At 42.5% G+C, this 105,222-nt stretch overlaps 2 protein-coding genes across 7 annotated transcripts; both read left to right on the top strand.

The window, feature by feature from the left end:
• Positions 1 to 10,087: 10,087 nt before the first annotated feature.
• LOC115653401 (tetraspanin-36-like) lies at positions 10,088 to 58,572 on the top strand. The gene is made up of 7 exons (XM_030566681.1): positions 10,088 to 10,350; positions 38,415 to 38,606; positions 42,504 to 42,578; positions 45,215 to 45,310; positions 49,752 to 49,904; positions 55,957 to 56,040; positions 58,081 to 58,572. The coding sequence occupies exons 1-7, from the start codon at positions 10,291 to 10,293 to the stop codon at positions 58,165 to 58,167; spliced, it is 747 nt and encodes a 248-aa protein (XP_030422541.1). The 5' UTR covers positions 10,088 to 10,290; the 3' UTR covers positions 58,168 to 58,572.
• A 3,852-nt stretch (positions 58,573 to 62,424) lies between these two features.
• Positions 62,425 to 103,736, top strand: SKA1 (spindle and kinetochore associated complex subunit 1). Of its 6 annotated transcripts, none has more exons than XM_030566675.1 (7): positions 62,425 to 62,531; positions 75,389 to 75,486; positions 78,250 to 78,374; positions 79,997 to 80,088; positions 83,723 to 83,860; positions 96,131 to 96,300; positions 101,149 to 103,736. In XM_030566675.1, the coding sequence occupies exons 1-7, from the start codon at positions 62,458 to 62,460 to the stop codon at positions 101,295 to 101,297; spliced, it is 846 nt and encodes a 281-aa protein (XP_030422535.1). In that variant the 5' UTR covers positions 62,425 to 62,457; the 3' UTR covers positions 101,298 to 103,736. The 6 variants fall into 6 exon arrangements, with proteins under 6 accessions (XP_030422535.1, XP_030422537.1, XP_030422539.1 ...); XM_030566677.1 differs by having other exon boundaries at positions 62,458 to 62,531; positions 75,384 to 75,486; XM_030566679.1 differs by lacking the exon at positions 62,425 to 62,531 and adding an exon at positions 64,999 to 65,007.
• Positions 103,737 to 105,222: the final 1,486 nt, after the last annotated feature.

The following is a 105,222-nucleotide window of genomic DNA, read 5'->3' as shown; positions in this document are numbered from 1 at the left end:
CTTTGTCTGCTTTTAGCTCCTTCCATGGCACCTCTCTAACGCAAAGATCACAGTTTTCTATATGACAGAAAGAACATGGGTGTCATTTACAACCATGTTTTCTGCCTTTTTGTAGAATGTTGAGATTTTATATATAAAGAACGAAGAGATTTTCAGTCGGAATGACTTTCAGTTTAGGTTAAGATAAAGAAAGAAAAGTAAAGTCTCTGGGAGAGAGCACTGTGTGGGTTCATTTGTACAATTTGAACATAACATGGCTGATAGTGTCATAGACAAACCTTTTGGAGAATTAAAGGTGCAGTTAACACAGAACCTTAACGATGACATAGCTATGTCCATCTCCAGAATTTGATCTTCAAATATTTCACAAAAGTAAACTTAAGTCTTAATTGTCATTTACCCTGCTCCCTTCCAAATTGGGCTACTAGATGCCAAAAAGCCATCATCAAGAAAACTATGCTGGTTAAAAAGAGGAGAAATGAAAGCAGTTGTAAAAAATAAAATATAACCAGTAGAAGTAAGGGGAAGTTGATATTAATTAATATAAATCAGAAGTTGAAAATTGATAAGGGAAGCCAAGTGACTCAGGGAGAAATTTATGGCTATCGGAGTTAAGGACAACACAAAGGAGTTTTTAAAATATATTAGGAACAAAAAGAATCCTGACAATCATATTGGTCTGCTAATAGATGGATATGATAGAATTATTATTAATAGTGTAGGAAAGATAGAAGTTCAATAAATATTTCTATTCCATATTTGGGGAAAAAACAGATGGTACAGTCTCATAATATTGTGATAACATTCTTTCCATTCCACTAGTATCTCTGGAGGATATTAAACAACAGCTACTAAAATTAGACATTTTAAATCCTCAGATCAGATAAGTTTTGTCCAAGAGTTTTAAAAGAGCTGGCTGAGGATCTTGCTGGACCATTAATGTTAATTTTCAATAATACTGGGGAAGTTCCAGAAGACTGAAAGAAAGTTTATGTGCCAGTGTTTAAAAAAGTAAACTGGATCACATGGGTAATTATAGGCCTGTCAACCTGAGGTGGATCCTGGGTAAGATAATGGAGCATGAGACTTGACTGATAAAGAACTAAAGAAGGGTAATGTAATTAATTCAAATCAATCTGTGTTTATGGAAAATAGATCCTGTCAAACTAACTTGATATTTTTTATGAGGTTACAGATTTGGTCGATAAAGGTTATAGTGTTGATGTAATAGACTTCTTAAAGTGTTTGCTTTGGTACCACACCGCAGCTGAGATTTAAAGGGCTCAGAGGTCCCCACCGCTGCGGGCAGCCCAGAGCCCTTTGAATCCCAGCCATGGCTCTGGCAGCCGGGCTGGGGCCAGGATTTAAAGGGCTTGGGGCTCCCCTCAGCGGCAGGAACTCTGGGCCCTTTAAATCCCTGCCCCAGACCTGCAAAGCTCAGGATTCCCCCCGGCGGCCAGAGCCCTGGACCCTTTAATTTGCCCCTGAGCCCTGGAGGGCTCCCAGCCACCTCTTCAGCTGGGAGTCCCTGGTTGATTTAAAGGCCCTGGGTCTCCCAGCCACAGCTAGTGCCCCAGGGCCTTTAAATCTTGAGAGGCCACGCCTCTTCCAGATGAGGCCACGCTCCCCTCAGGACTCTGGCAATACCGTTAAGTCCTGTAAGTTACTTTCACCCCTGTGTAGAGATAAAGTTTCTAGACACTATTAATGACTGCTTCTTGGAGCAGCTAGTCCTGGAACCCACAAGGAGAACTGGTTGCCAGGGGATGTTGTGAAGGCCAAAAGTATAATTGAGTTCAGAAAAGAATAAAATAAGTTCCTGGATGATAAGTCTATCAATGGCTATTAGTCAGGTCATGTCCCTAAACATTTTGCTGCCAGATGCTGGGACTGGATGACAAGGAATAGGTCACTTGCTGATAGCCCTGTTCTCTTCATTCCCTCCGAAGTATCGGGCATTGACTACTGTCAGAAGACAGGAAACGGGGCTAGATGGACTATTGGTCTGGCCCAGTGTGGCCATTCTTATCTTCTAAATTATAGGTTGTTCTTTCAAAGTTTCCACCACAGAAAGGATATAGGTCAGGGGTGACCAACCTGAGCCTGAGAAGCGGCCAGAATTTACCAATGTACATTGCCAAAGAGACACAGTAATACATTAGCAGCCCCCCACCAGCTCCCCCACCCCACTCCCAGCACCTCTCACCCACTGGCAGCCCCACCAATCAGCGCCTCCCCCTCCCTCCTCACAGCTCCCAATCAGCTGTTTCGTGGTGTGCAGGAGGCTCTGAGGAGAAGGGGAGAGAAGTGAGGGCATGGCAGACTCAGGGGAGGGGGCAGGAAGGGGTGGAGTGGGGCCAGGGCCTGTGGCAGAGCCAGGGGTTGAGCAGTGAGCACCCTGGCGGATTGGAGAGTTGGCACCTGTAGCTCCAGCCCCGGAGTCAGTGCCTATACAAGGAGCCACATTAACTTCTGAAGAGCCGCATGTGGCTCCGGAGCCCCAGGTTGGCCACCCCTGATATAAAGCATTATTTACTTCAGTGAAGGTGCAGGAGGAATACATTTGGCCCAGTACATTTGGGCTGTGGCTTGTATGTTAAGTTTCAGCCTGAGAATGAATTATAAATCTCTGTTGTATTAAGCTCCCTCCCAATTTTAAAGTTTGTATCCAAAACTGCTGACTCACTAGAGCTATTAAAATAAAAGGTTGGAAACATTTTTTTTAAATAATGGCAAAAGTGTATCTCCCACACACACATACACCTTTCCTCAAAACAGCTGAACTCTTCAAACTTAAAACACAAGCACACTTTAAGGCAGAGAGCAGACCTGAAAAATTTCAGTCTAATAGGTGACTTCTTTTGACTGCCGCTGCACATTGAATGGATGATTTCAGAGAACTATCTGCAGTGACTCCAACATCTCTTTCTTGAGTAGTAACAGCTAATTTAGATGCCATCATTGTATATGTATAATAGAATTATGTTTTCCAACGTGCATTACTTTCCATTTATCAACATTAAATTTCATCTGCCATTTTGTCAGTCACCCAGTTTTGTGAGATTCTTTTGTAGCTCTTCGCACTCTGCCTGGGACTTAACTATCTTGAGTAGTTTTGTATCATCTGCAAATTTTGCGTCATCACTGTTTACCCCTTTTTCCAGATCGTTTATGAATATGTTAAATAGGACTGGGCCCAATACAGATCCCTGGGGGACACAACTATTTTCCTTTCTCCATTCTGAAAACTGACCATTTATTCCTACCCTTTGTTTCCTATTTTTTAACCAGTTACCAATCCATGAAAGAACTTTCTCTCTTATCCCATGACTGCTTATTTTGCTTAAGAGCCGTTGGTGAGGGACCTTGTCAAAGGCTTTCTGAAAATCTAAATACACTATATCCACTGTATCTCCTTTGTCCGCATGCTTGTCAACCCCCTCAAAGAATTCCAGTAGATTGGTGAGGCATGCTTTCTCTTTACACAAACCATGTTTCCCAACAATTTATGTTCATCTATGTGTCTGACAATTTTGTTCTTTATGATAGTTTCAACCAATTTGCCCGGTACTGCAGTGAGGTTTCAGGGGAAGAATTTTTGTATTTCTGTTCTTGTTGGGGCTGCCCATCTGAGTGGCAGAGTGCTGTACTCAGGTGTGTATGCCAGAGCATCATGCCTTAGGGTTGTGGGAGGGTTTAACATACTTGCACACAACGGTGAGCTGCTAGCTGGCACCCTCTCATCTGGATCTTACTTGCACCCACGACGCTGCAGGGAAGAAGGAAATAAAACCACAGAGTTACCATCTACCTGTCATCAGAGGTCCACTTCTCACCCTGCCTAGTCATCTGGTCAGTTCCGGACCCGATTCACTCTGTGAGGTCAGGAGGCTCCAGACAAGCTGCCAGAAATTGTAGAGACCTTTTAAGTTCTCCATACCCTATGGGACCCATCTTGGGGAGGGAGTAAACCCTTTTGGTTACAGTCAGTGTACTTATTATATGACTTTTACCTGTTTGCTTTACCTACCTGTGTTGAGAGTTCTTTATAGTATACCCAGTTTACTTACCTTGTTGAACTGTTATTAGTTTAATAAACATACCTGAGTTTTACTCTGCACTTCCTTGTTACTTTTTATTTTGAGCAATCTTAAACCCCGATGACAGAGGTGGGTAGAGAGATGACTCTCTCGACTGGTCTCCAGCCATTCTAAATCCAGTCAACAGTAAAGGAGGGCTGGAAAGAAGGTAGGCTTTGGGATTAATGTTAAGAATCAATTCAGTAGCCCTAGCACTCCATGTAAACGGTGCAGGGGTGCTGTGGCTGGTTGCTATTTCAGCCATAAACCTTTATATGAATGACTTGAATATCACCTGATCTGATTTAAATATAGGGTTGCCAACTTTCTAATCGCAGAAAACTGAACACCTTTGCCCTGCCCTCTGTCCCACCCCTTCTCCGAGCCCCTGCCCCCCACTCACTCCATCCCCCCTCCCTCCGTCACTTGCTCTGCCCCACACACACTTTCTCATTTTCACCAGGCTGATGCAGGGGGTTGGGGTGGGGGTGAGGGCTCCAGCTGGCGGGGCAGACTCCAAGGTGGGGTTAGAAATCGGTGGTTCAGAGTGCGGGAGGGGGCTCTGGCTGGGGGTGGGGGCTTAGGGATGGGGATGGGGATGAGGGATTTGGGTTGCAGGAGGGGGCCAAGGGGGTTGGTGTGTGGGAGGGGGTTCCGGGCTGGGGTAGGAGTGTGGGCTCTGGGGTGGCACCAGGGATGAGGAGTTTGGGATGTAGGAGGTGGCTCTGGGCTGGGGCCAAAGGGTTTGGAGTGAAGGGTGGGGGGCGAGGGCTTTGGCTGGGGGTGCGGGCTCTGGGGGGGGCAGGGTTCGGAGTGCAGCAGGGGGTTTAGGGCTGGGGCAGAGGTACGTGAGGGAGGGATGTAGGCTCCAGGTGATGCTTACCTGAGACAGCTACTGGCAGGGCCGGTGCTTCCATTTAGGCGACCTAGGCAGTCGCCTAGGGCACCAGGATTTGGGAGGGCGGCATTTTGCGGTCCTTGGCAGCAATTCAGCAGCGGGGGGTCCTTCCACGCTCTGGGTCTTCTGTGGCAATTCTGCGGCGGGTCCTTCACTCGCTCCGGGACCCGCCGCTGAAGTGCCCCGAAGAGCGGGAGCGCAGAAGGACCCCCCCCCGCCACTGAATTGCCGCCAACCAGGAGCGTGGAAGGACCCCCGCCTAGGGCGCCAAAAACCCTGGTGCCGCTCTTGGCTACTGAGAAGTGGCAACATGTCCCTCCCACTCCTAGGTGTATGGGCTGCCAAGGGGCTCTGTGCGCTGCCACTGCCCCGACTGCAGACACTGCCCCTGCAGCTCCCATTGGCTGTGATTCCTGGCCAATGGGAGCTGCAGAGCTGGCACTTGGGCTAGGGGCAGTGTGCGGAGCCCCTGTGGACACCCCTATGCCTAGGACCCAGAGGGAGCTGCTGGCTGCTTCCCAGGAGCTGCAAGGAGCCGGGTAGGGTACCTACCAGTCCTGCACCAACTTAATGGCCCAGTCAGTTGTGCTGACTGGAGCTGCCAGGGTCCCTTTCTGAAGTGGACATGTGTCAACCCTATTTAAATATGAGCTTCGCTTTGTAAAACCACCTTGAGGTTACAATGTTATATAATTGTAACTTGTGTTTCGGCCTGTATTCATGTGTTGACCTGGTGGAAAATTTTCAACTGGAATGTTTTTCCTTTGGAAACCAGTGATTAATTGAAACTGAAATGTTCCACAGGAACACATCAATTTTGATTAAATGTCTTTTAGGAATGTATTTTCTCTTTTATTTTATATTTACATATTTTATAAAATAAAATAAAAATAATGTAAATTAAAATTTGATATAAAATAAAACATAAAACAAAAAATCAAAATTTAAACATTGTAATGGACCTAAAATGATTTTTTTTTTCAAAAAAAGTGTCAGGAATTTTCAAAATTTGACTTTTTTTTCCCTGTTTGGAACATTTTTTTTTCTTTTCAAAATCATGGAATTTCCCACGAAAGAGAAATTCTGGTTCTCAAACAGCTCTATTAATTTTCTTTCTTTTCTAATATTTCAACTTGCTGCATTTCAAGGAAAAGTGAGATTGTTGCAATGGTTTTTCTTATTATTAAAGGAATCATGATATAAATTATTAATAATAATCACTTCAATAGCTATGGCTTCCAGACAGAAACTGGCCTGAGCCAAGACTCAGAATCTGAACAACAACGAACTTTGGAAATATTGGTACCCAGGTCTGAGTTTGGTTGCTTGGGTTTCCCCCTACTTGCAGCATAGAGTTTATTTTCTGGAATCAGCCTTATTCCTGACCTCCTTTCTAGGGTTATTCATGTCTCTTTAATTCTTCTGCAAAAGCTGATTTGCCTAGCATGAGAAAGCAGTCAAGTGGAGGGATCTGCATGCCCCAAGAGCCTGGGATAGGCATGCTAGGTACCCAGAGGCACACGTCACATTATTATGGTCAGATTTCATTACGGACAACATCCAGTTCTAAGAAAAATATCCAGGCTTCATTTCTTCAGAAGTTTCTTTAAAAGCCAGATAGAGAAGAGGTGCCCAATCCATAGAGTGTGTATTAGATCCAATGTCATGATGACTGGTGTCATGATTGCAGGGCTAGCTGTATCTTTGCCCCTTTCTGGTTTCTCTGAGTGCACCCCCACCGGTGTCAGGCATCATGCCTTTACATATCTTGGGGTGGAATTCTGCAATTCTCCCCAGGAGTGGCGCCAGGGTTTCTGGCACCCTAAGCAGAATTCAGGGGGCAGCATTTTGTGCACTCTCCACAGGGCGTGCAGGAGCTTCCGGCTCCACTCTCACTGTGCCGCCGAAGAAGGACCCTCCGCCGAGATGCCGCAGGCGACAACGGCAGTCATTGAGCTGCTCAATTGCCTTCTGCTGTTTTCCGCAGCACATCAGCAGAAGGTCCTTTGGTGGCGTGACGGAAGCGGAACCGGAAGCTCCTGTGCGCCCCGTGGGGAACGCACAAAATGCCGCCCCCCGAATCCTGGCACCCTAGGTGACTGTCTAAGGTCACCTAATGGAAGCACCGGCCCTGAGGCTCCCACTCTTAAACCAGACTCTAGGCTACAGTACTCTGTGTATCAACCATGTTTACCCTAACGCAGCAGATCCATGTGAGTTTGAGCATCTGTGAGTCTTCGTTTCTTGAATCAGTGACCAGTGATGAATAGAGTGACCAGATGGCTTTCTTAAACCCAGGCATTGTTAATTTTAAAGTAGGAACAAAAATTTAGAAAAAAAAGGAGTTTAAAACAACAAACAGCCTGCACACAATGTCTATCTTACTGAAAGTCTTAGCATCTCCTGATGGTAACCTAGGCAGGCCTAACTTCTTCAGATGTCACAGCAGGTCTCTGTGTCTCCGCCTGGATCTGTCCACTAACTAGTCTCCTCTCTTGAGAGAGTGCATGTCATAAACCTGATAGAGTCCAGGCCTTTTCCTGTCTTGGCATTGTCTCTTAAGTCTCATGCGTTTGCTGAGAAGTGGCTAATCTTGAGCCAGTCTTTCCCTTCCTGCTTGTTTTTCCTGACAACTCCCTATTGAACTAAACCAATATATTTACACAGTAAACATCTCAGTAGCCAGGTCATCATACGGTATTCATACATTTATTACAGAGCAGTGTCAAAGTTGTGTCACAACTGGATACAACTGATTCTCCATCACAGTTCACACCATTGAAGTCCAACTTCCTGATGCCCTGGAGATGTCTGCAACTATATTCAAAAAGTTACTGGGTGGACATTGGATAATCAGCATGATGAGGTAATTACACCTAGTTACAGTGATGATCAATGATTCATAATTAACAGATTATAAAGCCAGAAGGGATCACTACTCTGCCTGCTTGCATAACACAGGCCATTTAAATAATTCCTGTTTGAACTAGACCATATCTTTTAGAAAAAGATCCAATCTTGATTTAAGATGGAGGATCCACCACAATGGAGTGCGGTGAAAATGTCGCAACAGAAGGAGCTGGATATGGTGAAATATATGCTCTCAATCAAAGCAATGCTGAAGTCAACTGATATGACAGTGGGGGCAATCTTAAATTGGAACAGTCCTGGCTGGGGACATCCAAGTCTTTTGTCACGGAAGGGGGCTATTTAGACTGGCACACAGCGCTGGCTGCAGAAGAGGGCTTCTTTGATTGACAGTGGCTATGGCTCCGATTTGTTCACTCTGACCCTGGATAAAATTAATCCTAGGGGAGTTGAGGAACTAGCTGAAGCAATCTCAGAACCGTTAGTAATTATCTTCGAAAACTCATGGAGGATGGGGTGAGGTCCCAGAGGACTAGAATAGGGCAAGCATAGTGCCAATCTTAGAAAGAACAACGAGGACCAGGGGAATTATAAACCATTCATACAACTTCAATACCTGGAAATATACTGAAACAAATTATTAAACAATCAGTTTGCAAGCACTTAGAGGATAATAGGGTTATTATGAGGAAGAGACAACATGGATTTGTCAAGAACAAATCATGCAAAGCTAACCTAATTTCCTTCTTTGGCAGGGTTACTCTCCTAGAGGATAGGCGGGAAGCAGTAGATGTGCTATATCTTGATTTCAATAAGCCTTTTTACACAGTCCCACGTGACATTCTCATAAGCAAACTAGAGAAATGTGGGCTAGATAAAATTACTATTAGGTCGGTGCACAACTGGTTGAAAGACTATACTCAAAGAGTAGTTATCAATGGTTCACTGTCCAACTGGGAGGCTGGGTGTATCTAGTGGGGTCTCAAAGGAGTCAGTCCGGGGTCTGATACCCTTCAATATTTTCATTAATGATTTGGAGAATATGCTTATAAAATTTGTGGATGACATCAAGCAGGAAGGGCTTGAAAGCAATTTGGAGGACAGGCTTAGAATTCAAAAAGACTGACAAATTAGAGAAAAATCAAGACGATGAATTTCAGTAAAGGCAAGTGCAAGTACTACACATAGGAAGGAAAAATCAAATGCACAGCTGTAAAATGAAGTGAATAACTGGCTAGGTAGTAGTAATGCTGAAAAAGATATGTGGGTTACAATGGATCACAAATTGAATACGAATTCACAATGTGATGCAGTTTTGAAAAAGGCTAATCATAGACTCAGAATTGGAAAGGACCTCGAGAGGTCATCCAGTCCAGTCCCCTGAACTCATAGCAGGACTAAGTATTATCTAGACCATCCCTGGCAGGTGTTTGTCCAACCTGCTCTTAAAAATCTCCAAAGATGGAGACTCCACAACCTCCCTGGGCAATTTATTCCAGTGTTTAACCATCCGAACCATCACAAAGGTGTGAGAAATAAACACATAGGATGAGGGACGGATGCACAGAAGGAAAAGGATAAAAATTGTAATATTGCTCCCAAATATATCTGGATCCCAAAGAACTGTGGCTGTTATAAACAAACATGCAAGCCCTACTTCATAGCTACTGCTACTCTGACTGGTTTCTGGCAACTTGTACAACATATAATGCAGTGAGCATCGCCACAGGGATCACAAAATATTTAAAGGGGTATTACCTGTGATACGGTGACTGGCCCCTTTAAGAGGTAAGAGGTCCAGTTCCAGTAGGGTGGACAGTTCCGATTTTGGGATCTTTTTCTTATATAGGCTCCTATTACCCCCAACCCCGTCCTGATTTTTCACACCTGCTGTCTGGTCATCCTAAGTTCCACCTGTGTCTCACTCAGGAAGATCACAGACTCAAGAGTGGGTGAAGGACAAGAACCCATATGGCTGGCTGCATGTAAGCGGCGACTTGGCTCAGAGGGAGAGGCTTTCTGGATGGCCTTAAAAGTTCTGAAACAGGTTTGAGCTTTGTTTAGTTTTGATCCACCCCTGCAAGTGTGGTAATGCTGGCAAGGGTTATGTTGTGATGGGACTGCTATTAGTGTTTATATGGTAAGCTACTTAGTTGTAGCTGCAGAGCTAGTTTAGCGAGTTTACGGTAATCTCTTTTAGACAGACAGACGCTACATACAGTAACAAGAGGACACTACAGTAAGATGTTGTTTTGCTCTGTACGCTAAGGAGCATGTGACTGGTCCAGCGAGTTGCAAATCATATGATCGCTGAGCAGGCTCAGATAAGAAGCTGAGATGCGTGGGAGAGAAGCGTAGAGAAATCTGACACAGACTCTGCTGAATAGGCAGCAGAAGCCAGCAGATCTTTCTACGAGAAGCTCGACTGCAAGGCCAACAGGAAACATGGACTGTGGTGTGATCACCTCCAAGACAGTGCTGCTGCTGCTCAGCCTCATCTTTTGGGTAATTTGATGGAAGAACCTTTAGTTTGGTAACTTTCCCTGACTGTCCTTTGGCTGCTGCCACTACTGGCTTCCTGTAACAGTCCTCACCCCTTTCTCTTTTCACTGAACTGATTTAACTACAGATGTTTTCAGATATTCTGGGGCTGATCCTACAGTTCTTACTCAGGCAAAACTCCCTACTGAAGCTGATGGGGAGATTTGTCTGAGTCTGAACTGTAGGATTGGGGCCGGTATCTGTACTTCTTTTACTGTAAAGAACTTAGTATGCTAGATGCTCTATAAACAACGTTAATTGTTATAAATTATTACTTCTTATTACTGCCTTGAGAGTGTTAACAGTAATGTGATCAACTGTCCGTTTTTACTGGGCAAATTAAGGAAAGATCAGAGAGCAATGAGTGAGCGTCAGTACAAAGCAGATGTGCCTTAAAGAGGAACTGAAGGGGGATTTGGTATGGAAATACACATTTAACTCCATTGATCTACTTCTTTCTCACAGCAAGGAAACAAACTTACTAATGTAATGTCGTAGACATAACTTCTATTTTTCCAACTAAACTTTTAAAAGTAGTTTTATTAGTGAAACCAAGCGTAAGAGACTATGTAAAGACAATGAAAAATGCTAACTAAAGGCAGGTGGTTTCTGCCTCTGCCCAGAACTGGTCACCCCAGGGTAGTATGCTAGAGATTCCATATCAGAGCTGTAGGTAAGGAAGTGAGATTTTATGAAAAATACAAAGTGAGGACACCAGAGAGTTAGGGGGCCACATACCCATCTGGTGTAAAGCAGCATAGCTTCAGCTGAATATTCTGTGATATTAGAGGCTGGGGGTGAACTGCCAGGTGGGAAGCAGACTTTCCTCCCTGGGATGTTGGCCATAGATAGGGCTTTCTCCAATTAATGCTTGTTGTACTATGGTGTAACTCCATTCGTATTAGCTACACTCTATTTATTTCAGTGTAAGGGAGATCAGATCTGGGCACAAAGTTTTCTTATTCTCTTAAAATCTTTAGGTAAGTAATGGGTTTTAGTCTTTGAAAAATTATATATGTTTGTTCATGACTTTATCTGTAGTTAACATGTTTATTAATCTCTTGCTTTAAATGCTATCACAAAGTTTTTCTTTAAAATGAACTTTTGATTTGTGAGAATTTGTAAAATAATTGTTTTTTAATAGAAAACAAAATGCTGTGCTCTTTTATGAAATTCAGATCAATATAACTGAGTTTTGATTCATTCTAAACTCAAAGAAGAAAGATTTTGACTGATTAGTTTTAAAGAAGAAACATTTAACCGGTGAGGATATTATAACATTGCATATATTATTTTATCTATTACTACTGCAATGATATTGGTATCCATACACGCTAACCATTTCATTACGCTCTTCTCTGCTGGCTGGAATGAGAACTGATTTGCTGTGCTATAGACTGTATAACACTAAAAGTTAATGGAGATTACAAGGAGAATTAGACCCAAATTATACACGGTACTCAAACTCTGATCAATGAACTCCTTTCTGGTGGTCTGAGAGCCAAGCAATAAACAGAATGGATGATGGAAGGGAAAGCAGGTCCATGAGAGGATTTCATTCTTATAAAATGGTGAATGGAATGAAATGTCTGGAGAGCCCCTGCAGCACACACTACAACCTAAGAAAAGCAGACAAAAATCTTCATATGCTGCTTTGTGGTTCCGGCTGCTGCACTTCATTTCTTCTCCAGCAGTGAAGCAGTTCAGATGTGTTAATGCTGGAAGCACTTTAATGTAAAAATGCAAGTTTCACTATTCATTCGGCATTGATTTTTGGACTCTGCTGATCCTGGAGTGTGTCTAGCACCATAGCTGCCACAGCTTTTTGTATACATTGATTTTTGGGCTTTCTTAAATTAGTTTCAATATGAAATGTAGAAGTTTCAGTGTATCACACTTGCTCATTTCATGCAAATGAAATTAATTGAATGGTTATTTTCTGGAGACAGGCAGACCTGAACCAAAAGCCCAGAACTGGACACACAGTTCAGATCTAGATCCAAATGTTACATCCCAGGCTTATTACCAGGTGTTTTTTTGACTTTGTATGGAGAACATTTAGTTCCTGAACCCCAGACGAATGAATGATATTAAGAGGATCCAATTAAGTGTTTAAGTTTCTGAAGTGTGCAAATATGCTCAGATAGCACCAGTGCGCTGGCAGCTTCCTTAGTCTTGCAACTCCTAAATGGTTATTGAACACATATAAACGAACTGTACAGGTTGCAACATCAAAACCATTTGACTAAATGGAGGGTTGGCTGAATGAGGGAGCAGTGAATCGTGCACATTGTGTTAAAGGACATGACCACTTTTTGGTTAACCAGGACTTTCAGCCAACCAATTAAAGAAACATATGGTTAACCAGAGTGTGGTTAAATATGCTGTACTTGTGTACAAATTCCTTGCTGAAGTGGTTTCATAGAGTAGTATGATTTAGTTATCTATCTGCTAAGTTTGTGAGTAGAAAACAGGGCCACCCAGAGGATTCAGGGGGCCTGGAGCAAAGCAATTTCGGGGGCCCCTTCCATAAAAAAAAGTTGCAAAACTATAGAATATTATATTCTTGTGGGGGGCCCCTGGGGGGCCCGAGGCCTGGGGCAAATTGCCCCATTTGCCCCCCTCCCCCCTCCCCCCCCGGGCGGCCCTGGTAAAAAATTGTGTTTACTTTTAGAACCATATAGTAGTTTGTCTTCAGTGTTTCTGAAGGTAAAATTGCTGTTAAAAACTAAGAAGTAAAAGTATAGCTGGATTTGTTATACAGTTGGTCTAGTGGCAGCTGGAGTACTGGACTCCTCTATGGGTATATCAGTTCCAGGGGCACTTCAGCCTTCATGTTCCATAAGAATATTCAGGCTTATAATTTTCTCATCATGTACAAAGATATTTGAATAGCCAGAGTACAGCTGCCAATGTTTGCCTTACAAACAATACATGATGTATTTTTGAAAGTATTAGTCAGGAAAATAACAGGTGGTGGGAGGGAAATGGTTCAGGTTGTATGAATGTGAGTCAAGAAGACCTTGGTGTAAAATTTGTGACAGGTAACCACCCCCCCACTACACCCCCTTTTCATATCCCACATAGAAGCTACAGCTTCCAGCCACGATTCTCTTCTATTTTTAGGGATAAGACTCATGTGAGTTTGACTGTAGTAATATAATTTAATGGCAATAAAGATTCCAGTTAGTTTTTTGGGACTTTCCTGCCACATGGGAAAGTTTGAGTAATTCAGCAACAGACTGAAAGAAATGAACCAGATAGATCACTTTGTTTGCAGAAGTGAGCTTTTCAGAAATAAACCCCTTTGTGGTGAGCTGTGCTCAGGGCTTGAAATGTGGCAAAACCAGAAGGACTCAACTCCCTTTGTTAAAATGCAATAATCTGTTGATGAATGTACATTAGGGAAGGACAGAAGAGATGGAGAATTCCCCTTGTTGAGTTCTTAACATTCATACCTTCATTGTGATCATCACTGGAAACCAAGCTTGGATTTCACAGGCCGCAGTGTGTCCCAAAGAGGCGTGCATGAAACTCCCATTGATCTGGTGTCTAGTTTTACAGTCCTGTTTTCATACAGTGCATAAGGAAGGAACCATTGAAGTGTTAACATTTATTGATTTGCTGTGCAGTTAGTTATGATTGCTCTGTGCTGTTTCCTGTTTGAAGCATAGGGAAATACTGCAGTACTTCATTGTAAGCAGATGGAAATTACCCCTGCTTTGAGAAGAACTACACACTATATATCGCTCAAATGTACCCCTTCACTGGTGTTTGTCTTTAGTGGAACTCAAATAACTACCAGAAGCAAAAACTTCAGTCTAGTTTTGGCTATTGTTAGGGTTTCCTTCCAGGTTTCTAGCGTGTGAGATTACAGTGCCACAGAAAAGCCCTTCATTCCTAGGCACAGCCTTAGTTAGAATATGACAACCTGTTTTGTTTGGATAAGAGGTTGGGGTAACTTGGTTAACATGCTAGCTTGTTAACGATTACATTGTATGTGTTAGTCACTTCAGCTCCTGCACGGGAAATGCAGAACCTTGAATTCAGGTTTTAGCAGATAGGTGAAGGAGGAACTGATTTTGCATCATTTAGAATATGTTAATTTGTGATAGTTTGGTCTTTACATGTATCTCTGATAATCATCTAAGAACTCCTACAGAATTTACTGAGATTTATAAACAGCATTTCAATTCACTTGTAAGCATTACCTCTCTTGCCCAAGCACTGAAAAACTGCACAGCTTGAAAATGATTGTGGGAAATAATTCACCTTACGCCTACATAATAGAGGCTGCAGGTACAATGCCTTGGTAGGAATTATTGCTTAGAGGTGAACTGAAATGCTGTTTAAAAAATGCAGTAAGCCCTGTATGAGATCCCAGATCATTATCGTAATGTCTGTCTGCATGTGACTATTACAAATAAAGAGATTACAGATCAGTTTCTCTTTTACTTACCTGCCAAAAATACAGTATTAAGTGACTCCCCTGCAGGAGATGCTGATGTCAAAACACATACAGGTATTGCTACTGTGAAGGGGGAGTTTATTGGGACTTGTGTATGCTCAGTACCTCTGAAAAGCAGGTCACTTATTTAAGGGCCTAACCATGGACTGAAATGTTCCAGGCGTGCTGGAATAATTTGTATAGTGGGGGTGCTGAGAGTTCTTGAACCAAACTGTAAACTCTGTATAGGATGGAAACCGCTGCAAGCCAGAGGGTGCAGGAGCACCCCTAGCACCTCTAGTTCCAGCACCTGTGAACATAGTTCCAAATTTTAAAATGTTAATCTTAATTCCCTCTGCCTCAGATGCACATTTGTGAACGGAAATGATAATGTTGATCTACCTCACATGGTGTCTGGTGAGGTTCACTGTCTTTAAAACACTTTGAGCTCTTCTCATGAAAGGTGTTGTAGGAGGGGAAGGTAAATTATTGTTATGACTATGTTTGACCTTCCAGTAATAGATTATTAGGAGTAGAGCTGTGGGAAGAACTGATTTTTCAGTTCACTGGTGGTCTGTAAAATCAAAAACTAAATTCATTTTGGGTTGACCTGAAATAATTTTTTTTCAAAATTTTCTGTAAGCTAAAAAGTAAAAAAAAGAATTTTGGTTTCGGTTGAGCAAAACGTTTTGTTGGATCAAAAATTAAATGTGTTTAGATTTTGAGCATTTTTAAAAGTTTGTAAGTTTTCTTCTTTAGTGTATAAAACTGAAGGAAATTAAAAAAAAAGTTGTTTTTGACTCGAAACATTGAAACATTTTGTTTCAAAAATGTCAAAACAAAATGTTGGCTTTCTCAGGATTTGGGCTGAGGGGAGGGCAGGTTCCACACAATTTAGTGAAACCGACATGAATTTGCAAAACGTTTTGGTGTCACTCAATTTGTATTTTTCCTCCCAAAAAGTTTTCAATGAGAAATTTTGCTCAGCTCTAATTAATCACTTTATTTAACACATCACCAGCACGTCAGGGTCAAATTATTCTCTGTTTTATTTCTAGAGGGTCGCACACTTGAGCCTCAAGCTCCTTCTTGGACCACTTCCCTTCCCCACCCATCCCCACAGCCAAGCCTCACTCCAGCCTGTCCCCACAAAACAGCTGGGCCTCTTGACTTCCTACTCTGACAAGTTCTCTTTCCCCCCCCCCCCTTTCTTTGCAGTAGAAATGTTGGATAACACACAGAACTTCGTGAGCAGTGAAGTGGCCCACGGCATCAAATCGACACTCTATGGGCCTGATATTAGTGGAAATCAGGCTTTTCTGGTTTTCTGACTTTTTTTCACCAAAATCAATATTGTTACGTAGACTGTTCCCTGAAATTTTGGAATTAACTTTTGAAAATTGCAGCTGGTCATCCTATTACATACAGGGAAAGGGGGAGGAATAGTTCCAGTGGTTTGAGCATTGGCCTGCTATACCTAGGGTTGAATTCAATCCTTAAGGGGGCCATTTGGGAACTTACTTTGGGATTGATCCTGCTTTGAGCAGGGGGTTGGACTAGATAATCTCCTGAGGTCCCTTCCAACCCTGATATTCTATATTCTGTGATAGAGAAATGCTGTTGAGTTGAATGGAGGGCTGGGCTTTGCTTTGCTCAGCCAATTACAGGTAAAACAAAATAGTTTCTTTAAGAATAGATATTACATTACAGAAAACCTGCTGCCTGAACATAATTTCAACCTGATCTTGTAGCCTCACTCTCACACAAACTCATTTTCAGCCCTGGGGGAAGTGAGTGCAACTCACACTTCAGTGACATTACTCAGGGCTGAATTTGATCCATTGACTGTAATGGGACTTCTCATAGCAGGGAAGAAACTTTGGTTAAGGGTATGAACGCTGAGGTGTTTTCTGGAAGTGTTGCACTCTATTTGTGAGTTATACGCTACACTTTGCTTTGGACAACTAACATTACTGTCCCTGTGTTTGCATTATTCATTAGTCTGCTAGCACAGCCTATTATTAAGGTTGCCCAACACTTCCCCTTATAAGATGCTATTTTCATTTGTTTATAACTTTGACTGTTCAGGCTAAAATGGAGTTGATTACAATAAGCTGTGTTGGTATTAAAGTATGTCTTTCCCAAGAAGGAAATAATCCATTCTAGTGTCCCAACCAAGTTGATCATAATGACAATAGCTCTTCAGATTTATTTCCTTGTTTCTTACACCGGCATATGCAATTATTTCAATATAACTTTGTGGACAGTGTTTAAGTGCTGCTGCAAGGGATTTTGAATTATTTTGTTGGCTCTGAAAAATATTGGTCATTTTTGCTCCATGGCAGAGAGGTGGATTTTAAGTAGGACTTTCGATTAATCACAGTTAACTCCAGCAATTAACGCAAAAAAAATTAATCGCAGTTTTAATCACACTGTTAAACAATAGAATACCAATTGAAATTTTTAATATTTTGGATGTTTTTCTACATTTTCAAATATATTGAGTTCAATTACAACACAGAATACAAAGTGTGCAGTACTCACTTTATATTTTTATTACAAATATTTGCACTGTAAAAATGATTAACAAAAGAAATAATATTTTTCAGTTCACCTCATATAAGTACAGTATAGTGCAATCTCTTTATCGTGAAAGCACAACTTACAAATGTAGATTTTTGTGTTACATAACTGCACTCAAAAAAACAAAACAATGTAAAACTTCAGAGCCTACAAGTCTACTCAGTCCTACTTCTTGTTCAGCCAATTGCTAAGAGAAACAAGTTTGTTTACATTTACAGGTGATAGTGCTGCCCGCTTCTTGTTTACAAAGTCACCTGAAAGTGAGAACAAGCAGTCGCATGGCACTTTTGTAGCCGGCATTGCAAGGTATTTACGTGCCAGATATGCTAAACATTCGTATGCCCCTTCATACGACCACCATTCCAGAGGACATGCTTCTATGCTGATGACGCTTGTTAAAAAAATAATTCGTTAATTAAATTTGTGACTGAACTCCTTGTGGGAGAATTGTATGTCTTCTGCTCTGTGTTTTACTTGCATTCTGCCATATATTTCATGTTATAGCCATCTTGGATGATGTCTCAGAATCAGTGTTTCCTCTAATCTTTTACATCCATGTGCAGAATTAATTTTGTTATGTGCACCAATATGGAGATGACGTGTGACACATCACCTTCATATTGGTGCACATAACAAAATTCATGTGTTGGAGGTGGAGCTGAGAGGTTTGGAGTCTGGAAGGGGACTCAGGGCTGGGGCTGAAGACTGGGATGTGGGGGAATGAGGGCTCTGGGGGTGCGGGCTCTGGAGTGGAGCTGAGAATGAAGGGTTTGGGGTGCGGGAGGGGGCTCAGGAAGAGAGTTGGGGTGTGGGGTGCTGTGGGCTCTGGGGTTGGGCCAGAGATGAGAAGTTTGGGGTGCAGGAGGGGACTCAGGGCTGGGGCAGAGGGTTGGGGAGCAAGGAGGGTGTGAGCTCTAGGGTGGGGCTGGGGATGAGGGTTTGGGTGCAGACTGCCCCAGGGCTTTGGTTGGGAGAGAGGATACCCCTGAGTCCTCTCTCGCCACAGCCACTCTGAGCCAGGGAAGAGGCACCTCTCCCTGGGTGCGGCAGCTCCAGAGGGGCCGGGAGAGGGGGGTGGGCAAGGGAGGAGCTCCTCTTGCCAGCAGCTCTGGTGGGCTTCGGCAGCTTAGAGGGAACCTAGCCCAGCATGTGGTTTGTTTTAAGAACGCTTTCACTGCAGATTTGACAGAACACAAAGAAGCTACCAATGTGAGATTTCTAAAGATAGCTACAGCACTCGACCCAAGATTTAAGAATCTGAACTGCCTTCCAAAATTTGATCAGGATGGGGTGTGGAGCAACATTCCAATGTGGAAACTACAGAACACAAACCACCAGAAAAGAAAATCAACCTTCTGCTGGCGGCATCTGACTCAGATGATTAAAATGAACACACTTCGGTCTGCACTAATTTGGATCGTTATCGAGCAGAACCCATCATCAAAATGGATGCATGTCCTCTGGAATGGTGGTTGAAGCATGAAAGGACATGGAAATCTTTAGCACATCTGGCACGTAAATATCTTGCAATGCTGCCTACAACTTTGCCATGCGAACACCTGTTCTCACTTTCAGATGACATTGTAAACAAGAAGTTTACATTTGCAGGCAACATTATCTCCTGCAAATGTAAACAAACTTGTTTGTCAGAGCGATTGGTTGAACAAGAAGTAGGACCGAGTGGACTTGTAGACTCTAAAGTTTTACATTGTTTCATTTTTAATGCAATTTTTTTGTACATAATTCTACATTTGTAAGTTCAACTTTCCTGGTAAAGAGATTGCACTACAGTACTTGTATTAAATTCAATGAAAAATACGATTTCTTTTCTTTTTACAGTGCAAATATTTATCATTAAAATAAATATAAAGTGAGCATTGTATTCTGTGTTGTAATTAAAATCATTGTATTTGAAAATGTGGAAAACATCCAAAAAAATTTAAATAAATGGTATTCTATTGTTTGTCAGCACAGTTAATTGCTTTAATCACTTGACAGACCTAATTTTAAGAAATCAATATTTCGTATCCAGAGGACATTTTACACTACTTTAAAGCAGTTGCAGAGAAGATCACAGTTTTATTTACATTTCTGTATCCCCTGAAGGCCCCGAACAAGATTGAGGCACAGTTGCTCTGAACACGTATACACTTAGAGTTATCTCTACGCTGCGGTTGGCATGTGTGATTATAGCACTTACAGATGTACCTGCGCTAATTGGGGTGCCAATAGCAGTGAAGCTATGGCAGCACAGGTTTCAGTGTGGGCTAGTCTCCCTAGGGTCTCTTTGGCTACTACAGACTGTGCTGCCATTGCTTCATTACTGTTGGTACTCCTGCTACCTAGAATAAAGCTAGCTTGGATATGACTTCACATGCTGCAGTCACATCCGTACCCTTAGAGACCGTACTTGCCCCAAAGTGTTCACAAGCCAAGAGAAAGTAGTGGGAAGAGTTGGTAGGTTCCTTCCTCCTCTGGCCCTTCCTGGGAGTATGGGTAGAGGTTGGCATAGCTTCTCCTGCCCCTCAGTCCACGTAGCTCCAGCCCTTCTCCCCAACATGGACAGCGAGTGTGATGGGCAGGGCTGGCTCCAGGCACCAGTGAAGGAAGCAGGTGCTTGGGGCGGCATGTCCGGGTCTTTGGTGGCAATTCGGCCGCAGGTCCCTCGGTCCCTCTCTTCGTCTTTGAGCTGCTACTGAATCGGAATAGAGGGAGCGAAGGACCAGCTGCCGAACTGCCACTGAAGAATGGAGCAGCACAGTTGAGCTGCTGCTGATCGACTTTATTTTTTTTTTCCCGCTTCGCCACTTGGGGCGGCAAAAAGGTTGGAGCTGGCCCTGGTGATGGGAGATTCCTAACTCCTCTGGGGCTTCCTCGAGGTGGAGGAAGAGGCTAAGCCTAATTTTCTTGACGAGTCCCTTCTAATTATTTGGGATAATAAGGAAAACTTGCAAAAGTTGGTTCTTAGGGCTGATTAAAGTGCTAGTAAGGTCAGATGTCTGATTGCAAAAGTTCCACCTTTGTGCACTGTGCTCTGTGTGGACACTTTCAATGTGGGTAGATCTATCCACCTGGGTAGATTTTGAATGGGTCGGCTCTTTGTGTGGAGCTGCCCTGGGAATTTGAGTCATTATTGACAAAAAGATGTTTTCGCTTTTCTCAGCACCAAGGAGCCAATGGGAGAGGAAGGCGGGCTCTGTTCTGCCTCATTCATCACCAAAGCTGTCCACTAAAACCCAACTGCAGCATTCCTGGGCCAGAATTTGGCTAATTATTATTAGTGGTGCTGTAAGAGGCAGAAAGAACACAGCTAGATTTCCAGAGCAAATGTGTCCTGCAGGTCAGTGAGAGAGTCATTTTCACAGTCACTTTTCAGGCATTTGGAGTGCACAGGAGGTCCCGGAATAGGTTATCTACTCAGTTCTGGCTTACTCCATTGCTCTTTGCCCTTTGTAGTTCCAAGACTTTAGGAAGTGGCAGGCTGTTTGTTTTTCACTCTGTAGCATACTCTAAGATGTTTGCTGGCAGGCTGATCAGTGCCTTATGAAAGGCTGTGAGAGCATATAGTGAGTCACAGATAGTTTTCAGTAATGGTAGGGTATGGGAGCTTCATTTGTGAACAGCTTCCCTGCCCACATGACAAGTTCTGGGAAATGTTAAAATGCCTCAAAACCCTTCTGGCATCTTGACATTACTGAATTTCAAACCAGAGCTGAGAAAGTGCTTTGCGTTTTACACTTGATAAATCCAATATATTTCCTCATGGAGGAGCTGAGCTATATTTGCTAAGAGGATTTGTGCCTTGCGTCCCTTTAGGGTCTGACCCTGCATTCTTTGTATACTCCAAAACATCGGCCAAAATCCAGAAGAGGTTTGGATGTGTGAGCAACGCAGGCTCGACTAAAGCTTACTCTAACGCCTCACTCCGAGACACCAGAGAGATTCTGAAAAAAATCTTCCAGAAGAGCTTCAGATTAAAAATTGAGTGAACAGAAAGGACCATGCAGGAGACTTTTGACAATGGCAGTTGAATTTGCTTTTGTTAAGTGAGACAGTATGGTCTGAGGGATGGGTCAAGATATCAAGAAACATGAGTTCTGTTCCCAGCTTAGCACTGGCTGATTTAATGTCTGTCTTTAAGCAAATCCTTATTTCTTCCTGCCTCTCTTTCTTCATATCTAAGAATAGGGATAAGTTATTTTCTTGCCTTATTAAAGCCTTTTTGAGATCCTTGGCTGAAAAGCACAATAGATGTGTAAAATAGCACTAAATGTTACGAGACAAAAAGTACGCTTGGTCTCATAGAAATAATGCTAACCAATTACAAGTCCTGCCTTACTTCTCTTGAAGTCAACAGCAGAGGAAATACTACTTGCTTAATAAGGGATGCAGTTCTTAAACATAAAACTATAGAAACTGAAGAGACCTCAAGAAATCATCTAGTCCAGTGCCCTGTGCTCAGGCAGGACCAAGTAAACCTAGACTATCTCTAGCAGTTGTTTCTCTAACACATTTTAAAAAACCTTCAGAGATGGGGATTCCACAACTTCCTCTTTAAGCCTATTCCAGTACTTAACTACTCTTATAGCTAGAAAGTTTTTCCTAATATCCAACCTAAATCTCCCTTGCTGCAGATTAAGCCCATTACTTCTTGTCCTATCTTCAAGGTACCTGGAAAACAATTGATTACTGTCCCCTTTTAACAGCCCTTAATATATTGGAAGACTGTTATCAAGCCCCTCCTCAGTCTTCTTTTCTCAAGACTAATCATGCCCAGGGGTTTGGTTTTTGTTTTTTTTTTTTTTTTGTACCTTTCCCTGTAAGTCAAGTTTTTCAAATATTTTCTCATTTTTGTTGCTCTTCTCTGGTCTCTCTCCAATTTATCCACATTTCTTTTAAAGTGTGGTGCCCAGAATTGGATACAGTACTCCAGCTAAGACCTCACCAGTGCTGAGTAGAACAGGACAATTACCTCTTGTGTCGTATACAACTGTCTTGTTAATATACCTCTGATTGAAATTAGCCTTTTTTTCAACTGCATCACATTGTTGACTCATTCAATTTGTGATCTACTATAACCCCCCCCAGATCTTTTCCAGCAGTATTACCGCCTAGCCAATTATTCCTCATATTATAGCTGTGCATTTGATTTTTCCTTCCTTTGCACTTGTCTTTATTCAGTTTCATCATGTTTATTTCAAACCAGCTCTTCAAGTTGTCAAAGTCATTTTAAATTATTGAAGCCCCTCCCAGTGTGATGTCATGTGGAAATTGTATAAGCATACTCTCCACTCCATTATCCAAGTCATTAATGAAAATATTGAATGGTATCGGACCCAGGACTGACTCCTGGGGGATCCCAGTAGATATGCACCGCTGGTTGGATAGCGAACCACTGATAACTACTCCTCGAGTCTGGTCTTGTATTTAGTAATTTCATCTAAACCCTATTTGGTTTATGAGAATGTCATGTGAGCCTATGTCAAAAGCCTTTCTAAAATGAAGATATATCACATCTGTTGTTTCCCTTCTATCCATTAGGCCAGTAACACCCTCAAAGAAGGAAATTAGGTTGAGTTGGCCTGATTTGTTCTTGATAAATCCATCATGACTATTCCTTATAATCCTGTGATCCCTGACGTGCTTACAAATTGATCATTTATACTTTATTCCTGTATCTTTCCAGGTATTGAAGTTAGGCTGATTGGTCTATAGTTCCCTGGGTCCTATTTGTTCCTCTTTTTAAAGATAGGTACTCTGCCCTTCTCCAGTCCTTATACATACCAGTAGCTCAAAAGAGTAAAAAGAAAATTTGGAGCAAATTGTGGATGGGAATGTGTCAAGCTTCTTGTGACAGTTGGAGTGATGTTGATTCTTTGCTGTCCTGTTTCAGCACTTGCTAATGGAGTTGTCACCATTAAATACCCCATTTACCTTTTCAGGGTCAGTACATGAAACACTGAGACCTTTATCTAAAAAAACTATGAATAAAACAGTGATAAGGGGTTGGTTTTTTTCCTTTCAGTTGTGCAGTAACAATATTCCTTTCATTCATGACTGCCTGAGAACAAAAAGTGTTTTGTGTACTTTAGGACCAGGCGAGGTTGGGTAAATGTTCTGTAGGGATTTGCAAACTGTTCCTGTGAAACATCTTAAAATCTTGACTTGGGGTGGCCATCTTTAACTAAGGGTGCAATCTTTAACTGCACAAGTGCGGTTGATTGTACTCCATTTTACACATAATTTGAATGTAGAACTCCAGGGTTTGTTCTGTGGCTTAGCCAAGAGGCTGCTAAAGCTAGTGGGGCAGTGGTCTGGGGAACTGTTCACTCTAGTGTGAAGGGCCTTGGGCTAGGAGTCTAAAGACCTGGATTTTATTGCCAGTTCTGCCATAGATTCATTATATGGCTCTCAGCAAGCCACTTAAACTCAGGGTGGCTAGTGAATTTGGGTGCCGCTAGCTTTGTTTAGATGTCAGACTTGAGACACCTGGGGGCCTTATATCTGAAATGGTATCTGCAGCTCCACCTGAAGTAAAAGTTGATGCAGGAGTTCAGTATTTATGAAATTGAGACCCCAGATACCTCAAGCTGGCCATTCAAGAAATGGAAACTCCCAAAAATCAGTGAGCACTTTCGCACAGTTTGCTCCAGGCTTCTCTGTGCTTTATTTCCTCTATCAATAAAATGAAGTTGATGATACCTTTGTAAAGTGCCTTCAGCTCCTTGTACATCAAAGTTTGTGCTTTGCTTTGTGGGAAATTTAGAATTGGAAATAAGCAAGGAGCAGAACATAACTGACTTTCAGGGAAGCACATGTAGCAGGACCAAACAGTGGGGCATGTAATTTTTATTATAAGGCTACTGATTTCACAACTAACAAACTGCCCTTGTGATATGATCAGATAAGGAGGGGTTGTGTTGATGGTGTTACAGAGGCAGCTTGATATCCTTAGTTCTCTCCAGCATGCCCCTGCAGAACACTCTTTGTCCAACCATCCAGCAAAATCCTGATCCAGAGATCACTGAAGTCAATGGAAAGGCTCCCATTGAGTCAATGGGCTTTGGACCGGGCCCTAACTGAAGTACAGTCACTTTATACATGCAGTTGTCTCCAGCACTCAGATACTTGTGTTTGCTGTAAAAGTACCTAAGATAGATAGGTTGCTTCTACCATTAAGTGTGTTTGGCAAAGATTTTTTCCTGTTAACCCACTGGGATGTGAATCCACACTCTCACACCCTAATCAAGAATCAGACTCCTAGACCAACAAGCCATCCTTGCCAGGGCTAGCCCATCAGTGTTAGGGCCAGTCCTGTAGCTCAGTGTCTCCTAAGAGGTGTAACAAAACCTCTGGAGCTCTCACCGCTTCACTTTTAACTTTTGAAAATAGTTAATAGCTTTTAGTGAATTTAGAGCCTAGTGTTTCTAGTCTCAGAACAGGTTTCCAGTGATGTAAATATCTCTGACACAGAAGTTACAAAATAATGAAAACATCTGGGTTTGCTCCTGAAAATCAACCTGGATTTCACACAACCCTGTGGCCATGACTTGTTGCTTTTGAGGCAGGCAAGGGAAAAGAAAAACAGCCACCTATTGCACCTGGTCAGTTGTGGAAGGGCATATTTTCCAGGCCAACTGAAACCTGTGCCTTGTTTGCACAGAATGACTGATAAATTAAGAAATGTGCTTTCAAGGTCTGAAGAGTCCTTCATGCTTTTGTACAAATAGGCTCAATAAGATTTTTTTTCAGTTACCTTTCTACTGTACATTTTAAATGAGGGGACTGAGGTTTAATGAAGATTTCAGCAGTGATTGATCTTGGTTGGTTATTTGCATGACGTCAAAGGTAAATCTCCAGTGAAACTGCCAGTGCAAAGTCAGGAGTGCTGATTAGGACTCTGTAACCGCAAACCAACCATTGCTAAATGTCTGAGCTTAATATCATTCATTCTACACACCCTACTTTCTCCCCCCCGCCCATACTGCTAGTTTGTGGGGAAACTAAATTCGATTCTTAGGTCCTGATGATCCAATCCTGGGGAAAAACCATAGGAAAAGTTGATGAAAAAAGCTGGAGCATGTGCATCTGATAGGATTCACAAGGTTTGCAGGCTAAGGATCTACAGAGAAAGCAGGACAAATCCATGTGCCTCCTGGGATGACCTTCCCCATGCTGCTGTCTGAAGTTCCCCTTGCCTTGAAGGTTGCTCTGTCATTAGCTGCTCCCTCCACCCTGCAGCTATGCATCACCTGTCTGAGCTGCAGGTTTGGAGGGAGCAGGAATGCATCACCTGTCTGTCCACTAGGGTCCAAAGCCATGGTGGGGAGTCAAATCTGCTCTGCTCTAAATGGCAGTAATCCTGCATGTCTGTTTGATTGGCACACTGAAGGCACACAAGCTTGTATTTCTAGCAAGTCAGAACTCAGATCACTTGCAGGGAGTACAGTGGGTCACATCCCGCCCTGGAGAATGCTGAGTTCAGCATTTGGGAAGGAATGTCCTAGATGTGTCAAGGACAAGCACTTTATGGCACCATGTCCATCCCAGATGGCAGAATTCAAATTTAAGATAGGAAAACGGAAAGTAATCTGCTATGTACAAGGGGGATGTACAGTCAAGATGTGAGAACGCCAAATGGTCCTGCAATGGCTATTGGAGAGGGTAACAGTGACTCACACAAAGCTATCTGATGTGATGGAGCTCATAGCTATCAGGAATGGCATACTGTGGGAGAGGAAAACAGAGGGGTTTATGAAGATATGCCTGCAGACTCTAGGGGAATATGCATGGGTGAAAACAATGCCCCAGAAGTGATGCTGCTAAGAAGGAATTGGCAGCCGAAAATTAAGAAACCAGAAGGCATTGTGACGCAACAGAATCAGTGCTTCAGGCAGCCATAGACTGCAAAGGAAGTGCTCGAGGAAGAAGCTCAAGGCGGCACAGGAAAAAATGGATGGATTTTTAAAAACGAGTAAAAGGATGTTAAGGCAGGCAGAGAATCAGAGTGAGATTTTTCAGAAGTACAGAATGCTGGACTAGCTCTGCTTCCATTGACTCCCATGGTACAGCTCCCATTGACTGCAATGGGAGCAGAGCTAGGCCGTCACTGAAGTTCTGCGAATCAAGTCCTGGGAGTGCAATCAAAAATCTGCTGGGAAACAGACTAAGGAACAATAAAACTGCAGCTGGAGCATGTGTGTATTGACAGTACCACAGAGCACGAACAGAATCAGAAAGACCAATGCATCCTGCCTTCTGCTGTGGGTCACTGAGAGGTGACAAAAGGAAAACAAGTTCTTTATGGAGGAAAATGTTGCATGAAACTGCCAATAGCCAAGAAATCTGTGTGACGTTACACCCCATATTCTTTATGGAAACATGGTTATGATATGAATATAGTATAACTAAGATATACTTTATGCAATATAGTCTTGTAAGATATCATTGGAAAGGTTGTAATTTACTGAATGTGTTTATCCAATTTGTATGTATATATCATTTTTTGTATCTGAAGCTGGCAATATTGACCGTGTCTCTGTATTTCAAATATGCTATGTTGGATGAGGCCAAACAATGTTAGTGGCTGATTGAAGAAATTCACACAAGCGTAAGGATTACCCCAGGAACTGTGTGCAATAGAAACCTCTTATAGAGAGCACTACACAGTGGGAACTGTTTGACACAGGTCAAATAGCTCTATACAATGGGAACTGTTTGACTCAGGTCACAACAAAAAAAGCTTTCCAGCAAGTGGGGGGAAGATATAAAAGAGGGACGAAGACAACATGAGGGGTCCTCACTCTCCATACAACAACACACCTGAAAACATCCGAGGAACAAAGACTGAACTGTGAGAAATGATGGTCCCAGGCTAAGATCTTTAGCCTGCATAAGAGAACCTGGGAAAGCCAAGGCAACTTGTGTCTTAAGAATCTTCCAGTCTGTTTATCACTCAGGGTGAAAATTTGTATTTTACCTATCTAGTGTGTTAAACTCAGTCTGTGAATTTTGTTTATTTATTAAGGTAATCTACTTTGTTCTGTTTGCTATCTCTTTAATCACTTAAAATTCACCTTTTGTAGTTAATAAACTTATTTCTTGTTCATAATAAAACCCAGTTTATGTAATTTCTAACTGGGGGGGGAAGCAGTTGTGCACATCTCTCTTCACATTGAGTAAGAGGGTGGATTTTTATGAGCTTCCGCTGTGTAGACTTGTCTGTATAGTGCAAGACAGTATTATTTTGGGTTTATCTCCCAAAAGCGGCATGCACATGAGTGCCCGGGGGAGTCCTCTCACACAGAACTGATTTCCTTCTGTGACTGCAGTGGGGTGTGGCCCTACCTGTGTGTGTGTGCTGCAAGAGGCCAGAGAGCCTAATTCAGCAAAGCAGGGAGAGGGAAACCTGGCTGGCTGAGCAAGAGAGGCTCAGTGAAATCTCAGTACATCAGGTCGCACCCCAGAACAGGGGTCTAACCCGTCAAAGTCTGGTAATAGTAAAATACCTCTTTGGAGCTATTGGGCTGTCTTCAATCCTCTGCTTGTCAACAGATTTCGTGATGCGAGTCATAGAACAGGCAGGGGATAAAAGGTAGAGGAGTTACATTGATGTAAGAGTGATTGAAAATGTGATTGCTCAGAGCTCTAGTATGGAACTGGAGAAACGCCTGTTGAGAGTCTTTGGGTTAAGTTTAGAGGCGAGAGCGACAAGGGTGATGTCGTGGTGGGTGTCTGCTATAGACCACCAGACCAACTAACAGAAGTTTCCAGATCACAGGCCCTGGTTCTCATGTGGAACTTCCATCACCCTGACATCTGCTGGGAGAGCAGTACAGCAATGCGCAGACAATCCAAGAAGTTTTTGGAGATGTTGGGGACAATGTCCTGGTGCAATTGCTGTAGTAACCAACTAGGGGCCATGCTCCTCTTGACTTGCTGCTTACAAACAAGGAAAAATTGGTAGGGGAAGTAGAAGTGGGTGGCAGCCTGAGCAGCCGTGACCATGAGATGGTTGAGTTCAGGATCCTGACAAAAGGAAGGAAAGCAGCAGAATACGGATCCTGGACTTCAGAAAATCGGACTTTAACTCCCTCGGGGAACTGATGGGCAGGATCCCCTAGGAGGCTAATATGAGGTGGAAAGGAGTCCAGGAGAGCTGGCTGTACTTTAACAAAGTCGTATTGAGGGCACAGGAACAAACCATCCTGATATGCAGAAAGAATAGCAAATATGGCAGGCAACCAGCTTGGCTTAACAGAGAACTCTTCAGTGAGCTAAGACACAAAAAAGAAGCTTACAAGAAGTTGAAACTTGGACAGATGACCAGGGAGAAGTATACAAATATTGCTTGATCATGCAGGGGTGTAATCAGGGAGGCCAAAGTACAATTGGAGTTGCAACTAGCAAGGGATGTGAAGGGTAACAAGAAGGGTTTCTACAGGTATGTTAGCGACAAGAAGAAAGTTAGGGGAAGTGTAGGACCCTTACTGAATGGGGGAGGCAACCTAGTGACAGAAGGTATGGAAGAAGTTGAAGTAATCAATGCTTTTTTTTTTGTCTCGGTCTTCACAGACAAGGTGAGCTCCCAGATTGCTGCGCTGGGCAGCAGAGTATGGGAGGAGGTGAGCAGCCCTAGTGGTGAAAGAACACGTTCAGTGCTATTTAGAAAAGCTGGACATGCACAAGTTTATGGGTCTGGATCTAATGCATCCAAGGGTGCTGAGGGAGTTGGCTGATGTGATGGCAGAGCTATTGGCAATTATCTGTGAAAACTCATGGTGATCGGGGGACGTCCCGGACAACTGTAAAAAGGCAAATATAGTGCCCATCTTTAAAAAAGGGAAGAAGAAGAATCCAGGAAACTACAGACTGGTCAGCCTCATCTCAGTTCTTGGAAAAATCATGGAGCAGATCCTCAAGGAATCCATTTTGAAACAGTTGGAGCAGAGGAAGGTGATCAGGAGCAGTCAACATGGATTCACCAAGGGCACGTCATGTCTGACCAACCTGATTGCCTTCTATGATGCGATAACTGGCTCTGTGGATATGGGGAAAGCGGTGGATGTGATATATCTTGACTTTAGCAAAGCTTTTGATATGGTTTCCCACAGGATTCTTGCCAGCAAGTTAAAAAAGTATGGATTGGATGAATGGACTATAAGGTGGACAGAAAGCTGGCTAGATTGTCGGGCTCAACAGGTAGTGATCAATGGCTCAATGTCTAGTCGGCAGCCAGTATAAAGCAGAGTGCTCCGGGGTCAGTTCTGGGGCCGGTTTTGTTCAACATCTTCATTAATGATCTGGATGATGGGATGGATTGCACCCTCAGCAAGTTCGCGTATGATACTAAGTTTGGGGGGCAGGTAGATACACTGGAAGGTATGGATAGGGTCCAGAGTGACTTAGACAAATTGGAGGATTGGGCCATAAGAAATCTGATGAGATTCAACAAGGACAAGTGCAGAGTCCTGCACTTAGGACAGAAGAATCCCATGCACTGCTACAGGCTGGGGACCAATTGGCTAAGCGACAGTTCTGCAGAAAAGGACCTGGGTGTTATAGTAGATGAGAAGCTGGATATGAGTCAACAGTGTGCCCTTGTTGCCAAGAAGACTAATGGCATATTGGGCTGCATTAGTAGGAGCATTGCCAGCGGATTGAGGGAGTGATTATTCCCCTCTGTTCAGTACTAGTGAGGCCATATCTGGAGTATTATGTCCAGTTTTGGGTCCCCCACTACAGAAAGGATGTGGACAAATTGGAGAGAGTCCAACGGAGGGAAATGAAAATGATTAGGTGGGCTGGGGCATGTGACTTTTGAGGAGAGGCTGAGGGAACTGAGGTTATTTAGTCTGCAGAAGAGAAGAGTGAGGGGAGATTTGATTGCAGCCTTCAACTACCTGAAATGGGGTTCCAAAGAGGATAGAGCTCGGCTGTTCTCAGTGGTGGCAGGTGACAGAACAAGGAGCAATGGTCTCAAATTGTAGTGGGGGAGATCTAGGTTGGATAGTAGGAAAAACTATTTCACTAGGGGGGTGGTGAAGCACTGGAATGAGTTACCTAGGGAGGTGGTGGAATCTCCATCCTTAGAGGTTTTTAAGGCCCAGCTTGACAAAGCCCTCATTGGGATGATTTAATTGGTGTTGGTCCTGCTTTGAGCAGGGGGTTGATTAGATGACCTCCTGAGGTCTCTTCCAACCCTGGTATTCTATGATTCTACTGTGCGTATTATGGGGTTAGAGAGGGACTCTGGTCATACTGTTTTGGAGGGAGAAGGTAATGGTTCCAATTCATCATTGCCCTGCACCTTTTGTGGTCATTTATGCCATATCAGAATGGCAGTGTTTTACCCCCGCTTTACATTAGTGCAAATGACTGTCTGACTACACCAAGTGTGGAGCACTGGAGTATCAGCCCCAATGAATCAGATTGCACTCTGCCTCACTGATGATCAGTTTAGGAAGATGAGGTTACCATTGCTTCACCCTCTCTTAGCTCCATGTTCTTCACTCTAAGTAGGGTTTTTTGGTTCTCAAATAATTTACAATCTCTCCTTTCAATCAGACTAATGTAGACATGGGGTAAGAAAAACAAATCCTTCTGGCTTTAGCTGTGTGAACAATCCAAGCCATTATGGCTGGGGAAGCAGCAATAATCACAGCTTTGTTGTCTCTCCGATCAGCTGTGAAATAAATCTTCTAACATAGAGATTTCATTCATCCATCTCTTTAGCTTCTTTTGTGGGAATGGTTATTCAGGGATGTGCTCTTCAGGTTTGAAAGAAGTATAAAGGAATGAGTTGAAGAAATTTTGGAGCCACTGGCAACAATATTTCCAAGCTTGTGAATGACAAGAGAGGTTCTGGAATACTGAGAAGGGCTAATATAGTGCCTATCTTTAAAAAGAGGGGAAAGGAGGAGCCAGGAACTATAGACCAGTCAGCCTGACTTTGATACCTGGGAAGCTACTTGAACAATGTATAAAACATTCAGTTTGCAAATACCTGGAGGATGAAGGAGTGATCACGAGCAGCTAGCATGGATTTACCAAGAACAAATCAGGCCAAACCAGCTTGATTTCCTCCTTTGACAGGGTAGCTGATTTGGTGGATAGGGATAATGTGATGGACATAATATACCTGGACTTCAGCATGGCTTCTGACACAGTCCCACATGACATTCTGATAAGTAAGCTGGAGAGCTCGGTGGAACTACCATTCAGTGGATGCATAATTGGTTAAACAACCGCTAACAAAGACTAACTATTAATGGAATGATGTGGGTTGGAGGGAGGTCTCAGGTGGGGGTCCACAGAGATCTGTTCTGGGTCCAGTTTTATTTAACATCTTTATTAATAACCAGGATGTGTAGGAGTAGAGAGCATATTGATCAAATTTTCAGATGAAATGAAGCTGGAGAGGGTTTGCAAACATTTTGGAGGATAGAGCTAAAATTCAAAGGGATCTTGATAAATTGGAGAACTGGGCAACAGACAACAAAATGAAATTCAACGAAGACAGATGGAAGGTGTTACACTTAGGGAAGAAAAAACAAATGTACAAATACAAATTGGGGGATAACTGGTGTGGCAGCAGCATGGCTGAGAAGGATCTGGGAGTTGTGGTGGATCACAGCCTCAACATGAGTTAGCAATGCAACATTATTGCAAAACAAGCAAATGCAATTTTGGGTTGCATTAACGGAGGCGTAGCATGTAAGTCACAGGAGATGATAGTACCGTTCTAACTCTGCACTACAGCTGGAGTACTATGTCCAGTGTTGGTCACCAATGTATAGAAAGGATGTGGAGAAACTTGAAAGGATCCAGAAGTGAGTGACAAAGATGATCAAAGGGATGGAATGCAAGCCATTTGAGAAAAGGCTGAAGGAACTGGATATGTTTAGTTTGGAAAAGAGATTAAAGGGGAACATGATAGTTGTCTTCAGATACTTGAAAGGCTGCCATAAGAAAGATGGAGAAAAGTAGTTCTCTCTTGCCACAGAGGGCAGGACAGAAGGCAATAGGTTCTAACTGCAGCACAGAAGATTTAGATTAAATCTCAGGAAAAACTGTAAGAACAGTAGGACAATGAAACAGACTGCCTGGGGAGGTTGTGAAAGTTCCTTCACTGGAAGTTTTCAAAGGAGGCTGAATAGCCATCTGGCTTGCATGGTTTAGACACAACAAATCCTGTATTTTGGCAGGAGGCTAGACTAGATGACTCTTGCGGTTCCTTATGACTATAGTTCTATGATTCTGTGTTTCATTGGGGAGCCCTAGAAGGCGATCAAAGGAATAAAAATCAGGCTAGGGAGTTGGGGGGGGAGGAATTGGGGGAGAGTTAGGTTGTTACGTCTTCCAAAATCCAGTCAGCGTAATGCCTCTGCATATGGCTACAATGGCTTTACGTAGATCAGAATAACAACAACAAAATTAAGTAACAAAATAATCATGTTTGCTCAGTGAGAAGTTCTCTTTTATCAGCTGCATCCAGCCTCACTTCTTTCCTAAATCTTGTCTAGACTGGGGATTTCAGCAGTTGCTGGTGTAACTGCACCACAGTGTGGACAGACGAAGCTGCTATAATTGGAATTTGGACCATTGTGGTTTAACTTTGCTTTCAACCTTGTCACTCTTTTCTCTGGGGCTCCAAAAATATTCACTTAATGACTTTAAAACCCATTCTTTCATTTTCAAGTGTCACTACACTTCCCATTTTTGCCTGGAAGCAGCATTGCAGAAATTCTGTGAGAACAACCCAGCTCCCTGTATTTCCAGCATGACCAGAAGCAAGACGTAGAAGTTCCAGTGTGTGTTTTGAATAGTGGTTTACGTAGTGCTACTCACAACAGGATTCATTTTTAAGTGCTGAGCTCCTGGGCTGAAACAAGTATCTCAAGTACCACTCCCACTGGCCAAACTGTACTTGTTGTTCCTAGAAGATTTCCCTCTTCATGACTATCAACTAAGCACCTTTTTTCAATTGACATATACTGATAAATCACAATATACCTCCTTGGACTTTCCCAGAAGTACTTAAACACACAATCTCAAGCAGTTTTAGAGAGCAAACAAGCCTCTTTTACCAGTTCCCAGACAATTCAGAAGCCACCATCCTGTTGCTCTGCAGGCACACCCAGATTTAATTACAGTAAGATGAAGAGCACAATTTCCCATAGCATTGCACCCTCAGCCTGTTATGAGTCACTTCTGACCAGTAGAAATATACAACAAGTAAATGTGCTGCATTCAAAAGGAGAGGTACCAAGTTACCAGTGTGGGAGTAACTGTGCCAGTACCTGTGGTTTCCCTTTGACTATGCCCTGCAGGAACTGGGGTTGGGTGTGTGAGAAGATTTTGAAGAGTGCTCTGCACTGGCCTAGTTTTGCTCCTGTGGAAGTGGATGGATATTTCACCATGACTCCCGTGGGAGCAGAGAGAGGCCAATTCTGAGCACGTTTGAAAATCCCAACCTCCATGTTTAGAGTCAGATTGAGATAAGTGATGGTATAGTTAACAAAAAGGGCTGCACCTTCTCGCCTGACTCCTGCCTATTGATTAAGGCAGTTCAGAAGGAATTAGGTATAATAATTAAATTCTGGATTATAATATTGTACAAGAACTATAAAACAGCAAGCACCAAATTCACACGCAGTTGTTGTGGGTTTGTATTTTTTAAAGAGAAATTAGGCAGAGGATGAATTAAAATCTTCCACGGGCCACTTCCCTCCCCCCACCCCCCAAAAAAATACCCCAGGCCTTTTTGTCCTAACTCACCCTAGCGAGGGTGGTCTCCATCACTTAAACAGTGTTTCAGTATGTTGCTGTTACCAATGTGGTTGTAGGTTGTCACCTCTATTGCTGCAAAACTTAAAATGAAGAGAATGGAAAAGTACAGTTTCCCTGAAGGTTTTTCAGTTTCTGAATCTTCAGTTTTCTTTGCATCCTTCACTTACCTGAAAGTGAATTAGAAAAGCAGAAACTTTGCTAAATCTGACATGCTCAAGAACACACAATGCTGGATATTCTTAAAGGAATTATTTCACTTGGATGACCTACTGCCCGGGTGGCTTTTAACTTTCCTGCATAGCGAGCTTTTGGCACCTTTCACCAGTGAAGTCTGATTCTAGTATAACAATCAGAGAATGAAGTTTTTCTCTTTCCCTGATTCAGAACACTGAAATGTAAAATCTGATATTTTTAAAATAAACCTGAAATTGGATTTTTTTAAAAACAACTGTCTGATATACGACAAGTTTTATATTCAACCTTGACCAGATCTGCTGCCAGTGTTTAGGGCCTGATCCAAAGCTCCTTGAAGTCAATGAGAGTATTTGCATGGATGTCAGTGGATTTTGGACCAAGCCTTCACTGCTTATCCCTCAAATCCATAAATGTGCAACGCTGGCTTTTTGGACTTTGCGTGTTACCTGATAGTCCCAGAAAATATTAGTCCTAAAAAATATATGCTAAAGATTCAAAGGAAACACCAGCCATCAAATTCTGACTCTCTTCACCTCCTCTCTACAAATTGAGTGCTCTGCTCAGCCTATGTTTTATATTAGCCCAAGTGAATCTGTGCAGTTCCCTTCATGGCTTCCTGTGCAACTTTCTCATGCCAGGACCACAATTATTCCAAGAAGGGCGAATAGGTAATTGCCACAAATAGAGATGGAGGCATGTGCTAGAATTGCAGACATCCTCCATTGACCCTGGAGCTCAAATACTGCCTTGTGGCTTAGTGCATGGAGGGGCTGCAGATATCAACTCATAGGTTTCTGGAGGAACCAGGATGGAGGTGAAACAGCAGTGAACCTGTGGTTCCTCTCCGAGTTCTTTCATCATCATACTATTAGAAGGGACTGCCAGAATTCAGCCCCAATGGAGCAGGGGTCTTGGAAGGACATGGGAGCAATGTCTTTAGCACACATAAGGTTTAGTTCAACCCTAGTTTAATTACTCAATCTGATCTCAGTAATGTATAGGTATGTGCAGTGAGCTATAACACCAGAGTTGTGTGGGATGAAAGTAGCTTTAGGTCTAAAATGGGTGATGCACCTTGCACTTGAAAATAAAGGAGGGACATGCAGCAGACTTGGGGAAAGGAGGTTAACACATGGTGGGAACTATCAGCATGTTTTAGTATTAAGTATTATGGACATTACTTTAAATTACTTTAAACTGGCAAACCTAATGGACCACAGGATAGTCTTGCGCCTCTAGGTTGCACAGTAAAATCCAGGTAGGGTGACCAGACAGCAAATGTGAAAAATCATGACAGGAAATGGAGGGTAATAGGAGCCTGTATAAGAAAAAGACCCAAAATCTGCACTGTCCCTATAAAATCGGGACATCTGGTCACCCTAAATCCAGGTGCGGCTTATGTGATATGATCATGGTGGCTTTGATCCAGTGTCCAGGTGCCAACAACACAGAAATCATTGGCACCGTATTAGTAGTCTCAGCAGGGAGGCCAGTGATTGAACAGATGAACTCTCACCTTAACTGGAGAGATGGTCTCTCCACATCAGTTCTGAGACATTGACAGGACTCTGCGGGGAAGCTTTTGTGTTATGCCCATGCTGCTGCGACCCTTTGGTTAAAGGAGTTCAATCTCCAAGGGTGATAATCTGATATCTTTCATCAGTAATAAAATCACATACATTTATTTCATTTACTCTATGCAAACACAATTGTTTGTGGACAGATGCATTAATGTGCTTCCTCCTGAGAGGCAAATACCATATTTCACTGGGCTGAGAGTCCGTTGTTCATGTTTCTGAGTGAGGGTGATGATGGCTTTTAAAGATAGCTGAGCTCTTCTGATAAATGGTTCTTATATTGACTTTAATTGGTGCAAATTTCCTAGCGGGGGATTACTCTCCAGAAGAATTTCTTCAGATGTTTGAAAACTTGTGTGAGCATTGGCTTTCCCCTTTTCAAAAGGGGAATGAAATGATCTTTGAAGCTCCTGCAGGGTAAATAATAGAGCAATTCCAGAAGAAAATCATCTTTAAAAATAATGCACAACTCCATAGTGACGATTAAACACCCCACAGGCTTTCAGAACTCTCCCACAGCAAAGTGCAATATTGGTTGGGCATGTGGAAGGGACCAGATTGTTGTTTCTTAGACAACAGCATCCCAGCGATCGTGATTGTCTCCTTTAAGAGTGAATTCCTCTGAGTGCAAATAAAATGAATGTATGTCATCAAGAGTAGCAAGTGCCTGGTATCAGCTGAGCTGAACTGCTGGTGCACTGTTAAATGTATATGTCACTGCAGCAGAGGCTGCCTTTGACTGGGAGGTGAGTGATCCCTGGGTTTAGGTTGACTATAAGCTCACTACAGGCCCAGGGTTGCTCCCAGTGAAATTAGTAGCAAAGCCCTTGCTGAGTCTTCAGTGAGAGCAGCATTAGGCCAAAGGGCGCAGTTCGGTGAGGTGATGAGTACTTTGTACAAGATGCTGAGCACGATCCGCTCCCACTGAACTCCGTGGGCCCAGTCTTGTTCCCATTGAGATCAATGGTAAAACTCTCATTGACTTTTACGTGGGCAACATCATGTCCAGTCGAAGTTTTGGGTGCTCAGCATGGTCATGAACAGCCCCAGCTTCTGTGAAGGGCTTTGGAATAATCTGTGATGATGGAAGCACTACATAGATTTAGGATCACTAACACCACTGATAAACTTCAGCACAGTAGAAGAGCTGTTTGTGATGGACCAGAGACACAACACAAGGGCTCTTTAAGCTGATAAAGGATTCGCTGTACTAGGCAGGAATCTTGATGCAACAAGCCTTGGAGAAATATCCCCGTGATCATTGGAGTCAGCTGTGCTTAAGAATGAGGAAACATCTTTTTTTTTTTATTCTAGCCCTTAAGCTCCTTAAGTCACCGTAAATATGTAGGACCCCATCATGAGAGGTGCTGAACAATTCTTGGTGGTGCTGAGCGCCTGCAACCCCCATTGACATTAATGGATCATACACCTAAGCATTACACATATACATACAGAGGACTGATCTATTAAAATCAGTGGAAGCTGAGAAAGCACAACATCCTGCATGACTGGGTCCTAGGTCAGCACAGCAGTTATCAAGTAAATAATAAGTGCCTCGAGGAGCTTAAGGTCTAGATTAAATCAGACACGTGACAAAGATGACACATGCAATTCTCAAGGTGCTTTTTCATAGATAAAAATACAGATCACCGAGGCCTTCTCTCCTCAGCTCCTTTGTCCTCTCACTGGGTTGGTTGCCAAAACGGGGCAGCCTGTGGGTCACTGTGTCCAGGCCATTGTTCTGGGTACAGCCTGCTAGGGGATGTCATACCTGGTCCTCTGCAACAACTAACACCTTCTTCCACCACCTCGTTAAACCAGCAACACACAGGAAAATCAAGTCACCCACACTCTTCATGCAAACGATTAAGGAAATAAGAAAATCCCCCACTCCATCACAACAAGACTACAAACATAGTTAATAAACAAAAACTTTTAGAAATTCTTACATATTTCCAAGATTTAGCAGATCTACACATCCCAACAGATTTTGCGGGTTCCGGAGAGCTCAGCTGAGGCAAGAAATTATTTTTTATTATTATTTTATTATAAATTAAGGGTTTTTTTTCATAATACAGACAGTTGAAATAGGTGAGTCCCTATGAAAGATATGCAGGACTTTTTGTACTTGTTTTTTGTGCTACTCTTCAATGATCCTCCTGAAAATTAGATCTAATGCCTCTAGGGCAAATTCAGCACTGATATAAGCAGGTATAGCTCCCACTAATGATACTAGCTGTTGCATCTGCTGATGCCAGAACTAAATTTAATCTATGTGTGAGAGTTTGGTTTAGTTGCTACTTTCAGACCACTTGTTTTTCCAGGTCTTTTCATCACAAAGCGACTGCAATGAAAAGGCCAATAGTTTTCTCCATTTATTATCCCAGGAAGACGTTTAACAAATAACCCTTTGATATTTTATTTTTGCATTTCAGGCCGCAGCAGCTGGTCTTGGCTATGTTGGGGGATATGTTATTAACACCTACAAGAATTATGACAGCTTTGTGCAGGACAAGTATGCCATGCTGCCAGCAGTGATCATCATTTGTGTTGCTGTAGTGATGTTTATCATTGGGCTGATTGGCTGCTGTGCCACTATCCGGGAGTCACGTGTTGGGCTGGGACTTGTAAGTATTGCACATTCAGCCATAATCCGTTTCATACAATATCCCTAAAGCTGGCTAAATGAGGTGCTGGGCAGAGTCAAGCTCCATTGCAATGCATTGGTTCTACTGCGGATGACGCATAATTTCATTAAATGGCCTTAGATTGGTACTACAATGACAAGACTGTGTAAAACCTAAATAGATTGACAGCCACTTTTCAGGCACAGAAAGAAAACTTGGAACATGATAAGTTGCGGGTGCCCAGAGCAGTGCTGCATGGAACATAGCACTTCTATTTCACAAATATTTGGTGTCAGTTCATTAGCTCTGCTTTAGCAAAGCAGCTTTAAAGAACCTAATTTTTGGCCAGGTCTACACTTAGAACTTATGCTGGTTTATGATATTGGTCAGAGGTGTAATTTTTAGTGACATTTTTACATCAGCAAAAATCTTAGCATAGATATTGTTATACCAGCAAGAGTCTGTTTGCCAGTATCACTTATTTGAACTGAAGAACTGATGTGAGCTATACTGGCAAAAGCACTCTTTGGGTAGGGTAGGGTAGTAGTAGTTTGTTGGGATAACTATATCAGCAAACCTTTCCTAGTGTAGGCTAGGTCTTTATTTTGAGCTTGTAATAAAATCTGGAACCAAGCATGTTGTAGGTGGTTTGAAGATTCTGTGTAAACAGTTTCCACAAATCTAGTGCAAATTTCTGAATATAAGGACCAATCTGAAGTCATAAATACCTGCTGCATCACTAAAGACCCTTCTGGGATAGTGGGATCTGCACAATATCAGGGATGAGGAAGTGGTTAAATTTGGCCAAAGGCACACAGAGCAAACCCCTGTTCTTGTAAAAAGTGCAATGGCATCCTCGTCCACACAGCACAGAGGAAGATCTTGTTGTTTTTTTTTAAAGGAATCATCAGAGAGATCCTCAGAGTAAATTATGTGGAATTTGGTTCTACTTCAGAAGAAATGAAGGGTTGAAAGAACCCTACTAGGATCTGAACCTCTGGTTTGCATGACCTTTGAGTATTTAAGGCTTAAGGTATAGGCCACTAATCCAGCAGGGTAGCCCAATCTCTGTGACATCACAGTGCAGTAAAACATCTGTATCATCTTGCAACATTAATGCATCACAAAGGATTGATATTCTGTCTAATATAACAAATCTCAGGCTCATTAAGCACTCGATAAACTTGCTATGGAAGACATGGGACAGACAGACCCACAGAATTTGGGACTGTCTTGAAGACTTGAGGATGATAGAAAACTCTGTTATTAGCTTTCAAAACTGAGTCAGCACACAAACTTTCATGGTGTCTGTGGTTCTTGGTTACAGGGAGGGCCTAGAGGCAGCCTGTTTCGTGAAGGTGGTCTCTCCACCTTCAGTTCCATGCCTCATTCTTTAGGAGTAGGAACAAACTGAGCCTCATCTTATGACTAACAGTTGTGGTAAAATGGATTGCTTTAGTTCACAATCTTTCCACCATCCCGCCACTCTGTTCATGATGTTGTGTAGGGTGCACTAGTAATGCTACTTACCACTTTTCTTCAGTAGATCCCAAAGCACTTTGTAAAGGTGTGTACGTATTGTTGTCCCCATTTTGCAAAGGGGAGATGGAAACCCAGAGCAGTGAAGTGACTTTCCCAAAGTGACACAATAAATCATTAGCAGAGCCAAGGATATGGTGTAGGTCTTCTACTCCCTTAAACCCTCAGTTCAGTGCCCTGATCACCGGCCCATTCCTGCGGTCAGGTCACAAGGCAGAGGATCTGATCATCAAGAAGTGCCAGGTTTCTTCTTTGCCCCGTGGTTTCTTTGGGCTTGTCTACATCAGAAAGTTGCAGCGCTGGTGAGGGAGTTACAGCGCTGCAACTTTGAAGGTGTACACATCTGCAGGGCATCACCAGCGCTGCAACTCCCTGTTTGCAGCGCTGGCCGTACTCCCGTTTTGTCTCGGGTGTAGAGGATCCAGCGCTGGTGATCCAGCGCTGGTAATCCAATGTAGACACTTACCAGCGCTTTTCTTGACCTCCGTGGAAGGAGGAAGCCTCTGGTAATCAAGCTGGTCTCCTTCCCCGGCTTGCTCTCGCGTTCCCGGAACCCCGAGCAAGCAGGTCTCCTTCCCTGCGGTTTGCAGGGTGGTTCGGGGAACGCGAGAGCAAACCGCGGCGAAGCTGGTCTCCTTTCCCGGTTTGCTCTCTCGTTCCCGGAACCCCGAGCAAGCAGGTCTCCTTCCCTGCGGTTTGCAGGGTGGTTCGGGGAACGCGAGAGCAAACCGCGGCGAAGCTGGTCTCCTTTCCCGGTTTGCTCTCTCGTTCCCGGAACCCCGAGCAAGCAGGTCTCCTTCCCTGCGGTTTGCAGGGTGGTTCAGGGAACGCGAGAGCAAACCGCAGCGAAGCTGGTCTCCTTTCCCGGTTTGCTCTCGCGTTCCCCGAACCCCCCTTGAAGCCGCCCAACAGCGCTGCAGTGTGGCCACATCTAACACCACTTGCAGCGCTGGTTGCTGTAAGTGTGGCCACTCTGCAGCGCTGGCCCTATACAGCTGTACTAATACAGCTGTAACAACCAGCGCTGCAAAATTTTAGATGTAGACATGGCTTTTATTGGAAAGCTTTTCCTGTATTAGTGAAAAGAAAACTGTGTTAGTTTAAGAACATGGGAAGTTCTCTCAGTGAGGTTAGGGAAAATGAGCTGTGATGTAGGATTAGCTTGAAAGATACACAGAACTGCCTGTACATTTACAGAGGAAATAGTAATGGGTACTTAGTTTTCAGTTCCTCAGTAACAAGTACAGTGTTCTTGCAAAACTGACAAGTCTTATATACTAGCACCAGAGGATTTGGCACATTGGATGTAATGAAGCACTGGTCTGATCCTGTGTCTTACCTCTGGCAGTGACCAATGCTTATTGATTGAGAGGAAGGTGAACCTGTCAGTAGCTATGGGTAGACCGGCCATCCTAACCTGGTCTGTTGTCTTGCTGCTCCTCAGGCCATTGCAAATGGCTCTTTGCATCAGGCTACAGCTGCCTGTAAATAACAAAAAGGTAGTTTCCTGACCCACACTTTATCAGTCAGATCTGCTTTTCTGTGGAACAGAATAAACAGCAGCAATACAGCTGCTGTGTTTTCTCAGACAGCTCTGTCTTGTACCTGATAACTGGAAAGGTAGCTGCCAATCAGCCATTTTCAATTAACTTTACTGCTCTTCTGTCCAAAAGGAGCTTTGCACAGTCAGGATCAGCTCCCCAGCTGGTGCAAATAGTCACAGCTCCATTGATTTCAACAGAACTATACCAGTTTCGCCAGCTGAGGATCTGGCCCTTGCTTTTGAAAATCAAGAACAGTTTAGCAACATCTGCAGGAGGAGAGTGACCTGTGTTGTCAACAGATGTTAACCACAGACCCCTCCTGGTCTTGCATAGTATAACCAGGAATGAATCCTTTGCAGAAAGTATGCCAGACTCCTCTTTCCAAAGTCTTGGGTGGGCAGAGACCAGAATCTTCCTACCATGGGTGGCGCATGCTTTTTTGAATGAGTGCTGAAGACAGTTTAATTCAGGGTGGGGCTACTAGAGATGTGAAGCACTAGTTAACTCCTTACTGGCCACTGTGAAATTGATGCATCCTTTCACAGTAACCCATGGCTGATACACGTTCTTAGTGTAAATATACTTTTTGTGGTGTACTTATCCTTTGAAATAAGTCTTTGAGATCCCATGAAGCCCTGATTATTAAACTGTTCAGGTGTCATATTGTGATGCTGTTTCAAGGAAATTTCTGGAGCTCTGTTTGGAGAGACGACACTGGATAATAACAATACACTTTGCCTGACCTTTTTTAGCACTAAATTTGCATTTTGATCTAAACACTCTGATCATCCTTTATCCTCTCTTCTGATTTCAGTTCCTGGTCATTATCCTGATTATCTTTATTGCAGAAGTGGCAGCTTTTGTTATGGGATTCATTTACAGAGAAAAGGTAAGCTAAAAATTAGTACATCTATTCTAATACTGAATAAAAAGAAGGGCTCTCTGAGACAATCAGGGTCCAGACACTTCAGGGTGAGAAATGGGGTTCTGGACCCCAAAGAAAAAGCAGTTGAATCAACTGATTGTATACAACTTTATTGTACTATAAAAGTGTATTGAGTAAGGTATCATAAAAGCTGGTGACACACTGGTCATGAATATCATTATGTGATATGTATGCATGATGTGTAAAGAGATCTCTTGCTTCTCTCATAATAATAAATTGAGATGCCTCAAGGTAAGGCCAATTTAAAGAAAATGAAAGGTTATTTCTGTTTATAGAGTTAATAATTAGTCACAATAACTTTAAAGCCAAGGAAACAGACATGTACAGTGTGATGTGGTGGGTGAGATTGTGTGACCTGAATTGTGCAGGAGGTCAGACTAGATGATCATAATGGTCCCTTCTGACCTTAAAGTCTAAGAGTCTATGAGTTATGTGTGCTTGAAATATGTTCTTAAAATGTGTTTGGGAGGCATACATTGAGCCTGTCCTAGACAAAGGAATGTGGATTCTCTGGCCTAACTAGCTTGATTACAGGCAGAGGACAAGGAAAGTACATACAAGTAAACAAAGCAAACAAAGGGCTAACAAGCAATGGCGGAAGGAACTTAGTGAACTCACCGGTTGTCAGAGGCTGCATCTCAGGAAGCCCTCCTGGCTCTTAAGGCAGAGACAGTGTACTTTGGGTAATATAATGGGACCAAAAAGAGATTTTATTTATCGGTCACTTAAGGGACATGGGATACAGCACCCTCTGATCCTGTGGAATTGGATCCCCTAGCCTGGAGGGCTAGGGATTCTGGTAACTTGAAGTAAGAAAACTGCTAGCCAAAGATTGTAACTTGCTAAAATTGTTTTAGACACTAGAGAGTGTTGCATTTGTTTGTAACCATACCTGCTTCTTTTTCTCTTGCTAATAAACTGATTCTTAGTTTTATTGTAAAACATCTCAGTGCTGTTGTAGTGAAGTAAGTGTGAGTCCACAACTAAACTGACAGGCTGGTGTGTACCCAGTCTCTTTGGAGGCAGCAAAGTTAATTTCTGTGAGTGTCGCAGTGACAGAGACTAGACACTGCCGAAGAGATGTCTGTGGGGGAACTCAGGAACTGGGGTTCACTCATCGTTACCTGCAGAGCAAGGTTCAGACTGGAAGAGTCTTGAGGAATTTGCTGCTGAGGTAAACAGACTGGTTGTGGCAGGGAGCTGACACAGTTTAAATTCTAGGAAAGCTCACTCTTGCTGAAACAGAGAGGTGACATAGTAGCTTACAGCTCTAAGGGTGTGGCTACTCTTACAGTTCTGCAGTGCTGGTAGTTACAGCTGTGTTCGTACAGCTGTGTAGGGAAAGCGCTGCAGTGTGGCCACATTTGCAGCATTTGCAGCGCTGTTGGGAGTGGTGCATTGTGGGCAGCTATCCGAGCATTCAAGTGGCTGCAACGTGCTTTTCAAAAGAGGGGGGTGGGTGGAGTGTGACAGAGCGTGGGGGAGACAGAGAGAGTGGATTTTTGGAGTTGACACTGTTCTCAGCTCCCTGCCTTGCAAGTTCTAAGGACTGGAAGATACACAGCACCTACCTTCAATCATTTTAAAAGTTTGACCCCTTCCCCCACCCTTCTCTTATTCACTAAATGCAAATTATGCACTCCTAAATAGCCCTCAGACCATATAAGCAGCTGCTCAATACGGACTTCCCCCACCCCCTCTGGCGTGTGAGCGTGCCGTTTCTCTCTTCAAGCAAACAGCTGTGAACATTCCAAATTCTCCTGCCTGCCTCCGCTCGCTCAGCAAACAGGAGCTGTGTTTGGTTTTCAAATAAGCAGTTCAGGGGAGCTTGGAGTTCAGCCATTCTTCCGGTTTGTTGTGAGCAGGTATTCTGGGATACCTCCTTATACCCTGGAGGCCAATAGCAGCGCTTTTGGTGGCCACACTTGATGAGCAGCGCTGCATCACCAGCGCTGCAATCGTTACACCCCAAGCAGACCAGGTGTACAGCCAGCGCTGCAGCCAGGGAGTTGCAGCGCTGGATGTGCCTTGCAGGTGTGGACAGTTACTAAGTTGCAGCGCTGTAAACTCACCACCAGCGCTGCAAGTCTCCAGTGTAGCCAAGCCCTATGTGTCCTGAGCAGAACGTCACAATCTCCTTCTGTGAATTCCTTTTCTCCCACCATTCTTCTCACATCTGATCCTTTATTCTCAATACTTCATGATACAAAGGTGGAGTATGAGTGCAGAACAGGATTGTACTCACACATGTGCTGTGTAGAACGAAACCCTAAATAATGTGTGGATTTTTCTGGAAGAAGATGGAGACAGGTAGTACTTAGCTTAGTAGGTATCAGAGCAACCTTCTAGTCAGCTTGCCATCATGAGTGTTCACAGAAGAGGGTTCTTAAAGTCAATAGGAGAATTATTTATGTCCAAGAATGCCAGCAGGGTTAAGTGGCACCAGTATTTTACCAAAAGCATTATTTCACTTTTCATTGCACTCAGTTTTGCTGAGTCTAGGAATCTTCTAAAGTTTCCATTTTAGAAGCTTCTGAGCTGCTGTTATACAGAATATGCGCTGTGTTTTCTCATTTCAGGTAAAAACAGATGTGCAAGGCACAATGCATACAGTCTTCCAGAAATATGACGGGAAAAGTCCGGAGTCTGGTGTTGTGGATTACTTGCAAGAACAGGTAGGAAAACTTCTGATGTCTGCTGAGAATTATTTAAAAATATCCAGTAGATATTAAACCATGCATACAGCCTCTAGGGGGAAAATCAGCCTGCCACTTTCTAAAACCTGTTCTGCAATATGCTCAGCACTGTCAATTCTTATTCACTTCAGTGGCAATTGAGAGTACTCAGCTCCTTGCAGGTTTGGACCATAGGGCCCTGATCCAAAGTCCATTTAAGTTAATGGACTTAAGAAAGGCTCATATTGACTTAAATGCAGGGCCGGCGCTTGCATTTAGGCGGCTTAGGCAATCGCCTAGGGCGCCAGCATTATTAGGGGTGGCATTTTGCCGGAGGGGGTGGCAGGCGGCTCTGGTGGAGCTGCTGCAGTGGTGCCTGCGGAGGGTCCGCTGGTCTGCAGCTCCGGTGGAGCTGCTGCAGTTGTGCCTGCGGACGGTCGGCTGCTTGCGCGGCTGCGGTGGACCTCCCGCAGACACGACTGCGGCAGCTCCACCGGAGCCGCGGGAGCAGCCGACCATCCGCAGGCAGGACTGCGGAGCCGGGCGACCAGCGCATGGGGCGGCGAAATGGCCGTGTGCCTAGGGCGCTCAAACCCCTAGCGCCGGTCCTGCTTAAATGGGCTATAGATCAGGCCCTAAATGAGTGTTTTTATTTATTTTGCCTTAGGTCCTATGCTGCTATGTATCACCATAGTATCTCAACTTTCATAATAAATAAATATTAAGAATTTTTATTGTGCTGTGGAAATTTGGTCTGTTTTATCTACTGGAAGGAGAGGAGAGGAGCATGTGGATTGGACAGAGACGTCTCTTAGAGGAAAGTCTATGGATAGGGATTCTCTAGGTTTTGGTCAAGAGGAGAGGATAGGAGAGGATAAAGTATGGGCCAGATCAGCCAAGAAGCATTCACATAAAAAAGAATCTGACACATAAGAAAAGGGCAGACAAATAAACAATGGCTAGTTTTTAAAGTGCTTGTACACAAATGCTAGAAGCCTAAATAATAAGGTGGGTGAACTAGAGTGCCTCGTGTTAAAGGAGGATATTGCTGTAATAGGCATCACAGAAACCTGGTGGAGTGAGGACAATCAGTGGCACATAATCATAGGGGTACAAAATATATCAGAAGGACAGAACAGGTTGTGTGGGGAGGGGGAAGTGGCACTATATGTGAAAGAAAATGTAGAATCAAATGAAGTAAAAATCTTCAATGAATCCACATGTTCCACAGAATCTCTATGGATAGTAATTTCATGCTCCAATAAGAATATAACATTAGGGATCTATTATCGACCACCTGACCAGGACAGCGATAGGGACGATGAAATGCTAAGGGAGATTAGAGAGGCTATCAAAATCAAAATCAATCAAAATCAAAAAAAGAACTCAATAATAGTGGGCGATTTCAATTATCCCCATATTGACTGGGTACATGTCACCTCAGGACGAAATGCAGAGACAAAATTTCTCAATACTTTAAATGACTGCTTCTGGGAGCAGCTGGTACAGGAACCTACAAGAGGAGAGGCAATTCTTGATTTAGTCCTGAGTGGAGCACAAGATCTGATACAAGAGAACTGTAATTGTAACTTGGAAATAGTGACCATAATATAATAACATTTAACATTCCTGTGGTGGGAAGAACACCTCAACAGCCCAACACTGTGGCATTTAATTTCAGAAAGAGGAACTATTCAAAAATGAGGAGGTTAGTTAAACAGAAATTAATAGGTACAGTGACTAGAATGAAATCCCTGCAAGCTGCATGGACACTTTTCAAAGACACCATAATAGAGGCCCAACTTAAATGTATACTCCAAATTAAAAAACACAGTAAAAGAACTAAAAAAGAGCCACCATGACTTAACAACCATGTAAAAGAAGCAGTGAGAAATAAAAAGGCATCTTTTAAAAAGTGGAAGTCAAATCCTAGTGAGGTAAATAGAAAGGAGCATAAACACTGCCAAATTAAGTGTAAAAATGTAATAAGAAAAGCCAAAAAGGAATTTGAAGAACAGCTAGCCAGAAACTCCAAAGGTAATAACAAAATGTTTTTTAACTACATCAGAAGCAGGAAGCCTGCTAAACAACCAGTAGGGCCCCTGGATGATCAAGATACACAAGGAGCACTTAAAGATGATAAAGTCACTGCGGAGAAACTAAATGGGTTCTTTGCTTCAGTCTTCACAGCTGACGCTGTTAGGGAGATTCCCAAACCTGAGCCGTCCTTTGTAGGTGATAAATCTGAGGAATTGTCACAGACTGAAGTGTCACTAGAGGAGATTTTGGAATTAATTCATAAACTTAACATTAGCAAGTCACCGGGACCAGATGGCATTCACCCAAGAGTTCTGAAAGAACTCAAATGTGAAATTGCGGAACTATTCACTAGGGTTAGTAGCCTGTCCTTTAAATGAACTTCTGTACCCAGTGACTGGAAAATAGCCAATGTAACACCAATATTTAAAAAGGACTCTAGCGGTGATCCCGGCAAATACAGACTGGTAAGTCTAACGTCAGTACCGGGCAAATTAGTTGAAAGAATAGTAAAGAATAAAATTGTCACACACATAGAAGAACAAAAATTATTGGGGAAATCTCAACATGGTTTCTGTAAAGGGAAATCATGTCTTACTAATCTATTACAGTTCTTTGAAGGGGTCAACGAACATGTAGACAAGGAGGATCCAGTGGACATAGTGTACTTAAATTTCCAGAAAGCCTTTGACAAGGTCTCTCATCAAAGACTCTTATGTAAATTAAGTTGTCTTGGGATAAGAGGGAAGATAGTTTCATGGATTGAGAACTGGTTAAAAGACCGGGAACAAAGGGTAGGAATAAATGGTAGATTTTCAGAATGGAGAGGGGTAACTAGTGGTGTTCCCTGAGGGTCAGCCCTAGGACCAATCCTCTTCAACTTATTCATAAATGATCTGGAAAAAGGGATAAACAGTGAGGTGGCAAAGTTTGCAGATGATACTAAACTGCTCAAGATAGTTAAGACCAAAGCAGACCATAAAGAACTTCAAAAAGATCTCACAAAACTAAATGTTTGGGCAACAAAATGGCAAATGAAATTTAATGTGGATAAATGTAAAGTAATACACATTGGAAAAAATAACCCCAACTACACAAACAATATAATGGGGCTAATTTAACTACAATTAATCAGGAATGGGATCTTGAAGTCATCATGGATAGTTCTCTGAAGACATTCACGCAGTGTGCAGCAGCAGTCAAAAAAGCAAACAGGATTTTAGGAATCATTCAAAAAGGGGTAGCAAATAAGATGGAGAATATCATATTGCCCTTATATAAATCCATGGTAAGCCCACATTTTGAATACTGTGTACAGATGTGGTCTCCTCATCTCAAAAAAGATATACTGGCATTAGAAAAGGTTCAGAGAAGGGCAACTAAAATGATTAGGGGTTTGGAATAGGTCCCATATGAGGAGATATTAAAGAGACTAGGACTTTTCCTCTTGGAAAAGAGGAGGCTAAGGGGGGATATGATCGGTATAAAAAATCATGAGTGTATGGAGAAAGTGAATACGGAAAAGTTATTTACTTGTTCCCATAATATAAGAACTAGGGGCCACCAAATGAAATTAATGGACAGCAGGTTTAAACAAATAAAAGGAAGTTCTTCTTCAAACCATGCACATTCAGCCTGTGAAACTCCTTGCCCAAGGAGGTTGTGAAGACTACAACTATAACAGGGTTTAAAAGAGAATTAGATAAATTCATGGAGATTAAGTTCATTAATGGCTATTAGCCAGGATGGGTAAGGAATGGTGTCCCTAGCCTCTGTTCGTCAGAGGGTGGAGATGGATGGCAGGAGAGAGATCACTTGATCATTACCTCTTAGATTCACTCCCTCTGGGGCATCTGGCATTAGCCACTGTTGGTAGACGGGATACTGGGCTGGATGGACCTTTAGACATTCTTATGTTCTTATGGAGCTTCTTGATTTTTGTATAAATCTGTCCTCCATTGTGATTGTAGCACAAATAATATTACTAACAAAAGAAAAGGATGTATTTCTGATCTTGTTTTTGTTCTATCTGTAGTTCACGTGCTGATGAAGCAACTTCCCTTTTCTTCCTTCCATTATTTTTAGACTGTGTACAATATCTGCAGAAGAAAAGTGCTGTATATGCCAAATCCTGTGCAGGGCTGAGAGCTCTGAATTCTGATTTCAGTGGGACTGGAGGGCATTTTCCTTTAAAAAACAAAAACAAGCAAACCAACCCCACTACTGTAGAGGTCTAATTCACTACACCTTACAACAGTGTGACTGCAGTGTTTTGATGGATTACTTTAGAATACTGTAATTTTTTTATTAGTCAGCATCTTGCAGAGACTTTCCTGCATGACATTCCTAAGAATGGTACAACTTAACTCTGTTTGCATTAATTTAGTTATTTGTTGGTTTACAGCTTCGATGTTGTGGAGTAACTAACTACACCGACTGGACAACTACCCAGTGGTTTAATACCACTGGCAATAACAGTGTTCCTCTGAGCTGCTGCAAACAAGACATTAAGAACTGCACAGGACATCTGAATGAGCCACAGGATCTCAATATGCAGGTGAGGATAAATTACCCGGAAACTGGAAACTGCCACCATGGGCTGTGATCTCATTAGATTCCTCTGAGCCAGCCAGAGGCTGAAGCTGGCAGAACAGCTGCAAAAGACAGTCCAAGCAGGGGCTCAGAAACACTGAGGATCTCATCAGACTATTTTCTGTAGTTTTTACTCTAAACATTATTTTTCCTGTGCTGATTGGCTCTTTGCTCCAACCTGTTCTGCCCCTTCCTTCCTTCCTTTGTCTTTCCATCTAACTAATCCCCTCCTTAGGCCTGCTCTGCTCTACAAAGTTAGGTTGCATTGCCTTGCATTGACCTAGCTGGGCATGTGTCTACACTTAAATTTGTCTCCCACTGATGTAAGTGCCTTGTAACAGCAACTCACTAACACGCCTCCCTGAGCAGTGTTGAGCCATGGACGATGTACTGCGGTCGAAGCAGCACCTATGTTGTCCCTAACAGTCTCCAATGGCTGTCCCACAATGTCTAGTACTGACCATTCTGGGCAAAGTTGTGAACTCCACTGCCCAGGAGTCACAGAGGCCAGAAGGCCTGTCCTCCTTTAAAGCCCTGTAAATTTTGAAGAGCTTTTTCCTGATTGTCCAGCTTGGTAAGCACACCTAGCAGCTCTCCATTGTTGTGTGTAACTGTGCTGCTGACCATGCTAGCTACATGCTCTGGCTTGGAGTAGACCGGAGATATTGGATCTCCTGGGCCTGTGGGGAAAAGAGGCTGTGCAACACAGCTATGGACCAGCCATAGAAATGTGGACATCCATGAGCAGATTGCACAAGGGATGCAGGAAAAGGAGTATGACAGGAACTAGCAGCAGTGCTGTGTGAAAGCGAAGGAACTGCATCAGGCATATCAGAAGGCCATGGAGGCATACAGTCAATTTGGGGCTGAACCCCAGACCTGCTACTTTTACAAAGAGCTGCATGCCATACTTGGTGGAGACACCCCCTCCCGCACAGACCGCTGTGGATATCTCCAAGGAGCCCAACCACAGACTCTGGCCATGAACAACGAAGATGAGGAGGATGTGGGATTTGTGAGTGAGAGTGTCCAGCTATGCCATGAGCCAGGACCTGTTTGAGGCTCCACTGCAGTCCACTCAGTTCCAGCAGTCGAGCATGGGCGAGCCCAGTGCGGGGAATGGAACCTCGGGTAAGTGTGTAATTGTATTTTCCATTACAATGATGTACTGATGATGCCCCCAACTTAATAGGACACAGCTATTGATTTTAATTAATTTACTCGTACTAGAAGAGGTAGCAGCACAATGTGACATACCCAGGGTACAATCTAGACTAGTGAGAAGCTGTGTCACCCCAGCCCTCTCATGTGGGGTGCCTTTGCTGTTATTGCCTCCTCTCCTGGACTGCTCACAAACAGCCTCTAGCATGTAAATCACTCCCAGCTATGTCTGTGTGCACTTGCAACCTGCCGGCCACACTTGGGCTTTTATCTGCTTGAGTTATACTGCAGGGTGACCCCAGCACACTTCCAGTCCAGACTTTCCCCCAGAAATGTACGTTTTGTATTGCCCAGTCCTCTCCTGGACAATACAAGCTCCTATCAAGTCTGTGCATTTTATATGCACAAATCCTGTTATCCCAAATGGAGTTTCCCAAACATTCTAGTTCAAACACACTGCATTACATAAAACAAGTTTATTAACCACGAAGAGAGAGATTTTACGTGAATACAAGTAATGAGACAAAAAAGCTTGAAATGGTTACAAAAGAAATAAAGGTAAAATGCAACTCATGCCTAACTTAACAAACTATGTTAAATTCAAAGCAAAGGTTCTCTCACCACAGGTTCTCAATAGTCTTACCTTGTACAAAGATTATTACAATAGTGTGCAAGGGCTGTGTTGGGGATACACACTGTCACAACACAGAGGTAGCATTGTTATCTGCTTTTCATTCCCCTCTAGAGTTAGAGGCGCAGTTTGTTTATGTACACAGGGATGTCCCTTGAATCGTCCAGAGAGATCTCAATGAAACTTACATGGAGATATTATGCAATCTTCTCCTGAAGGAGTCAAGGGATGACAGCCTTATTTCTTCCTCTGCAGTAGGACACTTTCCCATGCCTGTCAGTAGTACACAGGCTAGCAGCATACGGATCCGGGTGGCTATGGGACAACAGCGGCAGCTGTGCTCCTGTCACCCTCAGGAGTGAGATATCAGTTAAAAGCACCACTTCCTGTGGAAAATGGTGCCAGTATTCAGAGCCATTGCCCTATATTCATTTTCATGCAACCAAGCAATTCCTTCCCCATTTCCCTTACCCTGCTGGGCCGTTCTCACCAGGGATCGAGCTCTGAGTGGTGTCATGCACAAGCACACCAAAGCAGAAGTGTCAATAAGCCTGTATTGTTTAAAACTTGAAGGAACCAAGGGAAGGAAATTTTGAATCTTAACTTTTGCTTTCCATTGTGACTATACTGACAATGGTTCCTCTTTGTGTTTTGTCTGTAGCTGCTGCCATTGCAGCCTTGAAGGGTTTCCCTTCCACACCTGTGCAGCGCTTGAGCAAGATAAGGAAGACAAAGAAGAGGACTCAGGATGACATATTCAAAGAGATCCTGCAAGCCAGTGCTGCATTAGACTGTGAGCAGGGGCCCTAGAGGATGAATGTTGCAGATTGTATGGAGAAGGAAAGAGCTGACAGTAGAAAGACCCAAGAGCACCATCAGGAAAAGGAGTGAGAAATGCATGAGGACATAATGGGGCTTCTCCAGCAGTAAACACAGATACTTCACGCTCTTGTGAATCTACAGGGTCAGCAGTCATGAGCTCACCTCCATTTGTAATCTGTGGAAAACTCCATTACACACCTCCATACACCACCTCAGCATTCCATGTGGCATCAGGGGCTGCATCCTTCTCCTGCCACTCTGCCCCAGGGGACAGTAAGGACAACCACAGCTTCACATATGCTGACCTGTGAAAGCCACGCTTCCTGTATGTGTAGCTAAAATGGACATGAATGTTATTTCCCCTTGTTAAAGTTCTGTTCCATTAATTTATTAAGTTATCGCACAGATTTTCTTTGCTCTGGTTTTGTTTCCCAAAAAAATCTATTCTTTGGAAAGTAATTCATCTTTATTAATTCACAGCATATCACAAAATCATAGACATGTAGGGCTGGAAGGGACCTCAAGAAGTCATTAAGTCCAGCCTATTACTCTGTGGCAGGACCAAGTATAACTAGACTGTCTCTGACAGGTGCTTGTGTAACTTGTTTTTAAATGCTGCACAGTGCCCAGTGGTACTGAAAGCACCCACTTACCTGTTATTGTACACGTTGACACAACTCATAGAACCAGTGACAAACACAATGTAATATCATAAATGGACAGCAAGCACCACAAAATTAATAGCTGCATTGACAGTGTTATATTCATAGATATACACCAAGCGTCACACAATTCCTGACTGGCCCCAAAACAGCAGGGCCAGATAGAGCACAGTACATCACAATGACCTACTGTGGCTTGCTTTTAAAGTGCTCTTTCAAAATCTCCCTGGGCCGTATAGCTCCATGTTAAGCCCTTCTAATAGCCCTTGTGACTGGCTGTTCAAACCCAACAGACAGCTGCTCCACTTCCCTCCCTGCAGCAACTTTTCCCCCTTTGTTTCACAGATATTATGCAGGACACAGCAGACAGTTGTAACCATTGGGATGTTTTTTCACTGAGATCCAGTCTTGTGAACAAACCAGCATCCAGTGTCCCTTCAATCTACCAAAAGCATATTCAGCAGTCATTCTGCACCCGCTGAGCCAGTAGTTGAATCTTTCCTTGGTGCTGTCAAGGAGGCTGGTGGACATCTTATTGATCCAGGGAAGCAAGGGATAGGCTGGGTCCCTTAGGATCACTATTGGCATTTCAACATTGCCAATGGTAATCTGCCTGTCAGGAAGGAAAGTTCCTGAACAGTCCTGAGCTCTTAAAGATGCAAGTGTCATACACCTTCCCTGACCAGCCAGCAGTGATGTTGGTGAAACATCCCTGGTGATCCAACAATGCTTGCATAACCATAGAAAAGTAGCCCTTTCTGTTGATGTACTCCATGGCAAGGTGGGCTAGTGCCAAAATAGGGATATGCATGCCATCTATTGCTCCACACCAGTTTTGGGAACCCCATTGCTGCAAATCCATCTACTGTGTTCTGAACATTGCCTAGAGTCACAGTCCTGTGTAGCAGAAGATGATGAATGGCCCCCCACAGTGGATTTTCCAACTACAAAATTATTTCCCACTGACTGGTAGCAATCTGGTGTTGCAAGTTTCCACAGCGTGATCTCCACTCCACTTCTCTGCTTCTCCACTGACAGTGTAACTCTCATTCTAGTGTCTTTGTGCTGGAGGGCTGAAGTGAGCTTGGCACACAGATGCAGGAATGTGGTTTTGTGCATCCGAAAGTTCTGCAGCCACTGTTCAACACCCCAAGCCTGCATTATGATGTGATCCCAGCAGTCAGTGCTCATTTCTCAGGCCCAGCAGCGGCGCTCCACTGTCTGCAGCTGCTCAGTGAATGCCACCAACAACCTTGAATTGGTTTTTGCTATGTCCCTCAGCAAACTGTCCTTGACAAAACCGCTGATTTGGTGGTTCTTGTAGCTCTGCAAATACCGGAAGATCACGCATCCTCTGCTTGCAACACTTATGACAATAGTCCAGAGCTGTGTGGAGAGTGAGGAAGGCCATGAGGGTTTATGGGATTTTTTAAAAAGGCCTGAAAATTATGGGATATAGCTTACTTTTATGGGACGGAGACAGTTCCATGCTGGGAAGCTGACCCCTTGCTCCCATTCATTCCTGCACAACTCATTTCTGCCCCACTGTGCAATGCCAACACTTCCTAAAAGACTGGATAGTGGTGGGTTGTGCACTGGGATACCTGTCCATGGTGCATGCATCTGTACAAGCACTCCTGGTGACTGTGCACAGCGCCAACACAAGGAAGCAAGTATGCATGTGCACAAGCAGTATACTAACTGCGGCAGCTGTATGCTGATGTCACTTGTGTCAACAAAAGCTTGTAGTGTAGACTTGGCCTTACATAACCTCACTGAAAGGATTTAAATATTAAAAGCACTAAAAATCTCAGAAGGCGATATTTGTAGCCATCACATTGTTCTCATATTTGCATCTCCAAGGTAACTTGCCAGAAGCTGGGACTGGATGACAGGGGATGAATTTCCCTGTTCTGTTCATTCCCTCTGAAGCAACCTGGCGGTGGCCACTATTGGAAGACCGGATACTGAGCTAGATGGACCATTGGTCTCACCCAGTATGGCTGTCCTTATGTTCACTCTGTATGTTATATCCCTTTTCCCTACTCTTTATCTGGCTTGACTGTTTAGATTGTAAGCTTTATGGGGCAGGAACTGTCTCTCATTATGTTTTTACTGTGTCTAGCACAATGGGGCCTCATTCTTGCTTGGCCCTTAGGCACCTTCAGGATATGAGTAATATTGTTTTCATAATCAATGCTTGGTCAGTACTGGATGGGAGATAACCTAGGAAAACCCAGCTGCTAATGGGAAGTGTGCTGGGGACTTGGTAGATGACTCTGCTACCTCACTAATGAATCAGTCCTTCAGCTCAGGAGAAGGATTATGCTACCAACCCTAGAGTTTATATTAAAGTCTGGAATAAATTATGACATTCATTCAGTATTCATAGGGTTTAATTCAGAAAAAAATTGCACCCATCTTCCCCACTTTGGGACCCACAAACCCTCATTTTACCTTGTGGACACCACTGAACGGAGCCATATAAGACTCATAGAAACTATAGATGGCAGAGTTATTAGATTGTCAAGTGCATCTCCTGAGCAGTGCAAGAGCAGTAGCTTGTTTCAAGGCCAAGGCTGCTGCCCTTGACCACATGGGTCATAGCAGGGCAGCAAAGGGTCCTGCCCCTGTGAGATTTTGTGCAAAACCTGCCCCATTGTATTGAATTTGTTGGTTTGTTCTCAGTTTAATAGTGTAATCAAATGGCAGCTAAATCTTCCTTTTTTACATCTCCACAGGGCTGTGCAGAGAAAGTGGAAAATGGGCTACAGGCTGTATTGAGCTATGCTATGCTCGTGATCCTAGGATTTGCCATCATAAAGGTATTTAATTGTAACAACGTACATTTCTTCCCCCACAGAAAATAGTGCCATTTTCCTACTCGCACAATCTCTTAAGTAACTTTGCTGCAATTGGTTGCTCTTTCCATGATTTTGCATGACATCCCTTTCCAGGGGAGCAAAAGCTAGGTGGGGAGGGAGAATACTGCTTCTAACAGCAATTTTCCCAGGGATTTCTGCCTTGGAAATTGTTTGGGTCAGAGAGGAGGCTGCAAGAACACACTAACCAAACCCACTGCATTCCCGCTGCATGGTCTTTGAATGGAGGGGGGTTGACAGGCTGAGAGAGAGGAAGAGGGAGCATGCCAAGGAGCTGCTGTATCCTTACTTGTAACTTCATGTCTCAGTTTTGCACCAGTTTTCTCTTTTTCTGCCTGCATTTGGGGATGGGAGGGTCCTGCCCAAAATTAGAAAAAGACTTGATGAGACTAAGTGAAAGGCTGAACTGTATTAGTCATTTGCGAAGAGATGCATTTATTTTTTTTTTTACATTTTTAAAATGGATGCTATGGCCTAGCTGTAGCTTTTTAAAATACAAGATTTTCCATAACTTAAGACCAAATGGCTCCATGGAGTTTTTTTTTTTTAAAGCTAAGGTTTTGTTTAAAAAAACAACAACAAATAAATAGTCCTTTGTGTGGGAACCGGAGAATGAAATTGACTGCAAATTAAATACAAGCAAGCATGAAACTGACTAGCTTGTTTTTAATATTCAAACTGAGAGAAATGGAAAGAAAAAATAAAATTGCATAGAGTAAAAATTAGATTTTGATTAAACCCTGGCATTAAACTTTCCATACTTAAGAAGATTTGGTCCCTAAATTTTAATCTAATAATTTCTCCTTTATCATTGTCCCTTTTATCATTTTTCCAGAGATTCCGATCCTCTTCCCCATTGACTGAAGAGGACATAGAATCATAGAATATCAGGGTTGGAAGGGACCTCAGGAGATCACAGTCCAACCCCCTGCTCAAAGCAGGACCAATTCCCAACTAAATCATCCCAGCCAGGGTTTTGTCAAGCCTAACCTTAAGAACATGTCAAAGCCAATGGCAGCAAAATGTTCTCTTAAATTATAATATAATATAGACATAATATAAAAGAGTTGTATCAAAGTAACTGTTGTTACTGTTTAATGCCCGAGTCCTACACTTGGATTAATGTGGGAGCAAGGGTCCATCAGTGCAGATCTGAATGTAGGAGGAGGGCCTGATTTGGTGATAAAGTCAAAAGTTTCCTTTTCCTAGTTCACTCTCAGGGCATGATTGGCAGCTAGAGTATATTTTCTAGTCTAATAATTGGAGATATACCAATCTCCTAGAACTGGAAGGGACCTTGAAAGGTCATTGAGTCCAGCCCTCTGCCTTCACTAGCAGGACCAAATACTGATTTTTGCCCCAGATCTCTGGGTGGCCCCCTCAAGGATTGAGCTCACAACCCTGAGTTTAGCAGGCCAATGCTCAAACCACTGAGCTATCCCTCAAATTAAATTACTTCAGTGAAGGGGCTTCTGATTCCTCCACAGTCTGATAAATTTTATCTTCTCATCACTATTATTTCTTTGTAATTGACTGTAGTCAGTTCTTCCATCAATCACCACTTCTGCTCTCTTCTAATTATCATAGCATAATATGTTTTTGTCTTTTATTGCATACCTATATATGCTTAAACATATTGCAGATCTACATTCTAAATCCAGCACAGCCATATTCACAGCAAATGCTGCCTAGGAATTAATGTTTCAGGAATACATTTATGGGGAAAACAGTGGGAGAAAGCCCAGAGTCCATATCACTATTTAAAAGTGACCTTTAAAGACATCTTTAAAAATTTGATACATTTATTTTCTCAGTATTATGTTGTTTAGAGCGCTGTTAATCTACAATGCACTTTACAAATATGTAGAAGACAACATCCCTGCCACAGAGAGGTTAAATTTAATTCAAGCATAGATAAAACGTACAATAAATTCAACCTCCAAAAGAAATAGAAAAGCTAAAGATCCTTTTTTTCCCTTTCAGTTCTTTGGAATGCTGAGTGTCTGTGTGCTCACATGCAAGAGGGAAGACAATGGCTACCAACCCCTGTACTCAGGGGTATTTGCTTGATAAGGCGATGGAAAGATCATTTTTCATCTGCTTCTTGATGATAAAATGGATTTGTATAGATGCCCCAAATGGACAATGTATTACCCCTTTGTTAAATACTGTATTTTATTTACATGATCAGAAAGAACGCTGTTAAGATTTGCAAAGGTTTTAAGTGTATCATGTGAAATGACTGCTTCAGTGTGCAGTGTCCCTTGGTAACACCCTGGTTTCATGTACCTCGACTTTCTTTAAGGCAGTTTCACACTGTGTGGCATTCTCTAAAATGACAGCAAATGTTGTTGTGATAGACTCCAAAAAGAAATCCTACTTCTTGCAAGTTTTACATTTGTCAGACCTATTTGTCAACTGAAACTTAAAGAAGAAATTGTTTTTAATCATTAAACCGATAATGCAGCCATGGTGCATTCTAGACTGTTTTCAGTATTTCCAACAAGAAATCAGTCCCATGACGAATGTTCAAGCAGCAAAAGAAATCTGTAAACAGAAGGTTTGAATATTCCTGTTTAGAAGCATTATTATTCAAGGCTACATTTCACTGTTGCTGATGTGTTTTTTTCTCTCCAATTTGTAACTGCTGTAATTCGGTTTGCTTTAAAGACGAGCATGAATCATATCTTCAGATCAAGACACCCCTGAACTTTGGGCAAATTTAAAATCCAGATCTAAGGTTTGCAGCTGTCTCTTTTGTCTACCAAGGGGATAAATCAACCCCTCAGATCTGAGTATCTCCAAACACTGGGGAAGTCTGAATTAGAAGTTGTATTTCCAAACACTGGGGAAGTCTGAATTAGAAGTTTATCACTTTGGCCAATATCTGGTTCTTTTAATTTGAAATCAAGAATTTCTGAGGCAAGGCACTTAATTTTTCCCATTTTGATACCAAGTTCTAAAATGTTATCTGTACTGATGTTTTTATATTTGTCTCTCTTACAATTAATTTGGAGTCAGTGGGACCACTTACATGAATAGCTGCAGGATTGGTCCCACTGGGAATATGAGGTTTGGGGATTTGTTACAGTTCTCATTTTAAGTGGTGACCTAATGGAAGTGGCTGCACAGAGGATTTCTTACTGTTAAATTACACATTTTCTTCATGCTTCTCTGGGTGACTGAACGATTTCAAGAACCTATTACATTATGGCAAACAATTCTGAATAGTACTCTTTTGGAGTCATTAAGATTTTTTATTTTTTTGAAGGTCTGCTGAATGTGATCACCTTTTGGGTCACATAGAGCAGCAAAAATCCCTCTTAACAGCTGTAAATGTCAACCTTGAAATTATTCCGTTCCTAGTGTTTCTTTTCTTTTTAAACCAGGGTGAGGGATCAGTCTGGATGATAGAGACTGTTAGAAAAGAAACAGCAGATATCCTCTTGAGAGAGGCAAACATTTGCTATAGGAATAGAATAGAATGTGTTTCTCTAAAGCTATGTCAAAAAGGAGTATGGGCTGAATGTGAGCTTTTAGTCTATCTTTTTCTCAAGAGATGGAAAGAAGAACTGCTGACTTAAGTATATTCCTGGGTAGGTGTGTGTTAGGAATGGTTATTTTTTGTTTTGTTTATTTAAACATTTGGGTATTGTGGGCTTTGTCTTCTCTTAATGCCAAAACAAAAAACCCTTCTGGAATATATTTTAACCAATTAAGAAATGCCACTCATTACTGCATTTCGTTCCGTCTTAAAAATGATTTATGAGAAAGAGATAAGCCAGGTCATTCTCAATGAGAGAAAACGCTTCCTTTCCAAAAGTACCTGGGCTAGGGCAATGAAAGAGGCAGTCCTGTCTTATGCTCTGCTCAGTGAAAGAAGCCTACTAGTGCCTTCCAAAGCAGTGTTTGTGACTGGCTGGGATGTGTGTGGATGTGACAGGCTGTGGGGAGAGGATAATAGCCTGTGATGGGGGGTAGTGTGACAGTAAGAGTGGTGGGGTTTACGTATTGTGTGCAGGGGCGGCAGGTGTGCTTGCCTGGAGTGTGTGTCGGGGGTGCAGCTGTGTCTAGCTATGATAGATGTAATGTGTGGGTATGAATGGTGGTGTAGCTGGCTGGCGGTACAGATGTGCCTGGCTGGGGGAGGAGGGAGCAGTGTGCATGGGTGTGTCTGGCTGAGAGGATTGGGGTTCCTGACAGTGGTGGGAAGGGAATTGGGGCTTGGGGCCCTGCCGGGAGGAGAGGAGGATTAGCCATGGGGCATTGCCTAGGCTTGGCACTCGGGTCCCTGTCCTTATTGGAAATCCTGGGAGGTGGGTGGGTGCAAGTCCACCTACATGTAAAGGTCCCTCCCCTAGCCTTGCGGAAGGGACCACTGGACCTGGGAACCAACTGAAAATGGGGGACAACTAATGAATAACATGGTCAGGAATGAAGGTCACTCTGGGCCCTGGCAGTGGGTGGGAGGATGCTAGGCTGGCTCAGATACCAGGGCTCAGGCCCAGAGGGTGGTCCTGGACTGGAGTCTGGAAAGAACATGGGTGCATCCAGACAGGTCAAGAGGAAAGCTAAGGCTGGTCCGGCGCACACTGACAAAGGGCGGAGGAGCTCTGCAATGGTCTCTAGGGGAGGGGTGGTGAGCGCTGCCAGAAGTGACTGTGCCATAATTGCTAAGCTGAGGCATTTGAAAATCATGGATCAGGCTGCCTCCAGAGTCAGGGATTGGCTTTAAAAACAAAATTGTTTAAAATAAATAAAAATGGGGTCCTTAATTGGCTGCTGGTTTTTGAACCTGCAAGGTTAATTCACCCTCTTTGGGCACCAGCAATATGCTGCTACCTTTTACTGCATGGCCCTGTGCTATCTTTTCCCCCTACAGGTCACCCACCTCATTCCAAGCATAGAATGGCTTGTGTTTCCTGAATGAACTGTCACTATTTTATTATCATGCAATGTGTTCCCCAGGCCTTATTTATACTGCACAGTATTCATTTCTTCGTGGGCTGATTTATGGTGCTCATGGCTGTAGTATCTAAAGCCATGAGATCAGTGGGAGTTAGGTGTCTATAAACCTTGGAGGATCTGAGCCTGTGCTTCACAAACATCAGAAAATAATATTTTTCAAGTGAGGGAGTGCTATTATCCACCTTTTACAGATGGGGAGCTCAGGCACAATGGAATTAAGTTTTTAAAGTATCCATTTACTTTGGGTACCCTCTTTGAAACATGTAGAACCTGATTTTCTCAGAATACTCAGCATTCTGTAGCACTTTATGTGCTCAAAGAATAGCCTTCAGTCATGTCAGTTGCTGTGAATGATTTTCAGGCATGCTGAGCAGGCTTCTGCCTCAAGTTGGGTGGCCAGAAAATAAAGGACACAATTAGTGACTACTTCTGAAAAGTCTGGTTTAAACTAATTGACTGGCATCACATAGGAACACTGCAGGTCATAGCAAACGGCACATGATGCCTACTGCTCAGAGGTGTTTAAGAATTCAGCCAGACGCCACCCAGAGGTACTTTGCCTAGATGTGTGCTCAGACAAGGAACTGGGAAAAGGCCCCACCTTTGCAAAGAACCCTTCCATCCAGCTTCTTCCTCCCAAACTGAGGTATGGCAAACAGGGCCAGTGCTGGGACTTTGGGAGGAGGTTGATTAGGAAGTGTGAGAGAAACCACTCATCTCCTTATGGATCCAGCCCTTGAAGCCCCTCTGCTCTCTTCACAAGCCCCTCCTCCCTTAAGCCCGGCCTCAGGGCCCTTGCTCTTGCCCCAGGGTCCTTCTCCCCCCCCCCAACCAATCCAGCTGTGGGGACCCTTCCTGTAACTCCCCAAAACCCAGCTCCATGAACACCTCCTGCACCTCCCCTACCCCCCAACCCAGCTCCAGGGTCACTTCGTGTTCCTTCCCCCCCAACCCAGCTCCAGGGATCCCTCCTGCCCCCTCTCTGGAGAGCCCCTCCCCCGGCCCACTAAACCCAGCTCTAGGGACCCTTCCAGTTCCGAGCCCACAGCCCAGATCCAGGGACCCTTCCTGTTCTTCCCCCGCCCCCTGTACTCCAGCTCAGGGGATTGCCTGCCCTTACCCCGCACTGGGTACCGACCCGCTTCCCCCTCACTCATGTCCCTCGCTCCAGCTCCGCAGAGCCCTGCTCCTGCAGCAGCAACAGCCTCAGGCCAGGCCGGTGTAACGACACAAACAGCTCCCCCGCCTCTGCTGAGGGTGCAGCATTCACCGCTGCTAGTAGTGCGCATGCTCAGATTTCCCGCGCATGCCCGTGAAGCCGCTCCCGACAGGACCGCGGTGGGGCTCTTGACTTCTCGCGTTAGTTGCCGCTGCCAAGCGCGGGTGGTTTGAATGTTTACAGCGCGCGCGCGCTCCTCTCTCTACCCCTGGAGGCTCCTGGTTCATACGGGCCCCAGCCTCGCGCGGTGAGTCTGAGGGGAGGGGGTCTTGGGGTGGGAGGGGCCCTTGGAGATAGTGGGGCGGGGTGAGGGGCCTGGTGAGCGGGCAGGGGAAGTGACTGGTCCCCAGTATGACAGGGGGGGTCTTGGGCGGGGTGAGAGGGGCCTGGTGAGTTGGCAGGGGAAGTGACTGGTCGTCAGTATGACGGGGGGGGCTCTTGGGTGGGGTGAGAGGGGCCTGGTGAGCCGGCAGGGGAAGTGGTTGGTCCCCAGTATGACTGGGGGGCTCTTGGGCGGGGTGAGCGGGGCCTGGTGAGTGGGCAGGGGAAGTGGCTGGTCGTCAGTATGACGGGGGGGGCTCTTGGGTGGGGTGAGCGGGCAGGGGAAGTGGTTGGTCCCCAGTATGACGGGGGGGTCTTGGGTGGGGTGAGCGGGCAGGGGAAGTGGTTGGTCCCCAGTATGACGGGGGGGTCTTGGGCGGGGTGAGAGGGTCCTGGTGAGTAGGCGGGAACAAGGGTAGTCCCCAGCATGGCTTTGGGGGGGTGCCTTGGACAGGGTTAGAAGGGCCTGGTGAGGAAGAGGGGGTCCCTAGGAGTATGGATCTGGGTGGAAGAGCCTATCTCTGCTCTCCCACCTACCTAGGGAAGGGGCCCAATACAACAGATCCCTCCCCTGTGCCAGGCACCCACTGTGGTAGCTTTGTACATCCCACCCTTCTCCTTGCCCTACTGTCCTGCTGGACATTGTGGACCTTCCTGCAGACCCAGGGAAGGTCCTTCGCATCGGCTCTGTGCCAGCCTGTCTTGTAAGCCAGTTCCAGACAGGTTGAGGAGGAGAGGGTGGGCTTGGCTAGCAGCAGCTGCGATATAGGACCCAAGTCAGAAGGGTTATGTCTAGGGTGACCAGACAGCAAGTGTGAAAAATCAGGACAGGGGGTGGGGGGTAATAGGAGCCTGTATAAGAAAAAGACCCCAGAATTGGGACTGTCCCTATAAAATCAGGACATCTGGTCACCCTAGTTATGTCGCACACAGGTGTCCACGTTGGTGTACATCACATGCCATGGGGTTGGAGAAGGTGTAATGTAAAGAGGGAGAAGGGAGTGCTCAACAGTTTTACACTGCCCTCCTCCTGTCTCCCTTCTTGCTTTTCCTGCCATTCAAGCTGCACTTCTGGCCCCTCTGTTTTAATCCCTTCTGCTCACTCACTGAGCTGTAATTTGCACATCAGACAGATATAAGATAGTAATATGCTTGTCAGGAGCCATGTCTTATGTATGTAGGCTACCATATACCCATATGATGTATATTATAGTAGCAGTTTGGCAGTATGTGTTTTAGCTGAAGTTACACATAAGAGCAGCCATACTGGGTCAGGCCAATGGTCCATCTAGCCCAGTATCGTGACTTCTAGCAGTGGCCAATGCTAGGTGCTTCAGAGGGAATGAACAGAACAGGTAATCATCAAATGATCCTTTCCCCATCGCCCATTCCCAGCTTCTAGCAAACAGGCTTGGGACACCATCTTTGCCCATCTTGACTAATAGCCATTGATGGACCTATCCTCCATGAATTTATCTAGTTCTTTTTGAACCCTGTCAAGTATCAGTGGGTAGCCGTGTTAGTCTGTATCCACAAAAACAACAAGGAATCCGGTGGCACCTTAAAGAGTAGCAGATTTATTTAGGCATAAGCTTTCATGGATAAAAAACCTCACTTCAGATGCATAGAGAGTCTTCATGCATCTGAAGAAGTGAGGTTTTTTTGAACCCTGTTATTGTCTTGGCCTTCACAACATCTTCTGGCAAGGAATTCCACAGGTTGACGGTGAATTGTGTGAAGAAATACTTCACCGGGACTATTGTTATATTCCTCTATTTCCGTATGTCCATAGCTTTCTGGAAAGCAGTCTGTTTTGAGTATGAAGTTATCCATGCTGGGTATCAACCGGTGGGATTTTTTTTGTTTGTTTGGAGCTGTGAAAGTTTGAGCAAAAGCCTTCCAGCAGTTTTTGAGTTAATCAGAGATGAACCTCTAGTGTGAAGCCCTGTTAGTTAGTAAAGTTGTATTTTTTTGCGGGGGACACTGACTGTTATAGTATCAGTAGTAGCCTACGAGCCCCCTAGCTACTGAGTTTTGTCCAGCTCCAAAATATCCTTCCTCTTTCTCCCCAAACACCCCTTATATCCCTTCCACAAGGCTTCCACTGAGCCTGTGTATGCCCCCAACCTCTGGTCCTCTGTAGCTCCCCTCACCCCAAGTCCAATCAGTTGGGTGAGGAGTCGGAAGCACTAAGCAGCCTCAGACTGTTTCCTCCTCCTGCATGCTGCCTCCTTTCTTCCAGGTGAGGGCTGAAAACTGGTGTGGGAACAGTGTCGACCCCCTGTCTCCTTCAGGCTGGAAGCTGTGGCAGTGATGACTTTCCCTTTCCCTTTAAAATTTTGCTCATGACATCTGTGGTCCTGTAGTGCCATTTACTTCTGTGCTTGCTGATGGCATTTCAGGTTTGGGTTCTTAGCTCTCATTCTGCTGTCAGATCCACGTGTGTGGGGAAGTCTCTTGTCATTAGTGGAGTTCTCTGTGGATCTAATTACAGGATTGGGCATAAGTTAATATCTGAGGCTATGATCTCAAACATGCACGTATTTAACTTTACATATGTGAAGAAGCACCATTGAGGAGTCTGCCTGCATGTCTGTCTGTAGGATCAAAGTCTGTGCTGATATTTGTAATGGAGGTTTTCAATGTAGGAAATATTAGTAGAGGGATTTTAATGTAGAAACAAATTCTGTATTGAAATTTTTATGTTCCTGCAGAGCTGCTAATTGATGCAAGAGGAAATTGTTAGGCCTCTCAGTTCTATTAGCAAAACCCAGAGAGCTTGTAAACTATACAACCCCAATAGGTGAGGTTCAAAGAGCATCTAAACTCCTGTAGTAAAGCTGATAAAGCTTGCAAGCTCCTTTATGCTTAAAGCAACCCCATCAATTTATATTTCAGATGCAAATGTGACTCCTCCCTCCCCCACTGCTGTTAAAAGTAACATCTAAAGCCCTGATCCTCCAAACACTATGCATCTGAATAGTCCCACTGAACTTCCTCACGTGTGTAAGTGCTTGCCGGATCAAAGCCTAAGACCTGGCATATGCTGCAAAGTTAAGCCAATATAAATTGCCTTTGCCTATTTGTACATGTCTGTATACTTAAATTTGTCTCTACCTAATATAAGTGACCTGTTACGGCGATGCAGTAAAACCACTTCCCCAAGTGGGATGGAGCTGAAGTCAACCTACTGAGGTTGACGTTGTAGTACAAGTGTGTAGACGCTGTATGACCTGTGTCAACCTGTACAGTCCTCCATCGCCCGTCCTACAATGCCCCTTTCCTTGCGACAGTGACCTCTCTGGTCACAATTGTGAACTCTACTGCCCAGTGGTCCCAGACACCGAAAGGCACCCCACCACACATTTTTGAAATGCCTTTTCCTGATTGCCCAGCTTGGCAAGCACACCTAGCAGTGTTCCCTTGTTGTGTGCAACTGTGCCAGCTCATGTACAAGAGACACTCCTGGCTGGAGCAGGCAAGAAGTATTGGATCTCATGGACCTGTGGGGAGAAGAAGCTGTGCAAGCACAGCTATGAATCAGCAGTAGAAGTGTGACTATCTACTAACATTGCACAGGAAATGCAGGAAAAGGGTATGACAGGTATCAGCAGCACTGCAGCTTGAAAGTGAAGGAACTATGCCAGGCATACCACAAAGGCAGTGAGTGCAAAATCGAGATGGGGCTGAGCCACAGACTTGCTGCTTTTACAGTGACTTTCATGTCATACTTGGTGGAGACCCAACCAGCACACTGCAGACCACCATGGATGAGACGAGACTCGCTGCTGTAAACAGCAAGGAGGAAGAGGATGAGGGGACAAGACATGGCAAGGAGTTCAAGCCATGCCACAAGTCAGGACCTGTTTGAGACTTTGCCACAGTCTACCCAGTTTCCCTAGCCAAACATGGATAACCCTGATGTAGGAGAAGGGACCATGGGTAAGTGTATGCATGCATTTTTCCTTAGTGTTTAAATTTAAAGATGGTTCCCATCCCAAATTTAACCAGACACAGGTATGGACTTGTCACTGTCCTACTCCTACAAGAGGAGGTAGTGGTATAACAAACAGAGGTAGAGTTGGCATCTGGTTTCCATTTTCTTGTTGGGTTAAGTAGGGGACAGGGGTTCAGAGCAGTTTGTTTATGAACATAGAGATGTCTCTTGAATCCTCCTGGGTTATCTTGATGAAACTTTCATGGTGTTGCTCGGCAGTTCATTTTCTAAGTGAAGGCTGTCTTATTTCTTCCTTTGTGGTAGGATGCTCTCCCATGCCACTCCACAATGAATTCACCTGGCACCATTGCAGTAAACACGCTAGCAGCATATGGCTCTTGGTGGGTTTGGGACCCCAGTTGCAGCTATGTTATGTGTACCTTTGTTACCCTCAGGAGTGACATATTAGCTAAAAACACCACAGCCTGCGGAAAATGGTACCAGTATTCAGTGTCATTGCCCTACACTAGTGCCCATGGAAAAGGAACTGAAATTTTATTGTTTCATGCAACTGAAATTCCTTGCTCCTGGCCAGCCATACTCACTATGGCTGGGGCTGGAGAGCACTGCTGTGCAGAGGTGCTCCAAAGCTGAAGTGTCAGTATGTCTTATTAAAAGATTTTGTGGGAATAAGATAAGGGAGTTTTGAAACTTCCCTTTCCATTGTGACTGTAAATCCAAGGATACATCTGTCTGGTTTTTGTCAGCAGCTGCTGCTATCGCAGCCTTGAGGGGTACTCCCTCCACACCTGCAGAATACCTGACCCTGATGAGGAGGAGAAAGAAGAGTAGTAGGGAGGACATGTTCAGTGAGAGCTTGCAAGCAAGTGCTGCATCAGATCATGAACAAAGGGCCTAGAGTGCCAAAATGGCTAACATGGAGAAGTAAAGAACAGGAGGAAGGCACAGAAAAAGGAGAAGATGCACCAGGACATACTGGATTTTCTCCGGCAGCAAACACAAATGTTGCAGACCCTAGTTGACCTATAGGTCCAAACATCCCAGACTCCCCATTCTTTGGAGAACTCCATGGTTGCTGCTCCCTACCTAAGCAGCCCCCCATCCCATGTGGCATCATGGGGTGCATCACTACCCCATCAGTTCATGCTGTGGGCCAGCAAGGAGAATCATAGCTTCCCATACACTCACCTATGAGAACTATGGAGAGTGTATGCCTAGCCACAATGGATTACATTTTTTGCGCTGAAATGGACAGAAATGTTGGCTGACTCTCCTATTTCATAGTCTCATTCTATTAATTTGTTAAAAGTTTTTATCGCATAGTCTCTTGTTTTTTGCGTATTTCTTTTGCACTATTTTTGACATTCAATACATATCTATTTTTGGAGAATAAAACTGTTTAGTTCACAATGGGTATTGCAGAAGGCATAGCAGGGCTGACAGCACACCGTGCTTGTAAATGCACAGAAAGCACCACATAACTCATAGGTTCAGGAACACACACAGTTGCATTTTATAAATTCCGCAAATGCTAAACAATTCCTAGCAGCACCCAAAGCTCTAGTCCCAGAGAACAGTCCAGCACAGAAAACTACTGTGCCTGACCATTCAATTGCTCTTTCAAAGCTTCTGTCAATCATGTAATTCCATACTGAGCTCTTTTAATGGCCCTTGTGTCTGGCTGTTCAGTCAGCAGACAGCTGCTCCACCTCTACCTTGGGGGACATCTGGCCTGCGATTGCTATAAACTGAAAGACACACATCTGTCAGAGATGGTCTAGGTCTGCTTACTCCTGCCTCCTCTGCACAGGGGACTGGACTAGATGACCACTTGAAGTCTCTTCCAGCCCTACATTTCTATGATCCTGTGAAAGAAGTTAGAGGGAAAAAACACTTTTTTTCACTTTTTCACTTCATAGGTTCAAAAGCACTTTGTGCAAAATCAACTTTACTCTGTAGATATCTGCCGATTTCCCCCTGTTGTTTGTGTGGGCCACTCACACAGCCACAAAGGAAAGAAAATGTGGTATTAGGAAAATGTGGTTTTAAAACTACAGAAACTGACAGAGACTCAAGGTTTGGTGTGGCACCTCAAACCACTTAAAATTCATGTTTTGAAGTTTAGACTTCCATATGGACAGGGTCCTTATAATAGTTTTGTTTTTTATTTTTTTTGTAGGGCATGGAAAATGTAAATTTAAATACAAAAATTTAAGCAAATGTTAAGGTTAAGAACTATGTTCACAAGTCAGAAAATGGAGTTTCTTGTAGGAAACTGAATCACCAGGTTGTACAAGTTCTGTTTTGTATTGCAGCATTTGTTTTTAGATGTGTACATTCCTGCTGAAAAATAGCCATAGAGTTGGGAGTTGGCCATTCCTGAGTTGTAATGGAAGCATTGTTACGGAGCTGGGCCATGATTCTGCACCTAGTTCTATGTGAGGACAGCCCACTGAAGTCAGTGTAGCACAGAATAGGTGCAAGATTCCACTGGTGCAGATTCAACATCTGGACCTTGGTTATTTTGGGCATCTTTGCTTCTCTGAAAAATGAGGATATTGCCTAGTTTACAGGAGGTTTGTGATGATGAATTAATGTTGGTTAAAGTGCTTTGAACGTGTAAGGTATTACATAAATTCTAAGTGGTGTTGAGTTAATGATAACTGTTTATATTTGGGTCTGTGCTTTCATTCTTATTTTCCTTTGGCGCTCTTCCTCCAGTGGCTGTGAAAGACATTGTGGTTCCCATTACAAAGTGGTAATAGAAATAGCATCTGAGCGCTGTGTGGAATGCTAAGATTATTATCAACAAACTTTAGGGAGTGGTGGTCTGGTTTTAACAGCTGCCTGGTGTAACAGGAGATGTATAACAGAGAATACTTAACCAGATTTTCTTTGTGTACAACTATATTTTAGATTGTATTACAACACATTGTTTTTTCTCTTGTTCTGAATGATCTGTGTTAAAATTATTCTTGTAATTCAAGTTCTTTAAGATGTCATATAAGAAAAAGTTTAATGTACCCTGGATGTTAAGAAAAAACTTTCTTTGTATCCCAACTAGAGTTTGAGACAAACGGGCAGATTATAATGAGCTTTGGTTCAGTTTCACATCAGATAGATCAAAAACTTAAATCTGTACCCCAAAATAGTCATGCTACTTTCCTACAAGTGGTATATTGGCAAGGGAAATATACTAACTTAGGAAAGTATTTAGCTATTTAAGTATGAAGGTCCACTTAAGAGTTACTTGACTGTCTAAACTGGGAACTTTGGAGTAGGTTGAGAACATAGAATATAGCCCTAACTGTCTTGACTACAGTAGACATTAAAATCACAACTTTTTTTAAAAAAAATATGACTGTTGGCACAGTGTGATGTCAATGGCTCAGCACTGCTAGAACTGGGAGCAAGTGTGGGCCATTGACAGAGCCGCCAGGTGCATTCTGAATCATATTAGGATCATTGTCTTAGTAAGTCTAGGTATGGAAAACCAACCTTGGATCATTCCCAAATGTAATTTTTATTTAGGGCCCCAGCGTGCCCTCAGTGGAAGTTTAGCCTGAATAAATACGATGTGATTTGACCCTAATCTTAATTCACAAACACCACTTATCGCTTTAGTGTGTGAAAAGTTGGCCCTTTTGACCTGTGGCATTTGAAAGGCTAAGAGCAGCCTATGGGATTTGAGGCAGAATAAATCAGCATTCATTAAAAATATATATTCTAGGAATGATTGAATATTCAGTGTCTGCAGGAATTAATATACAGTAAAAGGTTTTGTAAGAAAACTAGAAGCTAGTCCAATAGGAATAATTAGGTGTAATTAGTAATACACTCCAGATACTCATGGGGAGAGATTTAGTTGCATAGGAGTAACTATTCTAGTGTATATCTTGCGTAGTGTCTATATATCTGTAATAAATCAGTTGGTCTCTCTCCTAATTCTGTTCTGAATATATTTGCAGAGTTTTAATTCTTTCAGCAATCTTTGTACTTTTATTTATTTAGATCTATAGAATATATTTACTAAAAAATTGCCTCGCCGTGACTTTAGGTGCCTTTGCCATAAATTAAAAGTGCAAATACTAAGACAAATTAAAATATAGCCCAGGATGTTCTCCAACTCCAGGAGAGAAAACAAAAAGCACCCCAATCACAATGCCAGTTTTTTATATTTCCCAGTCTTAAGTACACAGCTCCCTACTTAGAAGCCTGAGGGAGACAGTGAGCATAGTGGTGTGCCCTGAAGACTGACAGAATTGGGGTGCTTTGGATCAAAGGGAGATGTGAATTCCAAAGTTCAGGGCCTCTCATTGTAAATGCTCTGACAGCTGCTTCCTGCCTTTTAAATAGGATGGTGGTGTGTCAGAATAGATCACTGTGTTTGAATAAACTGACCATAAAACTGTGAGTCAGTAAATCCAAAGGCCATGTCTACACTATAGATTTTGTGCCACTTTCACCAATTCCCTTTGTTTCTTTGGTTTAGTCATAACCAATCTACTTGTAATTTCACATCTGATGTTATGGCAGGATAGGTTTCTCCCCTCCCACCTGGGAAACTTTGACATAAATTCGGCAATGTGTTTGAGAGATGTGGGTTTAAAAACGTGAATACGTTTTGAGAAATTATTTTTTGACTTGTAATATACAAAATAGTTTAGCTTAGAAACTCCAAATTTGTGTATGTGTGTTGTTGTCCTTGGTGAGGAGTAGTTCCTTTGGCTACTTGTAGGGGAAGTAGGGGGATTGTGTAGTTATTAAAGGTGGTTGATATGTACATTTTAAAAACTGCAGAGTTCCAATGTGTGCATACTATCCATTATGCTTTAGGAACCCACCTCACACAGTGAATCCTGGCTCTCAAGTATTTGTTTCTTAAACCCCAAGGGATTTTATTAGTTTTTTTCCCTTATACATATTTACAAGTTTAAGATTTTTTTTTTACTGGGAATCTAGGGTCTAAGATTTTCCCATCTGCGTTTTCCTAAATAAGCTGTCTCTTATACGAGTGTGACGTTTTACCAATTCTGTGGCAGTGTGAAAGACTTCTTAAATGTGTGAGCATAACATGTGTAGCTATACAGCTCTGCCAAGTATCATGCGTATTTGGCCAACCTATGTTCCATTGTATGCATCCGAAGAAGTGGGCTGTAGCTTATGCTCAAGTAAAGCTTATGCTCAAATAAATTTGTTAGTCTCTAAGGTGCCGCAATTACTCCTGTTCTCTATGCACTAGTGTGTGAGTTATAAAAACAACCACAACAAAACCCCTTGTTTTCAGTTCTAGTTAACCACCAGAGGGAGCCAATATAGTCTCATAAATCTGAGGACTAATACTAGTATTTTATCTGTAGAGTTCAAGCACACAGATTTCTCTAGTTTACCACCTACCTCAGTATGCTCCCTGCCCTGCTTTCAGTTTGCTCAATTAAATAGCATTTACTATGTCTGCTGCTTCAGGAAAAGCTAGGTGAAATTCCCCTTCACTTTTTGTCTAAGCAGAGTACATTTTAAATTCTATTTGCATAACTAGTACTTATGATGATAGAGTTCATGTTGATGTTAGCATATGGAGGATTCAGCAAATACCATTGGTGAACATGTATATGTGAGGTCAGACCAATGTGAGGACTGGAAACATGGTTATATGTGGGACAGACAAGACTGTCCATGACTGTTGCAGTCTATAGCTTACTTGTTTGTGCTGTACACATTTTTTCACATAGTGTTAATGTGCCTTGCTTCAAAGCAATTAGTGGCAACATGACACATCTTCTGCCACCTTGCCCTGTCATGGGCTGCTGCTTCCCAGTTGCTGGGGTCAACCTGACATGCTTTCAAGTTTGACTTCAGTGTGTCTCTATATTGTTTGTACTGGCCACCATGAAAATGGGTGCCTGCTTTAGCTGACCATAAATATGGCCTTGAGTATGCTCGAATTGACCGTGTGAACAAGATGCCTGGACCAATGCAGCTGAGCTTTTATGAGCTTGCTTTGAACGCTAGACAAAAAACAACAATTAAGGATTTTGGAAATGGAAACCTTGTCCCACCATTTGACCCTGCAAACAGACCAAAGACAGCATATATGAACCTGTGATATGTTGTCCACATCTCACAACCAAATAGAAGTGTTGGTCTGACTGATTAAATATGACCATGTAGATCATTATATAACAGTATATAATTGCAACAAATCTTGTACAAATTCTGTCAAGTAAGGTGTCTATGAAAAGGTTATGATTTGCTGAATATGATTATGCTATTTGTATCATTTTTGTATTTGAAGTTATGAGCACTGGCTCTATACCTGTATTTCAAATATGTTTGATCCTGAAGTAACACCCACAAGATATTTAGTCTGCACAGCTTGAAGAGACTATTCAAATTAAGTGGCTCATCAAAGAACACTTAACTCACAATGGACCACAGGAGACGCCTATCTGCACTTAATGGACTTTCCTGCTGTGACTAAGCAAAATCTTGCATGGACATGTGACTTGCCCATGTGACTCCAAACACCATCTTGCTACCTGTAATTTTCCACTAGCTGTGCTGAGGGCTTTGTTTGAAACAATGGATTTCCCTCCACATAGCCGAAGCTATAAAAGGCCCTGGAAACATCTCAATTTTTCCTTTTTCCTGCTCAAACATATGGACTATGAACTTACCCTAATGGGAACAGTCTAACCAAGAGACTGAGGACATTCCAATGATTTGGAAGCAACCAGAGACTTGACTTAAGCTAGCAGTTTATTCCATCACTGCTACAAGCCTGAACCAAGAACGTTGTCATTATTGTATGTATTTGATTCCTTTAACCAATTTTAACTCTCACCTTTCTTTCTATAAGTAAACCTTTAAATTTTAGATACTAAAGGATTGGCAACAGCATGATTATTGTGTAAGATATGAGTTATATATTGACCTGGGTGTGTGGCTGGTCCTTTGGGATCAGAAGAACCTTTTATTTGATGAAATGGGTTTTAAAGAACCACTCATCTTTAAGTCTAGTGTTTTTGGTAGTGATACAAGGACTGGAATATCTAAGGAAACTGCTTTTCTGACTTCTTGTTAGTCAATGTGGTGAAACAAAAGTTTACTTTTGTTGCTGGTTTGGTATATCTTATGGGAGAATAACCACCAGTTTTGGGGGGAGGTATCTGCCCTATTTCTCAGCAGTTTGTCCTGAATTTGGTATTCTTAGACGTGACCCACAAAGGCGCGGTTACAATGTGATAGGCAACAAGAGTCCTGTGGCACCTTAAAGACTAACAGATGTATTGAAGCATAAGCTCTCATGGGTGAATATCCATTTCATCAGGTAATCATGATAGGTAATCTCATAATCAATTGTGACTTTCTGTGACAGCGTATTCCCTTGGTAGCAAAACTTCTCCATGAACTTGAGAGGAGCTTTGCTGATCTTAATAATGTATGAGCATCCCCTGGCAAAGGTTGGTACAGGAATTCAGTTTTCTTTAGGCTGATTGTGAAACTAAAATGACTGATTGCACAAGCAAAGTGATCAGTTATAATGTGAACATCATCAATCTAGTGAGCAACCAATGCATGGTCATCAGCAAATTAAAGCTCCTTAATTAGTAAATATTCCATTGTCATGCGAGCACAGAAGCATTGCAGATTGAACAGCTTCCCATCAGTGTTGAACTGGATAAATACTATGTCAATATCCTAAAATACATCCATAGGCATAGTGGGAAAAAAAGGGCCGGAAAGGAGTGTGGAGCCAGCATGCAACCTTGTTTGGGGTCACTGGGGAGTGGGAAGGGGTTTGATATCTCACCATTTTCCACCTCTCCAGCCATCATCCCATCATGGAAGGATCGAATGACAGAAATAAACTTTGCAAGATATAGAAAGATGAACAGAAATTTTCAGTCTCTCTCAAAACTTAGTCAAAAGCTTTAGTTTAGTCAATGAACACCATATAAAGACCACAATTTTGCTCCCAGCAATTTTTCTGAAGCCAGTGGGTTGTGAAGATCATGTCTATAGTGCTCTTTCCAGACTGAAATTCAAGTTGAGACTCTGGGAGGATGGTTTCCACAACATAGGTGTTAAGTCTATTCAAAATGACCTGTGCAAGAATTTTCCCAGCAACAGAGAGTTGGGAAATGCTAGGACAACCTGTGATAATCACCGCAGCATCTTATCTTTATAAAGCAGTGGTTCTCAGCCCACGGGCCACTTGTGGCCCAATCAGTACATAACTGTGGCCCATGTGACATCCTCAGGGCCATACAGGTAGTATATATATTGTGTGGATGAGGTCCATGCTGCATATGCAACCTACAATGGTAAATAGGTTGAGAACTACTGCTATAGAGGTAGACAATGCTGGCATCCTTGAAATCCTCTAGTACTGACTTTTGCTCTCAGATAATGCAGAAGAGCAATGTGAGGTCCCTTGTAGTATGGTAGCTACCCTGCTTATAGATCTCTGCTGGAATGTCATCCATTCCAAGTGTTTTTCCTTGTGACATGTGCTTGATTGCTGTTATGGTCTCATATAAGGTAGAGGCTAGTGCAAGTTCTTTTAGCGGATGTTCTGGAAGAGCATCAATTACTTCCTCAGAAATACTGGAAGGGTGATTAGGAAGCGAACTGAAATGTTCCGTCTACTGGTCAAGTATATCCTTTTTGTCCTTTGAGAGTCAATTGCTGTCCATTGTCATTATGCGTGCAGGGGTTATCCAGCACTTGGGGCCATACACAGCACAGAGTCCAGCAAAAAAGCTTGTACTTATAATGTAGATATCTTAAATGTACCAATGTTTTTTCTGTTTGTAGAGCAGTAGTGGGAATATGGCCTCTTCAGATTTGGAAGATTTATGCTCTCACATCAACACAAAGATTTTGACTATCAAAAAGACTCTTCAGTTAAGAAACATGGGTAAGAAAGCTCAGTAGGTGTTTTTTTATTCATGGGAGTGTATCTGGGTATGTGGATTATATTTAGTAAAGGATTTTCCATCAAGTATTGAAGATCTAAATGCTCATCTCAAAATGCTATTTTATTATTACTTATGTACAACTGTGGGATAACTTTTGTTGATGCTGATCTTACTATAGCTGTGTCCTCTTTTGGAAATGTATTATGTAAATCTGAGGAAGCCAACCAAGAATTCAGTGTTTGTGAAACATGCCAGTCTACTTTACCTACCTGAAGGAGCTGGGGCTCTCTGAGTAGAGGAGAGGAACTTAACAGACATGGAGGACAACCAGAAAAGTCAGGGACAAGAGTGTGGGATCAAAGGAACAATAACAAGGAACTAGAGGGGATACCAAACAGAACCTGGGGAAATGAATGGTTCTAGTTTGACAGCATTTTAGACTGATGGTTTATTCACGGAACAGATACAGCATGGCCAGTGGCACAGTAAGCTTTCCCATACTTCCCCCACCTAAAATTACCTGTAGGCATAAAAGAGTAGGTTATTGTCTGCGCATAAGTCCTTGGCTGCTCTCTCTAACTGCTTACAAAAGGGGCAGTTCTAGTGCTGTGGGTTTTTTTTTTAAATGTTAATGCTGCATATGGTTACAGAAAGCAAAAAACAAAAAACAACCCAGCATCCTTAAACAGTACAGGTATCTGGATAGAAATCTGACCTCTGTCTGTTAAACTAGTTTTTCCACCATCCTAGATGTTAGAGGTGAGGTGAAATGTGGCCATGAAGTGATCATTAGAAACTATAGTGAAAGCAGTTTCAGTGGAGTGGAGACATCAGAGGCAAGAGGGTGGTGCATGGAGTTGGAGTAGAGGAATTCAAGGCAATGGTTATAGACAGTACATTCACTGAATTCAGAGATAAAGAGTAGAAGATAGTCTGGGCATCATCTGTAGAAATAGGAAGGATCCAGCATCCGTTATCTTTTAGGAGCGGGAGGCCTTAGCTTGTCTATCATGTGAGGGGAAGGAACCTGTGGGAGTTAGAGGCTGAGAGAGGTGAGGGAGGGCTGAAGAGTGGGGACAAGGAAAGTCTCTCATAGAACCTTATTTTTTTAGTGTGAGAGTGCAATACTTTAATTCTTCAGTACCGCAGAATTGGTCGTGAGTCAAAGTTTAGCAGAATGCTTTCTACCTCCAAGCTGGAACAGAAAGGCCTTGAAGATGTTCGTCAATAGGAGATGAAAATGCTTCTAGCCCTTTTCTTTTTTTCCAGGCAAAATCTACCAAAATAAGTAGCTATATTTAGGAATATCAGCCATTTATTAATTGATAAATTTGTATCTCACTAGTTGACTTTTTTCTATATGTAAATAGTTACATTACAGTTGGAGTGGTAGTACTGCCTATTATTAAGGTTGCCCATTACTTCCCATAATAAAACCCTGTTTTCAGTTGCTGACAACTTTGTGAAGCTTTAACTGTTTGGGCTTAAATTTTTCATGTGTGGTGTCTGCCTCAAGCTGAAATTTTTAGGACAATTTGCAGATGAAAATATTTCAGCTATATCTGAGAACAAGGCTAGGGGAAAATACCTTGTTTTCCCATGTTCAAATGCTCTTTAGACCAACTTTTCTTTGAACAGCTCTAGTGCCCCCCTTGCTCTGGAGCAGGGGGACAGCCTTTGTGGCAGGGATGTGTCTTTTGCTGTCCCCATGAAAATATGCCCAAATTTGGCCAAATTCTAAGCCTTTGATAAATCACAGTTTGCCTGTGCTCCGTGGTGACTTATTCAATTGTAGCAGTCAAATCTCTGAAGAAGCTATGTTCACTAAGCATGTTCAGGACTCTTACAGCTCCAAGTACTGATCAGACCACACATGTGCCATTCCCACAGAGCAAGTGAGCATGCTTCATTCCCTCACAACTCCTACATGAGACCAAATTGCATGTGTCAGCCCTACAGTGTAACTGAGCATGCTCTAGCCCAGGGGTGCAGGGGCCAAGCCAAATGTTCCCTGTAGTGGCTGGGATGGAGCTGGACACTAAAAGTCAGAACAGGGAGCCTGTCTTTCTTCTGTTCTCAAGGACTGCCCTTCAGGCACACAGACAGTCTGGAGGAGGGAGTGGTCTGATTTTTAGCTTGAACATTTCAGAATTACAAACAACCTCCATTCATAAGGTGTTTGTAACTGAGATTCTACTGTATGTGATCATCTGATTATAGACTGAACTATAATGGATATGCACAAGGGGGGCCAAATTCAGGTTGCTCAGGCAACCTTAATTCTGCTATTTCATAACCTTTGAGTGCTTGACTTTGCAAGTTTAGTAATGTTCTTTTAACAAAGATAGGGGTGTGTGTGTGTGTGTGTGTGTGTGTGAGAGAGAGAGTGAGAGAGAGAGTGAGAGAGAGAGAGAGAGAGAGAGAGAGAGAGATGGTTGATTTGCAGTGCTTTTTACTGTTTTGCTGAGATCTAACTCATTCTATTTCCAGCTCTCATCCGCCTTGCTGGGATGGCACTGAGCACTTTAACCCACAGAATAATGACCCCTGTTCAAAGAGAACAGTGCCTTCCATTCTTTGCCAGAAGGTTGAGAACTATGATGTGGAGTTTCAGGGAGTAGGGAAGGAATTCAGAAAATGTTTGGTGGTAGAGATGGGAGATGTGTGAAGCAGGCACTTGTGGGGTGTGTGTGTGTGTTTTGTTTTGTTTTGTTTTTTGTTCAATTTTGAGCTTGCACTCTCTCTCTTTCTCTGTCTGACAGGTCAGGAGCCATCCTTGAAATCTGTGCTCTGTAAAATAGGGCATGAAATGTTTCTCCTCAATGATCTCCTGAATAAAATGGAAATAGAAGTTGAGCATCAAGAAAAACTAAAGAATTCGCTCAAGGTAATCTTTTATTTTGTTCTGCTTGTAGCATCCTAATATAAAAATGGGAAGCTTTAAAGGAATCTCTCAGACCTATCCAGAATGGTTCCTTTCTAGGTCATTAGGTGGTATGTCTCTGAGCTATGAGAATGTTATAGTAAGTGAGTTGAGCAGAGAAGTATAATGCATTCATTGCAACATCAAAATATTGATCATGGTTGTTTTTGCATTTTGGGACTGAACCAATGGGCTTTGTGTCAGGCCTTTTTCCCCTCATCAGATTGGAAATATTGCCTATGAAATGGACTCTTCTTTCTTCCTGGCAGAGCTAGCCTCATGTAGTCTTATTCTCCTGCAGAAGAAATCCGCACCAGAGCTGAAATGTGTCTCCATAATTGTCCATCTTATCTGCTCAAACCGTTAGTGAAGCCAGGATTTCTGAAGCCAGCGGGGCAAGTTGTGTGCTCATTTGTATGTCATTGCCCAGAATATTCTTTCATTTTACAACTATTTTCTAGCACTGTTATCTGCGCTGTGACAATGAAATGATTTGTATACACTGGTCCTACAATGCATACATTTGTATTCACTTGTATGTGATTACTCCCATGACTTTAATTTATTGCTCTGATTACGTATTTCCTCTGAGTATAGTTCTATTATGAAAATACTGTCACATTCAGTTTTCTTAAATTTCAGTGATAGTCCCACTTAATTACAGGAGAATTACAAGGAAATGGTGAAATCATGTAAGGGGGAAAAAAAAAACTTTAGGCTGTGAAGAGACAATGGTAGCCTGACACCAAATCAGCACCAGATAGTAATGTAAAATAGATCTATTGTGTAAAACTTCTGTACCATCCTGTCATTCTCCCCCATGCCCTGAGATTGGTTTAGTAAGTCTGGCAACCCTTGGGTATCCTGTCATGTCAATCAAATTATTGAAACTGAAATCTTATTTACAAGAGTTACTGGTGGGAATATGATTCTCTAGAAGCAATTAGTTGCTGTGGAAATAATGATGTCACACAAAATTATAACTTCAGGTTGAGGGATAAAGAGCAGGAAGAGCCAAAGCTTCAGAAACAAAGCTCCTGTTTGCATAAAACTGTCCTTAGTAATAAAAAATCAGGAACAACAATGAAATTATGACGAACAAGCAGAATTGATTCTAAATGTTCAGAGCTGTCAGTCTTGCGGTGTGACCTCACTGGTGCCCTCACCTCAGAAGTTTGGCTTCTTTTGCATGCTAATAAGAAGTCTTGGAGTGCCTTCCTTGACTCTTAATTGCAGCCAGCTTTATTCTTCCTGTTTTCTCCCCCTGGCTAGTGGCAAGCAGAGTTTTATTCACTACAGTGGTCACCTTTTTAGGTTTTTCCCCCTCTGTCTCTGGATCACTCTTAGCTTCTCTGGCTCAAGTTATTTAGAATGAAAAGTAGTTGAATTTCTAGGCTTCACTGATTGCTTATGGGGAGTTAAGAGTGAGGGTCTATGGTGAACAAACAGCAAAGTTCATTAATCACATTAAGGCATATTCGTTAAGGGTCATTCTCACATCATCTGGGTAGTAAACAGAACCATTTCCATTGCATCATTTTCAGTAACTTCAAACTATTGAAAGAGTCAAATATCCTTCATTTCAGGAGATGCAGGAGTCTTTTGAGAGGGACTATAATGAAGCACAGCACCTCTGTGAAAATATTCCTCCCCATCTGCCCAAAGCAATCGCAAAGTGGTATGTATTACTCACATTGCCAGTGTCACCAGGAAATCTGCCTATGTAAAAATCTGTATATCTCTGCTCCTAGTACTAGATATTAACTGCAAATCTTTGGGACTCAGTCAAGTTCTATATATTAGTAGCATTCCTGTTAAGTAGATCTAGAGTGCTAAAGCTTCTTACCACATACTGTATTTTGTGCAGAGCAGCAGAGTTGGGGCGGTGGTCAAAGCAAAGGGCATGATGGAGGGAATGTTGCAAGAGATGGAACAGAGTCCAGACAGTGGTGGGAAGTCTGAGCAGTTGGGAGTGAGGAATGTAGGGGATTGTTGTCGCAGTGCAAGGAAAAGTGGAGTCGTAAGGAAGGGGTCAGAGACCCTCTCTTCTAAAAATGTCTGCACTGACTTAATTTAGGTTTTATCACTGTTCCTGCATCCTCTCTCCAGTTCCTCAGCCTGTGGGTCCTATGGTGACATCTGTCTCTCCATGGAGAGGAAGTCTGAGAAGGGAGAACTGGGCTATGAGGGACAGGCATAGACACGGGAGACAGGGTGATACAGGAACAGTGGAGGTGTTCACATTCTGTTGCAAGGGTAATCATTACCAGGGAGCCAGAGGAAGTGGTGGGGAAGAGCTGGGCTGTGGTACATGGGCATATTGATAAATTATTATTTAAAAACAAAACAAAAACAAGGAAATGAAATACCCCCAAACTTTGTTACCGCAGTTTTAAGGTTGCCCAGTTCTGCATCATGAACAGGGAGAGTGGCTAATTTTAAACCTCTGAAAACCACCCCGGCAATGCAACCTTAACTCGATCCTTTTTTAAGAGATGCCCCAACACACCAGTAGCACAAATACTAGCACTCTAACCTAACAGATGATACAGAACATTTTGGGGACAGAGCATATGAGTTGCATCCTGCAAATCTGCAGATATCCACGGACCATGTTCGCAGATAGCAGATCAGATGCAGATACAAATTTTATATCCGCGCAAGGCTCTACATATGAGCACTGTAGAGCAAAGTCTAACATCTTCTCTTTGCTCAGGCAAAACTCAGGTTTAGATCAGATGTAGTGAACAGATGTAGTCTCCCTTTGGGGAGACTACAACCCTTGAACCTGCTCCGCACAAACTACTCCAGACTTGTTAAATGTTTCTACCCCTTCAGCCTTGCCCCGCAGATTCCGTCTGAGACATTGCCTTCACTTACCTCTCACTAAGCTTCAAAGACCACTATCATGTATGCCACCATACTGCTGACAATCCTTATGACAAGAACATATTCTTGTACACTTCTTCTGACACAGCCTACGAAATCCAGCACTGAAATGGGGCATACTTGATTCCACAAGTTGCACATGCATATCTCATTATATCATGGTCACAGCTCTGCAAAGCTGCTCCAGCCAATCATTCCACCACTCAATAAAGTCACACCCAGTGAAGCTGGAGTCCATGCAGACAAATGTTGCAGTTCAAATCTGATGAACACAGTGCAAACAATGGCATTTTCTTTTAGTCAATCACATCTACTTATTAAGTTATAGAGTAAGGCCAGAAGGCACCATTAGATCATCTGTCTGACCTTTGGTATAACACAGTCCATAGAATTTCATCCAATTACTCCTGTATTGAGCCTGTCTTTGATTAAAATGTATCTTCCAGAAAAGCATCCAGTCTTGATTTGAAGAGCTCCAGAGGTGGCGAGTCCATCAGTTCACTTGGTAGTCTAACCTTTGCACCATCTTTATTGAACCATTCCCAGTGGCTATTGCCAGCTCCATGAGGCAGGATTAAGATTGTGTTGCCTTAACTTGGTGTTTCCTGGTTTCCAGAGGTTTAAGTTTAGCCATTGTCTACATTCTGGAAGGGCAAAAAGCAGACCTAGGCAAACTTAACTCTGTATAAACAAAGTTTTTGAGCATTTAATTGTTGTTTCAGCAGGTGACACTAATCCCCCTTGGTCAGTCTGAACTAATACTCTAACAGGTGTGACAAAGTTCCTCCTTTACCTTGGTGGGTCCTGCGCTTATTGGCGGATTTGCTCACCTCAGTGATCTTCCCCTCTGGTAGAACCCACAGTCTGGGTCAACTCCTCCTGTGTCTGATCAGGAGTTGCGAGGTTTGGGGGGAACCCGGGCCCGCCCTCTACTCCGGGTTCCAGCTCAGGGCCCTGTGGATTGCAGCTGTCTAGAGTGCCTCCTGTAACAGCTGCCTGACAGCTGCAACTCCCTGGGCTACTTCCCCATGGCCTCCTCCAAACACCTTCTGTATCCTCACCACAGGACCTTCCTCCTGGTGTCTGATAATGCTTGATTGTCTGATAATTCCTCAGTCCTCCGGTAGCACACCCTCTCAGTCTCAGCTCCTTGTGCCTCTTGTTCCCAGCTCCTCACATGCGCTTCCTCTCCTCTTGGCTCCTCCCCGCCTGACTGGAGTGAGCTCCTTTTTAAACCCAGGTGTCCTGATTAGCCTGCCTTGATTGGCTGCAGGTGTTCTAATCAATGTAGCTATCTCCACCGTCTTCTAGAAAGATTTTAATTGGCCCCAGGTGCCTTGATTAACCTGGAGCAACTGCCATTTGGTTACCATGGTACTAGGGATTTGTTTAGCCTTTGGCTAACATACCTGTTCCTCAGTACTTTATTGTCGCCATCTGGCCTTGCCCCATCACATAGGTTATCTTTGTGGTGGGGCACTGTACTGGTGGAGATGCCTTCTTTTAAATGAGACATCAAACCAAGATCATCAGCTGCACTGATATTACACTCTTATACTACTGTCAAGACACAATTATAGCGTGCGGTAACTTACCCACTGTCTCATACTGTTAGCCCAGTGACCAAAATTGCAAGTCAGTCTTTCATTATGTAACACTTCAACTTTATTTTAATGATTTTTGTACATTTACTTGGCAACTTTCCTCCCACAGAATGCCATAGCACTTAGCAAACAATACATAAATCAGTGAAATACATCCTTCTCTTCATATTGCTGCCCAGAATGTGTAGAGCAGAGGCAGCCAAGTGACTGGCATACAGTACAACATTGGGGAGAAGGGAAACAGATTTTACCTAAGGATATTGATCTGAGGAGCTTGGTGAGCAGATTTTTTAAAAAGTACCATGGGTTTGGTAAAGTTCACTCAAAGTAGAAAAGATTGGCTTTTCCGATCCCATCTAGGAGAACTACGCTGCAGACTCCATGAGGTTCAGTTTATTTGCATCACAGGATAAACAGATGAGTCAGCCTTACCAAGTTTTGAACTTGTGTTTCAAAGGGGTCTGATGATGAGACCAATAAGTGCATAACATGGCTCACGTTTTTGAGCCACAAGCAAATGGTGAAAAGTAAAGCCTCTCACGTTCTGTGGAATACTGTGGTATATTGAACTTGTAACTAAGCCTGGTAACCGTCTCTCTCTAATTGAAAAATGAAGAGGTATACTGAATAGTCAATTAAAGTACATATAGCAAATGACAGGACAAAATTACCACAATCATTCCCATACAGCATGGGAATAATCTAATGCTGTGAAAAGGAATTGTAGATTTATGTGAGTAGAGATCTTGTAACTTGTTGGTATGTTCATAACTATGGATTATCAGCTATTTTTATACTTAATTTTCATTCATTTTACAGCACTGTGGGACTAACTGTGAAGTCTGAAGAACAATGTAAAGCTGCAGAACCTGAATGTGTAAAGAAACCCACAAAAGAGCCAAAATTTATTAAAGAAGCCCCTTTAATAACGGCACAGGAATTTGAAGGTGTTCCTGCGTAAGTAAGCAAGAGTTTTCCTCGATGATGTCAGGTACAAATGGGAGCCAAATTTAGGTTTTGGAAAAATTAGCTTTTACAAAATCAATGGCTGACCGGAATGTTTTATGAAATGTTTTAAGATTCCAGTGGAAATGGTGTTTACCCCAATCAGCACAATGCTGCAGTATTTGAGAATCATAAATGATATTGATTAGTAAGTAGAATTTGGTCAAAACTTTTCACACAGTTTTTTTGCTTAAAAAAGGCTTTTTTCCAAAAATTAGACTTACAGTAATGTCAACACTATTTCATAAAAAATTCTGTTTTTGTGAAACATTCCATCACACTTTTAATCTAAAATTGTATGAAAATTGTGTTGAAATTCATTATAGAAATTCTTTGGGCTTGTTTAGTCAAGCAGTTAGTGCACTGCAGGCTGGGATGTAAATCTACAGTGCATTAGCATGCTATGTATTAGCTGTCCACGTGAACCTGCTACCTACCGTGCACTAAAAGTTTCTGAGTGTGCTTTGATCCGCTCTGCTTTGAAACAGGATTAGCTTAGCGAGCACTAGGAACTGTTAGTGCACAGAAGCATGGTCCACATGGACAGCTAGTATGTGGCATGATAATGCACTGTAGATTTACAACCCAGCTTGCTGTACTCTAACTATGTGATTAGACAAGCCCCTTGTTTCTTAAAAAAAATGGTTTCAGTAGGAAAACTCAGTTCACATTTAAGTGTCTTCTGCATACTCCTATTTGTGGTTTCAAGGAGCTTGCACTATGAGCTTTCAAAATCTTCTGGTGAGCAGCATCAATTGGGGCCACTCACTCCTCCTTTACTGATCCTTTACAGATCATTCCAAATTTATAAAATGGGGAGTAGCCCCAAATGCCTTTCAGTTCCTTCTAGACATCAGTGGTAGAGAGAGTGTAGATCACACTAGGTATCCTTAACTCTTACATAGTTGTTTTTCCTGCAGTCCATTGGAGGCTATTTTTGTTTTATCATTAGATTGTCTCAGAGAAGCTGATTGACAGAGACAAGAGAGATATCCATACAGCATGGGAATAATCTAATGCTGTGAAAGCAGAAAGGTCATTTCACATCCCTGCTCTCCAGGGAAGCTCTTTAGACCTAGTCAAGTGAGTCTAGCACTGTAAATTCAGATTCTGCTTGGCATAGGTGGCAATGAAGTCCCAGCATCTGTCCTGGTTGAGTAAGTTTGCACCAGAAAGGCACTTCTTGACTCCAGAGAGCCACTGGCCAAAGTGGTCCTAGCAACCAGATCCATTTGGGTTGATAGGAGTCCAATACTGAGGTCCTAGCACCAAGTACTCTGTGGAACTGCTTGCCAAAAGTGATTCTGTGTCCACCTTGTGCTGTACAGAGGTCCCTGGATCCACCTGGGTCAACTGAATTTGGTAGCAAGGATCCAGCACTGTTATCTCTGGAAAACCAACTTGGTTTTGTGAGCTACATAAGCAGATGAAACTTCCTGGATCTGCCAATTCAACCAAGACAAGTGCTGAGGGTCAGATCAGGCAAAGTGGCATTGAGGTCTCCAGATCCATCTGAGCTGACCAAGTCCAGTGCTGAGGACTTGGCACCATTGATTGTGCTTAATATAAGCATCACTGTAGCTTTTGGATTCCTTTGTGTCAGGTAGGGTTCTGTACAGTTACTTTTTAAGAACCATCTGCTAAAGTGGTTCTATGGCGCTGATACAAGTAGCACCAAATGTTTTTGGTAAATAATGATTAAGAAAATGAAAAATTTCAATTTAAAAGCTCCATGACAGTTTGGCAGAAAAGAGTCTATTTCAAACCACGCAAAACAGAAACAACTCTGAAATTTTTTGTGAAACAGTTTTTCTGATTTTCCACCCTTTTCTACTGGTAATTTATTATAAAATAAAAGGGAAACTGACTATTTGGGTTTTGTTGTCCCAGAGGAAAGAAATAAAAAAACCCTCCAGATAGAGAAATTAATTTGATGAAAATTCAGTTATGATAATGTGTTTTAATACGCATATAGAAGCTTTTCTGCGGTAGTATTTTTTTTTTTTTTTTTACCTAACTGTCACTATTAATCCTTTCTTTGGCAAATTAAAATTGGTTTTGATCTTGAGGCTTGGTTCCAATGACTGCAAAGTTTCCCTGAGGCCACATGATTTTGCTAAAGCATTTTTCAAAATAACATCACACAATGGTTCTTTACTTTGTGGAGGGATACTGCTGGGGAGCTGCAGGGTTATTTTCACATCTGAACTCTGGAATGTAGCCCAATCCTGAACAGTCTGTGAAAGACTTTTTCCACTCATCTGCATCCAAAAGACCTAGTTCTGAACTTGGAACCATTGTTCTTCTGTTAAGTGCAAGAAAGGCTGTTTGTGCAGTGTTAGTGCTGAGAACTGGCTGCTGTTTTTCCTAATCTTCAGATATTACTCTTGGTTACCCATGTAGCTTCTGCTTAAAATGCATCATTCTCATGTTTCCGGTTTTTGGTCTTGGTAATGGAATACCTGGTTACTAGACACGTGGGCTAGCGTAGGACTGGGAATCAGAACCTCTTAAATTACAAGGCCGTCTCTGACTGACACTCTCTCTCTCTCTCACTTTTAGTGGCCTAGGGCAAAAGATCTAAGGATAATGAGTCTGCAGAGAGGGAAAATACAGTGTTTGTACCTTTTTCCCTCCCACTACATTGATGCATAAAGAAAGCCAGAAAGTTTATTCATTTGTTTAAATTTCAGGTATTTTAAGTCTTGTGTTCCTGTCCTTTGCTGCAAGATTTTTGGGGAGCCTCGAATTTATGGGTTGTGAGTTGTCTCAACCCTAAATTGAAGAAGTGGGGGTGCTAAATTATTAAGAAAGTTCTTTGTCTAGATTTAAAAAAAAAAAAAAAAAGCACAGACCCAATAATTTTCCTTGGCAGCTCACCACTAACCTTTGAGGTTATAAAATGGGGTTAATAAATCTGCACCTAATTGGGGCAGGGTGAAGATTAATTAGGTGAAGATGATTATAAAGTGTTTTGAAGAGGGAAAGAGCTGAATAAATGCAGTTCTGTTCACCGTTGGTCGGGCAGAAAGTGTTTATGTATGTTTCTAAAATACTGTATGCATTTATAGTCCAATACAAATCTTTGATAATATTAATAGAAATATTTTTATTGATAGGCTTGGTAGAATTCAATTTTTATAATAAATTTGATGGAAAATATCAATGTTTTTAAACTTTTTATCTATTTTATCAATTAACATTTTCAGTTATGCAAAATTATGGGTTTTAAGAATTAAAAAATTTTTTTTTGTTGATTTCAATTTTCGAAGTTGCAAGAAATTTTGGAGGGGGGGCAGATAATTATTTAATGACTAGACACACATTCAAAAACTTAAAGCTTATAACAATTAAAACAGATTTTCAACATCATGTCAAAATATATAAAGTAAATATCTTTAAATCAAGCTGTAGTAAGGCCGGGGCCGAGGGGTTCGATAAGGGGCAGAGGGTCTCAGGGGTGGTCAGTGGCTTCCCCCCCCCCTGGGTCTGGGGGGAAGGAGGTGTGGAAGGGCACTTTTAGGGGCCCTGCAGTCCCAGAGTGGCCCAGGGAATTAGTGGGGTGCTGGGATCAGCCCCTTCCGCGTCCCCAGCCGTGTTGCTTGGGGGAGGAGGCTTGGGGGAAGGGATCCCCCTGCACTCACCAGCAGTGGCGGAAGCAGAACAACCTGGCCCCAGCCCGCTCCACTCCGCCAGCTCCCAGCCGCAGCGTCCCGCTTCCTGCCACAGGTGAGTATGGGGGGCGTCCTTTTCCCAACCTCCCGGCACGCACTGGCGGCGGGAAGTGGAGTAGCCTAGCCCCAGCCTGCTCCACTCTGCCAGCTCCCAGCTGTGGCACTCTGCTTCCTGCCGGAGCTGACTACAGGACCTTTCCCCAGCCGCCCCCAAGCAACACGGTTGGTGTCGGGGCAAGGAAAGCGAAATGGGCTGGGACCCATCACTCCGCTTCCCGCTGCAGGTGAGTACGGGCAGCATTTTTTCCCCAACCTCCCCTCAGTCACTGGCGGCGGGAAGCGGAGCACTGCGGCTGGGAGTTGGCGGAGTGGAGCGGACTGCAGCCTGGCTGCTCTGCTTCCCGCCGCTGCTGGTGAGTGCTTGTTAGGAGGTGGGTGGGGGGTAGATAGGGGTCAGAGCAGTCAGGGGACAGGGTGGAGCCCTGGGGGTGATTAGGGATGGGGTGTCTGGAGGAGGTGATCGGGGAACGGAGGAGAAAAGCAAGTTTGATATAATGCGGTCTCACTTATAACAGTGATATTTTTTGTCTCCCAAGGACCGCGTTATATTGAGGTAGAGGCGTATTATTGAGGGAAATATTTTTAGGTCAGTTTGTGTGTGTATGGTGAAATTCATGTTTACTGGCATTTACCAATACAAATCTAAACCTTCCAAGCCTGTTTATGTAGCACAACAGATGTGTACAATTCATGAGGAGTGATTTGGATCAATGTGAACAGTTCCTATTAATACAAAAACATTCTTCTCTGTTTGGTGGTTTTGTAATGTGAAGCTGGGGAAACCACCAAACTCACTATTTCACTTGGTACCTAATGATTTGGACTGAATCTCAGATGAGACCTATATGTAGTGAGCAGTCCCCTTCCCATGTGACTTTCAAAACACATGGTCACCTTTGAAGTGGAAGTTCATAGTTTGTCTTAACACTTTGCAATATCCATGTGTATATCAGGCTTTCCTGTATCCAGCCCTATTGTGTTCAAATGGTACTTTAAAGGGTAATAGACCAAATTAAATATCTCAGATGAATTTAAGCAGTTAAGTCTGCCCATGGTGGTGGTAAGAAATTTATAGACGCTAATCTGATACTGCAGCTTTATAGAATTTTAATGAATAACTTCTCTGTTAAATAGAAGTAGATGTCAGAGTGATTCAGGGTTCAAAGTCATATCACATCTTTCACTTGGGATAAAGTTTCCATCATCTCTATAGAATATTAGTGATCTGGAAAGAATACGATGGTGTTATGGTAATGATGGTGTTATGGTTACGTCTGAGATAATATTTTCATTTCAAATGTGTATTTGATCATTGTAACTTTCTCAGACTATTAAGCTTTTGATTTGAAATGTATTATGCTTGGCCTCAGCTCAGCGGGATGCATATGTGAATATGTGTTTATTGGTGGCATATGTGTTAGGATGAGACATTGAAATGTAGATATGTGTTTCATTTCCAAATAAAAATCACAGTGACCTCTCAATAAGGAATACTTTCAGGGCAGGAGGGCAGGGACTGGACGAAGAGGAGGCATGACTTTAATGCTGTATAACCCAGTGTCAATATCTATTATAGCTAAACCAGACTGTTCATTTATCAGTGAGAGGACATGTTTCTGACTGTTGTGTAGTGGACAGGAATGACCACATGACATACATACATACATATAAAAAACACCAAACCCTTGAATGAGGAATCTTTAACTGTGCCAGAGGTTTACGAGCACCAGGACTCCAAGAGGCCAGCTCTGTAGAGTTGTCCAGCTGTCATGGAGTTTAGTATGACTGCTGCCATACTTATAAAATAAATTTTGTGGCCGAACAAAATATTTATTGAATCTTGCTGACATCAGCTTACTTGCTATCACTCTACACTGCCCTGAAGCCCTATAGTCTTCTCTTTGTCTTAGAGGAACATAGGATGTTTCAAGGGTTACATGCTGAGGTCAGGGGGCACTGTGAGTGCTCAGTACATTTGAAATTAGACCACTTATTCGGGTGCTCAGTGTGGATGTAGCCTCAGCACTTAGCATACATTTTTTGTCCATTTAAATATATAGATATAGATATATATTGTGTGTGTACGTATACACACATGATTCAGGATATTCAAATGTAAGGGAGGCTTAACCAGCCTTTGTTCTTCTTTTCTGTGTGTGCATGCATTACAAGATCACACAGCATGGGAAGTAAATAATAAAATACTGTGAAACCTGTTTGAAGCAACCACTCAGAGGATTGCCTGTTGTAGATGGGCCTTGGTGCAAGTTTCACCTGTAATGGAAAGAAGCTGACTTTTTACTGTACCACTTCTTCAAGAAGACAGCATAACTAAATAGAATGTTTGTACTGTTGTGTTGAAATTACACATTTCCTGTACAGCCTTAAATAAACCTGCAAAATTCTGCATGTTGTGGGATCATGGAATGAAAGATCCAGTTGTATATACAGGGGGCAGACTTCAGGTTTATGATTCCTCTGCAGTTAAAATTTCAACCTTTATATTGCAGTTAATGTAAAACGAATATATGTCTGTATATTGCTTTCCTCTAAAGCTGTTTGACTATTTTTAATTTAGGCCTCTCAGAAGAAAACCATCATTTTTAAAAAATGTGACAGACACCTTAGCCAGAATGCCATTTAAACTGAACTCTCAAATTGTTTCAGTGAAATTCTGTGAATTAGTTTTGGGACACTGTATATCCTAATATGATATGTTTAGAAATATATTCTAATAAATACATTAAAGCCTGAATGCTTTCTTGCACTGAGAGACCCTCAGCTCAGAAGTGAGGGGATGTGGCATATTTACACAAACACTTAGTTTGGAGCAAGCTGGGGGTGAAAATCTACCTTGAATTAGTGTGCCGTGTTCTATGTGTCTGTGTGGGCCCTGCTGCTGCATGCTAAAAGTTCCCTAGTGTGCACTGATCTACTTCCATTTCAAAGCAAGTTAGATCACACCACACTAGCGAACTTTCGATGCATCTTAGCAGGGCCCAATCAGACACTTCAGGCTCGTTTGTGCTGCCTTGCAGGTCATACTACGGGGGTGTGAATAAATAGTGAGCACTAAAGTGCTGTGCTGTAGCTCCGCCGTGTGACACTGCAGGTGCAAACTGAAAGTTCCTAGTTCATGTTAACATAGTTCTTGTCAAACTGGTCTACATTAATGCGAACTAGAAACCTTTTAGTTTGCTCCCACAGCATCCACATAGGGGAGTTATAGTGCAGCACTGTTCGCATTGCTCTTCGTATCCTCATCGTCCAAACTGAGGGTCAGTGTGGACATAGCCCTAGTGTTTGGGTCGTGCAAGGTAGGTTTACACCTACAGTTGCTGCAAACTAAGTATTCCTAGAGGCTAGCAATCAGAGGGTTAATTAGAGGCCCGTGATTCTCTGAGCCAATCTGCCCCTGTTCTGTTATATGATAGAGTAGCTTAGTATCGGCTCTAATATACACCAACTGGAATGGTCCCCAGAGATTATGCTAGTAGAGGATTGCTGGTTCTGTGACGGCTGAGAGCTCCCACAGGCTGTGGGAATTATCAGCTGACAAGATCCAGCTGCTTTTCCAGCCCTGTTTATGTGGTGTTATGCAGGAGATATTTTTAGGGAACTAATTGTCATAGTATAATCTGCACCACCTTGATATTTTTAGAACAGCAGGTATCGAAGATATAGGATGCATTTGAGCACAGATATAAAGATATCTGGATCATTTAGAATATCTTCTTTCAAGGAGAAGTGTACGTGTAACGTTAAAACTTCTGGAATAGACTTCAAAGCTAGGTCAGGACACTTTTTCAGTTAAAGTAAAATCTCTCAATATACTTTAAATTCAAGACAGATTTAAATGGTTCCTTGACTTCTTTCCCAAGCTTCTTAGGGTTTGTGACATTTTTAGGTTCTTGTTATACATTATAAGTTCCCATTTTCAGAGCTTGGTAACCAAATAAAAAATATTTTCCGCTCTCAAACTTTGTTTTTGGTGACTGGCTGTTGGAAGAATTTGTTCCTCTGATATAAAGGGTAGGTTAATTGCTTTTCTTTGAGGAAAGTAGTGTTGTGGGGCTTTTTTGCTGTTCATGATAAATTGTGGATTAAAGGAAAAATGCAGTTGTAATAAATAAATGGCTTTTTTTGTTTTTAAATGAGACTGTTAAGCCTGATGCTTGCCTGATGTTAAAAGGGAACTAATTAGACATAATGTACCACTGTATACATAACCACTTTTGTTGGATTCTAGTAGGTCTGAGGTTTAACTTTATTAAAGTCAATGGAAGAATTTCAATTAATCTGATTTTAAAAATATAATAGTTACCTTGATTCATTTAGGTTCCTGCTGTGTCTGGATTTTAGCAAGGGTCAGATGAGAACATGAGAGGATTAGGGAATAGCTTGTTCCTGCCTACAGCTGGGAGAATCAGGCAGAGAAAAATGCCAGAGAGTTACTCTTGTAACTTGAGAAATTCTCCCTCACAGGTAAAGAAAAAAGCAAATAGGATGTATAGTAATAAAGATACAGTCGATGAATATAAGCAAGGCATTGTTTACAATCACGTAACAGAAAAAGTCCATCTAAATATAGAGTACATAATCCTCCCACAACTGCTCTGTGCTATCTGTTAGTTGCACACCTCCACACCAAATGCGGTTGCATTTCAGTGGTGTGTATGTATATATAGTTCAAAGTGTTGTGGTACGTTTTTTCAATGAAAAATAATTGTATGAATGTAGAATAAGTAGTTTTAATTATACAACCTGTGTATAGTTTTTATAGAGCACAATTTATCTTTACTTACATATTTCCTTATTTGTTTGCATATTATCTCATCACCATAGGCTTGTGAGTTGATTCTGGCTTTTGTTTTTCTATAAACACAATGCCATTGATTGATCATAACTGGTTACAAGTAATTTAGGGACAAGGTAATTTGGAATTAGAATATCAGTCCTGATTCTGGAAACCTGGCACCTAATATCTATCAGTCCCATTAACAGAATAATTCTGACTTGTTTTCTGTTGACTTTAATGTTGGCTGTCATTGACTTTTAAGGTGTGATATATGGTAATACTGTTTCACTCTTTTGTGCCATTAGTTTCAAAATGCTGATTGATTTGCCTTTGCTCTATTTAAGAATGTTCCACTTTTTTAATCTTCTAAAGATTTTATTTATGTAGTCAGATTACATTGGAGTACAGCTTCTTTTCCAGCATTTGTTTCATATTTAATCTGCTACAGCCCCCACTGTGCTGATGCACTAATAGTAATAAAAGCGCTTCAAAACTAGATTGTAACTCAGACACGCCTCACAAATACATATTTTTCTACATCCTCCTAAAACTAGGACTGAACAGAATTAGAAGTTAAATCAGGTCAAGTTTCAGGGTTCTTGGTGGTGGTGGTGGGGAACATTGTGGTAGGAAATATGACTCATAAGGACATAATAATTAATGAAATGGAGTTAATGGTGGCCACTGCTATAACAGCATGTCTGTTGCTTCCCATATCATTTTTTATTTAGCTGTGCATGCCTTACTACCTTTGGATTAGTCTAGAGTGTTCTGCAGCCAAAAATCTTGGCTATTAAAGTGTTTAAAATAGTAAGCTTGTCAATGTTTCAACTGCCTAAAACAGAAGGGGTGGGGACTCATTCTATATTGCCCTAATTTTGTTTTTCCTCTGGGCTTATTTTTTTTCAGGGCTTTGGATGTTACCTACTGGTAGTTCTGCTTGAAAGCTCACATAATGCAGATGAAAAGAACATGCTAATTCAGTACTCTTCATCTGTCTGGAAAACTGGATGAGAATCTCACTCCCACTTCAGCCCCTTTTACACAGGGTAAAGGGGCCAGAGCAGCATCAAGAAACTGTAAAAGCTGCAGACCTGGCCTGGGGAGAATTCCTTGGTTCAGAAATTGAAGCAGACAGCCACACACTGTTCTCCGGAGACTCCTTTTGCAAGGATAGGCTCTGAGGATGCAGTTGAGGGTTGGAAGGGTGTGTTGGGGTTAGGATCACAGCAGATAGTACTGTGGAGATCCTGTGGGGACTGCCATAACTTAGACATTCTAAATCAGGGGTTCTCAAACGGGGGGGTCATGACCCCTCAAGGGGTCGTGAGGTTATTACATGGGAGGTTGCGAGCCGTCAGCCTCCACCCCCAAGCCCCGCTTTTCCTCCAACATTTGTAATAGAGTTAAATATAAAAAATGTGTTCTTAATTTATATGGGGGTGGGGGTCGCACTCAGAAGCTTGCTGTGTGAAAGGGGTCACCAATGCAAAAGTTTGAGAACTACTGTGCTAAATAATGCTGAGGGATGCTCCAGAACTGTTCTGGATAGCCCCAAACCAGTAGGATGTAAGATTGGTTTAAAGCCACCTTAACCTCTAGCTGTGGGTTGTAAGTTCTGTGTTGTACCTCTAAGATACATAGTTCAGAATCTCACTTCTTTTCTTTAATGTCTGTCTAGACCATAAGGCAATCAAGATGCTTAGAACAAGTTTCACTTGGTCTCGTGCATGGATATGCAAAACTTTGCTATTTCAGTAACTATTTTAGAACCTTGCTTTTGGTACTAGCTTTGAATCATCCGTTAGCATCTTAGTAGTATGTTGACATCAAGCATTTTAAATTATAAACATAGATTTACATCAGCCATTAGTGAAAATTATGACTTCGGGTTGGGATACTTTTCTATTCAGTGTCCATGAATCTATTGGCAGGGAACATATACACAGAAGTTGAAATAGTGTTTGGGAGGGCTGGGGGTGAGAATGCAGGTATTGCATAGTTGTGTTATGACATTTCAATTTGTGAGATTGATTACTCGGCATTTTACAACTTGTGAATGGTTTATAGTGGATCATACTTATTTGGTGAAATATAGCATATATCATGCTGTCCACTACAAAGGCCAGTGAATGTGGAATAATGTGTTACCAGCTTTTAAAATGTAAAACAAGCAGGACACAATACTTAGTGTTTGAGCTATGTTGATTAACTGGAAATGGAATTGCACTTTTTTGTTTTTATGGTAAATGGGTTAAAATAGTGTTTGTAGGTTGCTTGAGAAGGAGTTATCTTTGAGATATGAGTTTTGAAATGATTTCCAATTCAGCTGATGGATGCCACAGTGAAACCACATACCCAATAGCAGAAAAGTTAAGGGCTTAATCCTCCTTTCATTGAAGTTAATAGTAACAGGATTGGCCCTTTAGTGCACAGTTTAGGTCTAGTTGAACGGGGCTGAATCAATGTGCAAAATTTTGGAGAATTAATTTTTAATTACAAAATGGGCAGAGATGAGTGTTGCTGTTAAATAGTAGCTTTATTTTTCTGAACTTGCAAAACAGCAGGTAAATATGACAGTATTTAATGTTTGAGCGGTAAGTTACATTGATGGTCAGCATTTTTCTGGGCTTGTGCTTTATTTTCACAATAGATTTATTTATAACTGTAATTCAGACCTGAAGGAGAATGAACGACAGTTTTCCAAAATAGCCTTATGAAAAAGTTATGGCAGGGCAGTTTCAGAACACACATCATTTCAAAATATGCAAAAACAGCTGAAAAATCACCCACATAAATTCTATATATTTTTTTTCCCCTGGGTTTAGCATTGGCTTTTATTGCAATGGTTTTCAAGTTTACCTTTTATTAAGTTGGCTGTCAGTCAGCCCAGATCTGTCTTGGATTTGCTGTTTTTTATATAAATGTTCCCCAGTTTGTATTAGAGCTGTTTATTTCCTCTCCTTGGATGTATGACTTTATGAATACTGAATAGCCCCTGGTTGCAAGCAATTAATTTGTTCTAATATCTCAATATTATTTTGTTTCTGTCTTCCTGTGTTACCTATATCTCTAGCCTGTCGTCAGCAAATCTGATCATGGTTGATAGCAGTTTAACAAAATATTTTAAAATCTGGGAAGGGAGAATTCTATATCCAACTCTAAAGCTATGTAGCTATCACGATTTAAAACAGCCATGACTTACAAGTACAAGTAAAGTAACTAACCATAGAAGATTAGAGGAAGAGACCCTTTGGTCTTCAAATTGCAAACCATTTTCTTTTAAAGTAAATGAAATATTCTAGTTTAATTATTGCTTGCCTTGTACTTGAGAAGCTGTGCTTGATTTTGCTCCTGTAGTTGCATGAACTGGATGTGCAATAATCACAACCTTTTCATTTTATTTTTAAAATGTTTCTGGCAGTCTTTAGGCACTGGTTATTTTTCACTCCTTAATGTAGCAATTTTTGGATTTTCTCTTTCAGGTTATGCTATTTCAACATAGCTATTAAAGGGATCAAAGAAATTGATCAAAATGAACTACTGTCTGCTAAATGCATGAGGAAATTCTTAATTGGGTTTGACTTTTAGGAATTAGGGCTCATTGGAGAGAAAGAAATGGAAATAGACTTTTGGCACTCCAAATCTGTGATTTTCTTGTTACCAGTTTTTGATTATTTTTTTTTTCAGGTACATGCGGGGTCGTTTAACATATGTTCAAATTAATGGAGTTGTTCAAGATTTGAATAAAGCGGTGGTTAGCAAATATAAGATCTTACATCAGCCGATGAAATCTATGAGCTCTGCTGTCAGAAATCTCTACCACAGATTCCTGGAAGAAGAAACCAAGGATACTAAAGGTATTCTTTTTTAATTTATGCATGTATTTATAAAACTTTCATTCTTCTTTGAGTGCTTGCTCATATCCATTGTATGCTAGGTATGTGCATGCCATATGCACTGTTGCCAGAGATTTTTCCCTTAGTGGTATCTCTAGTACTGGCTCAGCGATATGACGGGTGCTGCCGGCTCCACACACTCTCAGTTCCTTCTTACTGCCTGTAATGGTTGCTTGGCGATCACCTCAGCCAGAAGAGGGTCTGAGATCAAAGTCTTGACATCAGAACCCCCTTATATGGTGTTCTTGAAGGACTAGGTCCAGCTGCGCCCTCATCCAGCCTTCCTATCAAAGGTGGTGTTGCAATTCCCCAAAAATCAGGACATTTTTCTGCCTATATTCTTTCCAAAACCTCACAAGACCACTGAGGAACATCAGCTCCATACGTTAGATGTTAGGTGGGCCCTGGCCTTCTATATCAAAATGACTACACCCTTCAGCAGATCTGTGCAACTCTTTGTGGCAGTAGCGGAAAGGATGAGAGGGCTGCCAGTGTCATCCCAAAGAATCTTGTCCTGGATAACTGCATGTATCTGGGCTTGCTACGAGCAGGCAAGGTTCTGCTTCCAGCCATTGTGACTGCTCATTCCACGAGAGCTCAGGCTTCATCATCAGCATTCCTCGCGCAAATACCAATCCAGGACATCTGCAGAGTCGCAACATGATCATAGGTTCATACCTTTGCATCCCACTACGCCATCACCCAGCAAGCGTATGACGATGCCAGTTTCAGAAGAGTGGTGTTGCAGTCAGCACGTCCATAAATTCTAAGCCTGCCTTCGATGGTACTGCTTGTGAGTCACCTAGCATGGAATGGACATGAGCAAGCACTCAAAGAAGAAAAAACGGTTACTAATTTTTTGTAACTGTTGTTCTTTGAGATGTGTTGCTCCTGCTCATTCCATGACCTACCCTCCTATTCTTCTATTGGAGTTATCGGCAAGAAGGAACCGAGAGGGTGCAGAGCTGGCAGGACCCCTTATACCACCGCGTTCGTCTATGGTTCCAGAGGGTGCTAGAGCCGGTCCTACAGATACCACTAAGAGAAAAATATCCAGCAGCTGTGCGCACGATGTGCACACATCTAACATGGAATGGACACAAGCAACACATCTCAAAGAACAACCATTATGAAAGATTAGTAACCATTTTTTATCAGAGCATCTGGATGTTGTAGCAGAAATGTACAAGAAAAGGTGAAAGGTTTTCTTAAGTGACTAGTGATTTTTGGGTGCCTTCATTTTTTGGTTGTCCAACTTGAAACACCTTAAAGGGGCCTTATTTTCAGAAGGTAGATGCTCATTGGTTCTGATAATTAGGCCCTTCAAAGAATTTTCAGTTTGGGTGCTCCAAAATTAAAGCATTCAAAATCTCTAGTCACTTTTGAGACTCTTGGACATGCTGTAAAGCAGTCTCAGATGGTGAGTGTCTAAATCAATAAATTGCAGATATGCCAAGATGGTTAATATTCTGTGCACAATCACCATACTTGGACTTAGGGGAACTCAGCTGACAATGCCCTGCTGGCACCCTCAGGCACTATCCACTGCAGAAGACCAGCAAATCTTACCTGCCACAATGAGACATGGGTAGAAAGGGGATTTCTCAAATAACTGGGTCCCAGACCTTTAAGAACTCTCAATTTGTAATCAGCATATATTACACCCTCCTTATGAGAGGCGACTCCAAGAGCTTGGCTTGTTTAGCCTAATCAAAAGAAGGCTGAGGGGAGATACAATTGCTTTCTATAAATACATCAGAGAGATAAATACCAGGGAGGAAGGGCAGTTATTTAAGTTTAAGCGCCAGTGTGGACACAGTAACAAATGGATATAAACTGGCCATCAACAAGTTTAGGCTCAAAATTAGGCGAAGGTTTCTAACTATCAGAGGAGTGAAGTTGTGGAACAGCCTTCTAGGCCAGGAGAGAGCAATGGGGACAAAAACCTAACTGACTTCAAGACTGATCTTGGTAAGTTTATGGATGGGATGGTATGATGGGGCTGCCTACAATGGGATGAGGCCCATCAGTGACTGCCAATAACAAAAATCCTCAATGGCCAGAGATAGGATAGTAGATGGGGAGTGCTCTGAGTTACCACAGAGAATTCTTTCCCACGTATCTGCCTGCTGGGTCTTGCCCATATGATCGAGGGTCTAACTGATCCCCATATTTGGGGTTGGGAAGGAATTTCCTCCCAGGTCAGATTGGCAGAGACCCGGGGCATGGGTCACTTGCAAGTTTAAACAAGTGTAAATAGTGAATTCTTTGTAACTTTTTACAAAAAAAAAAAAAAGTCTTTTTAAACCATGATTTGAGGGCTTAAGTAACTCAGCCAGAGCTTAGGGCTGTATTACACAGATTCTGTCTGCTGCAATGTGCAGGAAGTCAGCTCTAAACCCAGGGTTGTGAGTTCAATCCTTGAGGGGGCCATTTAGGGAACTAGGGTAAAAATCTGTCTGGGGATTGGTCCTTCTTTGAGCAGGGGGTTGGACTAGATGACCTCCTGAGGTCCCTTCCAGCCCTGATATTCTATGATTCCTGCGGCTCTTTGCAGCACATGATATTAAAAACTGTGATTTTAATTATTAACCAATCTAAGTTATTAACCAGTCAGGATGCTTTTACTATGTTATTAACCATTTAAGTTACCAACTTGCACTAAGTTATTAATTTATTTGCTGTGAGAATATATATATATAAATTCACACTACTGTGGCTCTTTTGGGTAATGTTAGCTGATTTCGCTTCTGTACTAGCGTAGGTCTGAGTATCACTGATTTAGTTAATAAAGTCTGGGCTCTAGAATTCGTATTATGATTTTATTTTATATATCAACAAATTGGTTGTTTCTAATACTTTTACTTTCTATTAGAACCATAAAAATGTAGGACTGGAAGGGATCTTGATAGGTCATCTAGTCCAGTCCCCTGCACTGAGACAGGACTAAGTATTATCTAGACCATCCCTGACAGGTGTTTGTCAAAATCTCCAGTGACAGAGATTCTGCAGCTTCCCTAGATAATTTGTTCCAGTACTCATATATCCTTACAGTTAGGAAGTTTTTTCCTAATGTTTCACCTAAATCTCCCTTGCTGCAATTTAAGCTCATTGCTTCTTGTTCTGTCCTCTACTTATACCTGATTGCACTATAAGCTTATCTAAGTTCTGTGCGTTAAGTGAAGTGGTGGTCTGAGATGTAACTGGTAAACTAGGGTCTTTGGAAGCAGCAAATCTGTGTCGAGAGACCAGGCGCTGGATGCTCCAGGGAGATGCTTGGAAGGCTTGGTGGTTGGAATGTGCTAATCACTAACTTGTAGAGTAACAGCAGGCCTAGAGGGGAGTGCTTGTGTTGTCTGTAGCCAGTGGAGTTGAGGAGCTGACCCCCTGGCAGTCACAGAAAAGGGCTTTCTCCCACTAAAGGCAGGTGGTAGTGAGGTGTGTCACAACCCTGGGTGCTTCTGGGAAATGTCACGTGTCGTCCTAGCAGCCCCTCCAGTCTTTACCAGCAGAATCTCCAGAGTCCTCAATCTGCCTGGAGGTGACAAAGGTATAGGTGACAGTAGTGAGGTCTGCTTCTGAGGAGACAAAACATCGTTCACTGGATAATCTTAAATGAAAACAGGCCCTACTAGTCAGTGCAGATACAGTATCTGGGAATACAGAAATGGACAAGGATCAAATGTTTGCTGCAGTGCCTATAAGCAGTGACTCAGACACATGTATTGTTTGGTTGTTTTGTTTTTTTAAAAATACCTAATCAAACAGTTGGCCTTCAGTCCCAATATGCTGTGCAGTAGACTTTGCTGAGTAACCATGTAATCTCTTTGCTTTAACCCATGACTTGTCTTACTCCTTTGTTGCATCATGACATAAATTTAGCCCAATCTGGCAAATACATTCAGCACCATGTGGATGTAGTTGGAGAATTGGGGCCTTAAACTGTAAATTCTTCTGGACTGGGGCCACATAATCCTATTTGTATTTGCACTGTCTGGTGGACTTCTTTATCCAGCATCTAGAAGTATTATTTAGGATAAAGGATTTCTGGTCTGGCTGGATAGTTTCACATTTCAATTTCCCCATAAAAAGCTTCCAGTGCCAACAGGTATAGAAACGGATATTCTTCATTTTCATGTTGTGCTAAAGAAATAAACTGTCTTGCTGGATACTGCAGTTTAATTTAGAATTTGATGTATGAACTGAATTTGAATTTGTGACTATAAATAGCTTTTATGCTCAAGTAACATTATTTAAATTCTGTCCTCAAGCTGTAAAAAAACTGATTTAAGACAGAAGTGAGCTTGAGCCACAAAACAGATCTGGGTCTGCAGTTGGGGAAAGTCAGTGGCTAGAATGCGATGGCTTGATGGAGAAGTTTGGGCTGTCATGTGAACCTTATAAAATACACCTTTCTGTTCTACTGAGTTCAGGATAGGACTAAAATGAAGCAAAATGTCTGCATGGTTTACAATATGGTCTTAATTGTAGCCACAGATTTTTTAAGAGATACGGCATTGTGCATCTCTAGTTCAGTGTTTTGACAAATCATTTCAAACAGCAGCAGCTGAACATTTTCAGTGGCAGAAAATCATGTTTACCTCCAGCATTTAATTTTAGAAAATGGTCAGGAACATAACTATTGTGACAAAGCATGATGCCAGTGCACCACTTGGGAGCTGCCTGAATGTATAGTGCATCACCAAGGTGAAGTGATGGTGAAAAAGATTACAGTGTTACATTTTGAAATGTTAAATAAATCCTATAAAATATTTGTTTCCATCTCAATGTGGTATGTTTGTTCTTCAGGTGAATTTTTTATCGTGGAGGCTGATATAAAAGAGTTCACACAACTGAAGGTGGATAAGCGCTTTCACAGCATTTTGAACATCCTCCGGCATTGCCAGAGAGTGCGGGAAGTCCGTGGTGCACGACTCGTCCGTTACGTTATCTGCTAATATGGTTTTGGACTTGATTTTGCCCAGAATGCAGGGCATAAATATTTTATTAGGCATAGGGATTTGTATGCCTTCAGAAAGTCGGAAGACACTATACACAGAAATTCCCTACTCAGCTAATTTATTTTCTAAATGACAGTAATGATGAACAAATATATAGCTCGTTGATCAGGCATCCACTTTGAATTATTATAAGCCTGCTTTCATATGCATTCATTCTCCAGGATTAGAAACATCTGAAGGTCTTGAACTTTTTAAAGTTGTTTTGATTTGAATTAGGCTACTGTCATTTGATTCTAGTGTCTTGTACTGGCCTTTACTCCCATTATAAATAACCAGTCCAAGGTAGAAATGAATGTAATTGACACCCCAGCAGTTTCATGAGGTTGTCAGGTAGATGTCTTAGCCACCCTACAGATGGTGGCCTGAAAAGCTGCAATCTCAGCAGTGTAATACTGCTTTTTGTTTATATAACGGAGATTGTCCTTAACAATGGGTAATTGTTTGGGGATATGCATTTCATTTTGTTAATGCATCAAACTGATTTCTGCTCTTCCACTTTTTGTACAATCTCTTTCTTCTAACCCTAAATTTGTTTTTGGGGTTTCCAAAATGAGCCAGGCATGCAGCTCTGAAGTGGATAAATGCTTCCAAACCTGATGATGATGGTTCCATAATCTATTGGTTTTTCACATTTCATCAGTCAGATTTCATCTTCAGTCCAACCCATTTAATCAAAACAAATACTAGAACCATGATAATGTAACTGAAAATTCTGGTTTCTATTTTGAAAATATTTAACACTGACCGCTCTTATTCTAGAACATTACTTACCCACTAGCTTCTATGTAACCAATTTTAGAATAGACTATTTGTTTTTGCAATAAATTCCAATGTTGCAGGCAGTAGCTAAAGGTGTTTTTGTTTGACAAAAGTTTTGACAAAGGTTATTTTCCTTCCTTGGGCCTGTACCTGTTGTTATAGTAACAAAGTAGTCTAAAATAGCATTTTTTGTATGTTGCCAGTAATAATGAGAGAGTTTAATGAGCGGAAGATCCTGACTGAACCTTGAACTATTGAAAGGTCAATAAAGAAGGCTGGGTAAGTGCTCAGTAGGTCTGGATTTGTTTTAGTCTTTTACTGTCTGAGATTCTGATACTGATGTGATGAGATCCAAGCTGTAGTCTCCATTCTGCGTAATATTTGAATGAATTTTGTGTGGTGTTCAACACAAATTCCATAAGTGGAAAGAGTGCACAATCTGAATTTCAGTTTGAGTAGCTGTCAAATGGGTCCATCTGTTGTCTTTTTAAAAGTTTGGTGTACATGAAGTGAACCAGGGAGATCTGGCTTCATGGATCATTGGCTTAATTCTTACTGGTTTTCAAAAGCTTTAATGATTTTTCTCTCTGAATTTCTAGTGTCCTCTGAATTTTTGGTAAACTTTCATCTCTGCACTTGAGAATTTGTAGTGGTTGTGACATTATTTGGCTAGCACAGGTGCAGTTCCTTGTGCTAGCAATGGTGGAAATGTTAGTGTAGGCTCAACCTGTTTAGAATAAAACAGGGACTGTTTCTTTCTCCTGTATAGTACTATGTCCACTGGGCCCCAGCACAGGCGATGCTCTCATCTGCTTTACACTGCTCTATGAGCTCAAAGTAGTCCTAAACCAACAACCTGCCCCTAGACAATCTCCCTGGTATAAGGGGTAGTTCTCTAGGTTATCAAAGATTCACCATAGTGGCTTCTACTTCACCCTGACTTTTGACTGCTGGTGTAGTTGGTGTAGCTAAAGAAGGGCACATGGGCAGCCTATTTTGTGCCCTAGATCTGTTGGCAGCTGATGCAGCTTAGAATGGCCTGAAGAAGTCACTTTAGTCCATGCCAGCGTACTCGATAGAGTAATCCTACAAACAGATGGAGTAGTGCCTTAGAAGTAAGCCTATAATCAAAAGGATTTTTTAAAATTTGAATTAATATTTAACATGTAGTTCCCAGCCCTTAGAAGTCAACCTACTCTTTAGTTGTTGAGCAGAAGCAATGTGCACAGCACTATGCAGAACACAGAGTCTCTATCGTGGGCCCTATCCTAAGGAGCTTACAGTCTAAAACACATCTATACCAGAGTTACCCTCACAAAGATGGAGGACCACATAGTGGGCACACAGAGGGTTCATAGCTCTGAGTACTGTTTAGAGGGAAGGGAGAAGCGGGCGGACCCACAATCTTACTACAGATTTAGGAACTGAAAGTTAAAGGTTGGGGAGGGACTCAATGGAGTGAGCTTACAGGCTAGCTATTCTGAAGAGCAGTGCACAAGAGGGAGGAGGAGCCCTTCATTGCTCTTAGCTTTCGGTAGCACTCTGTCTAGGATTGCTAACTCCAGCAGTCATTGTGTGCTCTCTTCAGCCTCTCCTACCCTACATCCTACATGTACCTGTGAGGGGTAGCAGAGGAATGGGTGAGTGGAAGAGCATGCAGTATACTCTTTGTATTCTCAGGAGTGTTTCAGAGGATAGATGAAAAGCTTAATATCCTGAATCTATCATAAAAATAAATCACCTCCATCATACAAGTCCACTGGCTCCCCATTCATTCATGCCTTCTGTTTTCAAAATGCCCCTCCATAAACTCACTTCAGCCTGTCTGGCAGACTTATTTTCTGCCTTCTCCCTCTGCTTGTCTTGGATTGACTTCTCTTCTGTCTTTTTCCCACCAGGCCACATATTGCTGAGAACGTGTGTGTTTGCAGATGAACACTGGTGTGATGGATTTGGAGCTGCTCTGTAATAATTTATGAATACAGTATGTTGACCTGGTTAGTGGGATGTTTACTGTATGAATAGGTTGGTTTAGTTTACATGGGGCTGTAGAGGAAAGCAAGGAAGAAAGAAAAAGAATGGCTCAGATAAGCTGCTTCCCAACAAATACTTAAGTTGTTAAGAGAAAACACCAGGGCAGGAAAAATCCCCAGGAACACAGGAGATCAAAAGAACAGGGGCTGGTTTAAAAAGGAATACTTTTTCTCCAGGAGAGGGTTGTTCGAGGAATTTAAGGTCCTGCTTACCATCAGAGAAAAGCAAGATAGAGATGCATTTAGATTGTTTTAAAATCCTTTTTCTCTAAATGCTTTGTTCCTACTGTTAAAGTAAACAGTAATTTGGTTTTAAAAGGTTGTCTGGTCATTCTATTCTCCACCGGTCATGGGCTTTCAAAAGGAAGAACTATTGTAGCCCAAACTCAATCAGACCTGCTTAGTAAGCATGGTTGATCCACAGGATGCTGTCGCCCAGGGCTTCATCTAGGAACAGGTAAATTATGGAATTCCGCCCTCAGAGAGATGAAGGCACAAGGCAAAAAACCTGCAGGGTGCACTTAGACATCAGAAAGGGGACAGAGGTGCAGCTAGTCCTGTTACCAAGACAACTGGTTTAGCTGGGAGCATATACAAACATTAACCTTTGTTTTTAAAATAGGGCTGAGCACAGTTTTTTGTCTGCTTGCTGCCTGACCAGGTTCACCATTGATTTAGCCTAACCTGCTGCTGACAACAATAGGTCATTTTTCTTGTCTAGACCAGGTCTGTGACCTATAGTTAGTCTTCTGTTGGTCTCACAAAGAAAGTCTTTTGGGGGGCAGATCTAATGGAGACAATATACGAAATAAATTTCCATTATCTTTGCCTATTCACATTTCTTAACTTCTTAATATTCCTGCCAAAGTTTATTTTGAGAGACAAGGTAGGGTGAGATAATATGCTTGATTGGACCAGCTTCTGCTAGTGAAAGAGACAAGTTTTCGAGCTTGCACAGAGCTCTTCCGTCTGGTCACTAATATCCTGACCAGCATGGCTACAACAACACTGCATACAAAGTTTGTTCTGTTCAATCATAATCACTTTGGCTGCATTATTATTTGTTTTGA

This window comes from Gopherus evgoodei, chromosome 6 (genome assembly GCF_007399415.2).
Source record: "Gopherus evgoodei ecotype Sinaloan lineage chromosome 6, rGopEvg1_v1.p, whole genome shotgun sequence".
NCBI lineage: Eukaryota > Metazoa > Chordata > Testudines > Testudinidae > Gopherus > Gopherus evgoodei.
Note: the sequence above shows the minus strand (reverse complement) of the source record. Positions and strands in the feature narration are given on the sequence as shown.

Excerpts from the sequence above, each read along its gene's own strand:
- LOC115653401 (XM_030566681.1), top strand. The coding sequence starts at position 10,291 with ATGGACTGTGGTGTGATCACCTCCAAGACAGTGCTGCTGCTGCTCAGC. Across the intron at positions 38,607-42,503 it reads CACGTGTTGGGCTGGGACTT|TTCCTGGTCATTATCCTGAT; the intron begins GTAAGTATTGCA and ends TTCTGATTTCAG. Across the intron at positions 56,041-58,080 it reads TAGGATTTGCCATCATAAAG|TTCTTTGGAATGCTGAGTGT; the intron begins GTATTTAATTGT and ends TTTCCCTTTCAG.
- SKA1 (XM_030566675.1), top strand. The coding sequence starts at position 62,458 with ATGTTTACAGCGCGCGCGCGCTCCTCTCTCTACCCCTGGAGGCTCCTG. Across the intron at positions 80,089-83,722 it reads CCCAAAGCAATCGCAAAGTG|CACTGTGGGACTAACTGTGA; the intron begins GTATGTATTACT and ends TTCATTTTACAG. Across the intron at positions 96,301-101,148 it reads AGAAACCAAGGATACTAAAG|GTGAATTTTTTATCGTGGAG; the intron begins GTATTCTTTTTT and ends TTTGTTCTTCAG.